Below are 144179 nucleotides of genomic sequence, written 5' to 3'. Positions count from 1 at the left end.
ATCTCAGCTTCTCTCTGTTTAAAGAGCAATGGCTACATGTTCATCAGTGCCTACTGTTTTTACTTGATCTAAATCAGCTCTTATCCGAGTCTAGATATTTTTTATAAGAGTGGTTTAAAGAGGATGTTTGATGGGGCTATGAGAGGCATCTGTGGCTCGGTGAGTCCATCACCTCTCAGACCAAAGGTCGGTAGTTTGATCACAAGATCCTGCAGCCACGTCAGTGTGTTCTGTAGCAGGATGCTGAACCTTAAATTGCTCCCACTGCTGTGTTACTGGTGTATGAATGCGTATCAGTGGGGTCAGCTTTGGGCAAGAGTTTAACTCAGCTGGTAGAGGGGTCACGGCCTTCAAGAGCATACACAACAACTTAAAACACAACTAAGACTATCAACTACTCATCAACATACAACAGTGAGAGGCAGTTATTATCTGCCAGGGGGCGGTTCAAGGAGTGTGGAGTCTCTTGGAAACTCTGAGTTTCCCTCTTTGGTCTAAATCTGTAGTACTAAACCTTATTCTAAAATATACTATTGCAAGAGCCACAATCCAAAACTGGGGAAGTGATGATCAATCTATCCATAGCTAAAAAGAAACAGTGAATTGGTGGATTATTGTGTTGTTAAATGGATGCAGTAGGCTACATGAAAATGCCTGTATAGTGTCAGAAGCATATGTTTTTATCTATGTAAATTCCACCTGGACTAAAGTCTTAAAATATCAGAATGTGCTGACTTAGAGCTGTGAGAAGCTCTTCAAACAGCTGATGAATGATGGGTGTCTTTTCGGGTATTTATATTCCATATTAGGACATTTACGGTAGTTATGTGGCTCTATTGACTTAAAGGGATGCTTTCTGTATTTTTCCTCTCATTCTTATTGCTTTTAGCTAAAGGGGGAGGGTCCCCATATTGGTCTTTGTCCTGGACCTCCAAATGGCTTAAACCGGCCCTGCCTCACACCTGCAGCTCCTCCTCACAAATTGTTCTGCTCTGCTAGTTTGTTGCTTTCATTTTTCTGTTTCTTCCCTTTAGACAGTATTTATCATTAGTACATTTAAGATCAAATAAACCCCCACGTTTGGACAAGTTTTACTCAATTTTACATTATTTTATAGTGTGTTTGGCTTGTTGATTATGAGCATCGCAAAAAATATCAAATACGAGTATGGGAGAGTACTGGCAGGAAGTGACTGAAGAAATTTGTTAAAAATTAGCATGAGAAGCTTCAATTTGAACACAAGACAGCACACCTCAATGAATGAACTAACAGAAGAGACGTGCTGTCAGCGGACTTCCTCTTTGCTCTTTTACACATGTTCCTCCGTCCGGCGTGCATCTAACTGTGATAAAAGACAAGTTTTCATTTGAAATTGGCAGTTAAAGTCTGTCTTCTTAGTGTGGAATTAGATTTATTGATTTGACTTTATTGAGTATCACTGGTCTACATAAATGTCTGTATAGTTTCACAGGAAATAGAAAGTCTCTGATAATGAGTGTGTATTTATTTTATTTATAGTTGACACTGGGCCATAACCTTGTATCTCAATTTATCATGATTTTAATTTAAAATAATAAATCAGTACTATTGGTCTTTACACCTGTCAGTGGGTTTTAACCAATTTTACGGAGATAAAAGATGTCAAAAGATGTGTTTTTGTATTCCCTAAAGTGTGTTTATTTTGAAGTCTTTGGCCTGACACCAGTGTTCTGTTCCACTTGGCCTTAAGGAGACAGCAGCGAAAATGAGGCATTTTGGACGGAGGTTAAAATAAGGGTTTTTCAGGATGCCAGTGTGAGAAATGAGGAGTTTTTTGAGCTGTAAACCATGTGAAGCTACTACGTGGGCATCAGAGAGATGGTGTAAAGCCTTGAAAAAAGGCCTAATACCCCCACTTTAAAGGGCATCACTGGTCTCTAGTATCACTGGTCTAAACAGTTAAACTGTGGGGCCTAATAGTGGTTATACAGTATAGTAGGGTTATGCAGTATCAGTGTAGTCACTGCCAGGCCAGCCTGGGTCTGTTTAACCACGCTCTGAATGCAGCTGACACTAAAGGCCCAGTGAAAGGCTTAACATCATTGATCTTCAATGAGACTAAAACCTCCCGATTCTAGTAAAAAATGTAAGAATTTGTCAATTTATTATAAAAGTTTAATGCATTATATTACTAACACTGTGCTGCTTCTGTCTTTCAAAGGCTGTGAGGCCGCAGCAGGCAGGGAGCACCAATAAGCATAGAAAAAAAACGAGTTGAACTTTTGCACTGCAGGTAAACACAGTGAAGGACATGCTGTGTATTAGCTAAATGGATATTACCGCAGAGACGTCCAGGCTGCATCATTAGGCTCATAGAAAGTCGGATCCATTTTTACTGCACACATAAAAGCAGCTGCAGCAGAAACCTTCACAAAGCTTTGTTTACAGCGCTGCAGCACGGATCAATGACAGGACATGAGCTGCTCTAACTAACCACATGCTGCGTGTGATGTGCTACCTTTTCACCACAGCTGCTCTTACATAACCTCTTTGTTGTCTCGCTTTGAATGGAATAACACCATCAATAACTCTCACATTAACAAATGAGCGGAGCAGAGTACTACACTGCTCACACTGGAGCTGCTGGTTGCTTTCATTTCAATTATTTAGCATAATATGCATAATGACTAAACACAGCGCCTTCTTTCTTGTAATAAAAATGACAAAAGGGACTGAAATGAATTCAATCTGTGCACAATTTTCTACCTCACCACTCCACTGCTCCTCTTTTGTTGGTTTGAGGCCAATTCAGAGCTCCTCGGTGCAGCAGCCGCTGAATATTTAGACACACAAATTAAAGTTCATTACTGGCTGTTTAATTCTAATAAGCAGTGAGTTTCTGAAAAATGTTTGCTGTCATGAGTGTTTGCATGCATGTGCGATGGAGAGAGAGGGAGTGTTTGTATCGATGACAGCAGAGTACATGCTCACGGCTCCCTCGGGGGTTGTTAACATGTTTATATGTGGGCCGTGTCACTCTTCCTCTTTCTCCTTCAATTGACTTATCGATCGTCTCTTAATTATGTAACAATTTCAGTTTAAAAATAGGCTCTCGCCACAGTCGATCCGCTTCATTATTAGCATCGAGGACAGTCTGCCCAGCTCTGGCCATCCATACCAAAGGATTATGGGACACATAAATGGGATTACCACCAGCCCAAGGACCCTTCTGTCATTACCTCTTTCAACCTATACTCTGTCTTTAACCCTTCAAAGGCTGAAATAGAGATGGTTTAACACTGATATCACTGCTGATTCTGATTTTAACATTGTGAATTTCTACAGTTTATACTACCATATTCCATCCATCCATTACCACTTGTCCTGTTAGGGTCAAAGGGGCTAAAATGGTATAAAAGTCATCCCAAAATATCACATTAAATATGTAGAAATGCTCCAATAATGAAAGTCATCCCAAAAAAGGACTTGAGATTTTGACAAATCATGAAAAACTTGAAATACATTTCTCAACACCAAGGGGGTAAGTTTAACTTTGGTATTTTATTTACTTTTAAAAATATTCGGACTTTATGAGTAGAGTACAAATGCTATAATGCTGCTATAGAAACACTGTGACTACAGATTAATCTTGTTTTAAATCAAAATTGGAATATTAGCCAAAAAAAACAAAAAAAATTCATATGCAGTGGATGTGTAAAGGTCCTTGCACACCAGATGTGGTTTTTCGTGCGAATAATTCCCATGAAATATTTATTTTTCGAACCTGTATCAAGTCAATGTAAGCTTCCACACTAGCAACAGAATTTTGCTGAGTGAAACTGCAGCAGATATTTTTTTATTTTTCGAACAATTGTCCATTTTTCAAGCTCAAGTCTGGCCAAACAAAACACTCGCTGGTGCTGGGTTTAAAGGCAGACAGAGGGGCGAAAACGGCAGCCCGACATATTCATGTGAACTAGGGCTGTGATGATATCAGATTTTCACTTCACAATTATTATGGGCAAAAAATGTCAACGTAACGATATCACGATATCAAAAATTTAAATAATAATGGGACAATCAATCAAATTTATCTATAACTTTATTTATGTTGTGTTCTTTCTTTAGGCTGATGAATTTCACTCAAAATACCCGTCTAAGGAGGTGCTGAGACAATCTGAAAACAGTAACTGTAAAACTGCATATAAAGGGCATTATGTCCTGTGCAATGAAGTAAGCCATTGATTTAGTGATAGCTTCATCCTGCCATGCACTAGCCATGCCTGCCTTTCTTTTCTTCTTCTCCACTGACTGAAACAGTGTTAGCTGACTGGAAACGGGGACTTTCTGTCACTTCTGTGAGGCTGCCTAACAAATTACCAGAGGAGAGAAAACACTATAAACTCCAACAATATCATAATTTAACTTTAAAAAACATTTAAGACCTGACTGTAGCATTAACTTTCCCAATTCACGCAACTCACTCTTTCTGCTGTAGCAAAATCTTCAGGGTGATGAAGACGAAGGTGGGAGAACAGGTTCGTTTTTTGCAAACTGGCGTGTCGTCAGACTTCCCCGCCTCCACTTTTCAGAACACTTCCACACTGGCGAGTTAACTCTCTTAGAGTTAGGATAGAGTGTCTCGCTGTCATTGTCGGCCACCACTGACATGTTCACAATCACTCGTAACGCTCGTTACCTTGGAGCCACGTTAGCTAGGTGCCGTGCCGGCTACTGCAGCTGCTCAGTCATTGTGGAGGGTCAGTGTCTGTGTGTGAGGAGGAAGGGGCAGGGGTTGTTGGGGTGCTACAGCAGAGAGACGAAGCAGGGCAGAAGAAAACAGGGGTGGATGTAGAAAACAAACTGTGTTCAAGTGGCACTGGATCATTTACACGATATTACCTTATGCACATTTTTAACACAATATTAAAATTTTATTTTTTAATACCATGATTATCACCACTACCGGTATACTGCGACAGGCCTAATGTGAACGTAAAGCACTACTAACACAGCTGGAGCTGTTTCTAAACTAACAGGACTTTAGTCCAATGAAATACAGCATTTAACGACACAATCTCCTCAGACATACGGCTAATAAATGCTCCGGATCAATCAGCTCGCTGAAATTACTCCTCTGACCAGTCTGGAACACAGAAAGGTGAGCCAATCGGTGCTCTGTGGAGGAGTTAACTCCTCTCACAGTAAACCTCAGCTGTGCCCTTATAACTATCATTGATCATATTTAACATAAAACGAATGAAAAGTCGGTCCCTCCTCTCAGCAAACTTGGCTGGCACAAAAAAAAGCATTGGCCTCCTGGCTGTGCTAGACGTGCCATGACGCACAAACCACAGCAGAGAGAGGGAGAAACCTCCTTTTAGCTTCAGTATATCTCACTGTTTATCAGAGGACAGGAGAAAACACACCGCAGATTTTTGCAGCGCAAATGATTTTTAGAATGTGAATTATTATTCACGAAATCATGTCGGTCCTTATGTGCACAAAAAGGCACATCAAACTTCACCTCCCAATTATTTGCATTTTTGTGCTGTTTCTTGGCGTCACCCCTAATGTGTAAAGACCTTAAGACTGAAGTTGAAAAATAATGTACAGCACAGGTGGAGCAAGGGGGCTGCATAAGGGGCTTAAGCCCCAAATGCTGTCTTAAAAGCCCTGCATCATTCAGGTTGGTTAAAGCAGGGGTTCTTAACTTTTTCAGCCAGTGAAAAATAAAGGTGCCAGAGACCGGGGACCTCCACTGTACTTGAAGGTGGATGAACACAGCCATGCACAATCAAGATCCCATAAGGGGGATAAAAGGGAGAGATTTCTTGGACTGCAAACTGGGGGCTCATGGAGTCAGCAAAATCATGGTTCATTGCAAAGTCAAGATGTGATATCCATATTTTATATTTAACCTGAATAATAACCATTCTAATCAAAGTAACATTTATCTATTTAAGTCATTTTTAGCCATCTTAACAATATATATCCATTTCCTTAAAAATTGAATTGAAATGGGTTAAAATGCCAGAAATAGGTGATGAAATGGGAGTTCAAAAGTAGGGTAAAAGTGGCAAAAATGGGCAAAAAATGTGAAATATTTGGTGAAATGGTATTTAAAAGTTGGAAAAAGTGTTTTAAACTGGAAAAAATGGGTTACCTGTGGCATAAAAATAGGAAGAAATTGACAGAAATGGGTAAAATGGACAAAAAAGGGCACAACAAATTGTGAAATGTGGTTAAAATGGGCAAAATTTTGTGTAAAAAGTGGTCAAAGGGGTTGATAGTTCCAATAATGGATGAACAGAGGCAACAATAGGAAGAAAGTGGCAAGAATTGGTTTAGAAGTGGCAAAAACAGGCAGAAAAAAAGTGGTAGAAAGGGTTTAAAACTGACATAAATAGGGGTTGAATGGTAAAAATGTGTTAGAATTGGTGGGAAGAAAATGAAAAGGGGTAAAAATTTTGACAAAATTGGTGTAAAGTGGCAATGATAAAAAAAAAAAAAGAAAAATAGTTCTTAATTTTTAGGGCGTCTGGAAAACCTCTCTCAGTGTCTCGCGACCCAAAGGGGGTCATGACCCCAAGGTTTAGAACCACTGATTTAAACACGTTTACATTACTTTACATTCGTGGAACATTGAGGCAGACGGGTTCACAAACTCTGCATCAGATGGATTTAACCAATCATGATTCAAATGTGTAGTTTAACCTCGGCATTAGCATGTACGCTATGGCTTCACAAACCCAAAATGTGTACCTGTTACAGCCAATGAATTCCCATTAGGCAGTGTTTGCTTAAGTCATTCGTATAGAAGCTCACCCAGGATACAAACAACAACCTCTTGTAGCCAGGTAGTGACTTCTGCATGTTTGAAAGTACTCGAATAATGATGGAAAATGTTAAAACGTAAAAATTGAGGCCTGAGTTGACTTCTGCAAAAAACAAATAACCTAATTCTTCAGCTAGTATATTTTATTTTAGAAAAACTGAAAAAGGATTGAAATAATAATCTCTCCATGGTCTGATTGCCTTGGCCTCTTGCTGAGTTGGGCTGGCGTGTTTTAACCCCTTTAACCCTTTGTGTAACATGATGTAATGACTAAATCAATGCTTGTAAAGGTGAGGACCTTGAGCATGTAATCCTAAGACTCCTGCAGCAACAGACACATTACTTTAGCAATGATGGTTTAATTAAACAAGATTATTTAATACAGGATCATGCACACAACAACTACATACGAGTCAGCAGAGCCTAAAGTACAAGTGGAGGTGGGCTTACTAAGGCATACAAATAGCTGATCATTCTGATTTTATTTTTTTCTTTTTCCATGCAGTTTTGTCTGTTTGATTTGATTTGATGATTTTTCTGTCTTGTCTTTGTTGCTGGTTGCTGACCATCTTTGTTCATCCCAGCGTCGCTCTTTCTGTGCAGCTCAGGGCGGCCGCAGATAGAGCCAATCCGAGCCGGCTGAACCTGTCTGATTAAGCTTCTCCATGTGGAGGAGAACCAGAGAGTGAAGCCATGTGAGGAGAGAACACCAGTTCTCTGAATCCACAGGGGCATCATCGCATTGTGTAAAGCCTTCAGTAGTTGGCATTTTGTTTTAATCCTCCTACAAAAATACACAGAAAAGAGATTATGTAAATTCAGTATGTAACCTTTGGCAAACAGAGGAATGATGTGTGCGTTAAAGTCCGCCTGCCTGTGCGTTAACGCTCACTAAGCAGCGTGCGTTCATGATAGGTCAGTTTCTATTTCTGTCCGAGCCCCGGACCCTCCTCCGTCCTCGCTGCGATGCTAACCTCCACGTCTGCTCGTCGTCACAGGACAGCCGCGGGGGAGGTCGAGGGAGGGGGATGAAAGGAGCTGGTGCTGGAGCGAGTGAGCGAGGAGAGGGAGGAGACAGAGGGAGAGGCAGAGCTCCAAGTGTGACATAAGTGTCACTCCTGGCCTTCTCCTGCTGCTGGAGGAGTCACATCACACACACATCTATTAATCTCTTCCCTTATGCTCGTCCCACCACGGTCCTCCTCCTTCCTGTCCTCTATGAACCCGTCATTTAGCTTCACATTCAGAAGTCTGCCAAAGCACTGACCCGTTAGTGGCTCTGTTGATATATTCGTTTGTACTGATGTCATTTCCTACTGTATGAACAAATCCTTTATATCTCCACCAGCAGAGCTAAAGGTTATGTAAGTCAGTAAACATCAAAATGGATGAAAAGACCAAAATAGTGTCGGAAATCCAAGATTTAAAAAGAAATCTGACAAGTTGTTTACTTTTTTCTGCAAAACCGTCATCTGAAACACATCAGAGGGAGGAGACATTAGCAAATACATCTAAACATTTCAGAAGTTGCTTGAATTCCACATTATTTTATATATATATATATTATTTTTTAGGTTTGTGAGCTTTTATTCCAAAAGACAGGTACACCCTGGACTGGTTGCGATCAATCACAGGGCTGACATATAGAGACAGACAACCAGGCATGCTCACGGCCAAGTTAGAATTACCAAATAACCTAATAAGCATGTTTTTAGTGGTGGGAGGAAGCTGTTGTACCCAGAGAGAACCCATGCATGCATGGGGTGAACATGCAAACTCCACACAGAAAAACCCTGACAGGGAAGCTGTAAGGCAACAGCGCTAACCCCTGCACCACCGTGCAGCCAAGCAATGCCATCCTCTTACAAAATATGCATGCAGGATACCTATGCGCTTTTATATTCTTATTTCTGTTAGCAAAGTGGAAAAGCATTTTAAAGTTTCTATCTACAAGCACACTGACCCTGGTTTTTGTTTTTACTGTGGTGTCATTTCTGGGAGTCTTACTCCAGTTTTAGTTTGCTGTGTGTAGCTGCCATGCTTGGTCACTGCTTTAATGTGTTTGTGCTGCGTCTCCCTGCAGTCAAAGCCCCGGCTTTCCTCGAAAGTTTTACCTCAGTAATCTTCCTGTAAGCAGTGTTGGGTAAGTTACTGAAAAATAGTAACTAGTTACAGTTACTAGCTACTGCTTTCAAAAAGTAACTCATTTAGTAACTGAGTTACAGCGTTGTAAAAGTAACTAGTTACTTTTAAAATTAACTCAGGCATTACTTTTTTTACTTCAATCCTCATTGTAGCCTTCACATCACATTCATTTGTGTTGTGGCACTGTGAGAGGAAATAACCAATGTCATATAACATTGTAGCCATTATTATTATTATTATGTTGGAAAGTGGTGAAACAATAGAACTCAGTGGAAATGTTTCTCAGCTTTTGACACTGTTAAAGCATTTGCACACTGTTTAAGAAGTCTAAAATAGCAGTAATCTGTTGACAGAGTACAGATTAAATCCCAGCTGCTCTCTAAATTTCTTTCTGCCTCACGTTCCTCTCTCGTCTTGTGATTTTTTTTTCGTGCGTAATGCGTAACTTAGTAACGCGTTAGTCCCAACACTGCCTGTAAGTCACGCGATTCATTGTCTAGCTGAACTAAGCAGGAATAATATCACAATAAAAGCATTCTGTTCAAACAAAGGGAGTTCCTCCAAAGAAATGCTACACTGGGCTTTTACTTTGAAAAGCACAAACTGTAAGTGCAAAACTATGGCTTTGCTTGCATTTTCTACTGGTGTGGAAACAGAATAGAAAAAGTTTAGAGAGCAGCTTTAGGAAAAAGACACTTTATGGCATGTTATTTTCATTAGGGTCAACATAGTACAGATTTAATACAAAATGATTTATCATTCTTCACTTTTTTTAAATAGGTGAGCCCTCTATCCTCTAGATGAAAGGTTCTCAACCTTGAGGTCGGAACCCCCTCTGGGGTCCCAAGACACTGAGAGGGGGTCACCAGATGCCTTAAAGAAAATAAGAACACAGTTTAGATAACACTGTTGCCACTTTACACCAATTTTACCAGATGTTGATCCTTTTTCATCATTTTTTAACACCAATTCTGTACAATTTTTGCAACTTAAAACCCATTTTTGCCTCTGTTGACCTGTTATTGCCTCTATCAACCCCCTTTTTCACCACGTTTTACGCTTAATTTACCTATAGGTGTGAGTCTGAGCGTGCCTTGTTGTCTGTCTCTATATGTCAGCCCTGTGATGGACTGGTGACCAGTCCGGGGTGTACCCCACCACTCGCCCAAAGACAGCTGGGATAGGCTACAGCCCCCTTATTAAATGCTCTGTATGCCTTAAATCTGCACAATCTCAAGCTTGTAGAGGAATGTCCTAGCTGTTGGCATTTCATTTTTAGTTCTATATTCTTGGGATGAATATGCAAACAACGATATAATGTTTCTAGACTGCATAAAGTATTCAAAGCTTACATAACTGCTGCAGAGGCCTGGAGGGCTAACAGATCATAGAACAGTGGCAGCTTCACATTTGAAAACTACATATGGCTGCAGCACTGGGCATTTTACATTCCATGTCTTCAAAACAACACCTTACAGAAAACACCCCACCCCTGAACCTTCACTGTTCTGTGTTCCCTCAGTTCTCATGAAACCTTATGGAGTGCTTTTAGGTTCATATGTTTGACTTAATCATGCTGCTTGAATTCTTTTATGGCTTCTTTTGCTGTTGCCGCTTGTTTGGTTGGGTTGTGTTCTGGTTCTTTGTTCTCATGTCGTGTCAGAACCCTTTGTAGAGGACTGTTTGAAAGTGTGATACTAATAAAGTTGTATTGGAAGATCTGTTTGAGCAGCGTTAACGACATGTCAGTCTTGGTGCACTGCTCCCTTCACCCTGTCTGCCTCCCTTTCATCAACTATGTCAGCTCTCGCCCGGTTCTCCTCCTCATTTTCTCCGTGTGTTACAGAATAAGTCAACATTCATGTTATCCTTTATCTCGCTCTGACCCGGTTTCTGCGCTGCTTGCCTCACAGGCTGTGGTCGACTTGATTGAAGTATCTTATGTCACCCTCAGGTTATGAAAGCTGAATCCACAGCGTGTGTCTTACAAATGGTCCAACACTTCACACTGTATGTGACACCAAAACATGAAGACATGGAGCTGGAGAAGTCTCTGGAAAAACCCAAGCACTGTACAATCAGGGAAAAAGAGAGAGAGAGATTATATGGAGTTATATCCAACATTTAATCAATGATTGTACTAATGTTACATACAGCATAAAGAAAGACGATGGTACCTCTGCTTACAGTGTAATGCAACCTAAACTTTACTTCCATGATACTGAGTCAGACACTGAAGTTACAAAAGTACAACCCCAATTCCTAAAAAAGTTGGGACTCTTTCTAAAATGTAAATAAAAACAAAATGTTTTGCAAATCTCCAAAACCCATATTTATTCACAATAGAACATAAACAACAGATCAGATGTTGAAACTGAGCCACTTGTGGCTCTTTTGTGATGATTTTTGGCTCTTTTATGTCTCAGTTTGAAACATTACTCCCCCAGAAAACCTTAGAAAAGGGAAACTGCCTAACCTCAGAAACTATCCATTGCATGTCACATTAATCAGTTTGTTTCGGTTAGCTTTAATTGGCAGCCTTTATTTTTTGTATGTTTATTTCCATTGGCTTTATTGCAATTTTTGCCTTTTTATTTATTTTTATTTTTTTATTATTTTTTATTTTTTGGTAATTTGATCCATTTCCACTGCTTTAAGCCTGCTCTTTGCTTTTGCCACTTTTTGCCCGTTTTTGCCACTTATATCCCATATTTACCACTTTTTCATCGTTTTTTTGCTTCTTTTACCCTGTATTTTGCTTTTTGTATGTTTTTCTAAGTATTTGCTTGTTTCTGCCCATTAAAACTGCCTAAATACCACTCTTTTCACCATTTTTGCCACTCTTTGCTGTTTTTTCCCATTCTTCCTACCTTTTTGCCTGTTTTGTCACTTTTACATTGATTTTTTGCCATGTTTTTTGCTTTTTTTCACCTATAACTCATTTTTTGGTAACTTTTCATCAATTTTTGCTACTTGCTGCCCTTTTTTGCCACTTTTTCCTCCCCATTTTTTTCCTTTCTAGAGACAGGGAATTTTTGACCATTCTTCCAGAAGCACATTTGTGAGGTCACACACTGATGTTGGACGAGAAGGCCTGGCTCTCAGTCTCCGCTCTAATTCATCCCAAAGGTGTTCTATCAGGTTGAGGTCAGGACTCTGTGCAGGCCAGTCAAGTTCCTCCACACCAAACTCTCTCTTCCATGTCTTTATGGACCTTGCTTTGTGCACTGGTGCACAGTCATGTTGGAACAGGAAGGGGCCATCCCCAAACTGTTCCCACAAAGTTGGGAGCATGGAAATGTCTAAAATCTCTTGGTATGCTGAAGCATTCAGAGTTCCTTTCACTGGAACTAAGGGGCCAAGCCCAGCTCCTGAAAAACAAGCCCACACTATAATCCCCCCTCCACCAAACTTTACACTTGGCACAATGCAGTCAGACAAGTACAGTTCTCATGGCAACCGCCAAACCCAGACTCATCCATCAGATTGCCAGATGGAGAAGCGCAATGCATCACTTCAAAGAAGGCGTCTCCACTGCTTTACAGTCCAGTGGTGGCGTGCTTTACACCACCGCATCCGGCGCTTTGTATTGCACTTGGTGATGTATGGATTGGATGCAGGTGCTCGGCCATGGAAACCCATTCCATGAAGCTCTTTATGCACTGTTCTTGAGCTAATCTTCGTGGCTTAGTTGCTGTCGTTCCCACTGGCTTCCACTTTGTTATAATACCACTGACAGTTGTCTGTGGAATATTTAAGAGCGAGAAAATTTCACCACTGGGCTTGTTGCACAGGTGGCATCCTATCACAGTACCACGCTGGAATTCACTGAGCTCCTGAGAGCGAGCCATTCTTTCACAAATGTTTGTAGAAACAGTCTGCATGCCTAGGTGCTTGATTTTATACACCTGTGGCCATGGAAGTGATTGGAACACCTGATTTCAATTATTTGGATGGGTGAGTGAATACTTTTGGCAATATAGTGTACTTTGAATTTTTGGAGCCCTGCAGTGTGCAAGACATCTTATTTTTCTTCTGTGTTACGTTTTCGGCTCAGCACCTACCCACCTTGGTTTTAAATGTGTGTAAGACTTTTCTCTACATTTAATAATTGGCCTTTAGCTATTCAGATTAGTCACTGTAAATTATGGGCTGTGTAGAGATTATTTAGTCAACACATTCAGACAGTAAAGCTGTAACAACTTGCAAAAGAGTTTTAATTTATGGCAGTGCAAAAGTAACACCATGTCCTGTCTCAGTTTGTAACACAGTAGCATGAGCTAATATAAAAAATAACACAACCCAAGCCCAGTCTCTTCTGACTGGCACCTCTGCACTGGTTTACTTCCAGACATGGATGATTCATCCACTTCTAATATAGTCAAATTTATGAAATACAGGCTTTTTCTTCTAAACATCCACCAGTAAGATGGTTCGATGTAATTGCACTGAATGATGAGAATGTTTCTTCAGATATCACTGGTTACAACATTAAATCTTGTGATTACCATAATACATTACAGTCTTGGCTGCTGCATTAGAGTAAATCTGACAAGGACAGCCTTCATAAAAGGCCCTTAAATGGATCTCATTCTGGTATGGTTTCCTGGTGGTTGTTTTTGAAGCAGTCTGAGGGCAGAAATACAGGTAGAGATGCTGTCAAACAGGCGCGATATCATTCCTCCCGCAGTATTTCTTTGACATGGCTGTTGTCCGGGTCACTGTGAGGTTGTAAAGCTCTGCCCTGAGGCTGAATGAGAGCCATCAAGATGCTTCACATCAAAAGCCGAGGTCCCTGCTGGTGGCCGGCTGAGGAGCGGAGCAGCTGCTGTGACCGGAGCAGAGAGGACAGCGGAGAGCAAACACATCAGAGCGCACTGTTGCAACAGAGAGACAAGCGGTGCACGCTGAAAATCAATACAACTGAGAAATACTGCAGCAGGAGATGAGAGTCTGCACACACATTCAGCAAAAACAGCAAAGAAGTACGTGGATCCAATCAAGAAGCATGAAATAAGTCACATATTTTAATGGTGACAGATGGAGAGAAGTGATTAAAAGGCTGTCAGAAACCTCAACAGAACAAATAAACCGCTCTAATAATTATATTTGAGATTAAATGAACAGGATGGAAATTCAGGATAGCAGATGATGGAAAGGGTAGCCAGGAATCATGGGAGTGACTCCCTCTTACTCTAACTCCCCCACCTTGTGTTCTAGTAAGGCCCCCCTAGATATACCCAAGCCAATTTACTGTCACTAAACAGTAAGCCAAAAACACTGTGCTGTGCAAGTCATCATTGCAACCAGCACACCAAAAGAACAAAACAGTTAAATCTATTATTATTTCTACATCAGGACTCCTCTCTTGCACTTCAGTCCCACCACAGGTGGAGGTCAGGAACTCTGGTCCTTTCCATCTGTTCTTGTTGCCATTGCACATTAACACAAGAACTGCCAATGGGTCAAATTTACCCAAGGCTGTTCTTTAATTGTATCTTACTTGATGTGTATGCAGTTTTAAAGACTGTCAGTCTTTGACTTTTCCTAAAAGTTTGTTTTATAGCACCTGGTGTCAAAAAAAAAAAAAATCTTTGCCTGAACCCAAATTTTGTAAATGGGCATTTATATATAGAACCACCATGCAGGTCAAATTTACCCCATAAAAAAGCCTTGATTTTCCCACTTCCCATTTCACTCCAGCAATAAATAAGATAAATAGATTGCACAATGGAAATACCATATCTCTGCGGCGCAGGGGTTAGCACTGTAGCCTCACAGCAAGAAGGTTCCTGGTTCGCTTCCTGGTCACGGCCTTTCTGTGTAGAGTTTGCATGTTCTCCCCGTGCGTGCGTGGGTTCTCTCCGGGTACTACTTCCTCCCACCACTAAAAACATGCTCATTAGGTTAATTGGCCATAGGTGCTAATGTGGGTGTGCCTGGTTGTCTGTCTCTATATGTCGCGCTGTGATTGACTGGCAACCAGTCCAGGGTGTACCCCACCTCTTGCCACATGACTCGAACAGGATAAGCAGGATAGAAAATGGATGGATAAAAACAGACAATATGGTGGTGGAATAACTGCAGGAATGATCAAAAAATGGATTCTTAATGGATAAGACCCTCAATATCTGAGTTACTGCCGTAGATTTAATCTTTGAAGACCCGGGAAAGTCAGCCAAGTTCAAGGCTCACTAGAAAATGTTCTGTAGGAGCTTCAAAGGTGTGGAGAATGTCATTAGAAAGGTGTAGCAGAGAGCTTTCAGAGGAAAAGGCAAGTTGGTACCTACAATTTGTGGTTCAAAAGTTACTGAGCAATTTGCAAAGTGTGTGCCTACGATCCCTGCTGTAAGGGCCAGCTGAGATTACACGATCATTCACAACTGCACTAACCTGGCACTCCAGATGGATGTGTGAAACACCAATGTGTGAAAAACCAATCATACATAACGTTTGGGAAAGGGCAGAGCTTTTGACAAAAAATCCAGAGGGAGACTGGATGAACGTTCTGTCACATCTTTACAGGACAATCAGAGCAACAAAACACGTGACGTAGTCGCTACCGAGGTGCGCCCCTACCGAAGGAGCAAGCTCCATAGAGAGCTGCATAATGCCGCAAACCATGGCGACTATAGACATGTCAGCACACGACTTTTGTCGTTTTTGAAAAGAAAACAACTCACTGCTGTTCTTTGTTCTTCTTTTAACAAAGAAATGTCGACAAGATCTGATAAAACTGGCGCTTTAGCAGCATCCACGCTAAGCTCTTCCGCCATAATTGCACCGACCTCTTGTTGCTGCTTGCTTACAACTCCGCCGCACCTGAAAGTACTGCCCCTCTTCGCTGATTGGTCCTGTCACTTTCTAACCGGGCCCAAACAGTCCAGACAGGAGCTTTGCAAGATGTATTTCCAGTGAGAAACACGGAAACGGGCGTTTCCATCTGCTTTGCAAGGTAACAGCTACACCATGTCAAACTAAAATCTTGTCCAGTCTTGGTCAGTTGCAGCGGTGTGAACTAACAGGCTTTCAGAACATTGCAGAGCAACCCAACACAAGCAACAACAATAAACATGCTATGTCCTGCCATAGTGGCTGTTTCATAACAAACAATGCTATAAACCATTTCTGTGGCTTTTGTTAATATGTAGCTAAAACAATACAACCAAATTAATCACTCTAATCCATTTGTACATTTCACAATTCTTCGTACTGTACCTTTAAATGTGATTTCATGCAGATTTCACAGTGGAATATTTCATGTTTTATTCTAAGAATTTGCCCAAATAAAGATGCTCGCTCTCTGTGTTTTAATAAGGTTTAAAGCCCTCAGAGCCTGCAAAGATCTAAGGCTTTTCTGGACGTGCAGCTAAGAGCTCACAGTAGGATAGAATGAGAGGAGGAGAGATTGTGAATATTCATGGCTCATTAAGACCTCCCTAAAAAGATGTTTGCTTTCAGAAAGACTAAAAAGAAACAGGCATGCAGGAGAAAATCCTCTCATGCGGGTTTCTGCTGTTGTACCTGCTCTTGTGCATCACTGCCTGATCTCATATCATCACCACTCGTGTTTCTAGGTGCTCATGCATGTGGATACAGGGTTGCATGGCAGCAGAGCGTAGTGGCTGTCTAATAAAAGGATGAGAGGATTACGCCTATGATGAATGATTCCGTCTGTTCGTATTCTTGTAAGTCCTGGTCATCTGGACTGTTGCATCATAAGCCCAATTTAATCACTCCAAAATGCTATGAAGCGCCTGGAGTGAGACCAACTCTGGCCCTAACAGATTTTTTTTTACTGTATGCTGAAACTCTACCCAACTTTTACATAAGCACAGCACACATAATGACAGATGGACAGAGCGGGAATTGGAGGGGATGAAGGGACAATTTTCAGGTGCAACTTTCTCTGATGGGAGAAGACATTAAGGTGATGCGGGGAAGCAGACTCCACGCTGATCCTGATGTAAATGTCATGGAAAATTAGAGTGTGGAGGCTCTCCGCCTGCCATCGATTGTCAGTTAAGCGAGCAGGATTTCACAGTTCTTCAAAGGCAGCAGGTCCTGCTGGGAGATCCAGAGGCTGTCAGAGGAGGGGATGTGTGCAGGGTTATGGAGGGATTCAACAAATGAGTGACTGATCTTTGACGGTTCCCTGCGGTGGATTAAAACCCTGAAGAGATCAAAAGACGTATCGATGCTGCTTGTTTCCTCACATTCAGTTAGTTCACGGCAGCTGCTCGATAAAATCAGACTTTTATTGAAGGGAGTTTTCTTACCTTTACTACGTTTGCTCTGGTCTGAATCATGGACCACTTTGTGGCATTGCTGCACAATTATCTCGAGTTTGGTCTGTGTTCACACCAGGCATTTACAAGCAGAACAGAATGTGATGGGGGTTTAGTCACACTATTAACAGCATGTGAGTGTCAGATATCAGGCCACATTGCTCAGCGTCTATAAAACACATAATTCTCTTTACTGTAAATCTAATTTTTCCTCTTAAAAACAGTATGACTTCTACATTTGTGTTTAGAACGTGAAGAAAAAGAGGTGTGGTGCTTTCAGAAGCCTCTGACAACAATCCAACAGGTTCTGGTGAGTGTGGAAAAAGTGTGAAAACCTTTCTGTCATACATCTTACAAGTGAAAGATATGAAAGGTCAAAGGGCAGGGGCTAAACATGCTTAAAATCTTGGGCTAAACCCAAACAAAGGATGACTGAGGGGTGAGCACTTCAGACAGTTAAATGCACTATTTTTACACACTTTTAAATAAAAAATGCCAACAAACCTATGCAACATTTAGGCAAAAATAATGTTGCTCAACCTAAAAAAATACTTAGTTGAAAACATCTTTTTTTTTTTTCAACCTAAAAGAGCTAAAAGTGTCATTATCATTCTAAAATCATGATACACCATCCTGGAGTCGAATAATTTTCATTTCTGCCTCCTAAAAATGTCTGAATTTCATATTTTAAGTAACATTGCATAGGAAGGGTAGGAGTTTGATGCAAAGCTTTACAATTAAAGCTCTGCATTTTCAAACAACATACTCAAAAAGCATCAATTGGAAAGAATTTATTCACAAAAAAATTCTCAAAGTTGTATTTGTAGAACAATGTTAAAAGTATTTTTTCCACTGCAGTGAGAGTATAGATACAAAAAAATATTAGGGCCATTAAAACACTAGCATGCATTTTTTTAATTCCAAGAAAAAAATAAAATTCTGCAAAAAACAAACATCAAAATTCTGTTATTTTTCTTAGAAAACAAATGCATACCATATGCTTTTTTGTTAAATGCCCTTAATCCTCCTCTGTACATAGGTCTGAAAAGTAAAAAAACAATGATCTGATTTTTTTAATTACTTAAAAAATTACATTTCCATGCTGTGATCAGCAATGCCATGGCATTATTCCTCCTCATCCTGCAAAACTGCTGCCCTTCACAAATTCTGTCCCTGCACTCCCAGCTCCCTAAAACTCTACATTCCACTTCTACTGGACGAGTCCTAACTTTCTATCCTCGATGTTCATCTCCTGCTCCTAAATCTATGTATCTATGGTTTATCCTTTCATAAGAAGAATCCTCCCATGGAACTGTCAGCTCTATAAAATAAACTATACGCTGACTGTCAGGCCCCAAACTAGTGCAAACTATCTCCTGTTGGACAAGTTTCCCTTCCAAATTTACCTGCATCTCCCAGTCCTCCCAGCACCCTGCCAGACTGAAATTATTCAACAATTTTTAGAGGCAGTTTTTCACAAATTGATGAACCTCTGCCCATCTTTACTTATGAGAGACTCTTCCTCTCTAAATTGCGTCTTCTACGCCCGCTCATGTTAGCTACATTAGTTGCAAAATGCTCCGTCAGCTGATTATCATCTGCACCCCGTACCTTTCCAGCCTTTTGTCGCTCTGTCCATACTTTTTTGAGATGTGTTGCATCATTGCATTCTGTTTTCATTGACATTTTACACAGCAGCCAACTTTTTTTGGAATTGGGGTTGCATTGAAATCTCCTTTCTTTCCCATTCTGATACTCAGTTTGCACATCGTCCTGACTATGTCTTCTGCCATGTGATTGGCTGATTACATATTTGTTTTAGCTGTAGCTTATGTATTTGAAGCTTGATTTTGCTGTTGCTTAATTGGACTCTGAGGAGTTTGACTGACAGAATTTCACTCCAGCTGCACATCTTTTTTGTTATTCATCACACCATAAGACATTTCTGTCCGCCCTCTTCCAGCCAATCAGGCTCATCTGCCGACACCGAAGGTGACTCCTGAGTGACATACGGGGTTGGCAGGGGTCGGTGGTAGCCTCCAACACTGGACCGGGATAATGAGACTATCCCGCTGTCGAGCATCTGCGGCCCTGTTCTACTTTTATCTTCAACACACACTGACACATAAACACACATCAAGACTCTTGTAAACTGGAGCTGTATCCACTGGGAGGCAGAAATATTGAAATGAATGTGGAATATAAACATTTCAGCTGTGAGATTCGTGTTTGATTGATGGCTGCTGTGTCTTCATCTGAGTAGAAAAGGCCTTGAAGTGTGTGTTTCTCTGCTAAAGTGTAGTTTTGGCAGCACACAGATTAAGCGCATTCATCTTCATTTGCTGGCTCGTGTTACCTGCTGGAACATGGACGCTCTGTTTCCCTTCAGAGACTCGCACCAACAATTCCACACACAACTCTCCTCTCTCTGTCTCTCTGCCCTTTTCATTCGTCTCTCGTCCGCCCCTCATCCCGTATTCAGCTCAGCCTGTGTCCCTCTTGTGCCACATGTACAAATGTCTCCTCCTTTGTTACAATCTGGCTTGGTGTCATGGTGACATTTGACAAATAGCATAACAAATAACACCGTCCGTCGTGTAGCCTTTGAATGATGATGTTCACGCTGCTGATTACTGCTTATAGAGCAGCTGTCAGGTCTGCAGCAGCACACGGACATGCATGTTTGAGCTTTATCCGAGTGTCAGCAGCACAGGCACTTTTGACACTTGACTAATAGCTTATTGAATATGTCCTTATTTGCCCATATTATTTTGTCAAAGCTGGGAAAATTAAAATCGACTGCCCTACTTTATCACCATGGCTTCCTTTTTGTGTAAAATAGACAAGCAGTAAAAAGACTGAGATTTGGAAAAGACTGAGATAAAATGTGTCATAACTTCCTCTTACTGATGTCTGGGAGTGTGGCTCTGACCATAGACCATACAGAGGAAGTATGCAAAGCCTTTATGTGTTTTAAAGTGATCCTAATGCCAAAGAGCTGCAGACTTTAAAAGACTAACGGTAAACAAGTCCATTGATTGCTCAAGGAAATATGATACTGAAGTCAATGAGACCATGCGCTGGCTTATTTGATTTATTCCCTCAGTAAACCTTTTCTTAATGACTTTATGGTCCCGCTGTCTGACTTCATGTCTTCATCAATACAGCAAGATGTTCATTTTATAATTATGTTATGACCAGACTACACTGTAGGAGCAACAGCCTAGAGGGCAGAAGGACCTCAGCTACCACTGACCCTGTACAGGGCTGCAGCACCAAGCATTTTATCCCTTATCTTTTCAAAACAATGCATGTTTACATCATCTGGCAACCGCAGAAACACAGGGGGCATACATATGTTTCCAGGAGACCATGTTAAAACAATAACAAGTGCGACTTGTGACCTGCAAGAAAACAACACGATAGGTTTTGTGCAGACAAGACATCATCATACGTCATCACGTACATCTAAAGTCGGAATTGCTGTGAAAGGCAGCGATCCAGTTTACACACTGCGTTCCAAATGATTGTGCAAATGAGATTTTAGTGTCATAAACATTCAGTTTTGTGGGCTTCAATGAAACTCATGGAATGTATTGTGTGTCAGGGCTCTTTGGATCACTGAAATCAATCTCAGACACCTGTGATCATTAGTTTGCCAGGTGAGCCCGATTAAAGGAAAACTACTTAAGAAGGACGTTCCATATTAGTAAGCAGGCCGCAGGTTTCAAGTAATCAAGGTATGAAAACATTAGATATTTCACAAAAGCGTAAGTGTGATCATCGTTCTGTGAAGAAATTTGAGGCTGATTCAGAGCACAGACGGGTTCGTGCAGATAAAGGCATAATGAGGAAGGTTTCTGACATACAAATACATCAGATTAAGAGAGCAGATGCTAAAATGCCATTACAAAGCAGCAAACAGGTATTTGAAGCTGCTGGTGCCTCTGGAGTCCCACCAAACTCAAGGTGTAGGATCCTCCAGAGGCTTGCAGTCGTGCATAAACCTACTATTCAGCCACCCCTAACCAATGCTTACAAGCAGAAACGGTTGCATTGGGCCCAGAAATACATGAAGACTCATTTTCAAACACTCTTGTTGACTGATGAGTGCCGTGCAACCCTGGATGGTCCAGATGGAGGAGTAGTGGATGGTTGGTGGATGGCCACCATGTCCCAATGAGGCCGGGACGTCAACAAGGAGGGGGCAGAGTCATGGGGAGAGAGCTGGTGGTCCCATTTAGGGTCCCTGAAGGTGTGAAAATGACCTCAGCAAAGTATATAGAGTTTCTGACTGACCACTTTCTTCCATGGTACAAAAAGAAGAACTGTGCCTTCCATAGCAAAGTTATATTCATGCATGGCAATGCACCATCTCATGCTGCAAAGAATCCCTCTGTGTCATTGGCTGCTATGGGCATAAAAGTAGAGAAACTCATGGTGTGGCCCCATCCTCCCCTGACCTCAACCCTACTGAGAACCTTTAGGGCATCCTCAAGCTAAAGATCTATGAGGGTGGGAGGCAGTTCACATCAAAACAGCAGCTCTGGGAGGATATTCTGACATCTTGCAAAGAAATTCAAGCAGAAACTCTCCAAAAACTCACAAGTTCAATGGATGCAGAGAAAAATATCATTTGCATATTAGCTTGGAACAGGGTGTATAATAGTATAGCATTTTTGATGTGTGAGCTTTTTTCTAAATTTCTGCAAAGGAAGGAAGAGATATTTCTATAAGGAAACAGTACTCTGGGACTCATTAAATGTGTGATATGTTAGTGTTACTCCTCTGGTTTTATATGCAAAAAGAATTATTGCTCATTTGGTTGCAATTCTACCTGCAGTTAAAAATAGAAATGCACCTGGAGGTCTTAAAGGGCTACAGACAGTCTTATTCTGCTCAGGTTAACAGTATTGGATAACAGGATAAGGAGAAGTCTGTTCAGTGCAACTGTCTTTGTAACCTACTGTTGAGCTATTTTAGACCAATATTGCCACCATTTTGTGCTCATTTTTGCCACTTAGTCTAAAATTCTCCACTTTTAACCCATTTATATTCTGATTAAGAAAGGGGATTTACATTTTTAAGATGGCTATGTTTTATGGCTTATATAAAATAAAACAAGATTTTTGTTAAGGGCCTTATTGTTCAGTGGAATAAAGGTATAGATATCAGAGCTTAACTTTATAATGACCCCTTGGGCCCACAGTATGGTTACGGCCCCATAAAGCTCCCCCCTTTTTCCCCCAAATGGACGACCTTGTCTCCACATGACTATTCTTGAATGTTCATGGCTGTGTTCAACTACCTTCAGGTACAGTGGGTGTCCAAGGTGTCTGACACCTTTATTTTGGGGGGTCACGGGCTGAAAAGGTTGAGAACCACTGTTCTAGTGCACAGCAGTAGAGCCTCCCACCAGGAGGCGTCACAAGTTTGTGACATCAGGTAAAAGCAAGTGTTAGCCTCTGCAGCTCCATTCAAATGTGCACTTTCAGCTCTCGTCGAGTGCCTGACACGTGCCATCGGTTCCTGTCCAATCAGGAGCAGACCCCTGCAGTACAGAGAAATCAGCACCAGTACATGATGCAGAATAATACCAGTACAGAGAGGGATTATGAGGTCTGTGTGGTCTGTCTTCAGGGTATGAATTTATAGCTCTGATCTTCTAATCTGACACAGTGACCATAAGAGACAAAAATATTATGTAGTCTGACCTCAGCTTTAGAGGATAAAGGATATTAAAACAGGATATTTTTAAGCATGTTGACCCATAACTGACAAGATGCTGCAACAGCAGACTCCCACAAGGCCGCAACAATGTTTATCCACACTCTCCTCCAAATATTGTCTCTTATGGTTAGAAGCTGGCAAGACACAAGAAAACGTCTGAAATATCAATGTGTGACGTCATTGTACGTCTGCTCTCCGTGCTCCAGAGTGACGTGTGCTGAGAAGGACTTGTTCCTGTCCGTGGCGGTGAGCCAGCGGTGTCGAAGAGAACACTAATGGATGAGTGCGTCTGACATTTCGTGTGGGTTTACATGTTAAAGTGAAGTGCATACACTTGTATGTGTGGCTCTGGGAGTGATGAAAAGCCACATTTTATTACCGCAGCGAGTGAAAGTGCAAGAGGGAACAATATGAGACAGGAGCTGAGTGTTTTCAGACGCCACCTTGAATTAAGGAGCTGAAGATTACCTGGAGAAATTGAAAACTCAGAGAATGTATTCATGGAAAAAAACACTACACCTGAGGTGAAAAAGCATACTGTTTTTCTCTGAGATTGAAAAAAAGAGACGGGGTTCAATAAAGAAGATGGATGGAGAAGGGAAAAGGAGTGTTCAGGGGGTAAACCACCAGATAGATGGCAAAGAGGGAGTGCAACAACAGGGGCACTCTCTTTTTTCAGCCATGCATGAATTTACGTCATTTATCCCTGCAGTGCAGACGACCAATGCTTTTTTTTTTTTGCTCTTTTTCAGGTTGTTGAATTATTACACAGGGAACAAGTCTAAAAGCATTACCCTTGTTTTGCCTACTGTATCAACCCAGTTAACCTCCCAGATCAAGTACAGCTAAAAATAAGCTCATCATGTCACACTGATAAAGAAAGACTGAGGTGAAGCAGATGATTAAAAATGAATGCACTTTTACCTGAACAGTCAGAGCCACTGAACAAGTCTGCTGAACTGGCTCTGTTCCTGGATGATAATACTCAATATCAGACTTTGACTTTCACTGTATAGACCAGGTCAACACAAAGCTTTCTGCGCGTTCTCCTGGTGCATAGATGGGCTCTCCCTGAGTTTTCAGGCTTCCTCCCACAGTCCAAAACTAGTGACATACCAATCCAGTCACATAAACTCTGATAAAAATCCAAAGCCTGGATTTGGGATATCTGCCAATATTGATAATAATCCAAACTAGCGCTGTCAATTGATTTTAAAAAAATGATCAAGTTAATCACAGCATAGTGATGTGACTCACAGCATATCTTTAGTTTTAGTAATTCTTTGATTTTTAAACGTTCTTATTATCAAGTGTTTATTTTGTTGTTTAAACTTTATGTACAACACTTTTTACAAAAAACTACCATTTACTTGCATTTTTGTTTGAGATAAATTAGTACAAGTATGGTGTTTAAATGAAGAAATATTTTTTAAAAACTAGACACGCTATGAAAGCTAATGTTGCTAATGCTAGATATCTTTAGGTGGCAGAAGTGGAAAAAAAAAACTTAGTCATATGTTTAAATTGCGTTATTATTTTTTTTTAACACATTAAGCTTCCAGATTAATCACGAACATCAACAAGTTAATATTAACAGGCCTGATCCAAACCAGTGGTGTTCCAGTTCTATAACTGAACCCTGACCTTAACTGGCCTTTGATTGAGTTTGTTCCTCAGAAACACAGAGAATATTGAATTACTGGATGACCTACAATTCAAATCCATGTTCGCTTTGGGAAAGAGATTTTCAGCTATTTTTGATGATTTGATTTGATGAGATTTAAAAGCAAAGAAAGAACATTTGGCCTTTGGGACATGATATTTTTAAAGGATGTTTTGGTTATAAAGGGAAAATAAGTTCATGTTTGAATGAATGTCTTCATCATTCTTGTAATTCTGCAAACACGGTTCCCAACCTTGGGTCTGGCCCTAATAGGGTCACCAAAGATCTTTAAAAGGGTGGAAGGAAAGGCTTCGTCTGTTCTGAAGTTGTCAAAATGAAAACATGATCCTGGCTAGTGGTTGCCTCATTTTGGAGTCGAAAAGTGTGTAAAATTATCATTGGGTTCAGATGTTCAAATGATTAATTAATGCCATTTTTAACCCATTTTTGCAACCTTTAGAAAATTTTTGCTACTTCTGAATTTTTTCACTACTTGAGCTTCCTATTTTGCACATATTTTAGCACTTTTGACAGATTTTCTAAACCTTTTTTAACCACTTTTCTTTATTTTTACTACCATCTTTTACCATTTTTTTAAAAAAAAGATAAGATAAACCTTTATTAGTCCCACAAAGGGAATTTCCAATTTACAGCAGCCAAAAGTAGTATACACAAAGTAGGCCATTGGCAACAGAAACACAATAGAAATAGAGGACCAGTAAAAGAAGTATTAAAAGAGCACTGATAAATACAGAAGTACAAAAATATGGAATGTAAAAAAATGTCAACTTTTATTACATTTCTACAGTTTTCTACTACATTTTACCACTTTTTAACCACTTTTCATTATTTTCACTGCCAACTGTTGCACATTGCATTAATTTTTTTGCCACCTTTAATCCATTTTTGCCCCTTTCAAACCACTATAAGCAACTATTTACAACCAGTTTTGCCAATTTGAGCACTTTTTGCCACTTTTTAAAACATATTAATGCTTTCAACCCTTTCTAAACCAAAATTTGCTGCTTTATCCCCTCTGGCCTTTTTAGCCTATTTTTTATACTTTTAACTACCTACTGCCACCCTTTTACCACTTTTCACCACTTTTAATTCATTTTTTGCCATTTTTTTAATTGCTATTTACCATTTTAACTGCCCATTTTTTGCCATTTTAACCAATTTATGCCACCCTTTTAACCACTTTTAACCCGTTTCTTGCCATTTTAACTAATTTATGCCACCCTTAAAATCACTTTTCTCCACTTTTGCCGATTTTTGCCACTTTGTAACTGCCACAAATGGTCATTTTGTCTTTTGCAATTACTTGATAAGTTTTTCCAGTGCCGTATCTCAATTTCTGCTACTGTAATCTCTGGTATCCTGGCTTTTGTGCACACCATGGCTTAGTTATAAAGACTGGCATTACTCTACAGATGGTTTAGTTCATTGTGCCCACCCACATTGTTAGCATTACCAAAAAAGTAAATTTGTTTTAAGAAAAAGCATTTACATTTTGAAAAAAGCAATATTGTACTCCAGGATATAACTTCTTTGTTTGTTTGTTTGTTGCTTTGATAACAGTGGTTATCATTCAGGTCAGATATCAAATATGGCTATCATAGGACTTTACAATGGCCCATGATTTTCTGACCTCAACGGGCTCCCTGATTTTGCTGAGCCCCGAAAAGCTTTCCCTTTTTCCCCCTTTGTGGATGACCTTGGCCATAAGTCAAGGTCATGGGGCTCATGTGCAAGTATGTTCACTCTCACTCAAGGACAAACTGTCTAGATTTTGGAGGGCAAAGGTAGAAGTCCATGGGCGTCAGTGCTTACTTATAACATTTGTGCCACAGAAACCACCCCAGCTCTTCATCCTGACCCAGCACAACTTTCACCGTCCAGCTATGGAAACTTAGTGGAGGTATAAAACCAACCAGGCAGTAGATCTAGATCTAGACACAAGTGAGCTTGGGCTAAAAGGAAACCTCTGTGGTGGCTCTCTCACATTCACAATTTTTAAAAGTCTTTTGGGACTTCCTGGATGCAAAAACAATGAAAATATAAAACCTTAATCACAAAACCAGACTTTCTAAGCAAACAAGCTGGTGAAACGAAAGTTTCTCTTGATTTTTTTATCCCATTTACAGCGGGGAGTGTTCAAACAGTAGAGTTGTTTTTCAGCGACTGCTGTGAGGAAATATCCACTGACTGTGACAGGAAGTGAATTGGATTAGAATCGAACCTTTAAAAACAAATCTGTTTCTTTCTGTTTTTCATAAAGGCTCACCTTCCTTCATCTAGGTTGCCGGTGCTCATAAAGTCTCTTTTATTTGCAGCCTTTTAGTGTCTGATGTAAATTCAGAGTGACTCAGAGCTCCAAATCTGTGTTGACTGGAAATCTGCAGCTCAATTCACCACATGCATTAGACCACAGGAGGATAAATACATCATAACTGCAGCTGCGATACATTAATCATGGTTTAACATGATAATTGAACATATTTAGATCTGGAGGTATTGTTTTCCAGTTTGTTGGGGCTGGGTGAACTTAAGTGAATGCTCTTTTTAATGGTCACAAATCTTTCATGCAACTTTGTGTAATTTTTCCACCTTAAGACTTGATTTAAACGTACAATTACTTCCAACTTGGAGAATGGCATCAGTCTCATTTCCACAGAGCACCCTGGTCACCTGCTTTTAGCACTGTGTAACTTCACCCAAAGGCCATGGAAACAGACAACAGGACTGATCAAGACGCTAGAAAATGGAACAGTCTGGGAGCAGAGTACATCCCCTGCAGATTATTCACAATAGACTCAGATGGAACATCCCGCTGTATGCTTGTTGGTGTTGTTTTGTGTTTCCCAGCTTTGCCAGGTGTCAGGGTCACCATCCCCAAGTTATGTCTCAGTTTTGCATACAAATACGGCAACCAAACCGTGCAGTTTTCAGTAAATTAATATTAGATTTAGAATTAAGCTTAGCCTACAAGCATCACCCTGAGTGGTGTCCAAGGGAAAAGTTAAAGTTGACAGAACAAGTATAAAGAAGTAAGTTTCATTTTCAATCAGGCAAAGAGACCAGATAGTGGAGGAGCAAGCCAATGGACAAGAAAGGGAGGAGACAGACATGGCCACTTTTAGCCATAAATAACATAGCCCTAGTTAGCACTTTAGCAACTGCTTTTATTACTGACTGCAGTGGTTCTCAGATGGTGTGGCAATGTACACTGAGTAGCCGTAGCAATTTGTAAAACCATACATAGTTACTGCAACTATACAGCTACTTAACTCCAGTCAGGACCACTTTGACAAGACACACACATGATTTGCAGTCATAAATAGTTTTTTCTTTACTGGCAGCAGTAAATGTGCACTTACTGCTGTTATTCATATGTGGCTGTTCTAGGAAGGAGGAGCTGGGGTGGAGGAGGCTTGTAAAGACTGGCTCAGAGAGGGAGCATCAAATCATAGCCAGGTAAGAGCAGTTTATTTATGGCAGCATGAGCGTGATTAGCCAATAGCGTGCTTAAAAGCAAATCAGCTGGCCATCTGCTGATAAGGGGTTGCGAGAGATCACCTGATCCCAATTATACAGCAGTGCCAGACTCTGTGGTCTGCCTGAACTAATGCTATATGCTTACTGTAACATGTTTTTAATAGGCAATTTTTAATAGACATAAATTTGGTGTGCCTTGGGCAATAAAAGGTCGAAAACCATTGGCTTACTGCACTGCAATGTCTAAAAACCAACACAGATTTTTAAGCTACATGAGCTGAAGCATTAGATGTTGTCTGACAGTCTGATTAGTCTCATTTTTTTATCAGAATCATGTTTCCAAGATGCTTTTATGTCCAGCAAATGAAGCTGTTAGAAAGTTAAGGTTGACTTATCTTCCTGTAAACATCATATTTACCTTCTGGGTGGCGCCTGATTCTGAGTTCACAAGCAACTCCTGTGATACAACAACTGGGCGGTCTTTGTACATGAAAGTCATCTTGGCCACGTCTACATGCCTTAATGCACTGAGTTGCTGCCATGTGATTGGCTGATTAGCTGTTTGTGTTAAGGTGTACCTAATAAAGTGGCCAGTCAGTATTTCTTTCTTGTTGGAGAAATGGCTTCAATTTTTTCCCTCAAATTAACACCAGAAACACCCATCATCTGCTTCTCCACAGGCTCACACCAGCACCCACACACAGTCTGTCCCAATAATCACATTATGAAGAACATGGAAGCAGCCTGGCGGCTTCTCTGGGCTGACCTTCATCTGCTGTTTCCCTCCTTTTTATTCATGCTATGATGAGAATTTGCATTGCTAGCATGTAATGTGGATGTTGTGTGGAATAAAAAGAGATGTCCGACCTTTTCCTGCCACATGAGAATGGTTAGAAAGTGATGAAGGGTTTTTCAGAAAGTGAGTTAAGAGTGAAATATTCCCTGTCTTTGTATCAGTCGGCTCTTTTACATCCTCATCTGCCATCTGAATTCAGATCAGAGCCGGGGACTTAGAGGAAAGTGTGTCAGAGGAATGTGAGGCACAGCTAAGCTTGGGAGAGAGACGGAGCAGGGAGAGCGTGTTAGGTGGAGAAATAAGAGAAAGGAGGAAAAATGTCCCAGAGAGACGGGGGGAGATTGGTTTCACCTGCTCCACAATGTTTAGATAAACTCAGGCAGCGGGGGGCCGAGGACGAGGAGCACAAACCAAACAGGGTGCAGGTTCATCATACCGGCACTTCAAAGAAAATGTGTCCAAGATCCTCTAAATCTTTGAATCACTGCAATAAAGAACATCATAGTATCCACAAAAAATAAGTATTTCATGGACATTTTCTTACAAGTAATCACATCCTGCTGCATCCTGTTCATCAGAGTCAAGAGAAGAGCAACAGAGGACAGAGGAGTTCTCATGCAGAAAGAGAGTAGGAGTGATATGTCGACTTTAAAGGTCACAAAGAACTACTCTTCTCCTCAGCTTTCACTCATCTAGAGACTTACACTATATTGCCAAAAGTATTCACTCACCCATCCAAATAATTGAAATCAGGTGTTCCAGTCACTTCCATGGTCACAGGTGTATAAAATCAAGCACCTAGGCATGCAGACTGTTTCTACAAACATTTGTGAAAGAATGGCTCACTCTCAGGAGCTCAGTGAATTCCAGCGTGGTACTGTGATAGGATACCACCTGTGCAACAAGTCCAGTGGTGAAATTTGCAGAAGTCACCAACTTTCTGCAGAGTCAGACCTCCAAACTTCATGTGGCCTTCAGATTAGCTCAAGAACAGTGTGTAGAGAGCTTCATGGAATGGGTTTCCATGGCCGAGCAGCTGCATCCAAGCCATACATCACCAAGTGCAATGCAAAGTGTTGTGGCCACTGGGGGGGTAGCCCAGCCCAGAGTCAAAAGTTTATGACAACAACAAACTCAAAAACAAACATGGCGACTGTGGAGGAGGTATTGATAATGTACCTCTTGCATAAAAGACAAAAACGGAGGCAGCGTTTCTAACCAACTCGCACAACTTTTCCTCAAAAAGTTCTGCCATTGTTATTTCTTCTTCGTGTCTCACTAGAGCCACGTATCGGGTAGTAACAGCAACACTGCCCCCACGGTTTCGGGTGGTACTGCTACGTTTGGCCTTTATGGAAATGTGCAGAAATACGGACGAAATGAGCACGGACAGAAGGCTCCATCTGTATCCGGATCCATATTTAACATTGAACATTAATTGGCCTTTAGTTCCAGTCAAAGGAACTATGAATGCCTCAGCATACCAAGAGATTTTGGACAATTCCATGCTCCCAACTTTGTGGGAACAGTTTGGGGATGGCCTCTTCCTGTTCCAACATGACTGTGCACCAGTGCACAAAGCAAGGTCCATAAAGACATGGATGAGAGAGTTTGGTGTGGACCAACTTGACTGGCCTGCACAGAGTCCTGACCTCAACCCGGTAAAACACCTTTGGGATGAATTAGAGCGGAGACTGAGAGCCAGGCCTTCTCGTCCAACATCAGTGTGTGACCTCACAAATGCGCTTGTGGAAGAATGGTCAAAAATTCCCATAAACACACTCCTAAACCTTGTGGAAAGCCTTCCCAGAAGAGTTGAAGCTGTTATAGCTGCAAAGTGTGGACTGACGTCATATTAAACCCTATGGATTAAGAATGGGATGTTACTTAAGTTCATATGTAAGTCAAGGCAGGTGAGCGAATACTTTTGGCAATATAGTGTTTGAAGAACCATTAACTCCTAGAGCATACCCCCAAAATAACTACAGCTTTTACCTGACAGTTATATTCCTTTGGTTTGGTTACATTTGTGCAGTGAAAGATCAGCAGTGAGTCAAGAAGAGGAGCTGGGGTGGTTTTGTGGCGTTTGATTGTTAAAATTGCATTTCTTTCCTCGACCTTGCAGCCATTGTTGGTTTTCTGTTGGATGCCCATCAACCTGTAAATTCCACATACTCTATGCCTGCAGCGTGGTGCTTCAACTGATGCCACTGGCTTTGCTCATCCATTTTGCAAAGCTCCAGTTCTCAACAGTTTTGCCAAACCAAAAAAGGTTCAGACCAATCTGTGTAATTTGTCCAGATTAAGGCAGTAGCTACAGGGAGGGTTCAGTTGCAGCAGAAGCCATTAGCAGTGTCTGCCACTGAGGTAGCAATTAGGTAGAAACTGGATGTAGCATTAGTATAGTGGCATTTTTGAGTAAAAGCTTTTCATGGTTGAGTTCCATGGCATGAGATTGCGGTCGTTTTGGGTGGGGTTAAATTGTGCTTTAAGCCAGTGTATACATTGGCCGCTGTGATTAGCGATTAGCTTGGATGTAGCTATAGAAAAGCAATAGCTTAGTCAGACCTCAAACAAATTTCCTTATTCAAACAAGAGCAAAGAGCAACACTAGAAGCTTTTCATGGTAGGAAAAATATTTTCCCTGTTCTCCTGACCTAGTGTTCAAACACTACAGCAGCACTAGCCTGTATAGCCCAGGTTAGCACTGGAGATTCTCTCTCCAGTGAATGTGAAATATATCCATGCAACTGAATTATATACAGTGGTGTGTCAGGTTGTCTGTGCAGTGATCTGCACCCCAGGGCAATTCACTCCCTCTCTAATCTTTGCATTTGCTTAGCACATGCTAAAACGATTTTTGAGGTTGACAAGTCCAAAAACTCTTTGACTCTTGGATTGGGCTGTAATCATTTTTACATGTAGTCGGACCGCCTCATTAAACGTTATCATACTTTCAAGTCGTGTCAGGCTCTGCAGTGACACACTGCTATGATTCATAGAGCGGCTAAAGTAAAACCATGTCAGTGATACTGTCACACATTTGCAGACAAGTCATTCACACAGAGCTGTCATAGTGAAGAAATGTATCATTCATTAATCCTGGTTTTGTTGTTTCACAAACATAACCTCATTTAAAACCAGATTTGATCTCCATTAGAGGAGTTTGACCTCTCATACTCATCTGTCCTACTCACCTGTTTACTATTCCTCCATCATACCCCCAGTAACAGCTGGAGTTTGACATTTCTAGCCTCACTTTATCTGTATTTTTCATATTTGACCTTTCTGGCCTTGCTTATGTAATCTTGCCTCAGTCTGACTTGTTTACGCTGTCTTGTATATTTCTGCCTGTGCTTTTGGGATGCAGTGTTTCTTAAAGAGTGACTGGTGGATTGTTTAGGTGTTATATTGGTGTAGCTAATAGGAGGGCAGGGTGTGATAAATGTCTCTGTGAAATTAAATAAAGATCATAATCTGTTTTGAGAGTTAAGAAAACAGGGAAAAAAGAGCATTTTATAGACATTTTTAAGGATTTATAGGAGAGGGACCTGGATGCAGCCAAGGATCAACCCCAAATGTGAAATGAAGCTAAAGGGAACATAAATGTTTGAAACAAATCATTTTTATTACTGTGGCTTTGAAGACATTTCACTCAACCCTGACAAAGGGCTTTTTCTGATCAGGCATCATTGCTTCTTTTAAGGTCTGTCCTGTTCTGCCCCACCCCAAGACAAACATGAAAGAGTGACATTGCTGTCAAAAATCGACAACAATTTGATCTTTTTCATTGATAGTGAAACTGTGATGTTTGTGTGTGGGTTGAACTCAGGTGCGGAGACGGAAGCAGTTTTAACAGTTTATTTGTGAGGATAAGTGCACCAGGGAAGGGGATTCCAAGAGTCCAGGAGGGAGTGAGGGAGTGCTGGAGCTGGCTGTGGTGAATTGAGCAGGAGGCACTGGAAAAAAGGAGGAGAGGCACGTTAGCGACAATATAGACAAAATGCAAACACTAGAGATCACTGGAATCATCAAAAGCACGAAAAACTTCTCTGAAGGATCACGAGAAGGAGCCCGGAGACGACGTTTACCGTGAGGTATGGTAGACGAGACTCAGGCGCTGTAGAGAGCTGCAGCCGGTCCTAAATAGCAGGAGTGATTAGATGATTCGCTGCAGGTGAGCCTCTCCACAGCACCAGGGGGGAAGGGTGAATGCCTCAGGAGAAACAAAGTTAAGTTAACAGCCAGCAGCCAGCTCCGGAAGCCGGAAGTTCCATAAAAATAAAATGCTCAATACAACATAAACACCACAGAAACAGCGTTTTTGGATGTTTTTCTTATCAAACTGCCTTTGCATAAACATTTAAAATACTATTTTAGAATTTGATATCAGTTTTTGACCCAAAATGGAAAAAATTGAAAAAGGAGCCGTTTTTTCCTTTTTTTCCAACATTTGGTCATAAATGAAAAAATGGAATAACAGGAGATTCTCCTGATTCTTGAGACTGGTTTCAACCAGGAAATGGATCTGCCAGAAAACACACTGACCCTGAGACCACCTCTTCAAGTGGATGGTATACTCATGTTTACACTGATCAAATGAGAAACTCTCGTTATTCCGTTTTTTTGTTTTTGACCAAAAATGGAAAGTTTTTTTCCGGTTTCCCATTTTCCCGCTTTTGACCAAAAGTGGAAAAAAAACGAGCCATTCCGTTTATCCATTCTTGACTGAAAATGAAAAAATGGAAAAACAATCTGTTTTTCTGTTTTTTCATTTTGGGAACAAAAACAGAAAAACGAATAACAACATTTTTAAAAACAGGGTCCAATTTTCATTTTTTTCAATTCCATTATTTTTTCTTCCTTTAATGGAATCCTTGAGGAAAAGGAAGTCGTGACCATTGGGAAAGGTGAGCATTTCAAAATAAAAGTCCTAATGTCAAATCAAGAGCATCTGTTGTGTTTAACAGTATGATAATAGGCCAAAATTATAGATAGATATATAGATGTATAAAATGAGTTTTAGTGGTTGGATGTTATGCTCGATTAATATCTGACTTCTCAGAGAAGCCCAGTGACCCGGCTCAAATTTGGCTGAATTCAGTTTGAAATTCCTCATTCCTGTTCAAAATGGTAAGACGTGGAAAGCTTACTGAAAATGAAAGAGCCCACATTAAAGCACTTCATGATGCTGGATGGTCTCTGAGACAAATATGACAGGTGGTCTAATAAATTTGTTAAGCACTGTGTATATATATATCAGCAAATGCATGCTTTAAAAGGCCTACTATGTATGTGCATGAAATGAAAATAGAAGATAATAAAAGGTAATTAAATAACAATTCATTAAATTGCTAACCTGACATGCCAGATGGATGTGTTTCACACATCCATCTGGGAAAGCTTCAACAGGAAAGGTTTGAGAAAAGGCAGAGGCTTTGAAAAAAACTCGGAGTGTGACTGGATGAACGTTCTGTCTGTCACATCTTTACGGGCCAATCAGAGCAACAAAACACGTGACGTAGCTGCCATCGAGCTGCGCGTGCACAGCTACCGAGGAATAACGCGAAACATGGCGACTATAGACATGTAAGTACTCGACTTTTGTCGTTTTTGAAAAGAAAACAACTCACTGCTGTTCTTTGTTCTTCTTTTAACAACGAATTGTTGACAAGGTCTGATAAAACTAGCGCTTCAGCAGCATCCACACTAATCTCTTCTGCTGTAATTGCACCGGCCTCTTGTTGCTACTTGTTTACGTCATGACTCTGCTGCGCCTGAAAGTACTGTCCTTGGTTGCTGATTGGTCCTGTCACTTTCCTACCTGGCTCATCCTGTTATATGAATGTAGGATTTTTGGTACTGGATCCCTTTGCTTTTGTTGTCCTATTTCCATCACTGTTCTCCGACAGAGAAACCCTTTCACTGTCTGCATACATCCAGTCCACACTCAATTACACATGATGACAAAAAAACAAGAGCAGTAATGTAGAGTGGCTGAGTGGGTGAAACTGTAAGTGCTGTGAGAATATTCCCCACATATTGGATAAGTAATGATTCAGCTCGGCCTGCGTCACACACTGACTCATCAACAACCGTCACTTTAGCGTCTGCAGGTTGTTCCACTGAGCACCTGTGGCTGTCGGTGTCAGAGCGAGGGAGGCAAACCACATCTTAAAAACCAGGATGAAGATGGTTTCTGAGCAGAGTCACACAGATGGCTTTACAACAGCAGCTTTTGTCTTAAAAACTAACCACAACAAACAGAGATGTCCTGTTGGAGCAGCAGGTATTACACAGGTGTTTGTACTGTACACAGCCTTTAAATAGTAGATGGGAGAATTACAGCTGAGCCTGAGACATGCTGTCATTTACTACGATTATGGGCTTCCTGTCAGAAGAGCACAGCACCAGCTCTCTGTTTATGCAAACATCTACAGTGCACCAATTTAGGTAGCAACACATGGCTCATATACAGCTCCTATATCACTAATAAACAGTACAAATATGAGAGGCACAGTAAAACTACATAAATACGCAATTAGTCCAACAAGAGACTGGACATTTTATATTTCATGTGCAGATTTTTGAGCAAAAATCTATGTTGACCAGGAAATCCCATACTGATGCATTATAAAAAATATGTTTTGCGTGCCTTATTGGCCTATATTGTGCAAATTTGTTTCAATTCTGGATGTAAATTCTCTGTTTACCAATAAAAATATTACCCTGGACTTGTCAGGTAAATGTGTTATGGGACATTTTTGACTGCATTAGAAAAATACACTTGCTAAGATTGGAGATGGAATAGACCCAGTATAAAGAGGAGCTCATATTATTGTGTGTAATAAAGTTTTTTATAGCTGCTGGATTGTCAGAACTTTTATTTCAGACTGCTGCCTCGTGTTTACTTCCTTTACTGTTAATGATACTGACACACTTCTCAAACATGTCTGATTTTTATAACCTCCAAGTCCCAGCTCTCTCGTGTCCACTCTTCTTCATAGGAAATTCCCGAGCTTCCAAAGCAGGTTTGGGCAGTTCTTGTTTACCTTTCCTCCAGCTCCGCCCCCATGCTCTGCCATTTCCTGATCACCTTGGCCTGTAGGAGGTGAGCAGATCTGAGCTCACACTGGATTTCTTCATTCCCGCTGTGAGTGACAGAAATTCCCTAAAGAGCAGCAGACGGATAAAGTTTCTGGACTTGAGGACTATCAGCCAATCGGCGGAGTCCGTGACTGGGACAAAGTCCTTTTTTATCCCTGAGTCATTTAACCTTCCAGGTCTCCCTCCACTTCCTCTGTGAAAGGTTTAATGTTACACCCTCTGCAAAGCTTTACCTGGCCAGGTGAGCTGCTGAAAGTGAGCGTCGTCATGCAGTCATGTAAGTACACTTTCTCCTCTATGATCAGACTCTTGTATTCAAAGTTTGGTGATCATAAACGGTCTAAAAGTGTTTGTCTCTTAGTTGTAAAGCTTTATCTCAGAGGCTGAGATAGAGAGCTGCTCTGTGTGATTTGCATTGAATCTCTGTGAGAGCGTGTTCTCACCCTTAGGGCTTTCAGCTAAGTGTATTTACATATTTCAACATTTTTTTCTGTAATAATAAGAATTTGTTGTCACAGTACCAGATTATTCTTGTCCTAGACTTCCAGTATTTGGTAATTTTTCATTTTAACCTTCAAAAACTGCAGACATACTCCTACAAAGTGAAACTGTACAAAAACATTGACAACATTTCTGTATTCTGAGTTGATCAAAGATGTTCTATATCAGTGTTACTCAACCAAAGAGCCAAATTGTTAAAAAATACATTTGCAAGAGCCACAACCTAAGAGGTGAAAAACAACAATTAAGACACGTTAAAAGTGGCAAAAATGGTCAAAAAGTGGCAAACACTGGGGGAAAAGTGGCGAAAATGGACAAAAATCAGAAAAAAGGTGGAAAAAATGGGCAAAAAGTGGCATTTAATTGCAAAAGGCTGCTTAAATGGGCGAGAAGTGGCAAAAAGGGGCAAAGAATTGCAAAAAGCAGGATAAAAGTGTAAAAAAGGAGAGAAAAGTGACAAAAAGAAGCGGCAAAATGGGCGAAAAGAGGCAATAATACAAGTTACACATAGCACAAATGGTACAAAAGTGGCCAAAACTTGGAGAAAATAAGTGAAAAGTGACTTAAACGGGCAAAAATCTGAAAAAAGGTGGGGAAAATGGGCAAAAATTGGCATTTAATAACAAAAGGCAGCTTAAATGGCCTAGAAGTTGACAAAAGGGGCAAAAAATTGCATAAAGCAGGATAAAAGTGACAAAAAGGTGTGAAAAGTGACAAAAAGAAGCAGCAAAAGTTGGTGAAAAGTTTGGACAAAAATGTGGAGAAAAATGAGTGTAAAGTGACTTAAATGGGCAAAAATCAGAGAAAAGGTGGGAAAGAAGGGCAAAAAGCATGAATAAGTGTCAAAATGGGAAATTAGTAGCATTTAAATGCAGCTTAAATGGGCAAAAAGTGGCAAAAAAGAGGCAAAAAAAATGCAAACAGCTGGATAAAAGTGTAAAAAATGGGCTAAAATCAGTAAAAATGGAATTGAGGTAGCAAAAAATGCAAATAAGGGCAATGGAAATATGCAGACACAAAATAGAGGTTGACAATTAAAGCCTACTGTGTAAATGTGGGAAACAAACTGATTAATGCTACTTGCAACAGATGATTTCTGAGGTAAAATTTTCCTTTTTAAGGTTTTCTGGGGGAATGATATTGAAAATGAAGACATAAAAGAGCCACAAATCATCACAAAAGAGCCACATGTGGCTCTAGAGCCACATGTTGAGTATCACTGTTCTACTATTAAAAACTATACGTTTTAAATGATTAAAACTCCTCTATTTGATGATTGATGGTATCAAAAGTGCAGAAATGTCCTTTAACCAAAACACAGCCCTGCTGAAATTGTTCAAATACTTTGGGAACTTTTGGACCAGTAGGAGGAAATGATAGGAGGGGAATTTTTTTTTTTTTATCAATATAAGAGAAAATACTGTCTAGAATTACAACTAGGCTGGTAACATCGGTATAAGTGGATGGAACTAGTAAGGAGTAAGGGAAATGTTTTAACCAGAAGCAAGGGAAAATTGACAGCTTGCAGGTTGGGACCCCAAAGGTGAGTCATGGGGTCATTTTCAGAGGGTCAAACAACCATGTGAGATCAAAAACTGCAACTTTTTTCATGAAATAAAAATGAAATTGAAATTTGGGTTTCTAGTTCTCATTAAGAAGGAAGTGGCAGGTCCTGAGGCTTGATATGTTGAGAATCACTCGTCTACTTTGCAAGAATGCATTGGCAATATTTGAAGAAATGGGTGGAAATGGTTAGGGGCAAGGGAAATAGGTTTATCCATGATGAGTTTAACAATGATTTATTTTACATGTATGTTTGAAACTGTGAAATGTCTTTGACTCCATCAATGTCTTTATGAACTTGAAGACTAGTGAGGCTGACAGCAGCATAGGGTACACCCCTATGGAGTCTAGACACTGGTGGTGGGGATGGAAGAAGTAGGATAAGTTGGATAAGAGATTTCAGAGGAGCAGCTTTACCAGTAGCTTGACCCAGACACAGATGAGATATTTGGAGGTGGCAGTAAAGGGATGCAGGATGGCACGAAGGGACTAGACCTGGTGAGACCTGATGAGATGTAATGGAGGTGGCTGAGGTGGAGGAGGGTTTCAAAGCTGCTGACTGTGGAGGAGAGAGAACAGATTTTAAAATATGACAGCTTGCAGGATGATTGGACTGAGAGAGTCACTGAGCGGCTACTAATGAATAAAACGATGAATGGGAACGTAACAGTCTTCTTGCTTGAACTTACACTAAGCTAAGGGGCAAGGGAAAACATCTGTATGAGAAGAGCAACATGTAAAATGCACAAATGCACAGGCAGAATCTGGAGAAGTGGGTGGAAGTGGTGAAGAGTGGGTGAAGTATAGTATAAAAGTGAGACAGAGCACTTTCTAAATTGCCCAAACACATTGGAAACATTTGGAAAAATGGGTCAGTTATTTTTATCAAGCGCAGATTTAAAATGTAAATTCCACAACTACTTTGGTAACATTAAGAAAAAGTGGCTGTAGCTAGCAGGTGGCAAAGAAAATATTACAAACTAAAAAAAAGAGTGGGAGCAGTGTCTAAGGCCCTGTCCACACGGAAACGAATTCAGGAGTATACACAAATTTTTTTTGTGGGATCGGCGTTTCATCCACCTACGTTTCGGGTGACTGTAAACAATACTTTTTGAAAATGGATCCCAGAGTGCATAAATCCGTAAACGACTACCATTTCGTCTCCGTGTTGACGGCTATCTGCAGCGTAGCTCTCTTACGATGCCTGCGCAGGTCTGTCTGAAACAACAATGGCTGAATACAGGGTTGTGTTCGTGCTGCAGAAGCTACTGAGCTTTTTATGGATTTTAAAGCAAAATCCGATGCTCCACCGGGAAACGCACACACCATATGTTCTTAAATCCAACACGGAGAACAACCAGAAGGGCAACTACAAGAAAGTTCGTGTCAGTTTTCTGTGATCTTCTTCTCTTGTTTGGCGAATGTCTGTGGCAGCGTTACAGTGCCACACACAGGCTTGGCATACGCACTACAGCGTTTTCAGCAGTTCCATGTTTACGTGGATATTTCCTGAAACGATTCCGTCTTTATGGAAAACTTTTTCAAAACTAAACGCCAGTATATCATTTTCGTCTCTGTGTGGACAGGGCCTTAGTTGCACAAATTTGTTGGCAACAATTTGTGAAGATGGCAAAACTAGAGAGGAGGGAGAGAAATACCTTTACACAGAAAAGAAACCCATTATCAACATCAGAAAAACAAAGTGTCTTAGTTGAACAGATTTGTTGGCAACATTTGGTTAGGAGGCAAAACTGGAGTGAAGGGGGATATTGTTAACCGTGAGAAAAAGAGATCATCTGTTGGCAACATTCGATAAAGTTATTTTTAACCAAAAGATAAAGGCCATTGTCAAAATTGCATGAATTACTTGGAAACATTCAGGAAAGTGGATAGAACCAGCAGCAAGGGATTTAATTTTAACCTGAAGAGATAGCATTGTCTACACTGGTCAGATTCACTGGCAACACATGGCGAGGTGGCCAGAAATGGCAAGGAGAGAGACCAAAAGCAGTAGAGCACTGTATGAATTGTACGAACTTATTTGCAACACGCAAAGGAGGTAAAGGAGACAGTGAGCCAGGAAATATTTCTAATGGTTGGCAACACAAATTGATTGGCAATATTTGGCTCTGTAAAGGACGCATGGAAGTATGTGAGCGGTGACGGTAACTTTGTTTGAAAAAGGACGTACACATTTTCGTACGTAAAGGGAGTATAAACGGGCCATTAGAGAGATCACTGGCCTTATTGCACAAACACATTGGGAATATTTGGGGAAATGGGTGGAAGCTCTTGGTCCTCGCCAGTTCCATCCATTTTTTCCAAATGTTGCCAAAATATTTGCACAATTTAGAGAGTTTTCAGGGGATGGCCAGCATTTTTAGGTAGGCCCTACTTGCAAACAATAAATTGCCCCAGATTTGGTGTTTAGGAATTCTATTTTGTTGTCAACATGAACTTTATTGATATAAAAGATAATGTCTTGTCCCATCTCTAGATAAATGTATCTCTCCTTATAGCTGGGTTTATTGCCCATCCCTACCAGTGATCATGTTGTATGTGCAGTTCGATGATTACCTCTGTGCGTGCCGTTGTCTCAGCTGGTGTCGGGTACAGTCTGTGCCGGTCCACTCAGCCGTCCTCATATTAGAGACACTTCACAGAGCTTCACATCTGCCTGCAGCTGTTCTCCCAGACTGAGGTGTCAGGTCTGGCTCAGACGCACCGTGGAGGCTGCAACGAGCTCAGAGAGGGACCGGCATACACAAACACGCACAGGTCCAGCCTTATGTGAAGGTTAGCGAAAGGGCAGGCGTTACATTACGTGGCTTCACATCCCATATGTTCATTTCTAATGGAATGAGATACCCTCTGCTTGGAAAATGCTCGTATTTATGTACGTTATATAACGCAATATTATCTGATGGGCCTTGAACTCTGCGTTAATATGAACCAATGCAACAGGAAGTAGTCTCAGTGAAACGTCTGTGCCGTGCTTTGGTCAAAATAGCATATGAATCAAGCACCAGAGGGGGGTTTGGACCCTGGGTAAACCAGCTCTAAGCTGCTTTTTTAACATTGTCTGTTCTGGCGTGGGTCCTCCTCGACCTCTCCCTTTCTTCTGCAGGTGTGCAAACACAAATACAGAAACATGCTGCCTTGGCAATTCATCAGCATGTTCCTTGGAGAAACATGGCTGTTCCTGTAAATCAAACAATGTAACTATAACTTCATATGCAGATCACAAGCTAAAGACACTTACCAAACTCCATTCTTATACAGCCAGCTGCTAAGATCGCTAATTTTTTTAGCTTTTCAATCCAAATTAACTCTAAACATGATTCTTTGGAATAATTATGGCTATCTCCGACTGGGTTAGAGGTGACTGCATGTCTGGTTTTCATTTCAGCATGCATGTTAACAACTCAATGCTGCCAGTGATTAAAAATCTGAATAAAAGAAGGCTTATTTTCTTCCCAAGTCTGCCTATTTGCCGCTGAATTAGGAAACCAAACCAGCTGACACACAGGCAGAGAGGGTAGGCCGTTACCTTTAGGAGACATTATCCAAAGACATGTCAGCGCTGAAGTCATGCTGAGAAGTCTCACCTTGGTGTGTAACATGATATTAACAGCAGCCTTTGTGATCCTCCAGATTTATGAATTTCGTGTGTATTTTGTTTTCTATTCTGCAGAAATACAGCTCCGTGTTTCAGGTTTTTCCACTGTTTGTGTTTTGATTTGAAGTTGTTGTGTAACAGACTTTCTGAAAGTGAAAAAAAGGCTTACAGGAATCCTCAGCGTCTCAGGGACAAGTCTGAACACAGCGGAGATTGAGTTTTTGAAAGATCTCTTTCACAGTCTCTGTGCCTGTAGCCGTAGGCTGCCTCACGCTGGTGTGTGCTCAGTGTTTATTGATCGAGCAGATCTGATCAGGAATCCTGATCTTATATGATCCAAAAATGAACTGATGCAATCACAAGCAGCGTCTTGATCAACACAGTCCCTTTGTCTTTTGTGAAGCAATCGTGTTGGTTTGATATGATAGCCTTTTTCATAAAAATCATGAGGAGTGCTTCTATAATCACAGGTATTGTCTTTTTAATGTGGTACATTTATGGAGCACCAGTCATATCTCTGTATACATGGTTATGATTGTGCATCATGAGTGTTTTTAATCTCACAGTCTTAGCCTGGATGTGCTATATGAGTTTAAGACCAATCAGAAACCTGGATTACAGGTTTACCTGACACTCATTGTGTTTCTGTCCTCATTGCTCTTCACTCCTTGGCTGTTATATCAATGGGGGCTGCAGGCTGAGCTGAACACTCGTGTTAACTCTGCTTGTTTCTAGCACAGAATTCCTGCATTGCTAATCTTTAAACAGCTTTTAAAGGGAGTCTGTTTAAATGCAGACATCTCTTCCTCTCTGAACCTGTGTCAGGTTATTAAATCATAATAATGCAAAAAAGGAGTTTTAAGTTTAAATCAGCGTCTCTCCAATGATCCTCATTAAATCCAACATAGCAGGAAGGGCTGTGATCTGTTTCTCTTGTCTGTTTTTTACAAGGAGCACTTGTCTCTAATGCCTCTGCTTTGTTAGCTAGTAAAGGCAGCTGGTCCAGTCAGAATTCGAGTCTATTCCAGTAGCTCTTGTTAATTTTCTAGGCATAAATATCAGACACAACCTTCTTTACAAACAGGCTTTGTAGTTAAAACAAAAAAACATGAAAACAGTTTTTCAGTTTGAAAATCAGAGACTCTCAAATGATGTTCAACAAACACAGGATTTACCTGGGGGGGCTGCTAGCCGAGCTGCTGCTAAGTTCTCGCTTTTCAGGGCCTTTCAGCACCAGCAGCACCTGCTGCTTCCCACGCTCTCGCTTGCTGAAGCTCTTTATCAGGATTGATGGCTCCAGCGTGATCTTAAAGGAGTGAAAGAGCCACAGGCTCGCAGTACAAAAGTTTGCCACATTCTCACATTTTCACAGTAATGCAAATAAAACTCAAAGAACTCAGTGTGCAAGGGTCCATAAAATGCTTCAAATTTATCGATAAAGCACATTTAAAACAACAAAAAGCTGACCAAAGTGCTGTTCATTAAAAAAAAAAAAAAAAAAAAAAAAAAAAAATTAAAAACAGTAAAACACAATATAACACAGGACCAGTGTAAAAACTGGAGGACATAAGTGGATCAACTGAAACAGCTTCTTCTCAAGCAGAGCCTAAAGTCTGGGAATAAAAGTGCATTTTTAAGTTTGATTTAAAGACAGGCAGTGAGGGAGACAGGCGAACATGAAGAGGAAGAGCTTTGGTCCAGTTCCTGAAAAGGCTAGGTCACCCCTGAGTTTCAACTTTGACCCCAGGACAGTTAGAGGGCAACGGTTGGAGGATCTCAGAGTCCGAGGTAGAATATGGGGGTTTGAAAGGTTGGAAAGATAGGAAGGAGCCAGCCCATTTAGAGATTCATATGTTATTATCAAATATTCAAATCAATCCAAAAATGTACAGGAAGGCAGTGAAGAGAGGCGAAAACGGGTGGAATATAGTCATTTTTGCGGTGATTTAAAAAATAAAGAGCATTACAATAATCAAAGACAAAGATGTGAAACACTGGTTTTTACTGCTGCATTTATCTGCAGATTCATTTTAAAATCTCTGTACATTATCACCATTTTTGCAGAGTCTCTTAAAAAGGGCTCAAGAGTGGACAGATCTGCACTGGGGCTGGTGCAGTCTCCATGGGGTCCAAAGACCATCCCTTCTGTCTTGCTTGCATTTAGCTCGAGGACATTAAAGGCCATCCAGGCTTTAATGTCTCTGAGACAGTGTAGGGTTGAGTGTGAGATGTGCACAAGTTTATTATTATTTTTTTTTATTATTACAGATTTGAGAAAATCCAATCCGAAAAACAAAAGGCATCTAAAGGTGTGTGAAGACTTCCAGTGGCCAGCAGCCCTTATACCTGGAAACTTGACCCTTAAAAAGATAAGGTTAAGGCCGGCTCAGACTACATACATTTTTTGGTTGTTCACGACAGCACCATTTCAGGCAATGCAACAAAAATCTTGTCCCATCTTGGCCGCCAACCTGGCCACACTACAAGAGTGATCCTGACCGCTCACCGTATGCTGACAGCTTATAAATAATGATGCAAAGATAAGGAGCAAATGCCCTCCTGTTGGCAGACGTCAGGATTCACGTTGTTGACGTCAGGTCAGTGTGTCAAACTAGACGACGGTCGTTAACTATGTCATACTACAAGACCGCTGGTCGTTCCTGACTCTCTAAATTGGGCCTGAGTTTTGACGATGAGCTGTGACGTTGCAGTCGGGCTTAAATCTGGCTGACTTTGTGTAGTTTGAGCTGGCCTTCAGACTACTTTCAGAGCCACAGCTGCTGTTGACAAAGCTGGCGTATAAAATCCCACCCCCTCTTGATTTTGATCGGTCGCTGAGGGAGTGGCACTGAAGCACTGTTCCATGAGTTGAACTGTTTATAACACAGAATATAAGAATGCATTGAGGAATATTTGGTCATGCATGAGCATACATACTGAAAAGCAAGGAAGATATTCATCCATCATAAAGGCTGCCTAAAGCAGATCCTGTACAGTGATGATAACAGAGAGCCAGTCATTAAAGAACAAGTCACAAAGGGTTAAAAAGACAAAAAAGGACCATATAATAGCTCCATAGGAGACACACCTTCAACCTCCACTGTTCTGTTGCTGTAAGTCAACCTAACAGAGGCGTATGACTGCCAGACAGTACTTCTAGTTGTACTTGATTTCCTCTCTTTGCAGGATAACAGGCCTTTGTGTCATTTCTTTTTTAATCTCATTCCTGTTTTAGTCTTTTATGAAGTAGATGAACATTTTTTTAAAACCTGCAGCCCACAAACAAAGCTTTACATTGCCAAGTAAACCCTCATGATCTACCTCCAGCTTTTTCTGCTCCATAACTGGCTGTGTTTTTACCTATATAAAGAAAAATGTGAAAGCTTTTATTATTTTCAATGCACATTTTCCCACATTTTCTGACACAGATTGCTCAATTGTTGGCTTTACTTCAAGAAAATACTCTTATTTCCCAGATTAGGGCAGAAACAGGCATGCTATGTGCACAGCAAGGCACATACATGATCAGAAAGACTCCATTAAACCAGGATACTGACCCACGTGTAAACACGAGAGGAAGCCACACCCACTTTAACTGTTAGCACTAGGTGTGTCAGTTAGAACGCACTAAAACATGAGATCCAGGACATTACAGACGTGCTGGTGTTTAAGCACATGAAATAAAATCTACAATGAATAACAAAGCAGTCATGTTTAAGAAGTGTGGAGTGGTATCCAGACGAGCAAACATGCCAACGCTCTGCTGTGTCTGATTTACTGCGAGGGTGTGTTTGTTTGATTCATACAGGTATAATTTGATTTCTCAGTTGAATATGAGGAACGTATGTGTGCACAGCATCATACGAGTTCAGCGGGGACGGCGAGAGTGCTGACGCAGACTCACTTAGCTTGTCACTGGGTTGTTTTTCACACTCAATCGCTGGGAAAAGGAGCTGACTCCGCGCGGCCTTGTGTCATTATTAACTAGTCAAGTCGTCGCAGATCACACCAGAGTGACCCAGGAGAGAATACACAGCTCTATTTGCATGGAAAGTGCAAAGTGTGATGGAAAAGGTATAGGCCATCTTAAACAAACAACTCTCCCAGCTCTCTGTGTTTGCAGAGTGATGGCCTCTTGAGCCAGAGAGCCACACGACTTTGGTTCAAAGACAAGGGAAACACTTTTACCTCAGTGTTCAATTCAAAAAATAAACACCGCCTTTTCTATTGCTTTGAGATGAGAAGTGAGAGGGAAAAGTGGGAGAAATGCAGCTGTAGTCCTCACCTTTCTATGTGATTAATAAACCATTACATGTAGTTAAAACTCACCTCATGAGCTCTCTGTTTCTGCCTCTGTGGAGCAAAGAGCACAGCGGTTGTGATGGTTGTCTTATGTCATGTCAGGGATCAGAAAGGAGCCGATGCACCTCAGGCGCAGGCGTATCCTGTGAGTGAGCAGGTGTGTAGAAGCATGCATATGTGCATAAGTCCAAGTGCATGTCTGTGCATGTAAATATGAGAGCTTAAAGTATTATTATTGTGTGATCTTTGTACCAAAGAGAGACCAGTTCTAGCTCTAAAAGGCTTAATCATTTTTTCCAAGTCTCAAGTGGAGAAAGCAAAAATTTTCAGGTGCAAAAAAACCCCCAAGAGTTACCCCAGGCTTTGCAGTTTGCTAATGTTTTGTTTGTAAATGTGTGAAGAAGCTATCTGCACTTTTACTCTGCACAAAGCAGTGCTCTCCTGCTGATGGAGCTCAGCTCTGTCCACAAAAAGAGGACATTCTTGGATAGGAGAGAAAACTTTAAAGTGAATGATGAGACCAGACACTACAGATTCAACACAAGATCCACTGTTTAAAACAAAATGTCCCTCCTATTTGTGGCAAGCAAGTCATTTTGCACATTGAAAAGACTGCTTTACACATCCATGGTATGGTATGTATTTCATAGCCTTCTGCCTCCTATTTCTGTGTTTGTAAATGGCAGAACATAAGAAATACAGTGACAAGCATCTCAGCAAGCAGCCAATGTCATGTTTGTACACAAGTCTTCACAGTCAGGGGAACCATTAGTAAATTAACTCTTGCTCAAACCAGTTAGGAGAAATACAAAATATCTTGTGGTTCTTTGCTGTCCAGTTCTGATAAAACTGCTGCTAAAGTAGCATCCAAGCTAGTCCTCTTTGCCAGCCTGACTGGTCCAATCTGATTGGTCTGGCCAAGAACAAACCTGCCCACTTAAAGCTTTGCTGAACTGGTCTACCTACCCAGCATGACATGGAATCTGGAAAGTCATTTGCTTTGCAAGATTAGCAACAATGTGATTTGAAGAGCTCAGTTCGGCTACAATCAGATGCCTGTGTTGTTTTTCATAAGTTTAGTCATGTAATGCATTAACTCAAGAGAGCTAGACAATCTACAAAGTCAACTTTGTTGAACAGAAACATTCACCAAAAAACTCATTTACATCCCTTCATGAAAGAAGCCAAAATCTCTGCACCATGGGCCTGATGACAGACGTGGAATCTGGACTGTCCATCAGCTTTGCGAGGCTAGCATGTAAGGACAACTTTCAGAAAAAACAGCACTTGCATCCTTTTGGTGCAGAACAGCTCCAGACTACTGCCACATACACTGTAATGCCAGAAGTATTCACTCACTCATCCAAATAATTGAAATCAGGTGTTCCAATCACTTCCATGGCCACAGGTGTATAAAATCAAGCACCTAGGCATGCAGACTGTTTCTACAAACATTTGTGAAAGAATGGCTCGCTCTCAGGAGCTCAGTGAATTCCAGCGTGGTACTGTGATAGGATGCCACCTGTGTAACAAGTCCAGTCCTGAAATTTTCTCTCTCCTGAGTATTCCACAGTCAACTGTCAGTGGTATTATAACAACGTGGAACCCATTGGGAATGACAGTGACTCAGCCACCAAGTGGTACACCACGTAAAATGACGGAGCGGGGTCAGCGGATGCTGAGGTGCATAGTGTGCAGAGGTGGCCAATTTTCTGCAGAGTCAATCGCTACAGACCTCCAAACTTCATGTGGTTTTCAGATTAGCTCAAGAGCAGTGCATAGAGAGCTTCATGGAATGGGTTTCCATGGCCGAGCAGCTGCATCCAAGCCATACATCACCAAGTGTAATGCAAATTGTCAGATGCAGTGGTGTAAAGCACGCCACCACTGGACTCTAGAGCAGTGGAGACGCTTTCTCTGGAGTGACAAATTGTGCTTCTCCATCTGGCAATCTGATGGTTGAGTCTGGGTTTGGCAGTTGCCAGGAGAACAGTACTTGACTGACTGTATTGTGTCAAGTGTTAAGTTTGGTGGAGGGGGGATTATGGTGTGGGCTTGTTTTTCAGGAGCTGGGCTTGGCCCCTTAGTTCCACTCAAAGGAACTCTGAATGCTTCAGCATACCAAGAGATTTTGGACAATTCCATGCTCCCAACTTTGTGGGAACGGTTTGGGGATGGCCCCTTCCTGTTCCAGCATGACTGTGCACCAGTGCACAAAGCAAGGTCCATAAAGACATGGATGAGAAAGGTTGGTGTGGATCAACTTGACTGGCCTGCACAGAGTCCTGACCTCAACCTGATAGAACACCTTTGGGATGAATTAGAGTGGAGACTGAGAGCCAGGCCTTCTCGTCCAACATCAGTGTGTGACCTCACAAATGCGCTTCTGGAAGAATGGTCAAAAATTCCCATAAACACACTCCTAACCCTTGTGGAAAGCCTTCCCAGAAGAGTCGAAGCTGTTATAGCTGCAAAGGGTGTCATATTAAACCCTATTGGTTAAGAATGGGATGTCAATTTCGTACGTGAGTCAAGGCAGGTGAGTGAATACATTTGGCAATATAGCGTATGTGAGTGGATGAAGTGTAAAGCTGCTTAAAAGCCCTGCACTGATTAAACCACTTCATAAATTATTCACCTTAAAGTCAACTTTACCGAGTTTACTGATTATAAATTCAGAGTGAGATGGAATAGTTTTCTGAAGCACTGAAAAGTTTGTGCTTGATGTAACTTAAAAATTTTACAGTGCAGTTACAACCAACTCTCAGCAGATGGTCATTTTTAAACCTTGTGGCTCTGTCCCATTTCCAGTGTTCACCCCTTGTCCTCAATTTTCAGTGACTTCTTACCTCTTGTGGCTTAGTGGGTAGAGTAGTTGTCCCACAATCAGAAGGTTGCGTGTTCAATCCCCACGTCAATGTGTCCCTGGGGAAGACACTTAACACCAGCTTGTTCCCACTGCTTTGTTAATGGTGTGTAAATGTGTCAGGGTGCATGGAATAGCTGTGACTGTAACCCTACAAGTTTAAAAAAATTAAAGCACAATCACACAGAGATGCTCTCTGTTCTGCAGCACAGTTAGGAGAGCATTTAATTCTTGTATATTTTGTGTCTTTTTGGCTCTCTTGCATGGGTTTAAAGGTAACCTTTGTGATTCATTGGGGCAGGTATTTTCTCTCTCCCACTCTGTCTTATTTCCTGTGCAGTGATGAAAGTGCTCTGCTCCATAGATGAGGCTCAAGCTCAGATCAGTGGGTGATGAATCAGCCACGTTAAGCTTTGAGTGAGAAAGTTCATCTCTGTTAAGACTGTTCAGCCTCGTCTTGTTATCCATCCACTCCCACAGAAAACAAAGACTCTCCCTCCCCTTCAGACCAAAATACTTTGTCTTTCTTCTACATGCTACAAAATTCATCTAGCTTTACTAAGTTGATACTTTGCATTAGTGCTGCAGAGTTACTGCCATTGCAATCACAGTGTCAGGCTTCTTTTGTAGAGGGCTGTCAGTCAGTTAAGTTAAAAACATGCTGTCTTACTTGGCGGTGGCATTTATAGTAAAACACTCCTGGCATTCTGCTTTCTGAAATATTCATGTGCACCGTCTTAGTCAGTTGTTGCATACTAAACCAGGTGGAAGAATAAGAGTTGGACTGCAGCCACTGGGGTTTTATATCTGTTACAACCTGCCATGCGTCATCTTCATCCCGCTTATATAATCAGATACAAAACGGCCTGCATGCTTGTATGGACAGCTCGGTGGTTAGTCACTACATTTGTACGATGTGCAGCTGATTTACATGCCTGAGTGTATCTGGATGAACATTACAGATGATGGATATACTCCTGCTTAGCCCAAAAACCTGTTAATGTGTCCCATTCTAATAGAGCTAGTATTGTTTGTATTTTTAGCCTCCACACACGTTTTGTTGTTGTTGTTTTTTTCTTGACTAGATCTAGTGTCTCATTAAGCAGCCAAGGAGCCCACAGTGGGTCCAGTAACACAGCAAGTGGAGCGCCAACACTAAGGCTTTGCCAAGGTGACGTGTGTCTGACTGAGCCCATCTGTTAGTGCCCATGTGCTCGAGGAGCCCGCCTGCTTTGGTGATGACGTGTAAACTGGCACAACAACAGTGTAAAACCTGAGAAGAGTTTAGAAAAAAAAAAGTTTGAATCATGAGAAAGCTTCAGTGGATTAACCGTGCCGAGCGTTTGCCATGCAGCACACGAGCCAGAGCTGCAGACTTATCTGTGTCTATCTGTCCTCACACTTGCTGCTGAGATGAGTCCTATTGATGTTTCTGCATCCAGAGCAGAAATCTCGGTAGCTCGATATCACTTCTCTGAGCCTGCAGAGGAAATCAGACAAACCAAGAAAAGACAGTTTGTGCTGTAGAACTGCAGCTGTACACACATCATGGGCTGATGTTCATGTCAGAGAGAGGAAAACTCAATCCTGTATTTCTGCAGAGAAATAAAACACTGTTTACCTTTCACAAACACTGTGACTGCTGTGGGAAAAATAAGCACAATAAAGACAGGAGTGTCATTTTTCTGAGATTCATTTAACCCCTTAAGGACCCACCGTAACACAGGGGTCACATGACAGTCTGTGTTTTGTCTGGCACATCCATCACCTGATTGAAACCAGACTAAAAGAAAAGGAAAACTCTTGTTATTCCCTTTTTTTCATTTTTGACTAGAAAAGGAAAAAATGAGTCCTTTTTCAGGGTTTTTTTTTCCATTTTAGTCACAAAAATAGAAAAGCAAATAACATTTAAAAGGGTCCAATTTTTTTTTAAATTCCATTATTTTGTTTTCTTTATTAAATGAAATAATTGAGGAAAAGGAAATCATGTGGACCATTGGGAAAGGTGGGCTTTTCAAAATAAAAGTCTCAATGTCAAAACAAGAGCCATCCAAAGAAGATCATTTTTGCTACAGAAGGCACGGTTCTCCTTTTTGTACCATGGAAGAAAGTGGTCAGTCAGAAACTCTATATACTTTGCCAGGGTCATTTTGATACCAGCTCTCTCCTCATGATTCTGGCCTAAAACATGACTCCGCCCCCTCCTTGCTGATGTCACAGCCTTGTTGGGACATGGTGGCCATCCACCAACCATCCACTACTCCTCCATCTGGACCATCCAGGGTTGCACGGCACTCATCAGTCAACAAGACTGAAAATGAGTCTTCATGTATTTCTGGGCCCACTGCAACCATTTCTGCTTGTGAGCATTGGTTAGGGGGGGCTGAATAGAAGGTTTATGCACGACTGCGAGCCTCTGGAGGATCCTACACCTTGAGATTGGTGGGACTCCAGAGACACCAGCAGCTTCAAATACCTGTTTGCTGCTTTGTAATGCATTTCAGCATCTGCTCTCTTAATCTGATGAATCTGTCCATCAGAAACCTTCCTCATAATGCCTTTATCTGCACGAACCCATCTGTGCTCTGAATCAGCCACACATTTCTTCACAGTATGATGATCACACTAAAGTTTTCCTGTAATATCTAATGTTTTCATACCTTGTCCATGGCATTGCATTATTTGATGCTTTTCAGCGGAAAGATCCTTTTTCTTTCCCATATTGCTGAAGCCTGTGGCCTGCTTAATAATGTGGAACGTCCTTCTTAAGTAGTTTTCCTTCAATTGGGCTCACCTGGCAAACTAATGATCACAGCTGTCTGAAATTGATTTCAGTGATCCAAAGAACCCTGAGACACAATACCATCTATGAGTTTAACTGACAAACAAAAAATTGAATTTGCAGAATAATTTGTAAATTTGTAAGCCATCTCTTTATCAGGTAGAGTTGTTCCAATTCTGATGCCAGCATCGGAAACACTGGTTAAAATGGGGGTTTGGGGGCGCAGATGACCCAGTGGTGTAAGGTGTAACCCATTAAGTTCCAAGCCATTAAGTTCCAGCCATTTTAGACATATCACAAATTGTGATGTCCCACAGGGACTACTTTTCAACCTTTACATCCACAGGTGGTTAGGAGTTCTGCTAAAGGGCATTTCCTCTAAATATCTGGTCAAGGGCTAAAGATGCTGATGTTTGACCATGAATCTGTGATTTCATGTTCAGTTCTTTGGTAGATTAGTTTTTTTAATGCCCAGTTTGTTAGTTAGTTAGTTAGTTTAGTTTATTCAATCATAACACAACACCAAACATTTTGCACAGTATAGACATTTCAAACAAAATCAATAGTCATGTGTTGAATAATGAATGAAAAGGCATAGGCAGAAGCATACTGCTTATAAAAGCCTATCCTACATTTTTAACTTTTTAAGCTACTAACTTCCAGCAATGCAAAGAAACAACAACAGATAATCAGTCACACTTATACGCTTCAAAGATAGCTTTACAAACCATTTTCTTGAAAACCAAAAGAGAATTACATGTTTTTACATTTATACTGGCATCATTCCAGAATTTAACTCCAACAATGGAAGCACATCTCCTTTTCATACCTTTTTTAGCTTTTTGCACAATAAATTTACAAACACCTCTGAGATTATACGGACTCTCCTGAATTGAAAAGAACCTCTGTACTGAGTCAGGGAGCATTTTTGACTTTGCTCTGAACATCATTTGCATTATTTTATAATAAAACAAATCATAAAATTTCATAACATGAGAATTTAGAAAAAGTGGATCCGTATGAGCATAGTAATCAGCCTTATTGATGATGCGTATGGCTCTTTTTTGTAGTTTTATTATAGAATTTATGGTCGTTTTAAAGGTGGATCCCCACAATTCCACACAATAAGATATATAGGGAACAATTAATGAGTGATAGATTAAATGCAAGGCCTTAGAATTTAATAAATTTCTAGATTTATATAGAATTGCAACTGACTTTGAAATTTTCCCTTTAATGTATTCAATATGTTGTTTCCATGTTAACTTTTGGTCGATCACAACCCCAAGGAATTTGGTCTCAAAAACTCTTTCAATGTCATCATTACAGATTTTTAGTTTAATATTACCATCACTTTCCTTTAGATTCCCAAAAACCATAAATTTTGTTTTCTTAATATTTAAAGATAATTTATTGACATCAAACCAAGTTTTGAGATTTCCCAGCTCCCTTTCTACACCACACTAAAGTTCTTTTAAATTCTTACCAGAGCAAAATAAGTTTGTATCATCTGCAAATATTACGTATCTAAAGAAATCAGTCACATTGCAGATGTCATTGATATAAAGAATGAACAGTATTGGACCAATCACTGATCCTTGTGGTACACCACAGGTAATCTTTCTAAATGCTGATACAGTATCATTAATTTGTACACACTGATGTCTATTACCTAAATAACTTTCCAGCCAAGAATGAACAACCCCTCGTATCCCATACATCTTTCACTTCCTAACGTTATTTTCCTCCTCTCCTTCCTCACAGATCTCTGCTGAAAACGACCTCCATGATGGATCAAACACCCTGATTCCTCCAGATGAGTTTCCAGGAGCGCATCCAGGCTGAAGTTGCCATAGCGATGGCTGAAGCATCGGCTCCGCCCCTTTCTCCTTCTGATTATGGACTGCTGTCTCCTCCCCCTGACCTGTGTGCGTCATGTGGCCACAGTCACCAGCTGGAGGAGAACCACGAGTACCTGTACAAAGACGAGGTGGACGACGACCTGGTGTGCCACATCTGTCTGCAGCCGCTCATCCGGCCTCTGGACACGCCCTGCGGACACACCTACTGCCAGGAGTGTCTCACCAGCTTCCTGCTGGAGAGCGACTTCTGCCCCGTATGCCGCGCGCCCCTCATGCTGCAGAGCTGCAGGAAGCCCAGCCTGCTGGTGCACAAGCTGCTGGATAAGCTGATGGTGGCCTGTCCCTTCACCGAACACTGCACAGAAACGTTGCCACGAGGTGACCTAGAGGATCACATCAAGAGCAGGTAGGATGGAGGATCATGGCGTTATCACAAATGCTGGCAAAGGCTCATCAATACAAAGCACCACTCTGCCATTACTCCATTTTCAAAATAAAAGCTGGATTCACATTGGTGAACCTGAAACTGAACCTCAGAGTGGAAACATGGTGAGGATCTGAAGCTTTGCAGTTTGATATCTGATGTTTACATCAGGGGTGTCAAACTCAGTCCCAGCGGGGGCCAGAATCTGGATTCAGGTCTGAGGGCTGAACAGGGTCAACATTTAACCAAAGACTGTCAACGTCATCTTCACTAGTGATGCATTATGGGATGTAAAAAACAACTTAGCTCTGATGATAAACAGCATAAACATCAACATAAAAAAAAAAGAAAAGGAAAGTTTAAAGGCTCAAAATCTGAAGTCAAAAGGTAAACTTCTTAGGCAAAAGGTCAAAACACAAAATCAAAAGAAAATTAGAAAAGAAAAAGTAATATTTAAGACAATAATATGAGACTGAAAGTCAAAATCATGAAAGTAAAAAAAAAATATATTAGAGAAAATTCACAGCTGTGAATTTTAAAGCTCAAAATATGAGTAAAAGGAAATCAAAAGTTCTGACTTAAGAGGGCCAAAACATGAGAGAAAATTCAAAAACATGAGTTTTAAAGCTACAAATATGAGTAAAAAATGAAAATCATGAGTTTTAAGGCTCCAAATATGAGTAAAAAATGAAAATCATGAGTTTTAAAGACCAAAATATGAGATAAAAATCAAAATCATGACTTTTAAAACTCAAAATATGAGATATAAAGGCTCAAAATCATGAGTTTTAAAGGCCAAAATATGAGTAAAAAATGAAAATCATGAGTTTTAAAGATCAAAATAGGAGATTGAATTAAAATCATGAGTTCTGAAGGCCAAAATATGATAGGAAATTCAAAATCATGAGTTTTAAAGCTCAAAATATGAGATAAAATTCAAAATCATGAGTTTTAAAGGCCAAAATATGAGATAAAATTCAAAATCATGACTTTTAAAGCTCAAAATATGAGATAAAAATCAAAATCATGAATTTTGAAGGCCAAAATATGAGGTAAAATTCAAAATCATGAGTTTTACATGCCAAAATATGAGGTAAACTTCAAAATCATGAGCTTTAAAGGCCAAAATATGAGATAGAATTTAAAATCATGAGTTTTAAAGCTGAAAATATAAGGTAAAATTAATATACATTAATTTAAAAATGGAAAATAAAAGAAATTTAAAACTGTGTTTCAAAGGCCAAAATTATTATTTAAAGGGGTCAAAATATAACATTAAAATGTGAAATCCAAAGTTTAAGTTGTAATTGTAAGATGCAAATTTGAAAATTGGAAGTAAAAATACAAATTAATTTTATCTCATTGTTTTTACTCTTGACTGTAAATTTGATGACTTAAGGATATTTTTAATCATCAAGGTTTAGTTTACATTTTTATACTGGAGTAAATCTGTAGACCTCGTACTGGCGGGCCAGTTATAGTTAAAATGGGATAGGATTTAGCGGGCCGCGTATAGTTGTACCACGGGCAGGATTTGGCCCCCGAGCCTCGAGTTTGACACCCCTGGCTTACATGCTGTTAGCATCTGCTCATCTGCTGTTCCTAATCAGTGGTCCTTTTTACAAAAGTAAACAACTTCAGCTCTATTTCTTCTGTTTACCCTCGCCATCTAAAAAAACGTCAGTAAACACACTCTCGAGGTTTCCCGCCCTCCTCGGCCCGTCGTCATTAACCCGCCGAGTTCTTCCTCCAGCTGAGCTTTCATCTAGACTCCATCCAGCTGCTCTGTTTATCATTAAAACATGGTCCTTTATTTTCTCTCAGGATGGGTGTGTTTTCATTAATGCTCATTAACACTCTGCTCGCCCAAAGACCTCAGGGATAATGAGAGCATCTCACCACACATCACAACAAGCGGCGGAGTGTTTCCTTTCATTTGCACTTTATAAAACCCCAGACTCGAACAAAACAAACTGAAAAACTTGTGTCCTCCTTTCCTCCTCCACCCTCCGCCTACACATTTAACCATCTCCTCTTTTTCCTCTTTTCACACCTTCTCATTGCTCCATCCATCCCTCCAGATCTCCCAGTATTGCTCCCGTGATTCCCACTCTCTCCACTCATGTAGTGTGAGTCATAATGAGGTGTGGAGCTCTGAGATGGACTCCCAGAACGGCTCAGCTGCTCTCCTGTAGTTAGAAGGTGTTATCTGTGGAGGTGAGAGGCCGCGTCCAGAGGGAGGGATCGGCACAGAGCGTGCACGGATGTGAGAAAGTCTCAGTGAGAAACCAATTTACGTGTCTATTCCGTTCATTTATTTTCCCATGGTACAGTGATATTGGCTTCCACCATTCACTCGAGGAAATGTGTTTTTACTGAATGTTTTTGCTCAAGACAGTCGATTTTTGTCGACTGACTGTAGTTGTATTTATGCATTTACAACTGGCTGAGGATCTGTGAGAAAAACAACACAATGCAGCTGATTCAGGTGTGCTTGGCCGAACTAGACTCTGCAAAGCAGCATTGTTGTAACCTTGCAAAGCTGATGGATCATCTGTCATCCATCTTTATGATGTGCTTGTTCTGAGAATGACCAGACTAATCAGCATCATTTGAGAGGAAAGAGGCAGTAGCTACAGCCTTAGTTTGATTAAAGTGACTGCAAACCTGTAAACAATGACTGCTGAAAAGATTAGCATGGATGCTGCTATAAGCAGCTTTATTGAAAGAGGAGCAAAGAACCACACTGAAAGCTTTCTTTGGTGGAAAAGATGTTTAGGCTGTTCTCCGAGTGGCTTCAGGATTTTTGATTTTCCAACCGGCTCTCCTGTTAAACTTGTGATATGCATGTCTGCTTCTTCATATGTTTTGTTGCTTTAATTAGCCTGTAATGAACGTGAATGCTGCAAAATTCGTCCAATCACCCACTGACAAATGACGGTGGCCATGGGTCCCTAGGCTGTTCACCTCAATGATCAAGCTCCACCAAGACTTTGCATTGTGCTTTGAAACATGCTAGATATTTTACATGGCAGCACACATTTGAGTGCACTGGCATATTCTACATATTTATCATAGCCACCTTCAGTTTGACCAGCAGTGATGCAGGGAAAAACCTACACTATATTGCCAAAAGTATTCGCTCACCTGCCTTGACTCATATATAAACTTAAGTGACATCCCATTCTTACTCCACAGGGTTTAATATGACGTCAGTCCAGCCTTTGCAGCTAAAACAGTTTCAACTCTTCTGGGAAGGCTTTCCACAAGGTTTAGGAGTGTGTTTATGGGAATTTTTGACCATTCTTCCAGAAGCGCATTTGTGAGGTCACACACTGATGTTGGACGAGAAGGCCTGGCTCTCAGTCTCCACTCTAATTCATCCCAAAGGTGTTCTATCAGGCTGAGGTCAGGACTCTGTGCAGGCCAGTCAAGTTGATCCACACCAACCTCTCTCATCCATGTCTTTATGGACCTTGCTTTGTGCACAGTCATGTTGGAACAGGAAGGGGCCATCCCCAAACCGTTCCCACAAAGTTGGGAGCATGGAAATGTCTAAAATCTCTGCTGAAGCATTCAGAGTTCCTTTGAGTGGAACTAAGGGGCCAAGCCCAGCTCCTGAAAAACAAGCCCACACCATAATCCCCCCTCCACCAAACTTAACACTTGGCACAATGCAGTCAGACAAGTACCGTTCTCCTGGCAACTGACAAATCCAGACTTGTTCATCAGATTGCCAGATGGAGGAGCGCGATTCGTCACTCCAGAGAAAGCGTCTCCACTGCTCTAGAGTCTAGTGGCGGCGTGCTTTACACCACTGCATCCGACACTTTGCATTGCACTTGGTGATGTATGGCTTGGATGCAGCTGCTCGGCCATGGAAACCCATTCCATGAAGCTCTCTACGCACTGTTCTTGAGCTGATCTGAAAACCACACAAAGTTCGGAGGTCTGTAGCGATTGACTCTGCAGAAAGTTGGCCACCTCTGCTCACTATGCGCCTCAGCATCTACTGACCCCGCTCCGTCATTTTATGTGGCCTACCACTTTGTGGCTGAGTTGCTGTCGTTCCCAATCACTTCCACTTTGTTATAATACCACTGACAGTTGATTGTGGAATATTTAGGAGAGAGGAAATTTCAGGACTGGACTTGTTGCACAGGTGGCATCCTATCACAGCACCACGCTGGAATTCACTGAGCTCCTGAGAGCGAGCCATTCTTTCATAAATGTTTGTAGAAACAGTCTGCATGCCTAGGTGCTTGATTTTATACACCTGTGGCCATGGAAGTGATTGGAACAGCTGATTTACATTATTTGGATGGGTGAGTGAATACTTTTGGCAATATTGTGTATGTAGCTTATGTAGCATGGGCCCATGCCGCAGACACACCCCTTTTAAATTGGCTGGTAAATTTTGAAGCGTAAGTCGTAGGCTCTTATTGTTTTTTATTCTGAAAGCTCTCCGTTTTGCCTTTCTAATAATGCTCTCCATGTGTTCATAGCTCTTCTAGAATTTTTCTAGTGAGCCTGGAACTTGGCTGACTTTCCAGGGTCTTTAAAGATTAAATCCACACCAGTAACTCTGATAGTGCAAGTCTTTTTATCCATTTATGTGGTTCAGTCTGGAGCTGCTGAATGTCTACCCATAACCCAAGAGATGGAAAAGTTTTTCTTCTCACTGCTGCAGTCAGATCGCGCTGCACCTGTGTGTTTGTATCTTGTCTGTCAATTCAATCCAGGCTGGCATGACAGATACGGTAAACCTTCACTGGGTCTTTTAAAGTAAAAGCCCCATCAGTTTGTTTCTATACCTCATGTCCATACAGAACTTTTATTCTGAAATGTGTCTGGGATACTTCTTCGGTTGTTGTCATAATTTGCAAGGTTGCTTTTTTTTCTCTCTCTCTCTCAAAAGGAATCTTATTAGTGACCCCTAATCTTTGCAAAATCCAAGTTTGTGACTAAAAACTCAGTGACGTGCTGACAAATTGTCCTTAGATGTGAGAGGGTCTCAGATGTCAGCCTTTTTAGATTCTTTTAAAAGTTTAAGCGGAGTCCTCTGGTGTAAGGCCAGCCATAGCTTCATGCATTTCTCTTACTGTAGAGTCCTGGATCAAATCCAGCACTTGTCTGACCCATCCATCACCCTTCCCTGCCATCCCAAGTGGACTTTATTGGTCTTTCCACTCCATCAGCTGACTTCCTACATGCTGGTTGTCTCTCCATTATGAGAGTTATGTAAGCTTTACTGTGCTTTTCTTTAGTTCGTAGAGGTACCGACACTAACGGGAACAGCCTGAACATCTTTCCAGGAAACAACAGTCATCAGATTATAAAAATAGATGTCTTAACCTTGACAGTAATAACAAATGTATGTCTTTATTTAATTAAGGGCTTTTTTAGTGGTTGTGAAGGTCAGAGAGCTCCAAAGCCGTCAGTGAACTCTTGATTGAATTTGTTGCTTATCTAGGCTGCAAATAAGTCCAAATAGGAAGTCTACTTTCATCTCTACTACTCTATTAATTTTTTGCCCAAGGTACACCTAAGGTTAATCAAAAATCTCAAGGAACACCAAATTCATATTGATACAAAATAGACTCTTTAAACAATGAAGAGCTGTCTGAGTCCAAGCCAGCTGGGGGATTATTGAAGTCAGCAAAGCCATGATCCATTGTTAAGTTCAGCTGTGATTACCAATGTATTTAACCGGAATGATAAACACTCTTGGCAACAAAGAATGGGTTTGGTAACCACCCCCATAATGCATTATAACATATTATAAGTATATGTATAACAGCCTTATAACAACAAGAATTACTAATTATAATGCCAGTGTTCATAATGACTCATAACTAATGCACTTGTTCACAGGTGCGCTGTGAGACATTATAAGTATACTTATGTTATAATTCTTTATAGAGGGGTGGCATAGAAATAGTCACCATAACTGTTTTTATTTAGGTTAACTGACATTTAGGTTAAAATTGGCAAAAAATTGGTTGATGTGCCAAAATTGGTCAAAAAGTAGGCAAATAATGGCAAAAATGGGTTAAAAGTGATAAAAACTGATGTGGAAAAATTGGGCAAAAGTAGCAAACTGGGTTAAAAGTGTCAGATTAGGGTAAAAAAGAACAAGAAGAGATTAACGGCGGTGAAAAGAAGAGGTGAAAATGGGCCACAACTGGCGAGAAAGTGTGAAAAATGTGTTAAATGTTATCAAAGAAGGGGCCAAAATGGCCAAAAGCAGCAACAATGGGTTATAGGTGTGGAAAGAATTGGCAAAAATTGGTAGTTAAAGTGGTTTAATTGGTTTAAAGTAGCACAAAGTCATTTCAACATTCAAATCCAACAATAGCTTGCCAGACTTTTCAGCTCCAAAATGAGTGAACTGTTAGCCATGATGCTAGCAACAATGCTAATGATCCAGCAAACATGCACTGATAACATCAATAAACTAGAAAAGCACTCAGAGAGCGCAGACCTCCACCATTAGCCCTATCTCCCAATAGTGAAGAATCCTTAAAAAAAATTCCTGGATACGTCCCCATGTGCCCCCCACCACCGCATTCGCCATGGAAACATGGTGAGGTAAAGCATTGGCTTCACTACGGGTGGACTGTCATGGTGGAAGCATTGCCTGTCGGTGCCAACTGATGCAATGACAGTCTCATCCATGGTCTCACCAGACAACTGGAAGTCATGGCAGAGGGTGAATATTCCTCTATTTCTCCCAGCATTGAGAGTATTCTTGCTACAATTCGCTCTTTCTCTCTGTTACGCTCCAGCTCGTCTCCTCGACCGGATGTGCGTCTATCAAACTCTATAAACTCCAAAACTTTGAATAGAAACACACCCAAAAATGCTGCTGGGATTGAAGTTACTCATGTCCGCCATCTCCTGGTGTAAAGTGGTAACAGCGCAGACCTCCGCCATTAGCCCTATCTCCCAATAGTACAGAATCTTTTAAAAAAATTCCTGGATCCAGACGGTGATCCAGATCAGTCCCAAAATCTAATCAGTTCTTCCTTATGCCATTTCTGACACTTCCTGAAAATTCCAAGACCTGGGTACACTACTTTCCATAAAGTTGTAGTAATAACATAAAACAATGTACACCTAGACTTTCCTCACCATTTGAGAACCACTGTAAAGGCTAGTTTGCTATTCCGTTAATATTTCTCTTTTGACAATATAAACCACTCAGAAAATGTAAACCATGCTCATGTTTGGTATCACTTTTGTTCCGCATGACCTCAGTTTTATGAAATGAAAACTATATTTTTTGGGGTTTAACTTACTGTATTGAGCCATGAGAGTCCACAAGAAGCACATACCGGAGCCAATGCTTTTCCTCACCGGGGCTGGGGTGGGAGTTATCAGCGAATGCCGATGAGGGGACGTGGTGGGGGTTTCAGGGGTGGTCAATACACCACGTGCAGTTGTCTGGTGAGACCGAAACTGCCATGCGTCTGTGAGCAGTCACTGCGGGTCTGTGCGCCATGAGAGTCCACAAGCAGCACATACCGAAGGCGATGCTTTTCCTCACCAGGGCCGGGGTGGGGACATGGTGGGGGTCAAAACATGAATATTGACGGAGAAAGCGGGAATAAAAAAACACCGCGGAGGAAGGGGCAGATGTGGTAGAAGCAGTGGCGGTGGAGGCCATCTGGTGACGTCAGAATATGCAAATTAGATGAGTGAATTTACTCTCACCACAAACCTTGGGTCATACTAAAGATTGTTCTCATTTACAGTTTGCCTTTATCTCTACCCACTTTCATGCTACAGCCTTTTGAAATCTTGATAACACAATTGTATATTTTCTTGAAAAAACTGTGGCGCCTAAAGGGTTAAACACCTTGTCTCCTTTATTATGTGAAATTCATGAAATGAAATGAAAACAGCAGTTCAAGTTTTAGTAAAATACTGTATGGAGTGCAGTTTTTATTGTACAGAGTTCTCAGTCCAAAACAGAAATAAAGCTGTGGATGAGCGGTGGGTCTCTAGTCATCTTGTTTTAATTAAGAGCTCTGTTACAGTGGAATTCATCTACTGTGCATTTAAGAAAGGAAGCATCAGAAAGTTAGTCCAAAAACTTGTTAAAAAAAGGGAACAGTTATGTCTTAAATATGTGATTTAAATGTATGTGAGATCATTCTCTGTCCATATCTCACTCAGAGTATTTTTAGCATCTATGAGTTCATTGTCTGCAGTCATACGACTGAATCTGGCAGCGGATCAGGATTGGTAATGACTGAGACAGCCACACCATCTGGTCAGCTAATTTCATACTCATCTAATCATTCATGACCTTTATTGACCTTTGCTTGGGGAAATTGTCATTCTGGACACACCTAGAGTGACCAAGCCCGACATTTTCAGCCATTTATTGTGTTGCCGCGTCTTCTCTGTCCTTTGAGGGCTTGTGCAGAATCCATCCAGAGACATTTTTCCCCTCCCGCTCTGGTATTTTCTCCTTTTTATCCAGTTAACGTGTAGCTACATGTGCACGTTCTGCCTGTAATGCATAAAACAGGTTCTCTCTGCTCCAACAGCCTCTCGCGCTCATAATTTTTGTATTACTCAGGCTAATTTACCCAGAGTTCCGTGTGTGTTTTACTGATGATCCGCCTTAAGCATGATGGTCTTTTTTCTGCCTCTTTTTTTGTGTGAAAATCTTCTTGTACTCATCCTTTTAAGTAAAACCTCACAGAGGAATTCTTCAAAGCTTGTGTGCATATTTGGAGAAGAAATTAAAATTCTCAGCCGTCTGTATAGTTTCATTCTGCCTGTTTAAAGAGGAGGGTGTATGTGTGTGACATGACAGCCACTGACACAGAGAAAGAGCGAGCTGGGATAAGGTCACCTTTTATCCACAGCCAGCCGTGGTGACACGTTTCAAACCAAACCTGTTTTTCTAACCTCGTGAAATTGATGGGTGTGGCACCCAGTTTTTTCTTTATCTGAGCCCGCCTGTGTTTAGTGATGAACAGAAGATATTATTATTTGTTATTATTCCAAGTTTTTATGTAGGAACACCAGGAGAGTCTAGGGTTAAATGTCTCATCAAGAAGACTTTTCAAGGATTTTCTTCTCCTTGATTGATGATTTGGGGCTCAAACATCCCAACTTGCTCTAATAACTGACTCTTTGAAACCAGCAGTACAACCCCAAGAATGGTTTTTACGGTTTTATGACCACAAGTGCAGCCACGATCCCCACTCATGCAACGACACCTAAAGCGGTTGAAAATTCGACCCTTTTCATTTTGTATCGGAAGTGACCACATCACTCCTCACAGCTTGGCTGGTAAGGGTTGGCTCTACTTTAGCCATTTCTTTTCCCTCCTAAGGTCATAGCTTTGCATGAAAAACAGGGATGATCCGATAAGTAAACAGAGCTTGTGAAGTGAGGGTTTGATTGAGAAGACTCCTTAGTTAAAGGCGAGTAACCAGAGGACCTGGGTGGAGCATCTCGCAAGCTTTGGTTCCGTACTCGCCGCAGGTAAGGTCAAGTATGGGAGCATCAACCTTGGCTATGCACTGCTCCTGACGGCCCTTGTCCAGGCCCCTCCCCAGGTATCCTCCCAGCTGACACCTTCATGATGCACGTAGCTGCCCCTAAGGCCTGATCCAACCCATCAGGTCCTGTGCAACCGGTATGTGGTGAGCTGGGTCAGGCCTTAGCACATCAGCATTGCCCTGACTCATTCTCAGGATAGGCCTTACCTCATATATCAAAGGGGCCAATCAGCTTGCAAATGCCAGCACTACCCCCTTGGTGCGATGTCCATCAGTGCAGTCAGACCAGTAATAGGTCTATCTACCCACACTGGTCTTAATAATAATAATAATGTCTTGAATTTATATAGCGGCTTTCAAGAAACCCAAGGACGCTTTACAGGAACACTGTAAAGCTGGTCTTGTCAGAGTGACAACAGCAATCCCAAACCAAGCAAGCCCCCCCGACATCGTAGGTATGCAAGAATCCTCCTGATATACAGGGGTCCCCTTCCAGGCAACAACTTGGACCAGCTGCCTCAGATTGAGCTGTTACAGTTGAGAACAGCAATGAGGGTCCTGACGGCTTTTCCCCACTGGCCCACTTAGTGTGTCTTATATGCCACCTATAATCCAGATATTGCAAGATCTCATTTATAAACACCTGGTATGCACTCTGGGCTGCACTGAGGTGCAGGAGTTAGCACTGTTGCCTCACAGCAAGAAGGTTCCTGGTTTACTTCCCGGTCAGGGCCTTTCTGTGCAGAATTTGCATGTTCTCCTTGTGCATGCATGGGATCTCTCCAGGTACTCCGGCTTCCTCCCATCACCAAAGACATGGGTTAATTGGTGGCTATTAATTGGCTGCAGGTGTAAGCGTGCCTGGTTGTCTAGAATGTCATTCTTTACGTGAGACGATTAAATCAGCACTGAGTACGACGTGTTGCTATGGCTACACAGATGTCAAGCGAGGTACCAACATGTATTTGAGTGTAGTAAATCACATATAAATCTGTATATCATTACGCTTTATGCCACTTCCTGCCTTAGGTTCTCAAGTTGGTCTGCTTTGCTTTCACACCTTAAACAAACAGCATCAGGGTTCGTTTGGAAACAGACCGAGACCCCTGTTTTCAAGCGGACCAGAGTCCGCTTGTTTGGTCCACACCAGAGTTCATTTGAGCTTTCACACCACTCCAAGCCAACCGGACTATCCAGGAAAACGGACCAGAGTTCATTTAAAGTGGACCAAACAGCTCTGGTGTGAATGCACCCAAAGTGTCTTGGGATCTTGTTCAGAGTAGAATCATTTCTCCTTCGTATTAAAAGGTATCTGTAGAGGTGGTTCAGGTATCGGATCAGGATTGCCTCTTGGTCACCTCCCGTTGGAGGCTTGTCAAACATGCAGAAGACCTGGGTAAGACCCAGAATTTGATGCAGAGATTATAGATCCCTTCTGGCCAGGAAGCCTGATTGAATCCTTAAGAAGAAGCAGGAAAATGTTGTTTGGGATAGGGATGTCTGGGCCACATTACTTAGCCTGCTGGCCTTGAATCGATGGCTGGATGGAAATTTTATCATCAGGATAATTTCAGGATTGTTCAGCTGTTTTATGTAGGTATAATTAGTTTAGATCAATAGCGTGCAGTTGAAAGTGTTTCCCAATTTTACAGCACTTCCTTGGGTACTCCTCCACAGCTTTTCCAGGTTTCTCTTCATGCCTCTCTAGCAGAGAAGAGACTTACATAATATGACTAAGATGTAATTTATTTCCCCAAAAAAGCTGAAATAAGACATCTGTAGCTTACCATATTGCCCAGATGTTGGTTGAGCAGGATTAAAGGAAGAGCAGGAAGTTGTTTGTATTGTCCATGCAAGGAGCCGCAGTGTTTTTCAATGATGTGTCCTCCCAGCAGGCCATTTTGAGAGAATCAGTCACTCTTTTGTATACTTACTGTCACATAAAGATACATAAAGGTGCATCCTTTGGTTTGTAGATGTAAGGTCTGTTTTTTAGAATAACGTTTTATTTCTAGGACCAAACTATTCCTTGTTCTTGATTGAATTGCCTTCTTGACTCGACATCAGTTTGAGAGATTGGCTGCACTTGTGAACTGAAAGGTAATAATGGGGTGTGTATGTAGAGATGGTGTTTTTTGTGAGCTTTGGTTAATGCGCTGCTGTTTGTACCGACTCCTGTGGGGCAGACCGCGTTCTGTTCACAAACTGCATCCTGTCACAATCCAATTACATTTCCATTTCCTGCGTGCCCTGTGGTCTTGTTTCTGTGCGTACTGCTCAAATACCGCAGGAGAGCTCGGTATGCACACATGCATGCATTAACGCACAAACAGACAAAACCCTGCCTGTAACCACACCACCTCCACCCATGAAATATTCATTCAGACGGGGTATTTACTCCAGTTAAGTGTCTTTCTCCGGGGTGGCAGACAGCTCAGCGCTGTGGAAATAGGATAAGAGGGGAAAAAAAGGTAAGACGAAGAAAAATATGGAGAGGAGAGGGGATGGAAAATGTTGCACGATGCTGAGTAAAAAAATAACTTTATAAAGACTGTAGCTAGAATAAAAATGCCAGATAATTAATACCGTAAGGAGGATGAGGATGAAATCTGACATTTAATGGGCTGAACTGCTGCCACATTTTACTTTTAAAGTTTTAATACCACCGTCATTCTCTTTACCTTCGAGATTGCTGCAAAACTAAAGAACTAAACATTGGAGGAACAATGAAGACAGAGTTTCAGGAAGTTCAGGGGGTTCACTGAACCCTATTTGGCTGTTGGCAAAATAGCATTTTTATTTAAGTATTATTTAGATCAGTGGTTCTCAACCTTGGGGTCAGGACCCTCTTGGGGGTCGCAAGACACTGAGAGGGTGTCTCCAGATGCCATAAAAAACTAAGAATATTTTTTATAAATTACACTGTTGCCACTTTACACCAATTTTGTCAAATTTTTTAGCCCTTTTCATCATTTTTCCCCACCAATTTTAACACATTTTTACCATTTAACACCAATTTTGCATGTTTTTAATGCTTTCCACCACGTTTATTCTGCCTGTTTTTGCCACTCTAAACCAATTCTTTCCACTTAAGCTTAATGTTGCCACTATTGACCCATTATTGACACTATTAACCCCTTTTACCTACTTTTATGCCAATTTTTTTTACCATTTTAACCCTATTTCACCGTTTGATATGGACATTTTTGCTAGTTTAACCAAATTCTGCCAATATCTACCTATTTTTTCTTTCCCAGTTAACCATTTTTGCCAGTTTATATCATTTTTTTCATCCCATTTTTGCCAATTTAAAGCCATTTCTGCCACATTTTAACTCCTCTAACCACTATTTATGCCTATTTTTGCCATTTTAGCAAGGATATACAGTGCTTAACAAATTTTTTAGACCAGCACCGAAAGTAAGGTTTATGCCACAGCTACCCTTAATTAACAACATTGGTAAAAATTGGTAAAACCAAAATCATTTTTTATGTTTCTGCAATGGTTAATACACCAATATGTAGAAGCTCTTTAACCCAAATGATATTTTTAATGCTAAAATATAATTTTTATTGTTATCCATGAATTTTCAAATTTACTGAGTTACAAAAAAACTGAAAAAATAGTAAAGTACATTAATATTTCTTGATTAATATGTCAAATTATAGTTATTTACTTGCATTCCTGAAGAGAAAAATGAGTTTTAGTGGTTGAATGTTATGCTTGATTAATTTCTGACTTCCTAGAGAAGCCCAGTGAGCCGGCTCAAATTTGGGTATAAAAAGGTGAATTCAGTTTGAAATTCCTCATTCCTGTTCAAAATGGTAAAACATGGAGAGCTGACTGAAAATGAAACAGTCTGCATTAAAGCACTTCATGATGCTGGATGGTCTCTGAGACAAATATGACAGGTGGTCTAGTAAATGTGTTAAGCACTGTACATTTTTAAGAATGCCTTTAACTACAGAAATGTTCAGGAAAAGATGTTAGTTTCTTTGATAAGAGTGATTTTTCAGGTTGGATATGAACTATGGATATCATAGCTTAACTTTACAATGGATCATGATTTTGCTGACCTCCATGGGCCCCCAGTTTGGCTGGGCCCCAGAAGGCTTTCCCATTTATCCCTCTGTATGGTCAGCGTTGTCTGCACATGACTATTCTTAACTGGGCATGGCTGTGTTCAAGCACCTTCAGGTACAGTGGGGGTCCCCGGTCACTGGCACCTTTATTTTGGGGGTCATGGGATGAAAAGGTTGAAAACCACTGATTTAGACAGATAAGAATAATAAAAACATTGTTAAGCATTGCCAGTCCTGGTAATGTTTCTTTCTTGGTCTGATATTAGTCCTCATGATGATCTCTTCTGTAACTGTAACCTCACCTATAACAGTAGATCCATGGTTTAAATGGAGTACACTGTGGATTGTTCAGTCCTCTCATCGGTGGCTGTTCCCACATTGCTGCTGATTTGCCAGGACGGCCCGACCATGAACACCCAGCTTTGGGGAAGTGAGATGGTGCCCTTGCTATCAGCCCCAAGCGGTCCATGCTGTTCTATGCAGCATGATTCTATGATGACTTCAGTTCTTCTTTATCTGAGAATTGGTCATAGGTAGATTTACCCACTCATCAAAGTCCACTAAATCTCTGGCCGTCAATCTCTGCCGTGTCCATGAAACTCAGTTACCTACAAATCCCTTCATTATGGCATCTTTATTACCTGCAGCTATGACTAATCCAAAATCCTTCAATACAGCTGATTTTATCTAACCTTTATTTAACAAGGAAACCCTCATTGGGACCAAAAAAATATCTTCTTCAAGAGAGTCCTGGCCAAAATTCCCCTGTATAGTTTTCAGTAGCTCCAAGGTCATCCAGAGATGTGCTTTGTGTGAAGTCTGTGTTAATGTCAAGAATATTTCCACACCTAAATAAGCTACATGTTTGCTTTCCTAGTCAATAAACATCCTCATTAATGCACAGAAAGTGTGTTGTTGTAAAATTACTTTGAGTTCAAATCAAAGAATTCATGCAACATTTCTTTTAGGTCACACAACACGGACTGTGTACATTTTCACTATTTACTTATCTGGTTATTGGCATATTCTTCAGCTGGACGTTTTGACCATTGATATTTTTATCTGCTGGATTTCCACCTGTGAAACTGGACAAATGGGGGCTAACAAAAACTCAGCAGTAGGGAGTATTATAACTGAATAAAAGGATAACTGAAATCCTCCATAAACATGTTAAAATAGATTGCTATGGATGGCTAATGTAAGCTGTCTTCCAGCAGCACATCAACACAGTGCTTGTTTTACAAGCAGAGATTAAAGGATGCGTATTACATTCACATCTGCCTTTCCACCAGTTTGGGAATAAAATGTTTCCAAGTTTTTTCAGTAAGGTCACAGCTGCATAACATGATCAGAACCCCCAAGACTGTCAGCATTAAAATGAATGTATGGCATTGGCACGATTGGAGCACAAAATTAACTTTTACATTTTCTTCTATTAGAGCTTTATTACTAGTTTACGCTGCAATTCTGTAACAAAGAATTAAGCATTACAGATGCGACCTTTGTATTGTTTATGGTAAAAGAGTAGTGAGGATGAGGAGCAGATGCACGAACATCACTGTGCAGTGAACATGTGGCGATATTTCAAGGTCATTAGTCTGTAACAGGAGGTTACACTTTTATTTTATTGTACTGTCTATGTTGTCTGATTTTGGTGTTGTTTAAATCTTAAGATGTTTTTATAGACTCTTTGTTGTACATACCATCAACCTGCCAGGGACTACAGATGGAAAATAGCCTATGGCTATAATCTGGCACATTTACATGTTTATGTTCATTAATGTGCATTGTCCCACGTTACAAATAAATAATTAAATAAAAAAATAACAACTCTGCACTGATCTTCACTCGTCTCATTGGTAAAGTGACTTACATTATTTAGAACCCTGTTTAAATGTGTCAATATGTAACTTGTTTATATTTCTTTATTACATTGAAGGGTTAAATTGTGCATTCATAACCATTTATTCTCTCTAATATTTCACATTCATGTCCTCAAAAAGAAGTCATTGTGAAGCAATAGTAAAACGCTATCATTTCCGACAGTCCATGAATGCATCGTTCACTGTCAAAAAGTTGTTGACTGGCTTAGACAGATGTCACTTACCTTCTGATTAGCCTATCAGGTGTAAGGGGGTGGGACATCAGAGTAAAGGAGTCAAAGATACGCGCGAGCGCGATGGAAAGGAGAAACAGAGAACGGTTGGAGAGAAAAGTTTTAGTTTATTCATTCATTTGAGTTCGGAAGCGTATCGCCTGAAGCTTATAAGGAATTAATGTTTTGTTTTATTGCTTACCAAGAGGAAAGTGAGTGTTTTGAGTTCTGTTAAAGTCATTAAAGTTACATTAATAACGTAAATGCTGTGGACCGTAAGCTAACGCTAGTTAGCCTAGCCTGTCATTAGCTTAGGGAGAAGAGTGACTCTAAGGGAGAAATCCTAAAACTGCTCCGGGTTTCTAAGTAAGTAAAGATTGTTTGCTAAAACATGAGAGTATGGACATTTGAGTTGATATAAACAGAGAGTTTACATGTTAATATTAACGTTGAATGGTGTGCTTGGACCTGCCGCTCCAGGACTCACTTTTACAGAGGATGGCTGCTGCACACCTGCTGCTGAGGGTTTCTCATCACACTGAGATGACTGAGTGGAAACTTAGTTTCTAAGTGGCAAAGGAACTGTGAGTACTGACAAACATGGAAAATAAGATTTAGATCAAGCACGCCAATATTTGTGCCAAATAGACTGTGTGTATAAAATCCCAGGTATCAAGATGAAAAGAATTGTTGATTTTTCATTCAAGCTTTGACTCATAAACATGTTTAACTGTGTGAAATGATATTTTTAGTGATTGTACCATGCATAGTGGATCCTTCAAAAGTCGTAGTTGGATTTTTGAAATTTAGGCCATGAAAAGTCTTAAAAAGTCTTAATTTTACCTTCGAGAGGTCTTAAATCTTGGAGGGCACATTGACTTCTACATGTCTCTATCCAGTCTTTGTATTCTAGCTGAATTATTTCATTTTAGTCTCTTTTTTATACATGTTTGTCCAAGTTAGAATTAACAGCATTTACCCCAGTACTGCCTGTTCATACCTGCATCTGTCTGTGTCAGCCCTGCCCCCTCAGTGTGAGCAAGGCTCAGAGAAAAGCCCTGTGTTAGACAGAAATTAGTAAAATAGATTAGGAATAGAAGAAGCAATGTCTTCAACCACACAGACAGACTCATCGTCACTAAAGGCTGTCCCAGGAAATAGCGGGAAAACAGTCGCAGCAATATGATGGCTGAGCAGTAAGCGTTTAGAGTTCTCACATATTGAGATAGACTTTACTTAGGCTAAACGTTTTTACGAGTGAAAAACACATTTTGCGTGGCTAGGCTAGGCAAACCTGAAGAAGCTGCTACCGACCAGCACCTTACAGCCTGGGCTGTGCATGGGGATCTCTGCTGAAGAGTTCTCACATATGTTTAAACTCATGTCTGTATCTCTGTCCCTCTCTTAACTAGTGCTCCTTGACATTAGCAGTCTATTAATAAGAATCTGGTGATACGATACGTATGGCGATACAGGGGTGCCTATACGACATATTGCGATACTATGAGCAAGGCAATATATTGCAATATTTTTGTAGTTTTATATGTATATATAAATATACACATACATGAATTTGTATGAGTGTGAGTGTGTTATGTATACATGTATAGAAATAACTATGTAATTATAAATTGATATGGAATATAACAGAACACAGTTAAGCTATTAATTAAAATTATATGTATAGTATATAAATAAAAACATATGATGTATTATAAAATATATGGTTCTGCATCATCTAGAGTTTTAACCCTTATTGTGCAATTTGTAGATGAGGATTTTTCCCATTTGTTGGAATGAATTAAAATGCTTTCAGGATTTTTAAAAGAAAAGTGGAAAAATAAATCAGTATAGAGTAAATGTACTAAAATCTTTTATATTTCATGGTACATCAGTTTGACGTAATGACAAGATGCTTGTGGAGGAAGACTGATCCTCATGTCCAGCTTTAGGACTGATGGACTGTGTTGTGAGGAGGGCATGACGTGACAGGCTAGTTTTTTTTTTGTTTTGTTTTGTTTTATTTTTTTATAAATCGTGTTATGGAAGCCGTCATTCTTAACAACACTATGACGGCGCAGGTCCTTACAACAAGACAAAGTATTGACAGGGTAATTATGGTGACATGAGTAAAAATCAGCGGTGACTTCAGCAGGCTTCTTTCACGTTAGCTGTTAGCCGCTAAGCTATCACTATGATGTCTAGCACTCAGGTTCGTCATGTCATCCAAGTGTGTCACTCTGGCGTGGTATATCTTACAAACGACTTGACTCCTGTATAAGTCTGTACCATCTTTAATGTTTTTTGAAGCCAAAACAAGTTCTCATACCTGCTATGAATGCAGCAGAAGCTGCACTGCTGGGTAGGCATGAGCAACCGGCTCGCCCAGACCAGAAGTCTCACGTGTTCTCATTGTCAAAGCAGAGGAGAAGAGGGAGGAGTCAACTGCTGCTGCCAGCTGGCGGTGCCTGCCGCCAATTAGTGGTCACGGTGAAATTACACCACAAACTACCACACCAACAAAGTAAATTATTATTTAAAAAATATCAATGCTGCATTTTAAAATATCGATACAGCATTACAGCATCGATACAGCCGCAAAATATTGTGATATATCAGTGTATCGATATTTTCTAACACCCCTGGTTGATATTTTTATATCAAGTGCCATAGCTTGTAACATGTTATACAAATAAGGGGTCTGAGGTTAACAAATCAGCATTTCAACATTAAAGCTAAACTCTGGCACATTATAGACCAATTAATAAACACAGTTTATTGATAATTAGACAACAAAAACAGGATAGATCATCTGAAAAGCTATAAACTTTTTAAAAGTCACCTTTTTGCCATATTAACAAACTAATATCTTCACAATACTTTTTATTGTTTTTTCTAATGTCAGGTTAGCTCTGGAAAGTCTTTATTTTTTGTGTGTTAAAGCAGTAAATGGGCTTCTCCAATGTGATGTGTTTTATATGAAACTACTTTTTTGAATTTAACATGTGAAACATAAGAAATTCAAATTTTCTTTTGGAGGACCCCCAATATCCTCTCACAAACTCCTCTCCCATGTTTAGTGTTGATACAGAGTCGTCAGCTGTAAAACTATTATGTAAACAAAACAGAGTTGTGTAGGAGGGCTGCAATTACAACAGATATCAATGTAAGTTTTTGCCTCATTTCCCCTCCCCACTGGTGCAAAATTGCACGCCACACTTCTCCTTCCCTAACTGCACTGTTTCAGTAAGTGCTGGTGGAGTGGAGCAGGCTGGCAGCAGCACTTTTTAACAGCTTTTCTCCCCATAATTTGGATAAAAATGGTGAAACCAGTGATATAGTAAGTATACATACAACTAGAAGTATACTTTTTATAAGACCTCCTAATTCAAGAATTGAGACCAGCTGATGGGGGCAAAGCTCCTTGAGTTTCACCTTTTAACAATGCCAAAGTAGCACAGAAATGCAGTTTCATTTGAGTCATGTACTGGAGAGAATTTAACACTAGTGTGACTTCATTATTGAAATGGTGTCTTTGAATGGTTTCCACAAGGTTAGTGGTGTCTGTGCACAAGCTGTAGAGCTAGTCTCTGAAAAATGCTTGCAGCTGATGATCCATTTCTGCTTTATTATCAGTTTGTGTGAGTTTGGTTTAGCTTCTTGCTCCTATACTTGCTGTATAGCATCAAGTTTCCATCTTTCTTTTGTTAAATGTTGTGAACCCCCAACCTTAAAGTTCAAACCCTGCATACAGGGCAAGAAAGGGATGATGTAGGACAGACACGGGCCTCAAACAGCCTTTAAATGCTCCTGTCATCTGCGTTCAGCGCTTTCAAATGAACACAGAGCCCTCCGTCAGCTCACACCTCTCCTCTGTCAGCCTTAAGTGCTTCCCATGAGCTCTGCACAGCCTATCAGAGCAGCTGGTGATGACAGACAAGCTAAACCTGTGTCATTACACAGCTGGGTTGAAAACCTCACTCTGATTGGTCAAGAATTGTGACATCTTCGGTCAGCTATTTCAGTCTAACAGATGTTAGAAACTATTATTCTTACTGTCTCAGTTCTGATCCAACATGATCGCTTATCCTAACCGAGTTTTTTATCAGTCAGATAGTAGTCCTGGAAATTATTGTTCATGTTTACTGTGACTGAAATAGAAATAAGGAGAAAATATCCCCGAAAAATAAAAAAGGAGGGCACAAAACATGAATCATCAATGGTAGTAAAGTTGACAAAATTGAAGACGACACATAAAGTAAACAAAGTGATTCATGCTTTAAGATCACCAACAGTAATACTCAGGTTTAAGGCTGCCAGGGTAGATTTTCAACCAAAACAAACACTCTCTTTGGACGCACCCTCATCTCCAAACTCCCCTTCTGCCTCCTCTCTTAACCCTCATGTTCCCCCCGCAGCAAGAGTGGCAGAGATGTGCTGATAAATTTCTGAATGTATGAATCTGCATCAGTTTCTGGTGCTCATACATGTCTCTCAGAGCAGTCTAGTGAGGCCAACAAAAGTTGGAATACTCTTAATTCATGCCAAACTGGATAAACTGAATTGTTTTTATTGTTGTAGAAAATTAAGAGAGGTCTGTGCACATTGAAGTTCATGTTAAAGGATCTATTTGGCGACAAGGCCAACATGTAAGGCAAGTCAAAGGAAGACCAGGAGGGCTCAGAATGCCACTTGTTTCCATATAAATCCTTGAACAGGAGCTTCCTAGTGTACAGATCTACTTTGCTTCTACTTTTTTTTGTGACTGGATCCTGTACCCGCCTTGTTATGTGCATCCTTTTTTTTACTTTGCCCTTATTTTTAATAGTCAAACAGGAGGAAATGTTTGCCATGTTGAGTATTATGGCTGTTTCAGAGTGGCCACAGCTCTATTTTTATTTCAGTGTGCATGGAGTAGAGAAGTGTTTCCTAACCATTTTTCCTTGAACCCCCCCTACATGTACCTAAGAAAAGCAGAGCCCCACCCGGGACCCAAGAGGGAAGAAAAAGTGACACTTTTCCATCAAAAATCAACATAGATTTTAATAGTTTCACTGATAAGCCCTAAAAAGGCTTATGCATGCTTTCCTTATTAAAAAAAATGTTTTTAACAACTTAACTGTTTTATCATGGTTTTAGTCAATATTTGCAAATCTAATTTTGGCAGCCTCAAAGTAGACGAACCTTGCCCCCCCCCCCCAATTCTTTTGTGCCCCTCCTGGGGGGTCCTGGACTCCAGGTTGGGAACCAATGGAGTAGAGCAGCACAGTGCCTCATGCACACTGCACATCTAAGACACCAAGTAGATTGAGAATGAAAGTCCAGCTTGTTTTTACTGTAAGCCACGTGCTTCTCTCAACCAAAAAGACGGGGAAATGATAAAAGAGCCATAATACATTGTTTAGCAGTTGCATATGTCCACATCAGTAGAATATGTCACAAGGAAGATAAACAGCATGCTAACCCTTTTTGTGCTTTTCAAAGTAAAAGCCCAGTTTGGCATATCTGCAGAGAAACTCTCCTTATTTTAACAGAATGCTTTTATTCTGAAATTTCCCCGTGCAGTTATACAATAAATCAAGTCCCTTGTAGGGAGATTTATCGAGGTCAGACTTATGAAGAAAGACGGGGCTTTGACAGCAGGGAGATACAGCCAGCATGCAGCACTCATGTGCCTGGTAGGAAATCCCAGAGCTGACACATGCAACAGCCATCATGCGATAGAAAGGCACCCAGTCTGAAACAGCCATTGCACTTAAAGTTTTAATGAAGGAATAAAACATACCCTGTTTCTGTTAAGACAGATCCTAGTAGATTTGCAAATTTAGTGCGGTCTGTGATGTGGCAAAAGCTGGCAATTAAACCCTGCTGCAGACCAATTAACCATACCAAGTTCACTTAAGACTCTAAAATGGCTTGTTGGAACATGAACCGACCTTGATGTGTTGTGTTTTTCATATTTGCATGTCTGCTTTTAATTATACCAGCATCGTTAGCCATGTCAAGCATGTTTTAAGACCACAGGCAGCAAGTCATGGTTCAGGAGGATTAAAATGCAAGCTCTCCTGAAGTGCACCAACAACACTCAACATAATTTTGGGCTGCAGTTGCGCCTCATTTTAAAACTGTTATTGCCTACAGCGATGAATGCAAACAGCATTATAGGCAATGGACAATTCTTGTTGTTGTCTGTCCATTTTGACATTGGACAGTGTATTTGGAGCAATGACGGACAAGAGACAACTAGTCTTTGTTTACTTCCAGGATTTTTACTGCAAGACATTCCAGCAATTTAGGGAGCATTTTCCTTGGTCAGCTTGTAAATGTCTCTATGTTAGCACAGACGTTATAATGCAACAATCGAAAAAAAAAAAGTCCATGATTCATACCAGGACAATCAGGCTATGGATGTGAAACCCTTTTAAACATCTGTATCAGCTAGGGCTGAATGATTTGGGAAAATAATCTAATTGTGATTTTTTTTTTACCTAGTTTTGCGATTGTTATTTGAGATGCAGTTATTTCTGTAGTACCTCATCTGTATCCTTTTATGTATTTTCCAACAAACACAAGCAATAAGTCATTCTTTACCATAAACACAATATTAGATTAAACGAGGGCTGAACGATTTTGAAAAAAAAAATCTAATTCTGATGATTTTTACTTATATTGCAAAATGGATATAAATTGTTGTATTAACCACCTGAGATATGGGATTATTTTTATTTTCTCCCACTTATTTGGGATGAATACATTCTGATACGTTTAAATATCAGTCTTGTTGTTACGCAGATTTTTTTTGGACATTTTCCTCCAAAAGCCCAGAAATCCCATAATTTAAAAATAAAAGTCTTTGAAAATTCTTAAACATATATTTAAAGTATCTCATGAAAAGTCCTCAAATTTTTCAGTAAAATTTCCTCATAAAGCTTGAAAATTCCAATAAAAATTTCCCCAACAATTCCATGCAAATTCCTACAAATTGCAAGCAAATGTCCCAAATATTAAAGTAATTTCCTCCCTAAATTTATTGGCATATTCTAGAAATTATCAAAAACACTCTCCAAAATTCCATGAAAATGATGGAAACGACCCAAACCCCCTAAATAAACAAAATGAACAATGCAAATATCAATAGTGTGGATGCGCAGCATCACCACTAATTACTTACGATTATCGATTATTAGACACTATGAATCGATTCAGAATCTTCCACCTCCACATCACGATGCATCTAAGAATAGATTATTTCTCCCACCTCTAAAAGTGATTGATAATTCAGACCAGTTAGAGGTGTGAAAATGCCCTTAAACATTGGTTTTGGTGCTGATTTTCACAACTGTTGCATCTCAATTTTTCATAAACATACAAATGATGTTATTTTATTGTTTTTTTTATTGGTGGATTGCAGAACTGCTGTTGTTTTGACTTTTAATTCTTTATTAGTGTTTTTTACACCACAACACTAAGTCAAATTCTTGTTTGGGTGAAAGTACTTCACCAAAACCCTCAGTGCTGATTCTGGCTCTCCTTTATCTGTTTCTCTCTCCCTGTTAAACCTTAAATTCAATCAAAGTATGAATGGCAGACTGCATGAATGAATAGTGCATTTATTTCAAACCTTCTTATTTCCTTTCTCTCTGCTGTCACTGGGAATGAAAAGCGCCCGTCACAGAGGGAACATTGATTTGCTGGTGTGTTTTGGTCATGCTCTGTCTCTTTTTTTCTCCGTTTTCCACACATGTAGGCAGATTCTTTGGAGCGATCAGACCAATCTGCTGCACAGGGAGCAGTCCATCACTGGAGGGGAGGGGTGAGGGTTCGGAGGTAGCACCCCCCCCCCCACCCTGCTCTCCATCCTCCCCTTCATGGACCAACATATGTGCAGGCGGGGGGAGGTGAATGCAGAGGTTGAACGTGTGTGTGTATATCTCTGAGAGTATATGCGTGTGATGAGGTTTTAGCCAATCAGAGCAGGACCAGGTACCTCTCCCCCGTCCTGCCTTTGTTTGGTCTGCTCCGTCTCCCCCCTCAGTGGTTTCTGCTGCAGTATAAGTCACAGCCTGCGCGCACACGCACCAACCAAGGGAGACAGACAAGCACACACACGCATACGAGCGCAAATCCTCTTACAACTCGCCAGTGCCCAGAGCAGATTACCAGGCTGCACATCTCAAATTGTATTCCAAATGTGCCACCTTTGCACGGCTCTCCTTCCTCTTCTTGCACTTTCTCCTCTTCCTCCGGACTTCTCCTCTGCACCTGCTCCTTCTGCTTCTTCTTCCTCCTCCTCCTCCTTCTCTGCTCCGTCTTCAACCTCTGGCAGCCAGCCCGTTTGCCTCTGCAGCTGAGATGACCACGCAGCCAGCCTGAGGCAGAGGAGGAACGTGCCCCGCTCGCGCTCATAGAGGTAGAAAGAAAGACAGAAAAAAAGAAGCTGTAAAGGTAGGAAGTGAAGGATTATTTCTGTGTGAGAGTGCCTCCGGAGAAGAAAAAAAAGGAGCGGGGGGTCAGCACGGCCAGGTTCGAAGAATTGGAGGTGGAGGAGGAGGAGGGGGAGGAGGGGGGAATAGAAGAGGAGAGAGCTTCAGCGCAGAGGGGAGAAAAAGAGCCGAGTGTTGACCATGAAGGCTCTGTTGCTGCTGGTGCTGCCCTGGCTCAGCCCGGCCAACTACACTGACAATTTGGGCAACCTGCACATCCTCTACTCTGAGCTGTGAGTACCACAACAGTCAGCATCCTCTGCATCCCTCCACTAACATCCCCCCATCGTCATCATCATCTCTCCCTCCATGTCCATCTCAGAGTGTTACTGTGCACGTCTGTCACTTTTACCAGCCGCTGATTGTTGTTTTCAAGCAGAAAATCCACGTGTAACTACTCATGTTTACATTTTGGCATCAGTTGAAGAATGAAAGTGCTCATCCATGGTGTTATAAGCTAGTGTTTGGCAGCATTACTACTAAAACTGCTTACTATACAAGATTTCTCCCACTAAAAAGTTACTTTTTACTTGTAGCTGCTTAATTACATTATAACAGATGAAAATGAATTTACTGTGTCTATTAGGCAGTGGTTAAGACCTCCTGAGGGTGACATATGACAAAAAACACTGAAACATTTACCACACGTGATAAAACTAGGGCTATATAGTTGTCAAAAACAGAGACGATGTTGTTTAAACTAACAATTTATCCATGGCAGATGCAGATGTTTCCTTATCTTCCTTTCTTTTGATACAACGCTTCCACAGTGCCAATTTTTCCCTCATTTTGACCACAAAACAGATCATGATTTTGTCCTGCAGATCACTGCTTCTAACCAATAATAAATCCATTCTCTGAATCAGCTGTTAAGTGTGCTAAATGTAAGTTTTGAAATGATGTAACACAACAGTGAAACAGCTGACATCGGTTCATGCCCACATGCAGATGGCCAGTGTTTGTAAACAGGGTCCATATCGACTGTTCTGATGTTTAACTGATGCATCTGTACATCCCTAGACAAACCAGCAGACACATGTAGCATCTAATTTATCTTGTTTTCATGTTTATGAGAAGCCAAAATAACAACTGAAATCAAAACCTGATTAGTTACCAGGCATTTTACTGTGTTACAGTCCGAGGAAAGGAGTGAAGAAGCAGTAATAACCCCCTTTTCTCTTAGGAGCCCCTCCTGCTTTTATCTAGAAAAGCTAAATGCCAAAAAGTGACATTGCTGTCAAAAATTGATACAGATGTCAATTTTTCACTGATAAAACCTTAAAAGATAGGCATATGCATGTTTTCTAACCCAGAAACCTTTGAAAAAGCATTTCAATGGGTTTTCGATGATTGATGTTAATATTCAATAATCTAATTTTGACAGTCTTAGCGCAGACAAATCCTTAGGGGGTCCTGGACTCCTGGTTGGGAACCAATGTGGTACTTTTGCCTTACCAAAGTTGCCACATGTTGGTTAGCCAACAAGATGGTATTGTATATATCGGCAGCTGTAAATATTGATCTATATCTGCTGTCGATATCGGCCTAAATTGGCTGTATATTTCAGCTTATATCAGCTGTAAATATCAGCTAAGATTAGCTGTAAATACTGGCTAATATCAGCTTTAAATATCAGCTTTTATCACTTGTAAATATCTGCTTCTATCGCCTGTAAACAGGCGATAGAAGCTTAAATCGACCGTAAATATTGGCTTGTATCAGCTTTTTCCTGACTGTAGATATTTGCTTTTATCAGCTGTCAATATCAGCTTATATCTGCTATAGTTGTCAGCGTATATCAGCGGCAAATAACGGCTTAAATCAGCTATAAATATCAGCTTGTATCAGCTTTACATATCGGCTTATATCAACTGTAAACACCAACTTATATCGACTGCAAATATCAGCTTATATTAACTGTAAATATCAGCTTATATCATCTGTAAATACTTGCTTATAAAGGCTATAGATATAAGCTTATATCCATTGTAAATACTGGGATGTGTGAAAGAATTTGTGCAGTTTTAGCCAGGATATAAAGACCTAAATCAGCTTTAGTATTTTTCTTTTTTCATCCTTAGTCTGTGAACTTTAACATTTGTTTAAACAACTGACATTTTAGGCCTGAACATCATTTTTATATATTTGTATTGACCTTAGTATTGGCTGAAGTTAATTTGTGAACATTGGCGCATCTGATTTTGGCAGTAATGCAAAATTGTGCATCCCTACCTTTGAATGTATGGACTCTACTGTCATACAGTCTTATTTAGACACACAGGAGAACCTTGATTTCTCTTTAATATACCCAAAATCTGACAATCAATGAATGAATCTGGCAAGAATGTTTTGCTTTTATGTTGAACTTGTACCATGCATCTAAAAAAGCTTCATAATGGTGATATTTCCACAAAGTAAATGCTTTCCTCACTGATGAATTACCTAGCGACCTGCCGACATAGACACAGCTGTGGTTTCTTTCTGAGGTGCGCAGCTAAGTGCTTAAAAAGTCTCTTTTGTTGTGACTGAAAGGATAGGACAGTTTTTTTTTTCTAGTGACAGCTTACTATTATGAAAGAGTGTAACACATTGCTTGAATTATAAAAGCAACACCTTACATAACTATATACAACCAAAAACTAATATGAATGTGTGACCACTCCTCTTACCCTAACACTGATTACAGGATCATAGAAAAGCTTCCAGCTGCCTTGCAGGCAGCAGGTCGAGGTTTGTGCTGTCCAGGACTGTTTGGATGCTCCAGCACTGCAGCATGGCATCTCTCTCTCTCTTTCTCTCTCCCTCTCTCACTCTATCTTTCTATCTCTCTCTCTCTCTCTCTCTCTCTCTCTCTCTCTCTCTCTCTCTCTCTCTCTCTCTCTCTCTCTCTCTCTCTCTCTCTCCCTCTCTCTCGGCAGCATGTGTGAGTGCGTCTGTATTGATTCGAGTGAAATGTCAGCACGCTTTTTGCTCACAGTTGTAGGCTTTTTGCACCGTGCGTGTGCTTTTGTGTGAATGCTTCCCCACTAAGCATATGGACGTTTGTTTCCACAGTGCGTTTGTTGTGCACTCTCACCTCAGCGTTAAAAATTCATAGCCTGCTTCTCTCATGGCAGCTGTTTCGTATAGAGTCTGCCATCCTTTATGTGGTAATAAATGGCCATAAAACAGACCAGTAAAGGCATACTCAGTTGGTGCCTGTTTACAAAACACTTTCCTGTATTTCGTCAGTATTTCATCAATATTTCATCAGTGTTTGCATCAGTTTAACCAGACAGATGGACAGCACGTCGCCGTTTATTTTTGACACCATGTGCATCAACAGTAGGGTGGCAGCCATCAATTATTCTCCTGACTTGCTAGTCTGGTGACTATTTCTCTATATCTTGGGAGGAAAATGTTGAAAATAGTCTAAAATGATTGACTTGGTTCAGATTTGCTCACAGAAAAATTGTTGCTTTTCCCAAGGTGCTTGTGTATATTTTGAAATAGAGGTAAAAATCAGAGAAAATCAACTACTTTTGCATGCTTTTGAGCATGTTTCTTCCAGTGCTGACAGAAAGCATCTTCAGTATTTTGAATGGAAAGCAACCTCTAAACTGGTTTGTCAGCATTGCGCCTAAGATTTATGTATTAATCACATCATATTTCTTATATTTCTGCTGTTTTTTTGGATTAAATACAAAGAGTAAAGCCTGCTTTCTGCAGAAGAGCTTAAGGCAACATCTTTATTTGGTCTATAGGATCAAACCAGCAATTATTCGGCATTTTCCTTGAGAACTAGCTTTACTGAGTGTGTAGTTATCAAATATATGGTGTGGATGTGGAGTAATACACTCATCATTTCATCAGAAATGAAGAAAAAGTCCCGACTACGTCACTCTCGCCGCTCTTGGCTCCTCTCCCTCTGAATGTTGTTCTCGGCTCTGTATTGGCCCTCAGACTCTCTTTGTGTGGGACGTTAATGTCGTCTATATTCAGCAGCTCCGTGTGAAGCCAGAGCTCTCTGATCCCCGAGCCGGGCTCTACGCTCGTCTCTCCAGCCTGCCGGAAATGTCCCATTATCCTGCATGAATACATGGAACAATAGAGCGCCTCGCAAATCCCTCATTTCATTGTACGCTCTCTCACTGAGCGGGGCTTTGGCTCCTGCAGACACCAACAGCCTGTACTGCACGGCGGTGGATGCCAAAGAGGAGCAGAGAGAGTGAAGAAGAAGGGCAAAGTAGGCAAATTGGATGGAAGAAAAGAGGCAGAGGAGATGAAATCCTATATTCAGAGAGAATGGGTGAAGGAGAAGCAGGCAGTAAGGATGGAAATGAAGTGGATGAGGAGCTCAGAGACGAGAGGGGAGGGAAGATGAGAGGAGACAGGAGGGGAGAAGGTCACTTCCTATGCCTGCCCTCCATCTGGCCATACCATAGACTGCATAAGCATTGGACATTTAGCAACTTTGACATCCTCTGTTGGTATGTTTCCTGCCTTTTGAAGCTTTAAAGTTGGCACCCTGACTTCTGCCATGCTGTTGTATTTTGGTTGGTGCGGGAGAGAATAAAAGGTTCAAACATGCCAAGTTATCACAGCTAATTAGTCTTTGTTTTTGACCATTTCAGCTGGATTTAAGGTACCATTGTGTTTCCAGCAGAATTAGACTCTATTTTGATAGTTTCTGATCACAGTTGTGGATTTTTTTTTTTGAATAAAGAGCCTGTAGTTATGGTAAATATTTACAATAAGGTTAGCATAGTTAATTCTCTACAAACACTCCTCAGGACAACCCAATTTTAATCACGATTCACAGGCTACAGTCTGATCTACTGATGATTCATGAACATAGAGGATGATTTGTTCTGATTCAGTGTAAATTGATTCAGCTCTGCCGTCTCAAAAGATAAGATTTGTGTGCTGCTAGGATTGGGTGGTCTTTATTTTTAATGCCATCATACCCTCCCCGAATTTTACAGAGGTATACAGTACTACCACCAGGTGTTCAAAAATAAGAATACAGAGGAAGTTGTTGGTGTGCACGTGCAAGCACAGCAAGCAAAGCATGCCTCAAGCGTTGTTTCATTTAATCCTTTGTCAAAATGCTCTAAGAATAACTGCATTTATAAGGCAAAGTTCAGGGGAGCGCTGGAAGTAATTTCTAGTTGAATCATTGTTCTTACACTTAATCAGAAAACTCAGCTTCATCAGGACAGAGGAGCAAGCAAAGTTTCTCCCTTTTCCTCTCCGTCTATGGCATATACGTGCATTCTCCTCTCTCTTTCCTCCCCCCTCCCTGATTTGATATGAAAATGATAATCGACTAATACAAAATATGATCCTTGAATATGAAGTAATGTTCCATGTGCTTCTAAACAGATGTGATAGGAATTTATTATTACTGTTGTGCTTCAATTGTGAGCTCCTTCCAGCCGTGGTTTCCCTTCACCGGAAGTTTATAAAAACATTACAAAATACTTGAGCTCCTAAAATACCACAAAGTACCACTAAAAGGGGTAAAGATAAGTTTAAAATGTAGTAAAAAGTTTAATCATATAAAAACTCAGATGGTTTTTATTGTGTCTGGCATCGCTGCTGCGGCGGTTATTAGTAAATGTTAGCATTTCTCATCACTGATCTACACTCAGAAAGAGGAATTGAAGTGTTTTGTTACACTCACATTGCCCTGTATCACATTACAGCCACTGGTGCGCAATAAACAGTTCAGCTTTAACAGTCTGACAGAGAAGACCATGCGCTGGTGCCAGCCCTGTGCATGCTGTGCAGCGCCATGGCGCTTGAGGATACATGTATCGATGTATACAAGCGTTCATTGTTTGTCAGATTATCATGAGCAGGTGTTTTTTTTAATGCATCTTCAAACACAGGCAGTGGTTCTGCAGGTGGAAATGGAAATATACTGTCAATGCATTTGTTGCAAAAATGTGCACATTACACAGCACTGTCTTCATGACTAATTTAAGCAATACTGTAACTATTTTTAAAACCCCAGGTGCTGCTGTACATAATCACTTTTCTCCAAAGCATAAAGACAAGCAGGCAATTGGAAAGGTTTCATTCCCTCATATTAAGGCCCCGTCCACACAGAGTCGAAAACGATATATTTCCGTTTTGTTTTACAAACGTTTCCCGTGAACACGGGATCGTTTCAGGAAATGTCCGCATAAGCAAGAACCACTGAAATGCTGTAGTATATATGCCAAGCCTGTAAGTGGTGCTGTAACTCTGCCATGGAAATACACCAAAAAGAAAGAAGATTATGAAGCATGTGTATAAAGATTTTGCTGTAAGAGCCATAATAAGCTCAGTAGCTTCTGCAGCACAAACACCTGTAATCCACCGTTGTTGTTTTGGTTTGACCCGTGCATGCTGCTAAATTGTATGTATGACATAATTGTCTTATGAAAGATGCAGTTGGCTTTTCACATGGAGACGAAATGGTAGGCATTTACAGATTTGTTCACTCTGGGACCCAGTTTCAAAGAGTATCGTGTACAGTCACCCAAAATGCTGCTTTCATGTGGATGAAACACCAATACAACAAAAAAATGTGCGTACACTCCTGAATTCGTCTCCGTATGCACAGATCTGTGTTAATTTTGGCAGCTATTTTTAATTTTAGTCTTAGTTTTAGTCTTTAAATGAAATGCATTTTAGTTTTATTCATATTTTAGTCTTCTATCCTTTTTAGTTTTAGTCTAGTTTTAGTCGACAAAAACTCAAATCATTTTAGTCTAGTTTTAGTCCATAAAAAGTCCTCACATTTTAGCCTTTACTTCTAGTCCAAGCATTTATTTTCTTGCCTAAATCTGGTACCAAATCATGGTAGTGTGTTCTCTGCACTCTGCTAAACCTGGGGTCCCTGCTTTCTACAGCTGAGAGGCAGAACAGATACAGATGCATTGTTTTTCGACAGATTTACCCACAATGCATAAGTATCATGGATTTTGAATGTCAGATGAAAACTACATTACATTTTAGTCCAGTTTTAGTCATCGCAGATCTATTTTTGTTCGTCTTAGTCTAGTTTTTGTCATGGAAAAAAAGGTTTAGTAGACAAAATTAACACTGGGGCCTAATACTGATTACTGCTGTACATGGCGGCTGCATGGTGGCGCAGGGGTTAGCGCTGTTGCCAGCAAGAAGGTCCCTGGTTTGCTTCCTGATCAGGGCCTCTCTGTGTGGAGTTTGCATGTTCTCCCCGTGCATCCGTGGGTTCTATCCGGGTTCTCCGTCTTCTCCCACAAGTCCAGGGTGTACCCTGCCTCTCGCCCAATGACAGCGATACAGAAAATGGATGGATATTCTACATGGCAGCCTTCGCCGTCAGTGTGTGAATATGGAGAAAATAAATGAATAAGCATGACCTGTGATGTAAAAAATGCTGTACAAGCTCCAGTCCATTTGTCATTTCCTGGTTAACTAGAGGTTGGTTACCTGTTAACTTTGCCTTGTATTGTGGATCTTACCATAAAGTATTATCAGAAAATGTAAAGGATCCAATTTTTTTAATGCAGTCACACTCACACTTACATTTTAGTGTGACGACTTTCCTTTAGACACCAAACTCTCCCCCATCTTTACGCCTCCTCTGCCTGCTGACACTAATACGGGCTCACCTGGCTGCTGTTTCTGCTCCAGCAGAGACACATCTGACAGAAAGTCTCCGCCGAAGTAAACAGGGTGACCTGCTTCTCACTGCCTCATGAATAAATGAACACATCCATAATGCATCGGCTCTTTTATGAATGTGTATTTACACATACATCATGCAAACGTCAATTATACACAGTCTAACGTGTTTTAGTGTTTATTCTTATGTATATTTGTTTCATGTGAGGTCTTTAGTGTAATATGAGATTAATGCATTCCCATGTTTCTGTATGAGCACGTTAGCGTGTCCTCTACATGTGTCCTTGCAGCCCATGTGTGATTTTTGCTCACACTTTGTCCACCCATGCGTATATCCGCTCCCACAGCTGACTCACTGAATCTGCTTCATACACTAAACCCCATGCAAAGGAAAATAATTACGCTGATTTGGTGTTATCTCTCTTTAGGGAGCTGTAGAAGTTGTTGAAGGGAAGAAGCAGCCTGATTTTTATCTCTCTACCCTCGGCCTTTGGTGTATTTCTGGCCTGTTTGATACAGTGAGACAGCCTCGCAACAGATCACGGATTAATATTTAATCCAAACAAAAGTCTAATTAGTGAAGCAGGCCCCACACTTGAAGCATCCACGTGGCTAAAGAGAGCACAGCATTTGACTTGAGATAGCCTGAGCTTTAAAAATAAAAGTGACTTGCATTGTTCGGCGAGAGAGTGCATGGCAGTGGAGTGGCCTTAATCCTGTTAGAAAGCGTCCATGCTGAAGGCGTCCGGAGCAAGCGAGCATGTTGATCAAACACCTCGCAGATGAGGCCTGAAAAGGACGGAAGCTAAAGCTAATCATAGTGTTTAAGGCGGCCCAGAAATGAACACAGATTAATCATTAATGCTCTGCAGCACTGCTCTGTGGTTATCAGGGGGGGGCCATGTGGGCAGGGGGAGGCAAGGTCTAATTTGTGTGTGTGTGCAATAAGGAGAGAAGACATCACAATCTAGATGCTCTCCTGTGTGTGCGCTGCGGTTTTATTGGCTGCTGCTGATGGAGTAAAGCGGCGGTAACTAGATTACATTTCATCACAGAGAAACATGTACTCTCCCCGTGCATTGTTAGCCAATATATTCTGTATACAAGCCTATGCACGCCTGTCTATGAAAGAGGCAGCCACTCTCACTTTTCCCACGCAATAAAAACTCACTGTAGTAATCACTTAAATGGAAACGAATCAGAATTGAGGGAGGAGGATGAGTGGAGAGAGGAAACAGGATAAATATGTGGTGGTCACACGGGGGGGAGCTGGAGGCTGCTCCTGTCAACAGTATGGATAAAGACAAATGGTGTGCCACGGCTCTCCAGCCAGGCAGAAAAACACCACGTCCGCCATGTCTGCCCCTGCTTTCTCTCCCTGTCATGTCATAATCAGCAGAAAGCTCACTGTCACAGCAGTAGAAACACTCAAACACGCACTCCGACTGCCTGGCTGTCGATACGGCTCACTCTGAGGAAAATATGATCATCTCAGTACAAACGGCGCCTCAAACTGGGCGTGCTGGATGTCATCAATGTGGCAGCTGTACCTATCTACACAGCCAACCTTTAGGGCTTTAAAGGAAGCAAACGCAGAATGACAAAAGCTGTGGTTCTTTGAATATCCACAGGGGTCTGTCTCATGCTGTGATTCAGTCTCCATAGAGCTCCATGTCCAACTCTACAGCATTGTTTGTCCTCTATTTCAAAATAGCACTTAATACTGAGTTAGCAAACTCTTGTAGTTTACTTGTACCTTATTGTTAATGTTACTTTCTTTCCCTAAATGGATGTTATCTTAACCAGTATTACTCAACCCTGCTCAACCAAAGAGCCAAATTGTTGAAAATACCTTTGCAAGAGCCACAATCTAAGTGATGAAAAGTGGCAAAAACGACTTGACGTAGCAATAAAAATAAGTTAGAAATGGCAAAAAGGGTCAGAAAGCAACAAAAATGGGGAGAAAAGGTGGAACAAGAGCCAGAAAGTAGCAGAAACGGGTGAGAGGTTACAAAAAAATGAGTTACAGGTGGCAAAAAATTGTCCAAAAGTGGCAAAACACGGCAAAAAAAATGAGTGAAAAGTGACTAAAATTGGCAAAAAGCAGTCAAGAGTGGACAAAAAGGGGCAAACAATAGAAAACAAGTGGTATTAAATGGCAAAAGGATGCTTAAATGTGCAAGAAATGGGATAAAAGTTGGCTAGAAGAAGTGGCAAAAATGGGCAAAAAATAGGAAACTAGTGGTATTTAATAGCAAAAGGATGCTAAAATGGGCAAAAATGTAATATAAGAGGCTAGAAGTGCCAAAAATTGGCAAAAAATAAGAAAACTAGTGGTGTTTAATAGCAAAAGGATGATAAAATGGGCAAAAAATGGAATATAAGAGGCTAGAAGAAGTGCCAAAAATGGGCAAAAAATAGGAAACTAGTGGTATTTAATAGTAAATGTAGCTTTAATGGGCGAAAAGTGGCAAAAAAACGGTGAAAAGGCAAAAATGGGATAAAAGTGGCAACAAGAAGTTGAAAAAATAGGAAAAAATCTGTATTTAATGACAAAAGGTAGCTTAAATACGTGAAATATAGCAAAAAATGTAAAAAGCAGCAAAACAGTTTCCCTTTTTTAAGGTTTTCTGGGGGAGTAATATTTTAAATTTAGACATAAAAGAGCCACAGATAATCACAAAAGAGCCACACGTTGAGTATCACTGATCTAAATGTTCTGATTTCTTTCCTTCGTCACACGTCTGTTTATCCATGAATCAGTAATTATGGGCACTATTTTTTGGATCAGTTTTTTACATGGATGTCAACTTGGAAAACAACTTTATGAAACTTCCAGGGATGCTTTCAGTGCCATTTTCTGACTTAAATTTCCCTCTGCTCTTCATGCTAACATGCATCACTGAGAAAGAGCTTACAGCCTCCTGTGCTTTGGAGAGCTTTCTGAATAACAGGCCTAATACAGTACAAGTCTCTGCCAGAGTGCTTTTATTGTGAAATGCTAGACCTCAGGATCCCATGGCTCCTCCGTGCAGTACTCCCGGCCCTTGAAAAGGGAATCAGCATCCTAGCTGATCCTAGCTTCCTGATTCATAACACATTCCCATTCCACAAAGAAGTGCTTTTTTCAGGATCTACTCTAGTCTGCTGTGCAACAAGGAGCTCTCGTTTATTTAACATTAACATGCTTATTAGGATTTGCAATTAGGAAAGCCTTAAACAAAGACAGCATTTGGGCTTAAATATAAAATAATCTCATATGAATGAAACTTGTGAACTCGATTATAAAAAAATGTATCAGAAACTGGAATAGTCTGATCATCAGTCTAAATGTTCACTGTTGGAGTGCAGGTCTTAAAAGTGAAACAGGTGTTGGATCTTTTTATTGTCAGTTCAATATTAGCAAGTAGATCCCTAAATGACAGACTTTGTTGGCTGTTAGCCTGCATGTTTGACTCGTTCCTAAAGTGCCTCACTTTTAGTAGACTTTGAAAAAGTCTGGTAATTTTTCCTGTACCTAGGGATCTTAGAATCAAGGGCAAATCTAAACACTTTTATCTGATGAAGTAAGGGCTGAACAATTTGGGAAAATAATCTAATTGCGACCCCCCCCTCCCCAGTATTGCAATTTTTACCAACAAACACGAGCAATAAATCATTCTATATTATAACCAAGAAAAGAGAACTATCTGTGATGATTTTGACTCGTGTTGCAAGTTGGATAGAAATTGATGTATTGAAGGGAGTTATAATTTTTATGTCATTCTCATATTTGGTTAGAAAAACTGCCTGTGGATGACTGGATGATGTGTAGTGCATAACATCTGTGCTGCCAAAAAAGTTCTAAACTGCTATTTTGACACAAATTTCAGGTTACAGAAGTATAGCTCTGTCTGGGATTTGAAAATTGCAGCAGGCCATATTGCGATATGATCTTATTTTCAATTAACTGCCCAGCCCTAGATGAAATTTGCATGGGCTGAGTGTCTACAACTCAAAATACGTCCTTGTCTTGGATTTTTTAAAAATTAGTACGCAGAAAAGGTAAAAATCAACATAAAAAATATTTTGAAAAGACTACAGTCATATGCTTTTTTTAAAAAAACATCAATAATGCAAAGAGCCTTCAGCTAAAAAAATCACAAGTCATAATATCCTCAGTCTTATAGGGTGCTAAAGTGTTTTCTTTGTTATGTTTACTGTTGTTTATTATAGAAACGATTATTATTTCCCCCATTAAGGGTGAAGCATAGCTATGAAAATTCACTAGTCTTAACATGCAGCCAGTGGTCAAAACCTGCAGTCTAGTCTTCACATTCAGGCTCACAGCTTTGATTGCATTAGCCCGTTATCTGTGCTGATGCACACTGGACCAGCACATGAGAGCATCTGTAGACCTTGGTCAAGGAGCTCTCCTGTTTTATCATGTGGGAAAAAAACTCATCTGGAGGCACACACCTTTTAACTCCTAGTTGTTGATGGTTTGAAATGTTAGACTGAGATAAGGCCCTGTATTTGTGAAGAAGTAAATCACATTTATGAGCAGCTATACCATTCTCTCTCTGACATATTTAACTGTGGCAGGAACTTTCTGGCAAAAAGCATGCACCCGGGCAAATCATCTTGGGGTCGAGTGTCTTTATGAGATTTTTTTGAATCCTGTCTTTTCAGCAACACTTACTGGGGTCATGTCTTTGGAGATGTCTTACCTATATGTAATCTTGCATTATCTTGCAGCATATTTTACAGATTACCACGTTTAGTTCTGTTTACATCCATCACTCTGCCACGCTTCTCTCCTCTGCTGATACAAAAACAATGTGTGGAGGAGAGTTTCATAGATGGGTCGATGAGTGAGCTCTGCTGTAAGAGAGGCATTCAAAGAAAGTGGGAGAAGTGAACTCTGGAGAGAATTGCACGCCGACGGCTCAAAACTTCTATGTAATCTGTACTCCATGTTTGAGGCAAAAGCCACAATACAGCTAGTTTTTAACGGCCGATTTATCTCCCCCCTCTATTTTGTTGTATGTCAGTAACAGCCTTGTAAGCAACGAGAGCTAGTGTTGCTATTGCTAATGATGCAGCCACCGAGCCAAGATGACGCCTCATGTAGCAACTGTGCATCAGGGAAGTTGGAGATGGAGCACAGAGAAAAATATTAGCAGTGGGGTTTTTGGGGCTAAAGCATGCCTCTTTTGAAAATGTTTCTGAGATCACAGAATTCTAGAAATTAATATTTGAAATTCTTGTGTGAAATGATTTTTCCACTGTGCTGCTAGTGCTTTAAAAGAAGCGTTTTGTAGCCATTTAGCATTTTGCCTTGGGACACTTAAACCCAGGAACCTTCAATCTGCCTTTCAATTCATGCCTGCAAGGTTAACAAATGGAAGAGGCTGTGTTATGTCAGTAAAAATGAGTTTGGAGCAATTTAACTGGAGCACCCAGCTCAAGTTTAGTCTATTAGTCACTGCTGTCCAGAAATTTAAAACTATAATGAAGCTATTGTTTTCTGATATTCACTTTAAAAATGTGTTTGGCTGGATAGTGTGCTGTGCAAACTTATCGTTCATGTTTGGATATGTTATGTTGTTGCTCCACGTAATGCACACAGGCCTCTCCTATGAAATTACTGAATCAGTGGTTTTCAACTGGTGGGTTGGGACCCAAAAGTAGGTCGCGGAGCAGTTTTCAGCTCGGTGTCTGTTAAAAAAATTGGTGGCAAAAAGTCCTGAAGTCCTTATTGGACATGCATCGATACTTTTTATTTTGCACGGTCTAACTGTGAAATTGGGTACATTAAAATTTTTTATCAATATTTCAACTAATTTGTCTACTTTCCTTGCAACGGAAGGCTACTTTTCCCATGATAATGAAGTCAATTTTCTCCTTTCTCTTTTTCATATCATATATTTTGTTCCAATCATGCTCCAAACTGTAAAATATTCAGTTAACTAAACATGCATTGTGGAAATTGTTTTGGAAACTTGGATCACGATTTGTCGTAAGACGGACTGGTGAGTCCAGAGGCTGGACCAGTTGAGAACCTCTGATGTAAAGAATTGTTGTAGTGCTGAACGATTGGGAAAATAATCTAATTGAGATTTTTCTCCCTAATTTTGGGATTGCAATTTAATAAGCGATTATTTCTTGAGTTCCTCATCTCGTGCATTTTACAACAAAAACAAGCAAAACTTAATTCTGTATGATAACCAACACAATATCAGATTAAAGTAGGGCAGAACAATTTTTGAAAAATATCAAATGGTGATGATTTTTTTTTTTGCACATGTGATATGAACTGTTGTATCAAAGGGAATGATTTTTTTTATATAATTCTCATAATTGAATAAGAAAAAATACACAAATGAAGAAAATATTATTTTTTGTGAACTATTCTAAAAATATGGCACTAGAACACTGATCTTCAACTGGGGGCCCAAGGGCCATACCAGGCGCCCCAAAGCTTCCTGTCTGGCCCCCAGAAGATCATGACATTCAGAAAAAGAGGAAAAGACGTGGTCTTTAGAGTAGCTGTCTGCAGCTGTTAAATCAACCCCCAAAACAGTTCATATTGAAATAGTTTTAGAATGACTTTCACAGAAATTCACTTGTCATCCATTATAAGTGAATATATATTAAAAAAAAAATGGGTTAAGAATGGTAGAATTGTTGAAAAAATGTCTGGATAGCGTTGTGAAAAGGGGTTAGAAGGGGTTAGGGGCAAAAATGGTTCTGGACTGGCTCAAAGGATCAAAATTGGCAGGAAAAGTGGTGAAAGAGGCTAAAATGTAGCAAATATTGAATAAAAGGGACACAAAGGAGACATGAAGTTTTAAAAATTTGTCAACAGTGGTGAAAATGGTGCAAAAAAGTAATGAAAAGGGGTTAAAAGTGGCTAAAATAGATGAAAAGTGGCAAAAATTGATAAAATAATGGCACAAAATAGATAAAAATGAGCAGGAAAAGTGGTTTAAAAGGGGTTAAAGAATGGCAAAAATGGGATAAAGAGGCAAAAAATATAAATAATGTGTTAAAAGTGCCAAAATATAGCAAAAATAGCTTGAAAAAATAGTGAAAGGGGGTTAAAGAGTGGCACAAAGAGACAATATTTGGCTGGAACATTACAAAAAGGGTGAAAAGTGGCAAAAATGATCAAAAATGGGTTAAGAATGTTACAGAAATGTCTGAATGAAGTTGTGAAAAGGGGCTAAAAAATGTCAACAATGAGTTAATATTGCTGTTAAATTACAATTGGACGGCCCATTCTCTGATATTTTCAGGGGCCTAGCCAATTCTGTGAGCAGACCTGTCTCCTTGTAAAAATACAAATACTCACAAAATGATATGTTTAACCTGACCGAAACTTTTATTTAATTTCTGTTTATTTGAAAGTCTGGCCCCCAGAGCCTCTGTCAAGACTAGATCTGGCCCTTAAGCAAATCTACTTGATGACCCCTGCACTAGAATGATTGCATGATATGTAATATATAACATCTCTCCTGCAAAAAAAAAAAAAGTTTTAAAGTGCTATTTTGACACAGAAATATTGCACTTCCTGCGATTTGAAAATTGCAGTAGGCCATATTGCGATTTAATCTAATTTTTTATTTATTGCCCAGCCCTAGATTGTTGCATATAATTGTCTGTTTTATACAACAGGAGCCATGTGATTGTGAAACTGGCTGGTGTTTCTAGCCTTTTTAAACTGGCTGACTAGAATGATTAATGAATGTAGACAATTTGTGAAGATTTGCGTATGTACAGTTCAACATTTTTACTAGAGAAGACACAGGAGAGGACCTCAGACTTTGAACAAATTTGAACATTTTATCAACCAACTGTTAATGAAGTTAATGTCTTTATAAATGGATTGACAGCTAAGGAAGTGAATGTAATTAATTAATTTTGTCTACCTCTGCATATTTAGTTTTAGCTCCTTCTGGTGATGTTTTTGCAGCTGTAAAACAGACATCAGCAGGGCTGCTGCAAACTTCAGCCTATCATCTTTCCAGGCTACGATTCCTTCTGTGTTCATCTTTCATCAGGCTTTTAAATGAAAGCAGAAATTATCTGCAGAGTTCTCCTCCTCTCCAAAATAAATGGACCAAGTAATTAAAAGCGCTAAAAAACCCTGAATGAAGCAATTTCACATTAAAACTCAGTGTCTCTCTGCTGCTTCTCTGCCAACACAGAATGTCAGGAGAGGCTGTTCACAAAAGTTCAGCTTGTTTTTAGGTCAGGATTCCTTCACTTTTCATCATTTATGAGGATTTTAATGACAGCCAACATCTCTGCAGGGGGCTGCTGCTCAACAAAACAAACAGACTCAATAATTAAAAATGTAAGAGCACTTTAAAATGTAGTTTGAAGTTCAAAATGAGGGCCTCCTCCTCACTCTAACAGTCGTAGGGAGTAGATGCCTCTAGGACAATGGGAGTTCACTTGCACGCAAATACAGCCAAGGATGCACCATTTTATAGGGTGAGTTGCTGAGCCAAAATGCTGGTCTTCTTTCCATTAGTTCTGTAAATTTGACTGCAGAAGCGATAGTGACACAATCTTTAGATGAGTAGTGTGGATTTTTATCAGCTTTTACTCAAACCTGTCTGTCACTGTTGTCTCTGCTGCCGCTATATCCTCTGCCTCTCTGCTGCCCCTACTGGTCATATGTAATCACAGCTTTCGTGTGACATTGTACACCCATAAAAACAACCCCTGCAGGCTGTCTGTGTAGGTTCTCAGTCATCCAGGTCATGGTTGTGTAACACTGATCGAATGGCAACTGGACTGGTTACAAAATCTTGAAGACGTTTCACCTCTTCTTCGATAGGCTTCATCAGTTCTGCTCCTCAGAACTGGTGAAGCCAGACTCACAAGAGTGAGAGGGTGAGGGGGGTATACAGGGAGCAGCTGTCCTGCTTGAACTACATTGAGTTTGGACAGCTTCATAATGCATCTAAATTGAGATGAATCAGTGTATCAAAGGAGACATGCAGCAGTGGACTTTTATCCATATAGATGACAACACTCGCATTACTTTAGCTGTAAAGAGAGGAGACAGGTTTTAATCCATGAACGATCACATACGGCGGTTGTGCGTACGTAAAAATGCAGGGTTTTTTGGGGGGGGCCTTTTCTGCCTTTATTAGATAGAGGAAGGACAGTGGATAGACTTGGAAACAGGGAAGGGTGTGGGGAGAGACATGCGGTAAAGGTCGGATTCATACCCGGGCCGTCCGCGTATATGGGTTGCACCTTAAACCACTTGACCATCTGCACCCTGATGAAAACACAGATATAACAAACTACTGGCATCGCTAGCTTGTTTAGGAAGCCGGTGGGGCTGAGACTGTCAATAGGTGTGTGGGGGAATTTCAAAGTAAAAGCATCGATGTAGATTGATCTTATGACTTTCTATCAATCAGATTGGATGATTAATTAAACACTCGATTTATTGATATACAGTGCTTAACAAATTTATTAGACCACCTGTCGTATTTGTCTCAGAGACCATCCAGCATCATGAAGTGCTTTAATGCGGACTCTTTCATTTTCACTGAGCTCTCCCCTTTTAACCATTTTGAACAGGAATGAGGAATTTCAAACTGAATTCACCCAAATTTGAGCCGGCTCACTGGGCTTCTCTGAGAAGTCAGAAATGAATCAAGCATAACATTCAACTACTAAAACTCATTTTTCTGTTTAGGAATGCAAGTAAATAACTATAAATTTGACATATTAATCACAAAATATTAATTTGCTTTACAATTTTTTCTTTTTTTTGATAAATCAGTAAGTTGGTGTATTAACCATTGCAGAAACATAAAAAATGATTTTGGTAATTGCCAGTGCTGTTAATTTAGGGCAGCTGTGGCATAAACCTTACTTTGGTTAGGGTTAGGGTGGTCTAATAAATTTGTTAAGCACTGTACATCAATGGATAGTTACACCTCTAATGTCAAACATTCAAATGGGAAATGAAAAGGAAGTATTTATCAGTTTATTTTGAATGAATGAAGCATTGATCACTTATTAGAGTGTTACAAGTGTTTAACATCTTTATCATCTTTACCAACAAGTTTAAGGAGAATACATGTTTTAGTTGAATTAAAGATGAAAAACATTAGTTTTTATTGGCTCTAACATGTTTTTAAGTTCTTAGTGACCAAATTGAGACCAGTGGTTCTCAACTGGTGAGTTGGGACCCATAAGTGGGTTCCTGAACTGTTTTCAGTGTGTTCCAAATTGGTGTCTGGAAAAATAATTGTGTCAGAGAATCAGTTCTCTGCAGACATCCAAACATTTTATTTTACTCTATTTTGCTGATTAGGAAGTGAATTCTGGTTGTTTTCAGAGCTAATTTTAAAAGACTTGCACAGTTGCATCCATTGACCATACATAGGGTTAACTAGAGCCGTGGCCCAACTTAAATATGCTTTCAAATGTTGTGACTGAGATGCACTCTGGTGCTCATACTGCATACTTTGCACAAGCTTTTTTTAACCGTTTCTTCAGACTAGAATCCAAAACTAGTAAAAAAAAAAACAAAAATGCTTTGAGTCTTTCTCAAAGCATTTGAGAAAGACTCAAATGTTAAATGCTTGGCCCGATTTTGAAGTAAGATTTATTTAGTGTCTGCAGTGCAGAGGGCTCCCATACCTGTGCTGAATCACTCTCCCTGTGTGCTCTGCTTCTTTAGCCATGTTACTAAGGCCGTGTGTATTGTAGAAATAGATGTCTGTTAACCTTTGCCTCTGGCCGGCTCACAGTCTGGCCGGTGTTTACGGTCTTTAAGGCCTGACGTGTTAAACATGGAACATTTTCACCCTTGTCCTGTCTGCAATGGCTAATCTGTGGGAGGGCCTCCATACGAACGTCCTGCAGAGCAGAGAGGAGAGCAGCGTGTCGTTAATCTCTCACGTGAACGTTGTCCTGCTGAGCGCCAGGGTTTGGGGAAGGGCTGATCAGAGCTGGCTGGGTGTCAGCCGGTTGTACCGCGGCACGTGGAGGTAGAGAAAACAGGACACTGCCAAGGGCTAGTGTGGCACAGAGTGAGAAATATGGGCTAAAGGGTGCCAAGAGCAATATGGGACAGCGGCCTGGTGGGGATTCTCTGTGATCGCGTACCGTCGAGTGGAGAGAATTACAGTTAGACTCGGTTCAGTGAGAGAAAGGTACACATAGTATTTCACTGAATGGCTGCAGAGTAGGGCTGGGCAGTAGATGAAGGTTTTAAGACATGTTGATATATTTCCAAATGAGATATACAGTAAGACTTTATTACATATAGCTGATTATTCACTAGGGGGTTAATTTACTTACTGGTATTTAGGGGTATAACATGTTGACTAGGGGTGAGTATTGGCAAGAACCTCATGACACAATACGCATCATGATACTTGGGTCACAATACGATAGTATCACGATATATCAGGATATCACAATATTGTGATATATTGTGATATTCTACACAGTTAACTAAGAAAAATATAGAGATGATGTTTACGTAAATCACACAATACATTGGTGGTGTTCCCGCTATATTCATGGCAGCAAGACAGAGCTTGCAAACGGCATCTCCTTTCTTTAACTCGCTGTTTGTGCTCACACAAACGTGTGAGAGAAAGCCGTATTTTACTAACAACTCAGCTAAAACATGAATTTTTATTTTTTACCAAAAAATCGATATTAAGAGTTGAAGTATCAATATTGTATTGGATGTCAAAGTATCGCGATATATTGCCGTATCAATATTATTTCACAGCTCTAATGTTGACAATTTCATTTTGCAGAAATGATACCCATGTTTTGTACACTTTAGACAGAATAGAGGGGTTTGTTTACATGTTTGAAAAATTTAAAATATAAAACAGTGACATTGGTTGTTTAGGACTTCTGTTTATGTTGCCATTGTATCAAACAGGTTGCAGCATGATTCAGTTTTTACTATAATCATATAAAGGGCCTTTTGACAGAATTGTCATTAAAGGTCACATATCATGCACAACACACTTTTCAGGCTTTTCTAACCAAAAAATGTACCCCTGGCTTGTTCATAATCCCCCCAAGAATGTGGAAAATCCCCCACCCCGCTACCTCACCCGCTCTAACTCCACCTTTCAGAAAATGTGTGCTGAAACAGGCTGTTTTCGGATTTTCCCCTCACGATGTTATGTGGGGAGTTAGCCCCGCCCCCTAGGTTCGGTTGGCCCTCCCTGCTTGGAAGAACGTTCCGCCCTCCTGTCCTGATCTTCCTGAGAGGAGGATCAGGAGAGCCACATACATTAAGCCACATCCATTTCCTGAGAGGGGTGGAGTCAGACAGCTCATTAACATTTAAAGCCACAGACTCAGAAACAGCTCGCTCTGAGCAGGGCCAAAACAGAGGTTTTTTTTTAGACATACATAAAAATCCAATATTGGAGTGTTTTTCAGCAGCGATGTTCACAGGCATGTTCTGGGGACCTCTGAGACCGATATAAACTTGTTTTAAAGGTGTAAAATATGTGACCTTTAAGCTGTAAAAGAGTGAGCTATGATTTTGGGTCCAGCCTTACTGTGCAGAGGTGGACATGTGAGGAATATTTGAGCACTGAGGTCAAGCTCAGCAGGACAGCCCTGAATAAATCAGTTCCCTTACTTCCTGTTCTCTTCTTTTCTTTGGACACAAACAGCGAGATTGCTCTCCTGGTTGAAACCAGATACGGAAACAATAAAAGCTGCATAAATGTCCTTCCAGCCTGATCATGGGGTCAGGCTTGGACTGATGATCGTGTTTATTGATTGGCTGAAAAAGCATGACTCAGAGTTTGGGCTGCAGCTAACCGGCTGACTCGCCTGGCAGGCCCTCGCGCTCGTAAACACACAGATGCATGAAGCAAGCCAAACCTGCTGAGCTACTGCCGGCTGCACGGAGCTCAATGGAAACACAGAGCGAGGATTAATGAGCGCCGTGTGCACGCTCACTTTTAGTTTTTGTTTGCATTCATCTTTATATCCTGTAAGGAGTCACACCCAGTTAAACCTCGCCTCCTGCTTCGTCTGTGTTTGGAAACAAGCTCAGCCAAAAATTTCCTCCCACAGCTGAGACCGTCCCCCCGGGCATCGGTCTCATCCCCCCTCCCCTCGTAGCAGATGGGATTACCCCTCACAGCAGGCGGATCCAATCAACACACCAGCGTGTCCTCTGATTAACACTCCTCTCGTTCATCATTAACTGGATTACTCTGTCCATCTCTACGCTGCTCTTTCCTCTCTCTGTCTATGAATCTATCTGTCATTCTGTCCATTCCCTACCCATCACACCAATCTTTATGTGTTTGGCATGTGGCCTCTGTGTGTGATAAAGGACTAATTGATTGATTTGAATCCAATCAAGAGAAAAAGGCTTAATCTAAACCTTAAACATAATTAATGACCACCATGTTGCCTGTTTGTGTTGTGGGACTACTGATGCTTCCCTAGACAGCTTTTTTAATTTAAGGAGAGATTTTATTTCAGGACTTTCACAATGTTTTAGTGAACTGGCATTTTCATGAACGCTTCTGTAAGTCTTAGTTCTCCATAAGTCCAAAAAGAGTTTGAGTTGCTGCTGAATACTATAAAAAAGGAATTTCAGCATCACCATCGATTGTCAAACATCCAGTCCAAACATGAACGCTGAGAGTGACTAATACTCCTGTGGTGTGAAATATTCAACAATGTGTCAAGGATTCACCAATAGGAGAGCGTTTTCTCCCATAATAACACCTATCTTTCTCTTATTCTTTACTAGAGTGGCTCTATACAATTTCCGTGTTTGCATAGAGCAAAGCTTGCACAGCCCAGTGTTGGTCACCAGTGGCATGGGGTCTTTTCTGAGTTTTTATTTGCTGGACAGACTCATACAAACTACCTAAATTTCACAAGTATTTGAAATATATTTGTGCAGAAAAGTTCTGAGCATGCTCCACAGTTTTCACACCCGGCCTGTAAGTCCAACAGTATAAATGGTTGAGGAAACCTGGGAACAAAATCTGACCACAGAGAACACACAGAACACAGAGCCTAAGCTGTCTACGTTTACCCCTCCAGTCATTCCATCAGTTTTTCTACTTGCCAACTTGATTAACAATTCCTTGGTATGTTACAGACATAGACTTGAGACAGCCCAGGCTCAAGCAAGGGTTGAACATGTGGTCCAATAGCCTTGACCGTTGACCTACAAAATCCCTCCATCCTTTAATCTAAGTGGACATTTGTGCAAAGTTTGAAGAAAATCCCTTCAAGTTCTTATGTATTTATGGGCAGACATAGAAGCACCCTGAAAATATCATGCCTCTGGACCCTTGCTTTCACTTGTGCAGGGGCATGAAAATACATTGGAGGTTGTTTTCTATGTTTACACCTGTCTGATGAAAAAAGTTAGAGAATCTGTGCTAGCTTTGCATATTTTGGTAAACTCTGTTATCTGTCCTCAGGCAGATAAATCACATTTAAACAGTCTGTTTTTAGCTCTTAGAGGCTCAGAGACATTAACATTTCCGCTGGTGCAAAGATGCAAATGTGCATCCCGTATTCATTAGTGCTCCAAGAATAAACTCCACACTCGTGCTGTCACTTCTCTCCATTTTCTGCCACACAAAGAAATCCTTCCCATATATCACAAACACTCTCATCTGGATTCAACAATCCTCAGTGAGAAAATCCTGCAGGCTACCTCCTGGTGCAGCCCGACTCTCTCTCTCTTGGGTTTTTGTGTGTCAGTTGTCAAGAGAATATTTTCAACAGTGTCAGAAAGTTTGGAGTGAGAGCTCATGAGGAGTAAGTGCCTGCTTCTGCTTTCAGAATAATGATGATTAGTGGAAGAGAAAGAGGAGAAAAGTTTGTTAAACTTGTGGTTCATGCAGAGGCTGGTTGGCTGATTAGTGGGAGAACAAATCTAACTTTAGAATGAAAACCATTTCATTGATAACAGGCGTGAGAAATCCTCACAGCTCCGTGTCTGCCTCCGACTGGCTGACCCGGACTCGTCACCGTGGCGGAGGTAATTTGCGCTGTCTGTGGAGTCAAGCCCAACACGATTGTCCGTCGTGGCAGTCAGTCAGGGAGCGGAGAGAGTATTTGGGTTAGGAGGGATAATCCACTCACCCCTAAAGAGGATTGCAAAATCTCACAGGCTTTGATGAGTTGTGAGCTGGTGTTTATTTCACCTCACAAGAACGGGGCTGTTTGTGTCAGTGCCAGGGCGCTTCGGCACGAGCTGCACGTTGCGAGGGCATCATGGGTAATTGTTACAGGGCTTAAGGAAGTGGAAGGGAAGGGAAAGGGAGTAGGGAAAGAAGAGGATCAGGGCGGATGGGCGGATGAGTACAGAGGATGTTTTAGTGACTCTGCTCCTTATCTGCACAGATCTGAGGTTTAGAGTGATGCTGTGATAACCAGGGCTGTGCCTAGGGCTGGGTAATACACACCTGAAGCCATATCTTGATGTTTTTTAACTGAATTGCGACACACAATATATATCTTGACTTTTTCTCTGTAAAGAAATAAATGTTTGTCATGGTACCACAGTCATAAGCTTTGGACTTCCTGGGTTTGCACGATTTCTTTGTTTTTTTAATATTATAGAGAAACTCCCTCACAATCGATTTTAAAAAGACTAGCAATGTTGTCAAAATGTAGTCGTCTCTTAAATCCTAGGGGTGTAACATTATTTTTCCAGACCACCTCCATTCAAACATCTGAGTTTGGTGCACAGTTACATGATGAATATGTCTGATTTGAGGAAAAAAAGCAAATACACACAGCTGCTGCACTAGGGCTGGGTATTTCCCCCAGCCTTATGATATGATTTTAATCACAATACAGGAGTGAGCATTTGTGCAAAGTTTGGTATGAAGTTTTGTAAAAATTCTTGAAATACCACGCCCAAAAGACATATGGGTGATAGTCCAAAATATAATGCTGCAAGTCCCTGACTATTGCTGGTGCATAAGCATATATTTATTGAAATTAGAGCCCGACCGATTGATACATGGGCCGATTATGGCATATCACAGATTAATCAACATCGGCCAATATGTAGCCGATCTATTAACCCTTAGATTTCACATGGCACTGATCCGTGAAAGCTCTCCATTGTGCCTTTCTAATCATGTCTTCCAAGCGTTTGTAGTTCAACATTTTCTAGTGAGCCCGGAACTTGGCTGATTTTCAGGAGTCTCTGAGGACAGTGTTGTCCTATACAATATGTGGCACAGTTTATAAAAACGATAACTTTTGAACCGTAAGTCATAGAAACTTACTCTTTTTTTCCTCTGAAAGCTGACTATTTTGCTGTTCGTTTGCTACCATCGATGTCTCCATAGCTCTAAAGGACAGCGTTGTAGCAAACCCGGAACTTTGGCAACTTTTCGGGGTCTCTGGAAATTAAATCCACAGCATTACATCTGACAATAAGCATCTTTTTAAACATTTTTAATCCGCTTTCAATCATGTACTTTGACTTTCTTCAGTGGGCAGCCATATCTGTAGACATGCAAAGCATTGTGGGAGTTGTAGTCTACTGCTTAGAGGAGTAGAGACGCAGGAGTAGAGAATAAACAATGACAAATGCAACTGTTAATTCACATGTCTATCATTCTCTAATGAAAGACTATTATGCAGCGTTTTAAATTCGTCTAAGTTGCATCTTTGTGAAATCAACAAAGTTAATATAAATATAAGAATTTGTGTTCATGTACAGTATATATCCTGTGTATATCAATGTTCTTATTTCATATATCGGCCAATATATCAGATCTTGGCTTTTTTTAGCCCCCAACATCGGTATCGGCATCGGCCCCAAAAATCCCATATCAGTCAGGCTCTAGCTGCAAGTCACTGACAATAGCTGGTGCATAAACATATATTTATTGAAATATCTTTAGAATTTCTTATATTTCCCAGTCCTAGCTGCTCTAGCTGAGACACAGATACTGCATCTCTAATGAGCATCCTCTAAGCTCAGTGATCATCCCTGAAAAATGCTTTATGCTTTATTAGAAAAGGATGGCTTTGCATGAGCACTCAGAGTCGCATCATTAGACACAAAAGCATGTTTGTTAACAAGAGAAAGAGGAAGTGTCTCTGTTTGTGAATGAACCTCCTTCGATGCTGTGCACCTCTCTGGTACTCCAACTTTAATTGGCTCACTTTGGTTGGCTCTGGGACTCCTGGACCACCCTGCTGAGAGGGAAACAAGAGGGTTCCTGTCATGCCTCCCTGCCTTTAACCTCAGACAGCACTAACTGTGGCCTTAATGTTAAACTGTAAGCGGCTGAGACGAAGCTGCAGGTTTTACGGTTCACTCTTATCCCCTGGAGGAAGGAGATTTTAATTAACAGGCCACAAAGCCTGTTATAAAGCAGCAGCACAGTAAACAATGACTGCTGTCACCAAGTCTTTCAGTGTTGTGACGGACTCTGTTTCTGAGACTGATCAAAACCTCCTATCTGCTGTTCCCGGCGACAGCTCTAAATATATTTATTCTCTGCTTTTTATCCGCTCCGTCTGAGCACTCAGATATCAGCTCATGCACCAGAAATGAACTCCTAAAGATCTTCTTTCCAAACTTGTCTGCAGTGTGTATTCATTAAAACTTGGACAGACATTTCTAGAAGTTTTTGGGTGGTCTGTAAGATTTATGTAACTGAATGAACCTGTATTCAACGGTGTTTTGCCCATCTCTACCAATGGACTGTGGTTTTACTTTTTCCACTCACCCTGTTGAAACACAGAAATGCTTTCTAAGTCTTCAATTCCATTTAGTCAGCTCAGACCACAAGTCTTATACAACGGTGGGTAAAAGAAAGAAAAGGAAGGAGCCAATACGTTGGTTTTCTAGAGTCGGTACTGCTGCAGAAAGCTTTGGCATGGAGTGAATCTATATATAGATGAAGACATTAACAGCAGCTGCATGGGAGAAATTAAAGTTAACAAGGACGATGTTACAAAGAAACGGTCACAGCAGCTTTGAGCTGGGTAGAAATACAGACAATTAGAGCTGGAATCTGTTCTGTTTGCAGTAAGGGCTGTCATTATGTCCATCTGTGATGTGTATTTTATACTTAAAGGCTTGAAAGACAAAAGTTTGACACCCCCTGTCATAAAGAGATATTTTAGCAAGACTGGTTTCTATGCAATATAATCATTTACAAGAAAACATCCACATTTTTGTTCTGTTTATTTCCATTCGTGCTTATGGCTGAATTTTGGTTACAGGAAAACCAAGATGAAGAAACTTAAGACCATGCATGCCCCTGTGTCTGCCATTGTTTTTGGTATTCTGTGGTTGTGGGGATAACATTGTTTACCAGTGAGTCTTGTTCTTCCTCTCCACTTTTTTTTCTTTCACTCATGGTTATGAACTGAAGAGTTTGGTGCCTGTATTGATAACTTAGATCAGTGTTACTCAACCCTGCTCAACCAAAGAGCAAAATTGTTGAAAAATACCTTTGCAAGAGCCACAATGTAAGTGGTGAAAAGTGGCAAAAGCAGCTTGACGTAGCAATAAAAGCAGGTAAAAAATGGCAAAAATGGGCAAAAAGCAACAAAAATGGACAAAAATGGGGAGAAAAAGTGGGAAAAGATTCAGAAAGTAGCAGAAATGGGTGAGAGGTTACAAAAAAATGAGTTACAGATGGCAAAAAAATGTCGAAAAGTGGCAAATACAAAGCAAAAAAAAGAGTGAAAAGTGACTAAAGTTGGTAAAAAGCAGTCAAGAGTAGACAAAAATATGGGTAAAAGATAGGAAACTAGTGGTATTTAATAGCAAAAGGTAGCTTAAATGGGCGAAAAGTGGCAAAAAATTGTGAAAAGGGCAAAAATAGGATAAAAGTGGCAAGAAAAGGTGGCAAATATTGGAAAAAAAATAGGAAACTAGTGGTATTTGATGACAAACAGTAGCTTAAATAAGTGCAAAGTGGCAAAAAATTGAAAAAGTGACAAAAAAATTGGGAAAAAGTGGCAAAAAGAAGTTGCAAATGTAGGGAAAAAGTGGTATTCAATGACTAAAGGTAGTCTAAATGCGTGAAATGTGGCAAAAAAATGTAAAAAGTTGCAAAATGTTTACCTTTTTTAAGGTTTTCTGGGGAATTAATATTTTAAATGAAGACATGAAAAAGCCACAAATAATCACAAAAGAGCCACACTTTGATTATCACTGACTTAGATAATTCATCTGTCTCCTGTTGGGGTTCGCTCCCAGCTGTCATTGGGCGAGAGAAGGGGTAAACCCTGGACTGGTTACCAGTCAACACAGGGCTGACTGGTTTGCACGATCTGTAAAAATGTTGTCTGTTTAAGAAATGCAAACCAAAGAGCAATTTAGCCAGTGCACCAAGATGCATCCACATAGAGGTGATTTGCAAAGTAGAGATAAACAAATCCTTTCATTTTGGTCCCTGTCTTTAGACTTTTGGCATAAAAATCTTGGAAAGTCCACATTGCAACAAATCTTCCTGAGCTGCAAACTGTTCATATCCATCTTTGCAGACTTCCTCTTCTCATAAAGGTATGTGTTTGGGGAGAAACTATTTTTATAACACCTTCTGTCCTTGCAGACAGTTATGTAAGAACCCGTAGTTTTTTTTAGCTGCGTCCAGCTTTAATTCTTCTAATTGATAGTGAGTGACACGAGGAGAGCGTCTGCCCTCTGAAGACTGCAGCGCTGCCCTCTCCTGATTGAAATATTGCTCTGTTCAAGCACTTCACTCACTTAAGTGCTGTGTTCCTGCACAGACATGCTTGATAGCATTCAATTTACTAACTGAATGAACAGGAATAACTCACCATGGCACTGCCCACACACATGCAGGGACACATGTGCTGTATCTCAGAGTGAGATCAATAGGTGCTTCACTTCTCTCTGATGTTGTTTCTAACTGTGAGTCTCGTGATACAAGTGAGATATAGAGCGCACTTCAGGATGAAATGATTTTCACTGTGAAATGTAGACAGAGTGCCCGACCTGCTCTGACAGCTGCATTATTGAGACAAAATGCTTCTTCTAGTGATGTGGTGCCCTGAGGGGGGGCTAACAGCCTCCTTGGGCTTCAGCGGCTCAGCAGCATGTTACCTGGTCTCTTTTTAGGCAATGATGGCCACCATTTAGTGTCACTTTTACTTAGAGCAGACTTAGGATCATTGTTAGGGATGCACAGTATTATCAGCATAGAATCAGTATCAGCAGATAGAAACTGCAGTATGACATTCTGCCAGTATCGACAGCTGATAAATGTCACATATCAGCTGAATGTCCAAATGTACCACAGGGTTTCACATTATAAAATGATGCATTAAGGTCAAGGCACTTTAAGTAGAACCAACAGACCTTCCTATGCTGTAGATTGTTTCCTTCTTTTTTTATTCTCATTTCTTACATTTACAAATGTGTTTTAAGGACTGAAGTTTTAGCCCTAAAGCTAGTTTAATTTTTGCGTTGGAGACTGATATTTTTTTGTTATTTCAAGCACTTTTTATGAATAGGACAGAAAAAGTGTCAGATCAGTTTTGGCTAGAATACGTAAGTAAATACCATCATAATGGGCATCCATAGAAAGTCCAGCATTATGCATCCCTTAATTTTAAACCAGTTAGATCCAAAACATTGAGAAATCTTCAGGTGGTTGTTACAGCAAGCAGCTGCAAGCAGGCTAATGGTTTCAACATAATCCTTTGGGGCAAATGAAAGTACACCAACTCTGGATAGGGAGATGCTTTTTTCACTAAGGCATAGTTGAAGTCATGGTTCTCTTCTAAACCCCAGGAGATGCTGGTCCACTGCTGCTATGGTCTATTATATCTGCTTCCTAAACTTCTAATCCCCTAAAGGAGTGCCAAAGAAGGGGGCCCTGAGGCTCTGTCTGCTCTGGGGTTGTGAAAATTAGATTTGCATATATTGACTAAAATAAGATTAAACCCTTACTGAATATTTTAATCAGCCAACTTAAGGTTGTAGTTGTTCCAAACATTTATGGCTGCAGTAGAGCACAGGTCCCCAACCTCCTCTGAAATGTAGCTACATGCAAAGTAAGCTCTTGTTGGATGCTATAGATGCTGGGTTGGTGGAGGGTTGAAAGCAATAGCGCAGAACTGATGCTGGTCGAGCTGGCAATAGCAGTGCAGAGGGAGAGACTGGAAATCTTCCAGTTTACACTTCCACTTGGGAAGATGTTTATCCGGTGATTGTAAAATAATCCACTTCAGTACAGCAGGCCACGGGCTGAAAAGTTTGGAAACCCCTGCTCCAATGCATCCCTTTTCTCATTATGTAACAACACTGGCTACTTTTTAAAGTAACAGTACCTAATACTGGTAAAGTTTGTCTCCTCTCTCAAATACGTCAGGATTTTTATTCATTTATGCATCTTATCGAAGTCTTTTTTTTCACAGATCATGGGAGCAATTCCATGTCCTGTGGGGAAAAATGTCTGTTTTTTTTATCACTGAGACTGGAAGCTTTGTAAAGAGAGCTTTATAGGCTGTTAATGGTTAAAAAAAGACATCTTATTGTCTGACAAAGTGATCTGTCTCTGTGAGTATCATCTGTAATGTCGACACTTGAGCCTGTCAGTGACTAAAGTAACCGTTTTTATTGGACATACACTGAGCGCATTTGCCCCTAGGGATTATTTTGCATCCATTGCAGTCTGCTGATTGTTGATAGTCTACTGAAATAAATCCAAAACACTCAGTACCATTTATCACAGGGACATGACAACATTTAAGATGTGGCCCAGGTTTAAAAATAACAGTATCACCTTTCAACCCCTCCCTTTTGTCTGTATATCCTCCACGTAAGATCCAGCGGTAGCAGCGTTTCTCACATCGGAGGAGAAGGGATGCTGCTTCCTTTGTTTTCCGGAGCTGCTGTTGAAGTGGAGCCTGGTCTTGATCCAGCTCATTAAAACCCAGTTAATGTTTGTGCTGATGGCTCCTCAGAGACAGCCCGAGAGACACAGCGGTGTTATTCTGCCTCTGATGGAGCGTCAGCTCAAAGCCTCAGTGGCTCACAGACGGAGGAAAATTCTCCAACAATACGACAGCCCGCTCTGTAGGGATATCTTTAATTCACACACAAACATTCCCAATCTAATAACGCCGGAGTGGAAAGTCTTTTATTGCATGCAGAGTAAAACGAGCATGAGTGTGTATTTGGGTGTGAACCTGAGCATTTGTGTGTATTAGAGAAGCAGTGTTGTTGTTTTGGTGTTGTTGACAGGAAGTCGACATCTGGAACTTAGGAATTAGATTTGTTTTTGTGAAAAACAACATCTCTGTTTTATATTCAAATGTGGTGTCAGCTCCCCTCCCTCTATGCTCTAATGAGTGTTTTCTTACATTTGTGTTCAGTCATCTGTCAGGAAGACGCACACAAACCCTTCCTACATGTGATTAAAGACACGCACACAAAGGAGGTGAGCGGGCCTCAGAAATTGTATTTCTTTTTTCATTATGAGAGTAAATATGACATTTCTTCTCCCGTCTCTGTGAGCTGCTGTATGAATTCCAAGTGAGGGCTCCAGGAAAATAGATTCTGCCTCAGCGTTTGTAGCTATTGTCGCGGCTGTGTGGCATCAGTGTGAGTGTTGAGGTCAGATAAGCAGCCTTTGTGTGAGGCTGGATATCAAGGTCGGTGTGCAGAGAGCCTCAGGCTAGAGGAGAGGCTGAGTCTGCTCACATTAGTCTTTAAATGTGACCTTTTAGTCAATGTTAACATGCACTTGTGGACTTTTAATCTACTGTAAGTGAGGCTCTTTATTCCTGCCTTAATGAGGAGTTAAATTCAAAATAATCTTGTCAGACTCATCAGTATTTCCAGATTACTCTGCAGCATTGTTTTGAGTGTATCCCTCCTTCTGTCTGTGCACAGGTGTAAAGGAGCGTCTCACTATGGCCTCTCAGCAGACAGGAAGCGGCGCTCGCAGGAGGGCGAATGCACTGACAGCACGTCAGAGCTCACCATCGCCACGCTGCCGAGCGACGGCCCCACCTCTGCCGCCGTGGCCCTGCTGTCAGACGAGCCCGGCCTGGTTAACCCCGCCTTCGACCCCAGCATGGAAGACAACAGTCAGTCAGGCAGCACGACCAGCCTGGCCGCCCGCAGCAGCACCAAGAAGAGTGAGTGTGAGTGGGCGATGGATGTTTGTGTTCGTGTGTGGTCGTCTTCAGTCCTGCATGATGTCATGTGGTAGAGAGAGGGGGGGTCAGAGTCCTTTAACACTTATCATCTTGAAAGATCTACAACATTTTATTATAAAATCCCCCTGAAATCCTTCTGATTCACCTGTTTTTACATGTGGATGATTTCACCGCTGCACAGGTAAGAGGATGGCATCTCAGAGAGCATGGTGTGAAAGGGAAACGCAAATCAAACAACAGGATCCAATGACAGTTTTTGGGATTATGTCAGTTTTTGCACCATTTAATCTTTTCACAGATTCAACCAAAGAGCAGAGATGATCTTTGTATTTAAGCAGCTTCATTATTTGCACAATGATCATACCAATCACTCCCGAAGGAGGACGAAAACATGATCATATTCTTGTTTTGAATTTTCTTGATTTTGCTGAATTAGCACATGAGCCAACTTCTTATTGAAAAATTACTATGAGGCTGCCAGCGGTGGAGAAGAGACAAAGCTTGCAATGCAACGAGTGGCTGCGTACTATATTAAACTGATGTAGATATTAGAGTGCAAAAGTTCTACAGATTTTAACTTTATGGGTTTGAAAGCCTCCTTGGGTTGCAAAGTAAGCTCGCAGGCTGCCTTTGTGGGTTGTTTGTTTCTCTCCTGTTAGGACTTGGACTACATTGGAACTAGAATTTAAAACTGTTCACTTTTGCGTTTGCAAAACATAACCCATGTATAAAATGAGTCCAACACGACATATGGCACAGAAATTATTTTATCACAGTTATCTTTGACTATCATCCATGTGTAGGTATATCAGAAGTGTTTGACATTTAAAATACAGAGAGGCTCCTACCCAATAAGGAGCAGCCAAATGCTGGTATTTCCACCCCAAGCTTGTGGATTATTTGGGCAAGAAAACGGTTGTAACAAATCTTAAATCAGGCCCAAAGTTGAGCAAAAAATCCACCTAAAAGAAAAAGATGTCAGGAAAAAAACTGTTTTGGTAACATTTATTTACCAAAGAACTAAATGGTCAATGTGCAAACATGTTTCAGCCTCAAAGGCACCACATATAACCAGACTCATTCAGCCTCAAATACAGCGTTTGTTCTCCCTAATGCTCTCTGATAGAAATCCTATCAGCCAATTAGCTGTGCTGCCTTGTTTTTTCAACAATCCATAAAATCTGTGTGTGGAAAACAGTGAAGAAGCAGAGGGAGAGGAAGTCAGAGAGAGGGTGAGGTGACGTTATATAGTCAAGGAGAAATGGAAGGAGAGGGAGGTTAAATATAGCTGCTGCATGTTAAAGCCCCTCCCTCTCTTCATTTCTCCCACCTGTGCAACCAGGAAGCAGTCACGAGTGTTCCTCCCTGCCCCTCCCCTCACACCCATAGCGTGAGCATGCAGGCAGTGGGGACACCAAATGACGCTGCACCAGCACTTTGGGCCCGGCCGGCTGAGCGCCCACCACCACCACCACGAGCACCACTACTGCTGAACAAGCTGTCAGCTCCAGAAGCGGCTGGCGCTTTTAAAGAATAATGTGGCTGTCAGGAGGCCTCGCATCTCCTCCAGCCCGCAGAGGGAGGGAGGAAGGGAAGGAGGGGTGCTGCAGAGGCTCGCTGTGGCCCGTTCAGTGCAGCCAGGCTAGAGCTGCTGCTTCTCCTCTGCAGCCTTCTGCAACCTGTCTGTCTTCTTCTGAGTAAAGTAGCAGAAGCGGTCGCTCAGGGAGGGTCTCTGTTGGACTCTATGGTGTGTTACATCACTGCTGGAGTTATGCAACCATGTAACTCGACTCAGCAAGGATTGGAATTATTAATTAAAGTTGAAAGCTCTTCCAGACACAGAAAAAAAGATGCTTTATTTGAGTTTGTTGGAAGGAGCTCCACAAATAAACCTTGGAGAAGAGGATGGACTGGAGTCAAAAGAAAAACAGCCCATCCTTTCTTTAGTGAGACCTTCAGTGTGAGACAGATGGCTGCAGAAAAAGACTGAACACCGTCGTCTACTGAAAACATGAGTGGCCTTTTTACTAATATTGCACAGGGATTTCAATGTAAACAGAGTTGTTTACATCAAACATTTTAAACTTTGGAGCAATGCCAACTTTTGAGTTATATTTGTGCAATTTTACCCACAAAAACATTTAGATGGCTGTTTTATCACTGACTGCACAAAAGCTTTTTATTTTGTGCAGCACTGGTCGCTTGCCTGCATCTGTTCAATATTTACTTCTCTGCTCTGTGAAATTCAGTTTCCCTTTGCAGACAGAATGACATCAGGGGTTTTTATTTGAAGCAGAAAAGAGTGAAGGGTTGTGCTTGGATTAAACATTGCCCTAGTTTTGACATAATTTAAAGCACAATATTTCAATCATGGATAAGAATGAAATTAATGCACCATCATCTCCACGAGCTCTGATGAGAAAGAGAAGCAAATTAAAGACACTATAGGACTCTCCTGCCCCTAAATTCCGCCGTATACATATGTGTTCAGTCCCTCAGCCCTGTGCATAAATTCAGCACGGAGCCAATCGAGCAGGGCAGGAAGTTTTGCCAAAACTTAAAGGGGAAATATTATGCAAAAATCTCTTTTTCAGGCTTTTCTAACAAAAATATGTGCTCCTGGCCTGTCACAATCCCCTCAAGACACAGAAAAATCCATTCCCGCCCCCCTCTCTTTCTCAGATTTTCCCCTCATGATGTCATGTGGGGAGTTAGCCCCGCCCCCAGGTTTGGTTGGTCCTTCCTATTTGGAAGAAAGTTCTGCCCTCCTCTCCTCATCCTCCTCTCTGCACTTGAGAGGAGGATCAGGAGGATCTTAGCTACATCCATATCCTGAGAGGGGCAGAGTCAGAATGACAGCTTGTACTGAGCAGGGCTGAAACAGAGGGGTTTTTAGACATACAAAAATCCAATACTGGAGTGTTTTTTTCAGCAACAGACTCCACTGGCATGTTTTGGAGACGTCTGAGAACAATATCAACTAGTCTTAAATGGGTAAAAAAAAAATTTATTTAACCTTTATTTAACCAGATAAAAAAACCCATTGAGACCGAAATCTCTTTCACAAGGGTGACCTGGCCAAGTGGTGGAAATATGTCCTATTTAATTAAAATACCCAGTAAAAAAATAAAGTACTCTGTGTTACCAGGCATTTCCCTACGTCTGCAAAACGTCATAATGGGGCGAAGCTGAGCCTGTTTTAAACAGGTCAGAGGGGTAAGGGGAAGCGCACTTACTTCTAAATAAGTTACTTACCCATGAAAGATGCACAAACATCCACATGAAAGAACAAAAAAGAGACAAATCCAAGCAAGTCCACCCTTCTCAAACTCCTGCAGTTCATAACAATAGCACATGTGTTTATGTTTTTATAGCACTTCAGTAGTTTTGTATGTAGTCTAGCATCAGTCGGGCATGATTTGGTACTTACTGTGTGAACTCCTCCATCTTGCAGGTCAAGTATTCCGGTGGTGCTGCTTCATGCTACACACTGAAAACATAGTCGTGGGTTTTGATGGACGACAGGGCACGCAGTCAAACTGCTGCACAGCCGTGACAGACCCAGTGAATGTCCGGGGTTAGGGTCTGCTTGTCTGTCAGCCATGAATACACCAGCAACAGTAAGGGAAATTTAAATGGGGCATCAGGGTAGCAAGAGCGTGTGTCATTGCTTTGCAATGCATCACTTGCAGGGTGCAAGGACACTCAAATAGGAAGCAATGGAACCAAACTGAGTTTGTCACTGATGCTTGCTCACATTGCATGCTGTTATACAGGATGTGCTGTTGTGTCTATAATACAATATAGACAACTGTGTTTCCAAGAATTGCGTAAAATAAAACAACAGTTACTACCATTACAAGACCACATTAGCAAAAATGCCTAGGTGAAGTGCAGCGTTGCTTCAATGAGATCCATTCTGCAGTTTCTACAGATTTTTTACCAGTATATGTTATCAGTGTGAAGCTGGTTCCCTGAATTTATATGGGCTTGAGTTTGTGAAACTGGTTTAGGAATTTTTTAATAGTTGTTGCTAGGGCTGAACATTTTGGGAAAATTTTCTATTTGCAGTTTTTCTTTCCCCAGTATTGCGTTTGCGATTTGATATGCAATTATTTCTAAATTTCCCTATATTATGTTTTTTACCAACAAAAACAAGCAATAAATCATTCTTTATTATATCCATCCATCCATTTTCTATACCGCTTATCCCAGTGGGGGGGGGGGGGGGGGCATTGCTATAAAATTGCCTGATTTGTTTGTTGGTTACACAAAATAACATCAAACATGTTCCCACCAAAATGTGTGCTGCTATTAGGGACACAACAATTTGCCCAGGTGTAGATTTACCATATTATTATCTTACTTTCCTGATAAATGCATAACATCACATCCCATTTCTATCCTTGCAGCTTTTATACTGAATAGAAGGCTGAACAAAAGGGGAACAATTTGAACATGGTGTCAAAAATGGCGACAGGGATTAGCCAGAGATGTTTTTAAATAAATAGCCAGCTCTGACAGATGGAGAAAAGGTTAAGTGTCCTTTTATTTTGTTGCCCACGTTTGTCCTTTTGCATTGTGTGAACACAAAAAGAGCCCTCTTATGAAACAAAACCACTTTGGCATTACTGCTCAATCTCTTATTATTTTTTTTTTTTGACATCTGCTAAACCTTGAAATATATTTGTTACTCAAAATAAATCTCCCAGATCAAGAGGGTATTTCTTCTTCTCACCAGTACCTATAGCAACACACCAAACAGATGTGGTGAGGAGGCCTCTGATTGGCTGATTCAGAGGCAGATTCAGACATGTCCGGGCATGTTGAGGGTGAAGTAAACTATAAAAAGTCTCCCTCTCTCCTGTTTTCTCTACAGTCAGAAACTTTGACAGATCTTCAGTGAGAAGCCGATCCTTCAGGAGGTTGAACCGAGCATTCAGTGTGCTACGGAGGACCAAGAGCGGCAACGCGGTCAGCAATGAGACGTCTGAGGAGAGGGACAACGCCAGGAATTCCAGCGTGCCACCTGAAGGTAGGGATCAGAGCCTGATTATGCTGTATTTGTTCCTAAATAGTGCGCATGTTGGAGTGTCCCAGTGGTGTGATGCCACTGCTGCATTTGCACATCCTGATTCCCAGAGGAGAGACCACAGAGAGCCTGTGACCAAAAATATGAGTATGTGTGATGTTCCCTCAGCTGTGCCAGTGAGGTGACATGGCTGGGAGCCCAGGGTGTAACAGAAGCATATGTTGCTTTAATAATTCAGATGCAGATTGCATAAGTCGACTGGTGCATCACTGGAGACAGATCAAGGAGGGAGAGAGGCAGCCTCAGGCGCTTTAGACAGTGACGGGATACAGGAGGTCATTGGAGATGTGGATGATGACGTCCTTCAATCATCCTCCTCCTGCAGCTCTGTAACTCTTTACAAGAAGATAGAGTAAAGTTGGCAGTGTACTGAGTGACTGGCTGGTGGTTAACCACTGGTTAGCATGTAGATGGTAAGATACTCTGGGTTAAATTTCAGTCAAAGTATGATAATATGTTAATATATCTAGTGTATAACAGTTCATACGGCCTCATATAAAAGTTCAGAGCTGCACCATGAGAATTTGTCACATAGAAAATAAACTTTACAGGCGTTAGAATCAAACTAGATTAAGTCAGAAATCCTGGGTGTGTTGGTCTCATTTTAAAATTAGCTGCAGCCTGAAGTTTTACAAACTCATTCAAAAACTACAGCAATCTTTTCACAGGTAACCTAAAGTAAGAAGACGATCAACTAGCTACAATACAAAGAATTAGCTGGTATAAAGCTCTGTATTCACAAGACTAACATTAATTCACTTCCACATCCATCATGGATAAACCAGGCTGTGTGCCTTAAGGCCCTGCTTGTCTGCTTAAAATCAGGTCCAGATAAACGTCAGGAAACTTGATTTGTGGCCACATATCAATATCCAGGGACTCAGAAGCAGTGTTGATCTCTGTCAAGTCCAAAAAAATCCATAATTTTAGCAATTATTAGTCATTTTTTAACCTGTTTTCACCCAGTCCTTCAGAGCAGACATCTGTGTTTGGTTTTGATGGTCTTGTTTCATTGCTTAGATCATGGAGACCATTAGTATTACTTTCAGTCTGTTTTTTAAGCAGATAAAAACTTTCAAATCCTGAGTGTTGTATAAAAAAAACCTTCATAGTGCACCTTTAAACACAAGTTTATTGCTCCCACTCTGACCTTTAAAGGACCGTTCAGTTCAGTTTTGTTCCATATCATTGATAATCAGCATCTCCACTAAAAATTTAAAAAAACCTGTTCAAGTTTTTTTTCTTTCCTTTTAAAGACTATATATATATCTCGTATTGTATATATATCGTAAATCGAGTTTGGTGGGAAAACAATTGGAGATTCAATTTTTTAACCATATTGCCCAGCCCTACTTTTTTTTATTGGAGCACCAATCATAGAACAAGGCCACAAAGTGTCTCACAGTAATTATGATAATAATAATAATGGTAATAATTATAATAATAATAATATTATGAAGTACTGCTGCACTATTAGTTACAACTGGATGTTGCTGGTACATAATTGAATAAAAGGTGTTTCCAAACCATCCTCCTTGGAGCCCCCCCTTCATGTACCTAAGAAAAGAGGAGTGCCTCCAGGACCAGAGAGAAGAAAAAGTGACACGCTCACCAAAAATCAATGTAGATAATAATTGTTTCACTGAAAAGGCCTTTGCATGCTTTTCTTGTCAAAAGACCTTTGTAGAAACTTCTTGATAACGGCTTTATCATACCTGCAGTCAATATTTGCAAATACATTTTTAGCAGCCTCAGAGCAGCCAGAGCTGCTTCAGATTTTATTTTAATGCTACTTCATATTTAGATGTTTTGAACTCTGAAAATCACACTTTAAAACTGTCGTTATTTTCTGCATTTTCTATTAATCAAGCAAGATGACTCATGATACCATTCATTAGGGCTGCACGATATTATCGGCCAGATGTCGGTATCAACAGATACAAAAATTTTTGCTGTTGTTTATATCCGATATTTTGGCCATGCATATCAGCACATATCAACTGTAAAAATTTTCCAAACACACTAATAAATTAGTTGAGTTTTAGGCTGGGCCAACAGACCTATGTAATTTGAGGTCTTTTTCTTTATTCATTCTCATTTTTAAACTTTAAAGTCTCATTTTTAATCCTTAAACCTAAAATTGTGTTGAAAGGACTGAATTTTTAGTTGTGTAGAACGTATCTAAATATCGATATCGGCTATCGGCAAAAATCCAATATCGTGCATCCCTACCATTCATGTGTTTTATTGTCATTGAAATTGCATTATTGTCCAGTTAAATCAAAATAACACATAATTACCAAAACATGCAGCACTACAGTGAAGCATAATGACAATAAAACTACAAAAGCGTTGTGAATCTACTTCTTAGTGTTTGAGACGATCAGAAGGCAGTTTGAAAAGATGCATCATAAGCTCCAGTTGGAACTCTGCAGCTCTGCTGATAATTTCACAAACAGAAAAGCACAATCACTTTTTGTTTCAAAGTGAATCCAAGAAGACCTTGAACAGAAGACCTTAGAGGTCCACTGGTGATGTAGGGATGGATCAGGTCAGAGGTGCCTGCCCATGCAGTGCTTCTAAAGATGAAAACAAGGATATTGACGTGAATTTGGAAACTGATTCTGAGTTGATGAGAGGAAAATTAAGCTGGAGTGATGTGAGTTGCCCTGCTGGACATTGTCAGCAGTTTGTTACTCTCCTAGTTAATAAGCAGTCAGATACTGACTTTTCCTGGTTATCCACAGGTTAATTTCTCAGTTAACATGGGTTAACTACCAGTTAGTTACTCATTCTTTACCTTTTGGCCATTCCAGCTGTTGTGTACATTATTATAAAGCTGTACCACCAGTTCTCCTCTAGTCCTCTCCATCCTCCCCTCCTCCTCTTGTTGTCCTCCAGCACAGTTGGGGTCATGAGGTTTACACCAACTTGATGGAGCAGTCCCCGGGGAGAGTGCTCCTCTCGACATGCTAGATCCATAAGATATTACGTGGTGAGGAGAGAGGTATTTAATGCAAAATATACAGCTAGGCCGGCGTTGAAGAAATGTGGTGGATCATTAAGGGAGCATAATACTGAAGAGGAAGTGCAGAGTGATGGGAGAAGAGCAGGAATGCTGTATTGCGTAAGAATGAAGGATGACGAATGATCAGGGACTAGATTATTCTCTGACTGAGAGAATAGATTAAATATTCATTGGCTGCCGCTGGAGAGACAAAGATAGAGGAAGTGAAGGGGGACTGAAGAACAAACGCAGGGATGAGTGGATACAGGGAAAGACAACAGAGATAAGGAAACAAATAAATGAGTAGTAAAGTCCCTGTGGATGGAGGAGAGGATGAAAAAGAGCGACCAACAACAGGAGGGTTGAAAGAAAGTGTGATGGAGAGAAATAAGGGTTACATAATAGCTGTAGGTCCCTGTGTTAATGTGGTCTCCACCCTGGAAGCAATCTGCTGCGATAACGACAAAATATTGACTTTGGAAAGGAGAAAGTGCAGCGTGAGTATAACGAACGGCTGAGGTTACGGAGCCGAGACGGGTGGCTGAGGAGGAGGAAAGAGAGAAAAAGAAATAAGACGAGGGGGAATACATCTTCTCTGTCATTTATTGGCCAGGGCTGTTGGCCAAAATGGCCACAAAAAGATCCACACCCACCTTCAAGTGGTCCAATTCAGGATGTGTCATTCTACCATGAAGTGTAATTCACAACCAGGCATGAGGAGGGGGGCTCCAGCTAACAGAAAGGGATAAAAAAAGCAGACAAGGACAAATTTCCCGGTAATTTTATGCTTTGCAAAAAGGATTTGTGTGCATAAAATCTTATTGTTTGGCCGTGGTAAAGCCTGTTTCGTTGACTCTGTTTTACAATACTGTGATTCCAGAGGAAACTTTAATGTTTTGGTTACCTGACAAAGACAGTGGTTTCAAAGCTTTTTCCAAAGAGCCCCCCTTACTTGTATCATAGAGCTGAGGACCACCAGCACCCAATCAAACAAAAGGTGATACATGGATGTCAACAATTACCATAAAATTCAAAAGTGTTTATTGTTCAAACCTATATAGAATAGCCCCACATGAAGGTTTTCTTATCAAAAAGGCATGAACTATTCATAACTGATTTATCATGATTTTAGTTATTATGAGTGGATCTAATTTTGACAATCTAAAGGAGGTCCTGGACCCAAGGTTGGAACCAGGGCTCTCAAACAGAGACCTTGCAAACATGTTACCTGCAATTTCCACATACAGCCATGATCTGCTGGTAAATCGTTCTGTGGAGTAAATCGCTCTCTCTATAGTCTATCAGAGCAGTTCCACAGCCCCAGTCCAGTCAGGCAGCGGCGCCTCCTTGGAGCACCACTCCACTCCGCTTCGTTAGAGATATGCTGCGGGTCTTTCATCGCTGGCCACTGCAGTTCTTTCAAAACATAACACAATGCACGGACTCTCGATCGTAAATCATCACTACATTAACATTACATCTCATCCTGCAGCAAGAGCAAAGGGTCACCGGGAGGTCAGTGGGTCACAGAGCTGCAACGATGCCATTGACGAGGAAAAGTTAACTTTTAGGATGATAAATTAACCCAGAAGGTAAAATAGTGCACTGTTGACATACTATTCTTGCAGTTCTCCCGTGATGTCTACCTGCTGATCAAAGCTGTGCACCGTGGCGCAGCGCTCTAAACATGCTTCCAGTAGGCGAGGTCACTCTCCTTCGGTCAGAGCAAACCCACGACTCTTCGGTGCAGGGCGCATTTGTCCTATGTGGAAATTGCAGGTTTTGGTTCTGTCATCAGCCATGCAAGAGAAGATATTCCAACAACAATGATGGGATTTTTTTCATTCCTTACTCCCAGTCAACATTTTCTTGAAATGTTGAGATCAATCTAGTGTTTTTCCCAAAAAAGTAACTGTGGTCTTTATACCAGTTTAACAGATTAGTCCTGAGATAAGTGCAGGCATGAGAACAGTTACAGCTGCAGTCATCAAACATTGCATGCTATCTGACTGGATTGAAAATCTGCCCCTATGTCTTGTGTGCGTTAAGCGGTGCTACACAGCTCACAACATACTCTTAACACAGTGACCCAAACCAGTTGGCACTGGGAATTGGCACTACTTTTTACCATCTTTTCTCCCTCATTAGGTCTCAAAGGCCTGTGCCCATTGTTGGCTTTTTTAGCGCTGGCAGCACTGATTTTCAGTTTGCAACCAGTGTTGTCCAGCGTTATGTGCACTCAGTGTACCAACCTCCATGTCACCTAGAGGTCTGCTTGAGGCTTATTTCCTGCTTGTTTCTCTCCTTATTATAAGGAAGGCACATCAAAAAGGCATCCATAGCGAAACGCCCAACAGGCATCCTGATCAGATGCCTGAACCACTTCAACTGACTCTATTTAATGTGACGGAGTAGCACTTCTACTAGCAAAGGAAGATCATTAAAACCTCTTTTCCCCCTGGGAATGGCCCAAAAAATTGTGCCATGTATAATCAGGATTTCAAGGTACTCTCTTTGTAGTTAAGGTCACTTGGAGTAGCAGCAGCACCTCATCATCCATCCACACAAACATTCCTGCATTAGCCTTTTTTGTAGGTTCCCACCCTGCCACTCTCGAGAGCAGTGTTACTCATCCCTGCTCAACCAAAGAGCCAAATTGTTGAAAAACACACTTGCAAGAGCCACAATCTAAGTGGTGAGAAGTGGGAATTAAAATAAGTGGCAAAAGTGGTCAAGATGCAGCAAACACTGGGAGAAAAGTGGTGAAAAAGGGCAGAATGTGGAAAAAATGGGTGGGAAGTGATCAAAAAATAAGTTAAAGATGGCAAAAAATGGTCAAATAGTGGCAAAAATCAGACAAAAGGTGGGAAAATGGGCAAAAAGTGACATTTTATTGCAAAAGGCAGCTAAATAAATGATCGAGAAGGGGCAAAAATAGGCAAAAAGGGGCAAACACTGGGGGAAAAGTGGCAAAAATGGTCCAAATGTGGCAAAAAAATGTTCCAAAGAAAATGAGTGAACAGAGAATAAAATGGGCAAAAATCTCTTAAAAGGTGGAAAATGGGAATTAAATGGAATTTAACTGCAAAAGGCAGCTTAAATGTGTGAGAAGTGGCAAAAAGTGGCAAAAAAATGCAAAAAGCAGGATAAAAGTTTCAAAAAGATGAAAAGTAACGAAAAAGAAGTGGCAAAAATGAGCCAAAAGCGGAAATATTGTGTGAGAAGTGGTAAAAAATTGAGTTACAGGTGGCAAGAATGGTCCAAAAGTGGCAAAACCGTGGCAAAAAAATGTGACTAAAATGGGCAAACCTCAGCAAAAAGGTGGAAAAATGGGCAAAATGCATGAAAGAGAGGCAAAATGGGAAATAGGTGGCATTTAACTGCAAAAGTCAGCTTAAATGGGTGAAAAGTGGCAAAAAGGTGAAAAAAAGGGGCAAAAAAATGCAAAAGAAGATAACAGTGTCAAAAAGAAGTGTCAGCAATGGAAATGATGTTTCAAATTAAGACATAGAAGAGCCACAAATCATCACAAAAGAGCCAAATGTGGCTCCAGAGCCACATGTTCAGTATCACTGCTCTAGAGGGAATATGTGCAAATGATCATGTTATTACCAAATCATACTGCCAACTACTGGCCTGGCATTCATGCTGCATTGTTATAGTGGCAGTATTTTATGCAAGCCATCAAAATGTGTTTGTCTAATTACAGAACTTTTTATAAACATAAATTAAAAATTATTCAATTCCCTGTGGATCATTTTTGTGTAAATGTGGCCTTAGGGGAGAACATTTGTGATGCCCATGGATTTCCTTGTATACAGCAGATCTTTTTTTTTATTTTCTACCATGAAGAAGAAAAGCTTTCTTTGTCTTTTGGGATATGAACAAAGTTTGTGCACATTAAATTTGTACTTGTTCCCCACCCGAGTAATAACCTTGTGAAAATGTGAAATTGAGGGTTTTCCCAGGCATACTTGCTACAGATGTATGTGACTAATGATACAAACATCGAGTGGGATGATCAGCCAAGTGAATTTTCCCTCTTGGCTTGTACAAGTTTGTTTTAGTAACCTGGGGGAGTAGAGACAGCTGCTTTCACTGCTGAACCTCTCCACCACATCTACCTCTCTTTTCCTCTCTCTTTCACTTCCTCTCCTGTTTTATTTGGCTCATTGTCAGACTTTGTTCATAATTGTACTGTAAAATAGAGAGCTTAACTCAGCCTTTTCTCTCCCTCCCCTCAGTGCTGGCGCTGCCTCAGCTCCATCACCTGATTCCTGATGGTGAGCTCACCAGTATCAAGATCACACGGGTGGAACCCTCAGAACCACTCGCCATCAGCATTGTCGGCGGGAATGAGACCCCGTTGGTTCGTATCCTCATCCAGGATATCTACAGAGAAGGGGTCATCGCTCGGGATGGACGTTTGCTGCCTGGGGACATGATCCTGAAGGTATCACAGAAAATGTCAGCTTTACAAATCAGTCAAAACAATCAAAACCCCAATGCTTCCTTTTACTCAATATTGGATTCATATTTAAAAGTATGCTTCTTAAAGAATACAAATCTGTTTATAGACCTTTTAAAATGTTTTCTTTCTGGTTTCTGTGACATTGGGTTTGAATGGGATGTGGTTAAGCTCAGAGATTTCTGATGAAAATTATGCAATGATTCTGCAAACAAAACGTAGCAACAGTCACAAAGTGTTTGGAAACACCTCATCAGAGCGAAAAATCATTTGTGCATTGGCTTGCATTATCTCCCCCCTTATAATACATGAACAAGTGTGCACAAATGCACAGGTGTAGGTGTGCAGTAAAGAGCAAATGTGATTCTCCGAGTATGCAACGTTTCCTTCACAAGCTATGACTGGGCGGCACACTTTAAGCATTTTTATTTTCTGTATCCATATTAGATTGCCTTCTTGGTTAACATAAGTATAGATATGGACAAATGTATTTGTTAGCCTTCGGTTATTACACCAACAGGGACTGTATGGTGCCTTATTCAATTAAATGTACTTGATTGAGACCCCGTTTTGCAGCTATCACAGCCTCCACTCTTCTTGGAAGGCTTTCATGAATTTGTGCTCACTCATTCTGTAGAGCATTTACGAGGTCAGGCACTGCTCCTAAACTTCATTCCAGTTCATCCCAAATTCAGTGGGGTTGAGGTCAGGGTTCTCCATGGGCCGGTCAAGTTCTTCCACACCAAACACATCAAACCATGTCTTTATAGCCCTCGCTTTGTGAACTGGGGCACAGTCATGTGGAATAGAAAAGGGCCTTCCTCAAACTGTTGCCACAAAGTTGGAAGCATAGCATTGTCCAAAATGTCTTGGTCTGCTGGAGCAGTAAGATTGACCTTCACTGGAGATAAGAGGCCTAGCCCAAACCCTGAAAAACTGCCCCTATCATTATCTTCCTCCACTAACCTTCACAGTTGGCATGATGTAGTCAGGCAGGTAACGTTTTCACGGCATCCGCCAAACCCAGACCCACCTATCTGACTGTCAAACAGAGAATCATGGTTTGACACTCCACATAACATGTTTCCACTGCTCCACAGTCCATTGTCAGTGTGCTTTACACCACTCCATCCGACACTTGGTATTAGACTTGGTGGTGTGAGGCTTGCATGCAGCTGATTGGCCATGGAAACTCACTCCCTAAAGCTCCCACTGCACAGTTTTAGTATTCACCTCAATGCCAATGGAAGTTCAGAACTCAGCTAAGGAATCACCAGAGGACTGGTGATTTTTACACACCATGCACCTTAGCAGTCGTTAACCTCACTCTGTGATTTTACTAGTCTTCGCTCCATAGCTGAGTTGCTGTTGTTCCTATATGCTTCCACTTTCTAATTATATCTCTTACAATTCACAGTGGAATATTCAGCAGGGAGGAAATTTCACCGACTGTCTTTTTGCAAAGGTGGCATCCATTACATTACCTGCTTAAAGTCACTGAGTTCTTCAGAACGACACATTTAGAATCACAGATGTTTGCAAATGGAGACTACATGGCTAGGTTAAACTTGAATTAGATAATTAAAAGGTGTTGCCAAATACTTTTGTCTATATAGTGTACTAGCTGGCATTATCCGTTTTTTTTCTACTTAGCATATTTTGCAAAATTGAGCACAAAAGAAAGTCAATCAAAATGGTAAATCATGTATGGTGTGAGATTTTATTTTTAAACTGACACAGCAACAAATTGTAGGTCCATTGCACCTGATACTGGGTAATATTTTGTTTTTAAATGTCAAAAATTGCAGCTAGTACAAAGTGTTAATTGGTTTTGTGCGTTTAAACAGTGTGCAGGAGTTTCTTTGCCATTTTTAATGGTTTCGTTTTCTCCTACAAACATGTTTTATGAAGTAGATGTAGTTTTGTTAAAGCTTTGGGCCTTTTTGAATTTGTCAGTCATTACAATGCCCACTCTCTTTCAAAATATTTCCCTTCTCTCTTCAGCTGTCTTTTCAAAATAAAAAGGAAGTCCAAGAATGAATTTTTAAAAAAGTAATTACAAAAATTGTAACCCATTTAAGATGTGGTATCAAAAATTCTCAAATATAATATAAAAAACTTGCTATACTTCATTGTGTGCTAGAACCAGAACAATATGAACCAAACATTAACAGCAATGACACCAGAGAAAAATTATCTTGACTAAACATTTTATTTTTATTACAGCTGTCAAAGTTTGATTATATTCTAGTTTTTGTGAACCTTTGATGAGAAAAGGATGTGATATAATGTGTATTTAATCTACTGAAGCTGATCACCAAAGCCCTAAGTCGCTCCTCTCTTCCTCTTTCAGGTAAACGGCATTGACATCAGTAATGTCCCGCACTGCTTCGCTGTTGCAGCCCTCAAACAGCCGTGCCAACTCCTCCGGCTCACCGTGCTCCGAGAGCAGCGCCACCGTTACCGCTCACACTCACACAGCCACCAACACGGCCACGGGCACGGGCATGATCTCGCCGGAGGCCACCCATCTCATGGCCTACCACACATTCCTCTGAGGGACGACAGCATCCACGTGGTCCTGAATAAAACCGCCCCGGACGAGCAGCTGGGGATCAAGCTAGTGAGGCGGCCGGAGGAACACGGCGTTTTTATCTTTCATCTGCTGGAGGGCGGCCTGGCAGCGCGAGACGGACAGCTGTGTGTTGGCGACCGCGTTCTGGCCATCAATGGGCATGATCTACGCTATGGAGCACCAGAACACGCCGCTCTGCTCATCCAGGTCAGTTTAAACTGCTTTTCTTAAAGATACCCATCAAACGTTGATCACTTTTATAAAAGTTTGAAGTTGTGGAAGTCAAATGAGTCCACATGTTGCTGCAGACCATAAACGACCGTGCTCTGCTCTGACTCGGCCTCCCTGAGGTATTAAAGATAATTGTGGTGATTCAGACTAATTGTGTTGTGTTGTCGTGTCTGCACTCCCTGCAGTTAATAGTACTTAATTGTGGTGACTCCCTGATGGACATGACCATGCGACGGCCTCTGGTTCCTGGTTGATTCCTGTTGATGGTGGTGTGTTTGTGGTTAATTGTGGTTAATTGCAGTGTTTTTGCGGCTGTCTGTCCTCCGTCTCTGGGCCTGGAGTTCCTGTCTGTGCAGTCTGAGCGGCTCTCCAGGGTCTCTGTGGAGCCAACATGGCCTCTCTGAGCAGCCACTTTCTGTCAGAGATTAAGAACTGGCAGGGTAGAAATTAAATTAGTCCAATTAAGGCAATAATGGGTTGGACCGGCTAATTCAGGAGTCAGCTCTGTGCTGCAGGGACCAGAGAGCTCTCAGGGGGGAAGACGCAGCCAGCCAGTCTGTGTGTCTGATGGACGATTTGCATATGAATCTGTGAATGAGAGAGAGTCGACTGGCAGTTCAGGAGGAGATTTTGATTTTACAAAACCTGGGAATTTCTCTTTACGAGGCTTGTTAAACCGTTATTTAAAGAATAATACAGTATTTTTGCTTTCCTCTGATACAGTGGAGTTGAAAAAAAAAAAACTTATATAATACAAAAATTCTAAAAAAAAAATTTATATTCAAATAAAATAGATTCTAAAAATATAACATGCTGGTGCATTGACTATGAATGGCATCAGACTTTAAGATGTGATGTAGGGATATTATCAGCATGCTATCAGTACCAGCAGATTTTAGCTTAAAGAGTCAAATTATGGTATAATCAGATATGAAGATTTCTGTCAATAATCACAGCTGTACATATCAGTAGTATGGATTATAGAATGGCCTTAAATATAAGTAAAAGCTATAATATGGCCTGCTGCAACTTTCAAATTGTAGAAGATGCTTCTTTTTTTAACCTGAATGAGTGTCAAAATACCAGTTTTTCTCTACACATCATGCAAACAATAAGGAGCCATTTTTAGAATAGTTTACAAAAACAACCTACTTTCTTTGCTTTTGCATACTTTACTTAATCAAAATGAATATTACATAAAAATGTTCATTCCTTTCAATGTGAAAAATCATATCAAATTTGTTTCTACCAGTTTGCTCTGAGAAAACCAGGTTCAAAGTTTCAGGACTTTTCCTACCTTCAGGCAGGCCAGGTAATGGGCGTGAACAATAGAGCCACATTTACATAAAGTCCACCCAAACCAAGCTTCTGAATTGGACTGGTGACGCTCATCAAAATATTCCCATAGGAAATCTGCCTTCATCAAACTTTCACTGTCAAGTGATCCTGAAGTCATCCCAAGTCTGTTGATAATTCTTGCTGCTTCTTCATCGTCACTTCTACTTTTCTTCACTGCAGGGTGCATGTTAAAGCTTGTTGATAAAGGTGATAACTAGAAACAGCTGTAGTTACGTGCCGACGGGGGTTGGAGTTTGAGCCATGCGGTGTTTGTTATTGTCCATCTCAATGGGTGAAACTGGGGACAATGGCAGGCTGAGTGGCCAATTATCACCCAGCAGTTTCGCTTTCACCTCCCCTCAGTCTCCCCGCAGAAACTACGAAAAGAGGGCATTTATAAACACAAAATTAACGCTTTTAAATATCACATTTGTGTTACTTTTTTCATCGAATGAGTAGTTTGAATGTCAGACTTGCATAAAATGAGAAAAAAACAAAAAATGATCATTTTGAAGAAAACGACTTTGTATCCATTTTTCTCAACCACCGGTATGCCGGCTTGCAGGAACTTTATCTGGCTTCGGTCACAAATGGCATCTGACTGCATGAAATGTCATGCATAACATCTCTGCTGCAAAAAAAGTTTTAAACTGCTTTTTTGACACAAATTTCAGGTCAAAGAAATACTGCACCTTTTGCAATTTAAAAATTGCAGGAAACCGTTTTGCGATATAATCTAATTTTTGATGAAGTGCCCAGTCCTAAGTCAGATGCCCTGTCTTAACTGTAAAACAGTGGGCTGCCACTAATTGCCTTAGTTCTTCCTAGTAGCGACTGCTTTGCCCCATCTTGGTTTTTAATCTGATGTAAACAAAGGAGAACTAATAGCAACGATAGCATCTTGTAGAAACAGCATCAAAGAAATGGAGATAAAGTCATATGCAGACTTTGTCAGGTCATAATTACAAATAATCAAAGCATTGAGTTCAGCTCAGGAATGTAGATGTAGACATGAAAATAGAATCAATGTCTGGGGGTCTTTTCTATGATGAATCACCGTAGGACTGTGGATGATTCTGCATCTAGGCAGAGGTGGAACGTAATCGATGTCTACTGATGTTGCTTTTAGGTTTTGTTTCCCTGCAGTGGGACATACTGTAGATACTCATAAATATCCAGTTTCCCTTTTATACAGGGCTGCTTTTAATGCTTGTCAGAAGTAGTTAACTTAATCTCAGACAGGAGGTGAGTATGCCATCATGGGTTTGTGTCAGGAGGAGGAGGGGTTTGTAGCACCTGAATGTGCATTTGAATGTGTTATCTATCTTAATTTTGTAATACTGAACTCGTATCTGAGCTTGTGGGGGGAGAATCAGACATGAAAACTGAGCTATAATCTGGTGTAGTGCCAGACAATATATCAAGGCCAGGCAATGTGATTCCTGTCTGTAGTTTTTCCTGCTGCAGCCTTCAGACAAACTTGAGTTCTATCATAAATGTTATTTTTGAGAACGTGTCATACAGTAGAATCTTCTGAAACTCCTGTCTAAACTTTCTCTTGTCACTTCACGTTCACCAGGCGAGCGAGGAGCGCGTTCACTTCATCGTGTCTCGTCAGATCTGCCTGCCCACCCCAGACATCCTACAAGAAGCTCCATGGGCCATGGACGGTCCCCCACCATACTCCCCTGTGGATATCGAGCAAACACTGCTGGTGAGCAGCAAACACAGACACATACACACGAGACACAACACCAACAGAGACAAGCTGTATTCCTCCGTCTCCCCGTCCCATGATAAATATTCCCTTTCAGGTGCAAATGATCCGTGGAGGTATTATTCCCCCATCAAAGCTGAGCGTGTCATTCAGGCTGTACAGCTGGAGGGAGAGTTTTCTCCTCTCAGAGAAATGTTGAACCCACATCAGCCGTGTTCTTTTTTACCACACAGAAACAGACGCTCACCCCACAGGATTAAGATTATCCTCCTTCATCCTTCACTGAAAGATTTTCTCATTTCCTCACTGAACCGTACAACATATCCTGTTCTTTAAAGTGATGCATTTGATTTGACATCATCACCTCATTTCATAAGTTGCTAAATGTTTTTTTGGAGGCTGGTTCAGGCTGAAAATGTTGGATAGTCTAGAAGCTGTTCAAAAGCAAAGTGTTGACTGACAGCTTTTAAAATGTTTGCAAAATAATCTAAGTACTGAAGTAAAATGTTATGTTTCTATGTTGGTAAAGCCAGTCTAATGCTGTTTAAAACAGCATTAGACTCAGGGGAATGTAGGGCTCTATTTTGGGTAAGTCGAGGTAAGAAACACCTCATTCACAAAGTAAATTATAAAGACTAAAGGCAATATGAAACTGAAGATCAAAATGAGCTTAGGGAGAAGAAAAGATTCTGTTAAATCAAACGGAAACGCCGACTCTGTCAGAGGTAATAAAATCCTACCAGCATGACTAAAGCTCACTAAATAACACTTTTATTAAAAGTCATTGTGTCTGACCAGGCATTGCTGCACATCAGCCTACATTTACATTGAAGTTTTTGTACTATATAACAGCTGAGATGAACTGGAATGACCTGGGTGTTTTCACATCACATTAGGCAGGATCATAGCGTGCCTGAGCCCAGTCGCTCCTCTCTTTCCTCTCCCCTGCTGATCTGCTTCCATCATCTTGTGCCTGGTTGTGGTCACAGGTGTGCAGTCTGACACAGCAAGTGGTGGCAGTGTTGCATGTAGTTGGTGTGCAGACACTCAAGAAGAAGAAAAAAGAAAAAGCAACTACTGTCATTATTAGCTGGATGACTTTAGTGCAGTTCTGTGCAGACGATGGAGACCATTGTGCTGCTATGGATGTTTTTATTATTTCAGAGGTACTTCCATGTCTGCTGTGGGCCTGTGCTGCAGAGATCCAGCAGTTTTTAAGGAGACAGGAGATGTTTGGAGTTCTCCTCTTGCTAAAAAGTGCCCCATTCTTGAGTCTGTCAAGTGGAGCATGCTCCAGTGCATATGAAATGAGCTTTAGACCACCTGTTTAGGCAGACTGAGGCATGGTGCTTGAGTAGCATACACTTGTATTTGAACTGAACCATAATGAACCAGATTTTGGAGTCAAGTGTACTCGGATCAAGGCTCAGGTCCCTAATAAGAAACCACCCTAAGGCTGGAAATATACACAAAGTTTCAGCTTGCATTTGCATCCACATTCATCATGAGCATTCTTGTAAATGAACCTGTCTGCACGTGACGTGTGACTGGAGGAAACCAGTCATATAAACAATCATTTAACAGTAGTGGATCAGATTAGCAGCTTCCAGCCAACTGTGTCCTTAGGCGTCTTCATTGCAACAGCTGTCGATTTGTTGGTTTAGTTTTTATTTTATTGTCAAAAAACTGGGCCTGTGATCGACCAAAGAAAAAACTGGTCAACTAAAAATACTTCCCTTAACTTAGCAATTAATGGGAAGTTTAAGAATTTATGATCTCATTATAGGTTCTGCAAAAACAACAGATTCATCAGTGTGCACCGGCTTGTATTCATATAAATTCTGTGATCTAGTCACAAATTAGGATTCATGCAAAATAAATTTTTGATTATTGTTCAGTGCTAACAATTAATCCCACCTTGCTACAGCCCCTTCTCTGTAATCTATAAATATTTACTTGACAGCATGCAGCCTTTGTTCACCAAGCTAAACCAAAACCAGATCCACAGGTTAGGATCCAAAGAAAAACTTTCAGAAACCAGGAGACATGGCCATCTCTCACCTCTGCTCTGTCTGTCTGTAACTGACACTAAAGTTCATATGTGCATCTTAATTAGACGATAAAGGGCCTTGATAAAGCATATTTCCCTGACTGGTGAATAAAACAGTGAGCTGGGGTAAAGCTGTGAAAGAGCGCATGGCTAAGATTCTTGTTGCTCTGCTTTAATGCAAACAAAATCCTGCTTCTCCAGAACGTTTCTATCAACTTTTACAACTTTTTTCAGTGTAACTGCTCTGAACTGCTGAGTGAGACTTCTTTTTTTGTTGACCAGCGCTCCTCTGTCTGCCTGGACATCCTACCACTACACGCCTCTGTTCCTCAGTCCTTCTTCTGTGCAGGCTTGCTTAGTCTCTCTAAAGCCTACATTAACAGCCATACATATAGGTGTGTTAGTGCTAAATTCATAAAAAGTTATCATTGAAGTTCTTAACAAACCTGTGATGTAAATTACTTTTTACTGTAATACTCAAACAGTTCATGCAAAAAGGGCTGTATTGCTCAACTCCCAAGAGTCACTATCTCAACTTCATCCCTCTCTCTCCATCATATACTGCTGTCTGTCAGTCCGTCTGCCATTTCTGTCCTATTTTGAGCAAGATGCAGAGAGAGAGAAGAGCGGAAGAGATGGAGGAATTATGCTGACTGATTATATAACATCGTTTAGTCTACGGGCCTTGATTTAAACACTTGGAGTTTGTTGAGGCAGCACTACTCTTAAACGTGACGACTACCTGTGAAGTGTCTTCCTAACCTCCAGCAGGTGACATCCTCGCCATCGTGTCAGCTTGCGCTCTGAGCGCAGAGATGCAAAAGGGCTGACATTCAGCTCAAATTTATATGTGCCAGAAAATACAAACCATGAAGAGTGGGCATGAGTCTCAAACCTCAAGTCCAAGTTGAGTCTGAAGCCTTCTAGAGGCGAATGAAAGTTATTTTTAAAGTCATATATATGTGCTTGGCATGCAGTGTTAATTTTGTCGACTAAAAGTATTTGTTGACAGCCTTTTTTTCCATGACAAAAACTAGACTAAAACTTACAAAAATAGATCTGTGATGATTAAAACTGACAAAAACCTAAGTTTAGTTTTCGTCAAGATGACGGAAACTAGACTAAAATCTAATTTAGTTTTCATCGGACATTCAAAATCTGTGTTTCTCCACTGTGGGTAAATATGTAAAAATACAATGCATCTGTATTTATTCTGCCTCTCAGCTGTAGAAAGCAGGGACCCCAGTTTTAGCAGAGTGCAGAGAACACACTACCATAATTTGGTGCCAGATTTAGGCAAGAATATAAATGTTTGGACTAAAAGTAAAGACTAAAATGTGAGGACTTTTTATGGACTAAAACTAGACTAAAACTAAAACGGGTAGAAATTACTAAAATCTGACTAAAACTAAAAGACTTTTTATTTAAAGGCTAAAACTAAGACTGAAATTAAAAACAGTTGCCAAAATGATCACTGCTGGCACGCCACGCACATACATATACACACATACCTCTCTCTCTTCCCAACCTCTCATTCCACCAATGCGATGAGATTAAATCACCTCTAGCATAGACCGATTTTCTTGTAGCACATGCAACATCTATATCGCACTGTACAGCCCTGGCCTAAGCTGTGTGTGGAGCCGTCAATAGCTCATCCTGTCCCGTTTCTCCAAAAGAGACGTTTTAAGACTCACTGTTGATTCTACAATCCCATGTAAAGGACCTGACATATATGCTAATGTGCAAAACCAAAGTAATATTTACTACAGGAATGGCTCATATGCCCAGGTTCACATCATACAGACACATTCACCAAGAGGAAAAATAAGTAAAACAACAGCCAACAACAGCTGACCAGCATGGACAGTAAAGTAACAGGATCTATGGTGTGATTCATGTCAAAGGCTGGTATTATAGTTTGACTGACCGTGTTAACTGGTGACAAACCATTAAATGTGCCTGTGGTTATCAGTCTCATGCACTACTGTTAATCAGTCTCAGTTTGGCTCTGAAAAACCAATGTAAGTAGACCCTAGTAACTAAAGCAGCCACTTCGTTGAGAGAGGGCATATCAGGAGTAAAAGTGCCTGGTTTGAAAACATGCAGAATCCTTTTGATTTATTCTGTTTTTCCCCTCTTAATGATAGTAAGTCTGTGTATTTCACACTGCTCTCCTAGTAGTATTCACCATTCAGGTTTCCCATAGCCTTCAGTATACTGTGTAGGCTGTCAGCATGTGTAAATGTTCACACAGCTCTGGTCCTTGCTGTGCCCCGGGGTCAGTCACATGACGGTGAGAGATCTCATCTGAGTGCAGCAGAAATGTGTGAATGCAGCACATTAGCGGCACAGCACAAACATCCCATCAACCTCAATGTGTCCATGTGTTATTCATTACTACTCTACTCTACGTCGCTGTCCTCCGTCTGACACAAAAACACCCGCCGTAAATATAATCCGCCTCGTCTTATCCCACACACAGAGCCGCTCAGCAAACCAAATCACATCCTGACGTCCATGAATAAATCATCTCTGTATCCAACATGCACATGAACTGAGGAGTCACTCGAGCTGCCCACTATCCTAATCACTATCATATATTATACATCACCACTTATGCTAACGAGGTCATTCATTAATTACCACCTATGTCTGTGTCATTGGGCTCTGCTCCCACCGCCAAGCATGGCTGGTGTTCATGTGAATCTCCCTACGATCACTCTGCTTATCTCTCATCGCAGAGAAAACAGACTTTATTAATATGCAAATGTGCTCCTCTAAATCTAATTAGATTATGGAGTGTATGGAAGGTGCCCTTGGTCCTACAATTAAGTTCATATCATGTTCAGTCCTGAATTATTGTGTTTATAAAAGTGTGGGTACACAATGGACGACACCTGAGACAGGACAACTCTGATCATAGAGGAGCGTCTCTGAACACTAACAGTGACATTTAGATGGAGCAATACTTCTGAAAATAAGACCACAGAAACTTTTTCTTTTATTCGTCAAAGTCATTCTTTATCTTGATATATAATATGATAATGATTTCACTTTGCAGTAGATTCAAATGCAAAAAAGTCAAAACCCAAAGTTCAGTGTAGAAACATAAACCATCGATCCATCCATGATCCAACCAGCTTATCCTGTTAGAGGTCACGGGGTGCTGGAGCCTATCCCAGCTGTCATTGGGCAAGAGACGGGGCACACCCTGGACTGGTCGCAGGTCAATAACAGGGCTGAGAGAAACTCACAGACATGCTCACACTCACAAAATTTAGAAGTCTGACTATCTGTGGAACCCACACATGCAAATGAAAATGTGCAAACTCCACAAAGAGAAGCCCTGGTGGACGGGGATTTGAACCAGGAACCTTACTGCTGCGAGGCAACGTCACTAACCCCTGCACCACAGTTATACATTAAAAAGTAAGTTTTGACCAGAGTTTCTGTACTTTTACTACAGTACAATAGTCATGTATTTTTTCCACCTGTTGTCTCACACAGCAGCGCGTAGCAAGAAAAAAAACCTAGCTGGAGATTCAAATTCTCATGTTGTAGCTACTACAACTCATTAGTAGCTACTAGGGCTGGGCGATTAAAGCCAGTGAAGCTTGTGCTACACATGCCTACTATCTCATATGTTTAATTTCTTTGATTGGCCCTTAATGAACGCGACAAAGTTCCTCCAGTCCAGTTCCTGAGGTTTTTCTGAAAGCTTCCCAAAAACCATCTTTGGGTATTTTCCCCACTGGATGTGACGTGAGTCAGAAGGTGTGGCTATGTGGCACGTTTGGTTAGATATTTGTCCAAAAATGAAGAAAGTCCTTGAAAGATATTGCTTTCACAAGAAGAGCTCAGACAAATGTACCGGTGAACAAATTGTTGGTAGGGAAGGACTGAAGTTATGCCTTTAGCAGAGCCTAGAGGAGAGGAGTGTTTTAAGTTTGACTTAAATACAGGCAGTGTGGAGGTAAACTGTGCATGCAGAGGCAGACAGCTTAATAATAATTAACGACTAAGAATATTGAAGTAATTCATGAATAATTAGTTAACAGTGCCTCAGCTGCCAGGGTTCTCACCTGCCCAAAGCCCTAACAGCCCATTACCCCCACTGTCATCCACCTCCTCTGGCTCCCTGTCCAAATCTACTTTTCATACACCTTTCAGACCTCCACATCTTTAGACATGATCAGAAGCACACTTCTTCAACTCAGCTTATGGACTTTATTTGTGTTGTCTTTGTTCCTGATGTCCTTGGGTGCTTTAAAAGGCACTGTATATATACAATTATTTTTGTAACATCATAAAAGTCTTGTTTTTCCTCTTACAGAAATGAATTTAACCAAAAAAAAAACAAACAATAAAATTCTTTTTAACACTGTTCAGGAAAGATGAGCTCTTTTTTTGTAAGAGGGCTGCTAGCCAACACATAAAGTAGTTATAAAGTTGGGATGTCAAAAGCAGAAACTAAGGGATAAAACGTTTGATTTCTGATATTTTTAACCCTTCTCTGTGTTTCCTAAAGGACGCCTGTCAGAAACCAGCGTGCTACGAGAAGACAGTGACTCTGAGTAAAGAGCCGTACGACTCTCTGGGTATGACAGTGGCAGGCGGGATGTCCAGCCGAGGGTGGGACCTCCCCATTTATGTCACCAACGTGGACTCTGATGGAGTGGTGGGACAGGAGGGCTCCATCCGTAAAGGTAACAAGCTTTATCTGATGTCTTCATCTATTACCTACCTGCATACTCGATCTTTTAATTATTTGAACATTACTCGTTTAGTTTATTAGTGTCGTGTTTGACGCTTTTGTGCAGATGATTACTCATTTATAGGATGGAGTATTTGTTCTGTGAGCCTGGCAGACTGTCAGGGATTCAGCTTTGATGATGAATACTTTGTAAAGAAAGGAGGGAATGATTGATGAACACTTAAGATTCATGTTTCATTATGAAGTTTATTCAAGCAGCAGAATAACTCTGCTGTGGTTCAGCGCTCCACAAATTGGCTCTAAAAGACTTAAACAAAAACGCAAACAAACATGAGCTGAGCAGAACTCTGGACTTATTGTGCAGCACTTAATTATTCTGTTGTATGGAATCAGTCAGCTCTGAAATAGAGCAAAACATGGAGCTGCACACAAATAACCAGCTGTGATAGCTGCAGTCTTTGTAGCAGCTGAATGCGGGGAGGGAGACATTTGTAGTCCCAGCGGCTGATTCCAGCTTATCCATCCTATAACATTACCATATTAAGGCCTGTCATTACACCCAACACCCCCTTCTATCAGGATCTGTTTATGGGAGGAATGAGAGAAATGCTGCTTGCAGCAAAACAGCAGCAAAAAGACTTTAAGGGTGACTGAATTGCCAGTTTTAGCTGAAGTGTATCTATGCTGGAATTTCATACAATTCTTTTAACATGTCATGGACAGGACTGGGATGAGGAGGGATAAGACACCAACTAACTCCTTAGTGCCATTACCATCACCCACAACATCATACAGTCACACAAATATGCATGAACACCCCCTGAACTGCTCCTATTTTGCAGTGCTGAAGACATTAGCTTGTGTTGCTTACATAGACTGTAAAAAGAATGGGACAAAGCCTGTGTGACTTCAGCCGTGATTTAGCAATGCTCCCATACCATTTTTCCTTCCTTATACGATTCCGATACCAAGGTGTTGGGTATTGGCCGATACCGAGTACGGATCTGATACCAGTGTGAACTTTCTGGACTGACTGTGCAGACTAGCAAATTATTTTAGATCTATATTTGACTCAGAACAAATAGAATCATAATGTACAGCATCTCTGTGACTCTAAAGGTGTTTTTCTGCTGATTTATTGAGTTTTACTGCTAAATATTAAAATAGCAATAATACAGGGGGCTGCATCACAGGCTCTCTATCTCTCAGAATGCTGCAGGCTGACAGACTCTCACAAAGGGTAGACAATATGACAGTTTGCATTCGAGCTAGCAGTAATAAATTATCATAATTGGATTAAATGGATACAAAGACGTTCATTATTGGGTTTACTGGTGTGGATTTAATCATTAAAGTCCCATAAAGTCACACGAGTCCCAGACTCACTGAAAATGCTTCTGCAAGGGGTTCAAAGGTATCAATAGTGTCAATGGGAAAGCACAATGGCTAGCTTGAAGATGAAAAACAAGAGGCAACGATTTATGGTTCAAAAGTTATTTAACTTTTGATAAACGGGGTCACTTCTTGTCGTGTATGACAGCGCTGGTCTGGAAGGCATTTTTTCACATTTTACATTCAGAGAAAGACTGTCACACAGCCACCATTTTTTGCTGCTGCAGTGGGTCCTTGGGTTCTTCTTCACTGCTCTAAAAATGGTAGCTTGTGCATGCAGTGTTTTCCAGCAGTGAAGAGGAATTGATTTCTGGTGTACAGCTCTAACATTTAGCATGGCTAAACAACTCAAAATATAAAGTTAAACCAAACGGTAACGGATTGGTGCATAAACTCATGTACTCACTGATACCAATACCTGCATTTTAAGCAGAAAGGGACACATTTCCGGTACTGGTAACGGAATCTGAACAACTCTAACTTAAGTTAAAACCAGAAAAGCATCCTCAGGAGTGAAGGCTTCAGATTTATGACTTTATTTTAACTGACAAGTTTCTGATAAAGACTTTTGCTTAAACCCACACATTTCTATATCCATATCCATATTAAAGCATTATGAAGTTTAAGCACAAGATGTTGTCCTTGTTAGTCCTCTGGGTATTTATTTTATTGTTATTGGAATCAGCTGCAGTAATGATACAATTATAGGCAAAAAAGTGCAATTTATTGTGTTTTTAAATAACAATTTTCCCCATTCCTTAGTGTTCAGAATCAAAGGGAATCATGATAGAGCCCTATCCCTTTAAATGCCATCTAGCTATTTATTTATCTTTGGGTTTGGATACTCTTTAAAAACAGCAGCAAATGGAGAGTGTTTGTCCTGTGCATGGTTCAAGGTGCACATTACTGTATTCATATGGGACCAGAGCAGCAGCAGCTGTCTCTTTTTGTGTACTATTGAACCATGTTTTTGTATTGTGATGGACTGCTCATTTGCATATCTGTGCAGACCAAATGTGTCCTTTGAGCTGCTTTCTGGCAGCCCGGACCATGCTGTCTGTTTCTCTCTACACACTTTCATCATTAGGAGGCTTTTTAGAGCGCAGGTGGCGCCTGGTTTCTCTCCTTTGTGTTTAGCAGGAAGGTTTTTGAATTTTAATCAGGCACATGATGAGTCCCCATCCTGTGAGGTCTTTAAAAAGCATTAATGAGGGCAGAAACTCTGTGCTGATGCTGAGCTGTGCTGTCCACTTCCTCCCCTGCAGGTGACATCTTGCTAAACGTGAACGGGGTGGACCTAACGGGGGTGACGCGAAGCGAGGCTGTCGCAAACCTGAAGAACACCTCCTCTCCTGTTGTGCTCAAGGTCCTGGAGATGCGTCCTCCAGAAGATAGCCTGCAGGACTGCACACTGCCCCCGTGTCTCATACCCTCACCCACAGACAGCACCAAGAGCCCACTACCCAACGACGACTACTCCCCGCTGTGGGTGTCATGGCTGCAGCTACCCCGGTGAGCCTCCCTCGTTTTCTCAGTTTCATCTCCATAAACATTTTTCTATCCTCTCCATTTCTTTTTTCTGAGCCCATCATAATCCGTACCCCCACACGGGTCCTTTTGACCTCTGCCAGCTGGAGCCAACTGAAATGATGACAGAGCCAGCTGGGGAGGAAGAGCTCATTATACTTTCAAACTAACTTTTCTGCTTAAATATTCACTGCTGTATCAGTAAAACTTCTGAGAATGAGAAACTTTCCCTCAGATAAAGAAACAAACCTCCATTTATCTTCTGAGCATTGCCACAAAGACAGGAAATATTGAATGCTTTTGCAGAAAAATATATTCCTCCCCCTAGGACACACTCACACTAGAACCAGCTGGAGCTGTACCATGCTGAACCACACTTGTTCCCATACCCTTACATGGCCTAGCTGGGCCTGAGCACAGATACATCACCACATCATTACATTACATGTAGTTTACAAGACATGCAGTCAGCACAATGGAGAAATCCACAGACATGATAGTAACTCTATTTTGGTAGGATTCAGCACTTTAACTAAAGAGTTTAAAATGATTGTCATGAGGAACAGTCCAATAATAACCTCATGCACACTGCACACCTGTGCATGCATGCATGGTTCACCTCTTCCATCCATGCCAGGGCTAAGGAAGTGTACTGTGCTTGAGCACTCACACTGGACTTTGGGGGTCAAGTGTCGGTGTTATTTTTTTCCTGTCGTTTATTTGCATCGCCCTTAATGTGCAAAGGCCTTCAGAAACATGCATGCACAAAAAAACAGCATGCACTGCAAGAGCCAGGAAGGCAGAGAAGGACTGAGATCTGATTTAAATACTTTAAACAGCCTGATTTATGACTTTTCTGTGAAGAAATTGTGACAAGAAAGGGTGGTATAACAGTAAAAAGTGTCTTCAGTAATGGAATAACTGCCCTGAAAACAAATTCAGAATAAAAGCATTGTTTGAAAACTCAGGCAAATGTATAAACCGAAAAGTGGTTACACTTTTGCTTTGAAAGGCACGCCAGAAGTACCTTAGATTCTTACCTGGGACACATTGACAGACGGGATGAAGATAGTGAATCTGCCTTGGCACCAGGGTTGGAAATTAACTTTTTCACCAACCTACAACTTTGGCTGGTGGATTCAAAAATCTATGTCATTTTTTACCAGCCACTTTATTTTAAATAGCAGCTTAATGACATAAGAAATAGTATAAAATCAAGAATTATAGGCTATTAAATAAAGGGAAATCTTCCAACTATTAATCCTCTCTTTGACCCTGTGACATTTTTCAACAGGGTCAAGGAAAAGTGGATAGGTAAGGACTTGGGGAGTATTTTTTACTTTTCAGATGGACCCCTAGTATTTGTTGACCTTGCTATCAAGTTAGCAAACAGCTAACAGTCACCTGTGGAGCAATGAAAAATTAACTACAATTCTTTACATTTCACACAAGCTCTGTGCTTTTCTTTATGTCCTAATGCAATGCATGCTTTCCTTCAGCTCACTGTGGCAGATGGAAACTAGACTTCTATGTTTGTTTAGCATTTCTGGTGTTAAACTTCTGGGTCAAAACCCACTGTGGAGGCTGGGCAGGGAATGCCAAGTGTACACTGTACATGCCAGAGTAAATTCATCTATAACCACGTTATCTGGGTGTGTTAGGCCAACTTTTAGTATGCTTTCAGTCAGATTAACTTGTCTAAAGTCCAGTTTTTGTCAGAGTAATGCAGTAATACATTTCAACTACCAGTGAACATAGAGACTAGGGCTTAACAATTTGGGAAAATAATCAAATTACAATTTTTTTTACCCAATATTGCGATTGCAAATTAACATGTGATTTCTTAAGTCCCTTATCTCCTATGTTTCCCAACAAAAACAAGCAATAATTCATTCTATGCTATAACCGACACAATATCAGATTAAAGTAGGGCTGGACAATTAAAAAAAAAAAGTCTAATTGTGATGATTTTGACTCATTTTGCAAATTGGATATGAACTGTTGTATTAAAAGGAGTGATAATTTTAATATAATTCTCATATTTAACTAAAAAACCCATACAAAAAGTAAGAAAATAGGATTTTTTTGTACACTATTCTAAAAATATGGCACTAGAATGATTACATGGTCTGTAATGCATAATGTCTCTGCTGCCAAAAAGTTTTAAACTGGTATTTTGTCACAAATTTCAGGTTGAAGAAATAATGAACCTTCTGCGATTTGAAAATTGCAGCAGGCTGTATTGATATTTAATCTAATTTAAGATTAATTGCCCAGCCCTAATAGAGACTGAGTTATTGCTTTAAGATTACATGACATGTATTGGTTACATACTTTGTGTTTCTGGTTATAAAGGGGAGCACCATACTGAGGGGTTAGCCAGTACCTAATCATCAATTAGCACTAAGTCACTGACTAGTTGCCTAGAAAGCTTGCCCAGTTTTGTCTACCTTGTTATAAAGTGTTACTCTGTAAGGATTTGAATATAATGTTCACTCTGGGCTCTCTTTATCCGACTGGTACAGGAGTCACACTTCTCTTTGTTTCACACCTCCTGGGAGGGAAAGTCACCCCATCCTTCAAAGATTAGCCCTGCTTTTGTCTCCAGAGCCGGGCTGGTTTCAGTGTGGGGATACAGCACAGTATATATAACTTAAAGTAGCAGTGGAGAGATTAGTGTTTCTAATCTCTCTCTTGGCTCATGCAGGCATCTGTACTGCTGCAAAGACATCGTCCTTCGGCGGAGCACCTCGGGCAGCCTGGGCTTCAGCATTGTGGGAGGTCAGGAGGAGGTCAACTGCAATCAATCGTTTTTTATCCGCTCCATCGTGGAGGGGACGCCAGCCTACAATGACGGCAGGATAAGGTATTTAGACTGTGTTTATTTCTTATTAATGCCCTGGAGAGACCGTTCATATCCTACAATCAGTTCTTTTAGTGCTGCAAGGAAAGCAAAAAAAATCTTGATTAATTTCAGTGATTTTTGAAGCAATTTTACCAAAAGTTTGCTGTTCAAGTTTCTGAAACGAAAGGATTGGCATATTATGTAGTTTTGTGTATAAAGGATCCTTTTGAGCAAAAGGCCTTTTTGGTGCACTCAGCGACTATCAGAGAAAAAATGCAACTATTTCTAACAGGAAATAAATCTCAAGGATGTTGCAGCCCTTTCACACCGTCTACCTGACCCTGAGCAGACAAAAAGAGCAAACATGTGGCCTGAAAGTCAAATGTTCTGTCTTTGGTAAATACTAAGTGGAATATTTTCTGTTTTACAGTGCAAATCCAAATATGAGAACAAAAAATCTCATTACTGTTAGTCAGTTAGCCAAAGGTGTCTCAGGGTTATTACCTTTATTGAAGAACTTGTCAATTTTTATTGAAACAAGGATACAAATTCTGCATGATGAGGGGCGCATGGTTGATATGAATACAAACCAGCACTGTGCCTGTATGTGAGGAGGCCTAAGGCTGCCTCTGATCAACTTTGGTCATCTGAGAGTTAATTTGAAACTGTTTTTAATACAGTGACCATCACAGATCCCAGGTGGCTTCTGTAACCAACTACTGACATCACACAGTCTTAGGACCAGTTCACACCAAAGATTTGCAACATAGCCAGACCTTTTAAGAACATTGCAGAGAACACTTATAGTTTGAATTATGCTGGCACTGTGCCTGCCCAAAAGCTAGTTTTAAGCAGATAAATATAAAATGAAAATGTCATTTTGAAAGAATATAAATGCAAACAAATACTTGTTCAAGGTGGAATATTTCAAAATAAAATATTACTTTTAAAACTGGAATACAAGTGCCCCTAGCACAAAGCCACAGCCTGTTTTTGAAGCCCTCATAAGGGAAAGTCTGCCCCCCAGTGTAATGATTTCCATTTCATTCAGCAAAGCCCACAACCTGCTGTTTCTGTGCAGTTATGTTGCTCCTTTAGTACCATCTGTTTTCACTGTATGGAGTTTGCCCATCTACTAGTGACAGTACGGTAGTTGAGTTCTCAGCCTGCTGTGATTCAGTGTTAATTTTGGCAGCTATTTTTAATTTTAGTCTTATCTTTTGGTCTTTACATGAAATGCATTTTAGTTTTTGTCACAATTTAGTCCATAAAAAGTCCTCATATTTTAGTCTTTATTTTTAGTCCCACCATTTAATTTCCTGCCTAAATCTGGAACCAAATTATGGTAGGGGGTTTTTAACACTCTGCCAAACCTGGGTCCCTGCTTTCTACAGCTGTGAGGCAGAATAGATGCAGGTTTATTGTATTTAGACAGATTTACCCACAGTGGAGAAATATCACGGATTTTGAATGTCAGAAAAAAACTATATGTCATTTTAGTCTAGTTTTAGTCATCTTGATGAAAACTAAATGTATTTTTTGTCATCACAGATCTATTTTTGTTAGTTTTAGTCTAGTTTTTGTCATGGAAAAAAAGAGTGTTGACAAACATTTTTAGTCATAGTTTTAGTCGACGAAATTAAATTCTCTTTAAATGCCCAGTTAGGGCCTTAGAAGGGAGAAAAGCAGTTAAAAAGTGCCACCAAACCCTGCTATCAGTAACATATCAGCGCTTTACACTGGTATAAAAGTCATCCTGAAATGTAGGCCACAGCCAACATTTTACATAAAAAATATGTCAAAAGCAGGGCAGAAATACTGGATGTTGTTTTTTAAACATACTTATCATGCCAGAACTTCAGCCTGAACACTCTAGTCCCCTCCATTAGCTGTGCACATAAGCAGGATGTAAGGCACTATGACAACAAATGCATTACATGTAGTGACTTAATGTTGTTTTCAGGGAATACCTTGCTTATAACAAGACTGAGCTTGCAAAGTATTTTTGTCTTTTTAAGTGCCATGACATTGCACTGCCACTTGACCGTGATGGTGGCGAGAAACATGCACGTAGCATGTTCAGGGGAAGGGAATTACTGATGAATCACCCACTCATACAACCTAATGTTCCACATTCTCATGATCATAAACGTTCAGAACATATCAGTGCTGTCCGTCTCATAGAAATGGGATTTATTTTTTTCTTTAGAAATAAATAATTTTAAACTGAGTGCAGGGTTCCTACATGCTTTTAAAAATCAGATCAAAATATTTCCAAGAAAAATTACCACCAGTGAGAGGCATGGATTTCTGCAGGAACCCTGAAGCCAGAGCGGCCTGTGCCAAACAGTTTTGAGTTTAACTTGTTTTCTTGGGAATTTCTGGTCTGGACATGAGACGTTAATCCACATGGAGGGCACAGTCCCGACAGAGATAGCACTGCTAACAATTCTGACCTTGTCAGACTGTGACTAGTCGGTTTATGTGAGTTTAAGTGTTGAATTGGCTTTGAAATCCCAGGGACATCCCTGGCTGTAGCTGTTTTTTCTTGAGGGTCTGGATACGAAGCATTAACATTCATAAACCAGTTTTAAGTGTCTTGTTGATCCTTGTCACCCTGCAGGTGTGGTGACATTCTGCTGGAGGTGAACGGGAAGAGCACATGGGGGATGACCCACACGGCACTGGTCCGCCTCCTGAAGGAGCTGAGGGGCAGAATCACTCTGACCATCGTGTCGTGGCCAGGCAGCCTGATCTAGCTCCAAACCCTCCAGAGCTGCTTTTTTTTTTTTAAACGGCATGGACCGACGAATGTGGGAGTCGAAGGTTCAGACTTGGCTGGCGACGCTCAGCCTGCTGTGTGGGAGGAGCTTAATTTAGAGCTGAACATGTTCTCACTTCTGATGGACGGCTAAGACTTTGCTGAACTGGAGAGGGACAAATACGAGACTGGATTTCTACCAGAAGTTAACCTGCCCCTCCAAGAATGCAGAGCAGAGGATCCAGGACTTTCAGATCTGTTTGGAGGACACGTCATCCTCTGGCACCGCCCCCAGACGGCGGATGGAGAGGAGACACAACACGTTGCCAATTCCAGTAGTTAAATATTAGGTATGCGTTAAGTTGGACTCACATTTCTTTACTGTAAATGTTGGGTGTCTAAAAAAAGTTCTGATCCAAGCACTTGTAATACGTTTCTTCTGTTTGTTTGTGGTTTGGCCTTTAAATGTAGGCTCCATCTTGTTTGTACTGACAGTGGTTGTCATCTTCATCCGTTGACCTGACGACACGTTGCCAAGTAGTAGTCTGTGTTGAGGTTTTTTCTCTGATTTCAGAAGCTATGGCTAAATTATCAAAACCACTGGCAATAAAAATATATGAAAAAATAAAGGATCAGTGTGTTCATAAGATGTTAAAATGTATTTAATTAGGTGACATTGTGGAGGCCTTACTCATTTTCTTACTTTTAAGAAAAAAACTGACTTGGTTTGTGTGGGCGGTCTGGTTCTGTCTGTCACGCTTCGGCCTGTGTAGTATATCTGACGGTACATTTGGTTAAATGATCAATAAAGTCATTGGAAAAAGACAATTGTGTGACAATTTCTACTTTACAACTTCACTGAAAGACAGAGCTGCTGAAGCATGTTTGATGCAGTAAATACATGAGATAATCTCTCTAATAAAGTCACATTTCAGTGAGATGCCACGGGGCAGCTCTGCTCATTAAATGGACTAGTCAGTCAGACTTTAATTTCCTCCCTCGGTCAGCACGCATCTCCTTGTTCTCCTTGTTCCTCTTTCTTTTGGATTTATTGCGTTTGTGGCTTCTCCCTACGTCTTCGTCCTTGTTAATATCCATCTCTGCTCTCCTGCTGCTAAAACAAAGATCACAATCACATCAAACCTGTCTGTAAATCTGTCTTTTAAGGGTTAATGTGCATGTGTTAGACCTGTGTGATGATTGCTCCTGTTCTTCCATCTTGTCTCTGTGCCTCCTCTTCTCTCTGTTTCCTCTCTCTCCTTTGTTTCGGTGGTGCTTATGGCTTTGTTTTGTCATGTCTCCATGTCCTTGTGGCTCCTTATGGCTGAAAAACACCCAAAGGGCAAAGAGCCTCAGTCACCGTGTCTTCCCAGTTTTCTCTTAAACTTGCTCTTAAGAAGATCCTGGGAAGGTTTCTTTAAGAACTGTGTTATTTACATTTCTGATTTTCAGGATGGGAAGTTCTGTAGATTTTCTGTGCAGTACATTTGTGGCATGGATGTTGTTAGACC

The 144179-nt window shown here is 40.7% G+C and overlaps 1 protein-coding gene across 4 annotated transcripts; it reads left to right on the top strand.

Annotated features, from left to right (window-relative positions):
* Positions 1 to 36076: 36076 nt before the first annotated feature.
* Positions 36077 to 143490, top strand: lnx1 (ligand of numb-protein X 1). 4 transcript variants are annotated; one of them, XM_041792376.1, is made up of 11 exons: positions 36077 to 36321; positions 53442 to 53945; positions 108680 to 108927; positions 113828 to 113983; positions 121292 to 121500; positions 123869 to 124297; positions 127239 to 127373; positions 133958 to 134135; positions 136801 to 137047; positions 139770 to 139928; positions 142531 to 143490. In XM_041792376.1, exons 2-11 carry the CDS (start codon positions 53494 to 53496, stop codon positions 142664 to 142666), a joined length of 2349 nt encoding a protein of 782 aa, XP_041648310.1. In that variant the 5' UTR covers positions 36077 to 36321; positions 53442 to 53493; the 3' UTR covers positions 142667 to 143490. The 4 variants fall into 4 exon arrangements, with proteins under 4 accessions (XP_041648310.1, XP_041648309.1, XP_041648312.1 ...); XM_041792375.1 differs by having other exon boundaries at positions 108680 to 108933; XM_041792378.1 differs by lacking the exons at positions 36077 to 36321; positions 53442 to 53945 and adding an exon at positions 78267 to 78380.
* Positions 143491 to 144179: the final 689 nt, after the last annotated feature.

Source organism: Cheilinus undulatus, linkage group 7 (genome assembly GCF_018320785.1).
Source record: "Cheilinus undulatus linkage group 7, ASM1832078v1, whole genome shotgun sequence".
NCBI lineage: Eukaryota > Metazoa > Chordata > Actinopteri > Labriformes > Labridae > Cheilinus > Cheilinus undulatus.
Note: the sequence above shows the minus strand (reverse complement) of the source record. Positions and strands in the feature narration are given on the sequence as shown.

Bases quoted from the DNA above. Each gene is read 5' to 3' on its own strand.
- lnx1 (XM_041792375.1), top strand. From the start codon at position 53,494: ATGAGTTTCCAGGAGCGCATCCAGGCTGAAGTTGCCATAGCGATGGCT. The intron at 121,501-123,868 runs GTATCACAGAAA...TTCCTCTTTCAG, and splicing joins CTGGGGACATGATCCTGAAG to GTAAACGGCATTGACATCAG. The intron at 139,929-142,530 runs GTATTTAGACTG...GTCACCCTGCAG, and splicing joins TACAATGACGGCAGGATAAG to GTGTGGTGACATTCTGCTGG.